We start from the raw sequence: 144179 nt of genomic DNA on the forward strand, positions 1-144179 counted from the left end.
TCTAAAAATGGATCAGCGAGTGTGCAGTCAAGGGAAGCTTGACAGATGGTCCCACACACATGGCTTAAGACCAGAACAGAGCTTTCAAATACAGTTGGTGAGAGTTCAGTTTTAGTGCACACACACACACAAATTATTAAATACACAGTCCAGATTCTATAATTGGCTGAACTAGGGTTGTCATGATACCAAAATTTCAAACTTCGATACAATACTAAAAAAGTTTTGACATTCAATACCATTTTTCATATCCTATACAGAATAAAATATAACTCAATAAAAATTCTATTGAAATAAATTTCAATTAGGTATGCATTAAAATCTTTACGTTAAAAACAAACAATAGAAATTTAATCATTAAATGCAAATAGAACAGATCTTCTTCTTTATCTTTTCCAACTTACTTATTGTGTGGGATTGATGAGCTTGATCAATCTTCGCCAAAGAACTCATCCCGGTCAGACCCTTTTCCTTCAAGACTTTTTTACTTTATTCATCCACCTCAGCCTTCCTCACTTTCTCCTCCCCTCTCCTTCCATTCCCATCACTCTTTTGACCACATATTCATTGTCTCTCATTGTCACATGTCCATGCCACTTCAAGTTCTCCCACTTTTGTTATATCTCTGATTGTCTCATTTCTTATTCTATCTTTTTTTGTAACTCCACACACCCATCTTGACATTCTCGTTTCTTACCCATCTGACTTCTTCTCCTGTGCTCTCCTTACTCCTTTCTCAGCTCCATATGTCATTGCTGGTGTAACCATTGTCTTAAAAACCTTACCTTCCCCTTTCAATCACACAATACTCCTGATACCTTGTTCCAGTTGTTCCATCCACACTGCACTCTATGAGTTATCTCTGCATCTAATTCTCCATGCTGATCTACCACCGATACTAGATATTTAAATGTACCCACTGTTTTCAATAGTTCTCCCTACAGGTTAACTTCTGAATCCTGGTCATCATTAAACCTCATATATTCTGTCTTCTTTCTATTTATCTTCAATCCTCTATCTTCCAAAGTCCTTCTCCATTCTAAAACATCCCCTCTATTTCCTCTTTTCTGGTGCTACACAAAACAGTGTCATCAACAAAAAGCATACAGTACACCAGGTGGACTGGTCTTTTATCCCATGACTCAATATTGTAAATCATTTGTAGGATCAATGGTAACCCAAGATGGAGAATTAGATGCAGAGCTAACCCACAGAGTTGAGTGTGGATGGACAATTGGAAGAAGGTATCAGGAATATTATGTAATTGAAGGGGAAAGGTAAGGTTTTTAAGACAGTGGTAAGAACAGCAATGATGTACGGAGCTGAGACCATGAGTGGTAAAGGGAGAGCAGGAGAAGTTGTTAGATGTGGCAGAAATGAGAATTTTGAGATGGATGAGTGGAGTCACAAAAAAGTAGTGCAATCTTTTGTAAACAGTATACATAAAAATATTAAAAGCACATGAAGGATTAGTGCCACTGTTTAAGCAATTGAGCACTAAAACGTTATAGAACCTTTCATTTTATAATAAATGTGATGAAATGCAATTTTTAAATCACAGGAGACAAAATAAAAGAAAGTAATACACTACAGCAGAACATTTTGCAGCAAGGGTTTAACAATTGAGGGTGTGATGGAGCCCTTGGTACAAAGTAATTATAGAACACTACCTTAATGCAATAACACAACTGACTACAAAAATAGTTTAACCTGCAGGAAAAACAAATATCACATTCCTACTTGAATGACAACAGTTTTTGAGGCTTACACTCATTAATGTTACCGAATTTTATAAATGAGATATCTGCCTCTCGAATTTCTTTGTATTGACTTGTGTGTTGATCCTTGAAGTGCTTGGCTAAACTGGATGTGGTGGCCCCTTTAATTGATATTGTGTGCCATCAAATCCGGCATAGAGGGCTGCATGTATCTTGTCGTTTTCTGTCCCCGTTTGATACAAAGCCAAAGTATTTCCAGACACCACTGCAGCTGCCTGTGCTGGTGAAGGGTACATTGCTATTGAAGTTGCCACCTTATTAACACCTGTGTGTGGAAATGCAAATTAGCAGCTCTGGATTCTCAAATGTCAAAAGACAGAACAAAGCGAAACACATTTGTAATGTAAGCTGTAGAAGTATTGAAATATTTTGAAAAATGTTACAGTTGCTAAGTATCGATAATTTTTGAAACTTTTGACAACACTAGGCTGAACTTTGGTGACTGAGATGGTGTCCCTGTACAGGGTTGGTTCTTGCCTTGTGCCAGAGAAAAAGAAACAGAGAGTGAGAGAGAGACAGGAAGGGTCTTTGTGGCAGCCGTCCACATCCAAAACAACACATAAGAAGCAACATGTCGAAAAATATGTCGCCATTACAGATGACGCAAAGGGACAATAAACAGAAAGCTACACAAACCTTGCTAACTCTCACCTAAATGAATCTTGAACCCCATCTACCTGGAGGGGTGGCTTGCCCACTTGCCACCACAAAATGCCAGACACTCTTTCATCTTCTCTCTTTCTTTGTCACTCTTTCCAAATGCTGCTCTGTCCACCCATCACCATCTGAGCCTCCTTCACCAGTTCTCCCTCAGTCTTGGTGTGCGTCTGTTCACCTGAGCCTAGGATCAGTTCTGGCCATTTCCTGGATCCTCTGTTCGTGTGATGGTGCTACTCTACATTTGATCCAAATACACCATGCTAGAACTCTGCTAAATTGCCAGATCTCCATGATTTATAACCCCAAACTCGCTCAGATGCTTGCTCTATCAGAGGGGCAGTGTGGTCCCCTAGTTCTGCTTCAGAAGTCAGCTCTCTGATGTAACTCTCTTCAGCCAGAGGACAGGTTTTCTTTCCACCTGCTGGGTTGCTGATGTCTAGTGTTCGGAGCTCAATAGCTTGTCTTCTCCCAGCTGACTTACCCATGAAGATCATACAGGTGCCCCTAAATGTTGTCCTTCTACAGCATACAGCACACATAAGGGGCTCCCCATAGCCTGCTGTGCTGCCACACTGGCACAGCTGCTACTGACAGTCACTCACTGTCTGCCCGACCTTGTCCTGCTCTATCCATCACACATTACATTCACTTATTATCCAAGACAGCTTACAACATTTGTGAAGCAATTGGTTAGTTTTCTTTTGTTTTTCCAATTGGAAAGCAAACAGGTGGAGTGATCGGCTCATGGTCACACAGTGTCAGTAGCAGGATCTATACCCATAACCTCAGGGTTTGAAGTCCAAAGCTTTAACCATGCTATCCTAGGATCCTCTCACAATATACTCTGTACTTTTATGGGCACTGCAGAGCAGACCCTGAGCCCAAACACAACCAAGGAAGACCAGGTACATGAAGAAGGGACATTTATTAAAGATAAAACACACATGGGGACAGGCAAAACTCAAAGAGTGACAATATGAGCAGCCTCTTCAGACAACACTGACTCTCTACCCAAGGGGTGTGTGGTCCAGTTTTCCACAACTGTTATATTCACTTGATTCTTAAATTTCCACCTTCTTCTCCTCCAGCCACATTCACTCTGGCTACTCTTCTTCCCTGCCAGTGGAGCACCTACCACTCCTCCTCCTTCTTCTCCTCTTCTGACCTAACTTGTGGCTGGAAGATGCTTTTAAGCTCCCTGTTGTGCATTCCAGCTCTTGTGTCTTTGATGAAAAAGAAAAAAAAAAGCTTGAACTTTCAAGAGCAAAAGGCAACTGGGTTAGGGGATTTCAAAAGTTTGAAGGCAAAACAAAATAATCATCAAAAAAGAGGTCAAAATTTGTACCCAAAAAAGGATAAGAACACGTAATAAGAAATCCAAAAACATAAGACAACACTTAAAGTTAAATAGGCAAAATAAAAGACCAGGACTGCCCACGGACACATGTTTCTTTAACAAAAATCAAAGGAGTAAGCTGTTGTTTCTTTCTTTGTTTTAATCCAAAACCCTAAAGGATGACGGCTGATGGCATGGTGACTGATAACGGGCGTTGTTACAATGAACCAACTGCTCTCAAATTCAGACCCCCATTTGCGACTGCAGCCTTTTGTCCCAATGAACCTGTGTTTTTAATTGGAGCTCGAGCCTAACTAAGCAGGCTGTTATTCCCCAGGTTCTATAGAAATTGTAAAACTGAGTTGGGTTTACTTTTTTATTAGAATGCACCAATCATTTATGTGTGCTATATGGAAATTATTGAGTGTTTTTCTTTTAACTTGGTACTTAAGACTTCCAACATCATCATACTTTTTATTCTGCTTTTCTATGTATTCTGATTATTAATCCATTATTTACTAATGAGAATATCAGTAGTCTCAGCATTTCAGCATTAATGTTGCCTACTCTGTTTGTTGTTAACTGCCATTATTAGGATAACATTAAATGAGTAAAGTACAATGAAAAAGGAAAGTTAATAGGAAAACAACAAAAGAGAGTAAGGCATTTAAAGCTGTAAAGAAAATACATTTTTAAAACAATTTCTAAATGTGATATCAATGTAAAAATCACTCTTCCATGCTTTTCTGAGTGTACAATAAGAGAAGAGAAAAAAATACAAACAAATAAATGAGATCCATTAGACAGAAAATGACAGAGGTAACAAAAACATGCCGCCAGATGTGATAAAGAATACACCTTAATAGAAGGACAAGTGTCTGTGTGTCCATCCGGTCCCTATGTCTGTGTTATATGCCATTTGGTATGGGATTTGTAAAAGCAGTGATAATGTTTTTGATGCACCACATGTTGCAATGATAAATGCAATGCATTTTATTTACAAATGTTTGTGATGCACCATCTGTTGGAATAACAAATACAATGTATTTTTTTTACATATGTTTGTGATGCACAATCTGTTGGAATAACACGATGTATTTTTTTACACATGTTTGTGATGCACCATCTGATAGAACGATAAATGCAATGCATTTTATTACTACATGCATTACAAAATACATTCCAAGAGATGGTGCCGTGCAAACATTAACACTGAGTTTAGGTTACTTCGATTTCAACCCATCTTAGATAAGTAGAACAGCTAGTCATTGGCATAAAGACAAAATTGTGGCTATAATAAAGAAAATGAAAAAAATGCCAATTATGAAAATAAAAAAAAAACATTCATGTTTTAAAACTATGAAAACATAATCGTAATGTATAAAAAAGTTGTAAAGTAACTTCTGAAAAAGTCTTATATTATTGTGTATTAACTTAAGCCACCCTAATTCAGGGTGTTGGTACAGTACATGAAAGTAATGCAGAGTAATTTAGGCGGAGCATTAAATTAATGTGACATGCAGTCAGGATTTTTAGCTCTACTGGAATGTTTAGTGTTGCCTGTAACCCTGAAATTAGATTGAGCCATTTTAGAAAATGAATGGATCAATACAATGTCCATTATGCCATATGCAATTTAGAAAACTGTGTAATTTTGTGTTTATGGATTACATTCTGAGTTCTTTAAGTCATTTTTAATAGCATATGCTTTTGGCCACCTATAAGAACCTAAAAGCAGTTTCGGTAAGAACAGACCATTCCACTGAAAATCAGCTCCTGAATCCGTATTCCCCAATGTATTACTAACCTTCTATTCTAGTTGGTAACTTATACTGCACTAGCCACACGACCTATTGTAGACTTACAATTATTTGATGTCTCCTGCCCTATGTGTCCCTTCAGCGTTCCCTCTCTCAAGCTTGTCCCCATAAAGCCTGCATCTCCTATTCTGTCATTTCAAGGTGCTTTGCTTGCCTAGTCTACTTTTTGAATACCTTCACTGACAGATGGGCCCCCCACTACCTGCTGTTAAAACATCATTCGTAGTCTTGTGAATAATTGTCGTTGGCAGACATTAGGGACTTTCAAAACTAGACTTGATGTTATTTAGGAAAAATTAAGAGGATTGGACTGGCAGGATTTGTTGAGCTGAATGGCCTGTTCTCGTCTAGACTGAACTAATGTTCCTACTCATCCTTCATCTTTAAATAGCATCACCAAAGCCAAACTAACCAATCAGTTTTCTTTGATGGACTGGAAACACATCAGCTTCCACCTTGTTCTGTGTTCTTTAACAAATCTGTCTTCTTATGTGTGCCAGTTCTGTGTTTAGTCATTAGTATAAAGTATACTTGTATTTTACCTGAAAGATGTTCACAGCACTCTGCACCTTCACCCGGTGAAGAGTGCTACACAAAAAATAAGGTATCATTGTACTTATACAACTTACCTGTCTGTCCTGAGCATCCCTCATGATCTGAATGACAGAGCCTAGAGCTGTTGGATTGGGAGCAGTCAGATGGAATCTAGAATGAAAAAGATCTGCAAGAGAAAATCATCAAAGCTTTAGAAATCATGAGAAATGAATCATGGCTAAAACAGTGCAAAGCTGTGATGTTTGTCAACTTACAAAGCTTTAATAATTTCTTCTGTCATGCTTCACTATTTAGTATTTTTTAAAGTAGTGATGTTTTTGTAGAAGCACTATGCATATGACGATAAGAACCTACAAAAGCACTGAGGCCAACTATTTAACTGCACGGCAGGGATCACGTCCATTCTGGTGACGTGGCCAGCAGTGACATCAGCACCCTGTTTCGTCACAGCTAATTCCATGCACTTGACAACTAACCACTGGTGCTGGTATGTGATGTCAAGTGGTGTCGTGTTCACTTAGAAGGGGGCTGCCTGCGACACTGAAGCAAAGCGAGGCACTTGCAGTGGTCTGGCACAGAATATTAAGGTCTTATTGGGTTTCACTCTAACTTTTCATACTTGATTGGGATTTTGATTTTTATTATCAATCATTCTCTTTGGAGATACAACCCTGCTTGCTTTCTCTTTTGAAAGTTCAAGATTATTCATACTTGCATCATATTTTTCATTTCTTACTTGTGTTACAATAATGTTTTGTTAGAAAAAAGAAGGAAAGACAGAATGAGGGACTAATAACACATGAAAGCACAGAGATACCATGACATTAAAACCCAAGTTTGACCAATGAGAGCAGGCAATTCATTTCTTCCAGCCTGTCTGGTTCACTAATAGCTAGGCACTTTCACCCACCTACCTTGTAAAGGTTTTCAAGATTGCATCTTCGAGTACATGATATGATAGTTTAGTACCAAATTCCCACAATCACGTATGTGAAGGAGTGCTCCCTGGACTCCATTTTGAATGATATTCTCCTTAATTTCACTCACGTCTACCTTCAGTACAATTACAAGCTTTGCAGACGGCACATTTTTTGAAGGAAAGTGGAGCTGAAGACAGGAATCACAATACAGTAAACTGAGAAAATGTTGCATAACCACAGAAAGGTCCCTGCTGTGTGCAGACAGATCTGTGTCATTTACAGACTGATGCGCGCTCTCCAGAAGTCCATTATTTTAAATTGTGTCTGGCTTCATCTTCTCCCATCCTTGCATGCTCTCTCCGGTATAAGAGCTGAAACTCCTTTGCATGCTTTTGTATAAATAGTATCACTGTAGTACTCTGGTACAGCAAATATTTAATTTTGCATTCATTTATTTAGCTGGCAGCTTAGTGCAGTTGCTATTGCTATGGATTTGGCACATTCTCCCCACGTCAACAGGCACTACAACCTACTTCTCTCTGAGTGTCCAAAGTCTTCACTCAAGCTGAATGGCAACTATAAACAAGCTGGGTGATGGTCAGAAAACCTTGTCTGATTCTGCAAGAAATAAATCTGCGACTCTTTAATAGAGAAAGTGAACAGATTCATTTTATTTTACATAAAGCCATCTGTAACTCCTAATTACATAAAAACATGGAGGATCCATACAAGCCCTGAACCACATAGTCCATCCGTTTTCTAATCTCTGCAATCCCACATGGACTAGAGATTATCAAAAAAAAAAGATTGGGTAAGAACAAGAACCAACGTTAGGTAGTGTAACAAAATTATTCTACTTTATTAATCAAGGGGATAATGTCTGATTGTCAGCAACATTTTTTATCTTTTATCTGGGAAATTTACAGGGCCAATCAAAAAATATAATCTCTTCATTCTTTTGGGGGTCTTGTCCCAGTCTGCCATACAACAACAATAATAATAACTAGGAAATACGCTGACCTGCAGTCCTCTCAAGATCAGGATCCAGCCTTTTACTTGTTCATACTATAGTGTTCTTCGTCATGTTCGATGAACAGTAAATAAAATGTTTACACTTAACATGTATGAACAGTGTCCTGGGCAATTATATATACATGGGCTTGCGGAGACCTTGATTTTATTGCACACGGACTTTACTGAATTAATCTTTCTGTTTTTGTCATTCTTGCATTCTGTACCTAACATCTAATTCTGCTTCCTATTATATGGTCTTAATCATCTTCTCATCAGCCATTGCGATTTTCCTGACAGTCAACAGATGGCGCCACTCTTCTATTTCTTTTTGCATATCACCTTCTCGATCAGTTTCCCTATGCAGTTTGCCATAGGAAAAACATGAACCCCGATAACTTTGCAGAGGTCGTTGGTAGCCACATTTTTTGTTTCACCACCATGTGTCATACCATAAGCTTTTTACCATAAGCCCCAGTGGTTCACAAGTAATAGTATGGCAGACAAGACTCAACCCTTAGCATTTTTAGAGAGATAATAACAATAATAAAAACTTTATTTATACAAAGCTTTTTACAGTGTTTTACATGAAACAGCATAACAAAGACAAAGAAAAAGTTCCAAAGAATAACATTTGTCATAAATAATAAAATAAGATCCAAGGTCTGGCTGTGTTTGTGTACTGGGCTAGAAACGTACAGCGTAAAATCAAAGTAGGTCTGAAGCCTGAAAAACTACAGGGATAGAGAGCACATATATATGAAAAATAATATCACCAGTAATTAAAACATAGTCAAAAGCGATGAACATTTTACAAATCATATTCTCGCATTCATCAAAGCAATGCCTAGGTGGACAACAAATATCAAGCATTAGAACAGTTTGATCGACCCTGAGATTCGCTGAAGGAAATTCAAATGTAGAAAAATACAGAGAAATTTTCTTACAGCATAAAGTGCTCCAGTACAGACAGCCACCTTTATTAACCCCAGAAACACAAATAAATGTAAATTTTGGGGAAAAGTTTGAGTTTGAGATTGCCATTATTATCAAGAAATGTCTCTATAAGAGAAAAGAAAATCAAGTCTCTTCCATTTACTGGTCAGATATGACTATGGCAGATAGACAGACAGATAGAACTTTGCAGATGCTGAGGCCATTCTATCTATCTAGTCACATGACAACCTCAACTGGCTCCTTTTGATACTCTACTCTGAGGTAACAATCATAGTGAGTACAGCATCATTATAAAACAACCTCACTTTCATTGCTTGTTCTCACTGTCTCATTTGGTCAATACCTAAAGCCAAGAGTCAAAACGGGGATGCAGACTAACCAGTAAATCAAAAACCTTCATCCAAGGACTTCCCTCCCAGTTAAATGTCAATTTTACATGTCAGTAAAATGTCAATCTGGTCATCATCTCTAATTTGACTTGTGAACAAGATCCCAAGTGTGAAAGCCAAGTGTGAAAGCTGCTCACTCCTTACCTGACGGGGGAAAGAGAACATATTCTGAAAGGTGAATTGTAGATTCAGCTTTGGAGGTGCTACTTTTCATCATACTTAGTTGCAACCACCTTCAATGTGCACAGAAGAGGCCAGACACCATCATCTGAATACAGCAGAGGTAAACCAAATTCAATGTTCTCCAAACCTTGGTTGCAATTTCATATCCTGTCAAAGAAAATGATGAACAATAGCGGAGACAAGACACACCATTGACAGTGTCTCACTCCAACATTTAATGGGCTCAAATTAACGACATGTATGCGTAACACAGCTCTTGCCCCCAAGATACAGGAGACCAAACGGTATATTGTTGTACGTTTGCGATTGTAAGTGTTCTTCATGCCTAAAAGGTAAACAAGAACTGGTAAACTCTGGAGACGCCTCAAATGTCTGCGCAACATATATAAATATTTGAGCACTAATCAATGAGATAAATTACAAGTGGCAACAATTATTAAAGTACAAAGAATGACAGTCAAGGGTTACAAGTTACAAAGGTTCATGAATTGTTTCAGTCTAATGATAGCTTTACTGTAATGTTCTGAATTATAAGAGCACAAAAGGATCTACAATCCTAACCCAGTTTAAGTCTCTGTTCCCTCATTCCATTGCACTTACCACAAGTAATACAAGGGGGCAAGGAAATCACTAACAGTTTACATTTATATAGTCAGTTCAAAGACTAAGAACAGAAGACTAGCCTTTACTGCCACAGAGCAATGGTAGCCCCCATGCCAAATTTTGCTATTGTTCAAATTGTTGTGCACTTTTTGGTAACATTTAAAATATGACAGCAAAGCTTCTTCCTCATTTAGTACTACATACAGTATAACACACTGCAATGCAGTGGATGAATGTGTCAGTCTGTTGGGGGAAGGGACCCTCAGAGTCCATAATGGAACACCGTGGGGGCATATGAGTGGCTCTTCTAATGCTGCAATTATTCATTTCACTCATCACATCACTTCCAATTTTGGTTTCACCACAAGCTAGAAACAGTTAGCTGAGCTACATCAGATAATCAAAGAAGCCTAGTTTGCTGATCTGCAGATATCTCAGGTATCTACTGAACATTTTAAATTCTTAAATCAGCACAGCTTGAAAACAAAATAAAGTGCACCACATTCATCATAGATACTATGCTCAGGGCAAAAACAGAGGGCTCCACTCTCCTTACAGCACACAAATTAGCTGTATGAATAAGTTTCATACAGTAATTGAATAGGTCTGTGGCACAGAGACAGGTTAACATGCTCCTCCTCTGCCAGTGCAGCACAGTTGCAATAGTTGTTTTATAACACAGGCCTTCCTTCTGGCAACACAAACCTCCTGATGCCAGCATTAAATGTGAAGGAAGTGGGCCAGCTATAAATAGTAGCACTCTGTCAGTCCAGTCAATGTGCCGGCTTGCCCACTCTACATTTTGCTACAAATGAGAACCGAAGGAAATAAATCATTAAGAAAAGCAATGAAAGACAACCCTTCCTTCTGGTATCTAATTCAAAATATTACTATCAATATGCCAATATGCAGGACTGGGGTAATAATTCAAATACTCCATAATTAGGACATGCAGTTCAGTCCATGGAGTCACAATAATTGTACTCTTTTAACTGACCAGGAAAAGCAGAGTATGAAGTGGGTGGATAGAGTTTTTGTTGTGTGGGGGCATACAATGCTCATATTATATCCTTCATCAAAGGAAACCAGTCGTTAGTGGAGTCAAGTAGGTAAAGGGGCTTTAGAGAATGAGGTGCTGAAAAGAAGACAAGTAGAATGAAATGATATTTTATGGACTAGTCAACAAAAAATGGTAATGTACAAATCCTAATCAGACAGTTTTCATAATTATACACAGTATATGCTTATTCAAACACTTAGTTTCTGAGATTGTCACCATAATTATATTCTCCTTCACATATTTATTTTAATATCCTCATTTTGTGGTGCTTTGCTGAGCACAGACCAGAAGAGAGGCCTTTTTTTTTTTATTTATAAAATTACTAAAAACAGCGTCACTTCACAAACCAAATCTCTGAGGTCATGTCAGCAGCATACTAACAGTGAGAAAAAAACAGAATACAGAAGTTCCCTTTTAAAGAATGACTGTACTTCCTGACAAGAAAAAAAACCTGCAGAAACGTGTCAGGCTTTACTCCTCCTTTTGAGTACCTCTTTGGAAGTCTTAAGTCCCATTCAGACTGAATTAGTTTTACACCAGGAGGTGGGGAAAGTAATTACCACTGGAAGACTACTGTAATTTTAGTTTTGTCTGAGCCACTTAATGTCAGTAACTTTTTACGGACTGAGCCTTCACATCTCAGTAAAGATTATTGAGCCTTTTACCTTCTATAAATTAAGTTTATAAAAATAACCTCAGGTTAAACTATCTTTGCTCAAATCAACATTTCAGAAAAATCCCATCACTGGAGCGATACAGATGATATTGAAATTACAGAGGTCCTCCACTAACAAGTATTTTATCCAGGGGTAAACAAAAGAACTGCTGGTACTCCTTGTTGTGTGTGCTGAATGACAAAGTGGTGGGCTATCCCCTCTAAGTTCTGAAGGTACGCTGACAAATAAAATATAGAAAAGCAGAAGGCATCCCCGGGGGAGGTGCAAACGGACATATTGTTGCTACAAGCAAGGGTTGCTAATGTGGGTCGGACTTCACGGTATGCCCCTCCTGCTGTAAATCTAATTCTGTTCAAATACGGCTTTGGACTTTCATTTTAGTGCTGTCTTCAGACTGACAGTTTTTAGGAAGGGGGGAGGTTGACTGCCATGTAAACTGAGTAACTAAAAATAAAGAGATATGTAATATACTCTTTGAAACCTCAATAAAAAAGATTATGAAAGAGGTATGTTCTACAAAAAAAGACCTTCATCTTTCAAAGAAATCACAACAAGATCAAATTATTAATTCTGCATTCCTCCAGTCAATAAAGATGATCAGCTACTGTTACATCAGTGTCTGTCTCTCACAGTATGGAAGGAATGGAAATCAATGATGACCAAGTGTGTCATATTTCATGAAAATTGTGAATATTTGTCCAAAATATATAGAAAACTACAGATTTTCTTTCCTTCACCATCACCTGACTTTTACCTTACTCAATATGCCTAATCTACTAGTACTGTGATGGTCTACAATTTAGTGTTTATTTTCCATTTTACCAGTCTGCTGCACTCTTACTCGACTTACGGAGAAATGAACAAAGTAAAAAGTGAACATGGGTGTTGTGTTAATGCAGTGGTTCATTGCATTGTCTAAAATGACTTAGGCTTTGTCAGACCACTGCATGCATGTTTTCTTAGACATGTGCTTTATTGTTAGCTAGCATTTCTAAATTGTTCCAGTATGAGGGTGTTTCTGTGAGTGTGCTCTGGGACTTGCTCATTGTCTTCTGCATGATATTACCTCATCAAATCGCTTTCCTCATGAAAGTTTCAGTTCAGGAAAAATTTAAGTCAAACAGATCATACATTTTATCTATGTACTGTTTAAAAATATTTTAGCAGAAAAGAAATTAACAAAATACGTATTTCTGGAACCTTCCAAGAAACCAAGGATATTGTTAATTAACAAAAAGTAGGCACGCCCAAATCTTGCCTGCCTAGTCTAGCAAGGAATGGAACAAAAATCACAAACTGGAGTCTGAACAAGAATAAAGTAGCACACATTCTTACGACCTAGCAGATACAGTGACAGTTTTTGCACCATCTGGATGCTGTGGTTGGATTTCTTTATCACGTTATTTAATGTGTTTTGCAGCATCCTTCTGGAGTTCATTTAAGGATTTTTTAGTGTATTTCTTATACTAGAGATCTTTACTGGAATCATTCACTCCATTCTAATAATTTCATTTTGTGGAATATTTAAAGGGGAACAGAAATTCCCCTAAAAGCAAAAACAAGGCCATCTGTGGGAGCAGAAAGTGTTACAGATACAAATTAGTTGTGCATCAGGATACATCTAGGATAACAGCTAATTATAAATGAAGAGCAGAATTAATTGAAGACGGGAAGAATTTGTCAGGGTTATCTGCTGAAAAACACTGCCATTCTGTTAGTAAGATAACAGACTGTGTCCTTTAAATGAGGCTTCAGACACCATGCTTGACATTCAAATTGAAACAGTTATAAACACAAAAAGCTACAATGCAGTTTTTCATGGGTTCATTTATTGGAAAAACCATCAGAATGAAGAGAATGCTGCACTCCCTCTCTATAAAACATTTGAAAGGCCACGCAGTGAAGTGGGTGTATGTGGGTCAATGTGTGGACAACATCTGCTGTTCCACTTCTTAAAGGATATGGATGCCCAGTGCAAAAAAACACCATAAATCAATGAAATAGAACTTCAATAAAAGAAAGCACTCTTCCAAAAATCTATTATTATTGTTAGTACTTTGAAGTTTATGTTTTTGATTGTTCATAAGCTAAAACTGGAATATAGTGTGAACCTATTGAAAAATAGTGTAAATTTGTTTTACCAGTAAAATGAAAAAGTGACAAATGAGGCTCTGCAGGGTATATGGAGTGATTTTTTACTGAATCACATAAAAGGTCAAGGAGATGACTTTTCTTTTCCATAACCTCATCAATGAAAAATTGCCACAGGGAAGAAATATGATGGCAATTAAAAAACACTTCTAGTGAAATCTCCTCTTGCCATTTTGTTCTGTAACCTTGCGATATGCTGATGAAGGTTAATTTCTATTTTCTTTTAACTTCTAGGCAGTATGCAAGTACATGTGAAGTTCTAACATAAGCAATTAAAGATGATGACAGCTATGCATTGTCAGACTCTGAGTTTCCTAAGGACTGCTGTCATTAAAGTATATTTGCCCAACCACTTTTCTTGCTAACATCTATGCCAGTGTTCTGGGACCGTGCCTAATGTCGTCCGATGTAGAATTTACTTTTAAAGGTGATCAGCTTGATCTTTTTTATTTTAATGCCAGCCAGTCCAAAATTCATACCTTTTTATCCAGGCTGGGCCTAAAAGAAAGACTCTTTAGAAATCACAGCCTTGCCCCACTACTACAATGACACACTACTCCTTTATCAAAAGCTATATTGCTATTCCTCTGAGGCCAGCAGAAGAAACAGTAGGTAAACTAATGATGCTCCTGCATTAGCATTAGGCGCTTCTAGATTTAGTGCTTTGGGTCCCATAACTCATTTCATTTGTTCAGTACATTTAGTACATTTTTATCTGTAGAAAAAGAGGTGTTCTTGGAATAATGATACTTAGCTACAAACTTTATACATATAGTTATGTAAATGGCACTGCTGACTGTAGAAGTAATTATGTTTTCTAGAAGAATTCATTCATAATAGCTCCACAGCACTCTCCATCTGATGCAGGAGTCAGAGAATGGCAAGATAATTAACACATCTGCCCATCTTCCAGGGTTTCAAAAGAAGATGACCGTGAAATCCCATTATAGACATCATTTACTCTCACTGTGGCCCATCTGATTGAAAATTATTTTCCACCTGTCTCTTCTGATGATATCCTAACGTAGCACACAGCTCTCGATGTACTGGCAGATGCATGCTGTCCCAGCTCTCTGTGTGTGCAAAGTGTGCTGAGGCACAGGAAGTCGGAGAGTCACAAGGAGTTTCACATAAACAGCACTGAAGGTGACAAGCAGCTGATGAGCAATTTCCTGTAAAAGACACATGCACATGTATTATATACATTGCATATGCAATTCAAAATAGACAGGAAATACACAGAGTGAAAATGTTAATTTGGTGTCCCTTGGAAGATACTAGCCTTTAGTCAGGGAACATTAAATTATGGTGATATCTTAATTAGCTCCAGTTCAATACCTCCTCCTCTAAAGGAATATGTGGGACCAACATAGTAGGGAGCATTCTGTTAACCATACAAGGAGACAAAGGTCTGAGTTAATTCCAAGGTTTAGGACACTTTAAAAAAGGTAGGATTGGTGTGGTAATGATTGAGTTTACAAGAAGGCAATGCTACATGACAACATCTGGACTTTACTACTAACACTGAAAACATGATGTCCAAAAAAAGGCTACTTGTTACAAAGGGGCAGACAGACAGAAGTTTAGAGATGAGGGCTGAAAGGTGGCTAAGGAAATACAGCCAAAAGGCTATAGTGAATGGAAAAGAAGCAGTGCTTGGGTACTGCTGTGTTTTTATACAATATCACAAAGGCACAAAAAGAGCAGCCAGGTATTTCTTATTTTAAACTATGTGCCCAGACAATGCATGTATGTTTGTCTGTATGTTTTCTTTTTGAGAAATAGCAGTTTGCAATTATGCAGGACACATATTTGGATTTGACAAGATATTCAGGACCTTAACAGTAGAGATGAACAGTAACACTTAAACTGAAAACTAAAGAGTGAAGATGGGGTTAATTAGCTCTCAAAGTTAGTTTCTTTAGTAGTAGCCGATATTTAAATTATGAAACCTACTGGAGCTATCAGTCTTGTGTATAAACAGCAAGAATGGAGAAGCAGCCTCAGTGGAACAGGTATGGTAGCTTGGTTAAAACTGAAGGAATAATAAGAAACTTCTATGCAATAAGGTAAAATGGTTCATTATACTGATGAATACTATTGTGAACGTGTGAATGGTCATCTTCCAACCCACTTAGTCCTGAACAGGGTCGCAGGGGTTTGTTGGAGCCTATCCCAACTAGCATTGGATGCAAAGGCAGGAACAAACCCTCGACAGGGTGCCAGTCCATCGCAGGGCAAACACACAAATCCACCAAGCACACACAAGGGCAAATTTAGAATTGCCAATTCACCTAACCTGCATATCTTTGGACTGTGAAAGGAAACCCACACAGACACGGGGAGAACTCGCAAACTCCACACAGGGAGAACCCGGGACGTGAACCCTGGTCTCCTTATTGTGAGGCATCAGCAGTGCCACTGTGTCACCATGTTGGCGTTGTGAATTGTGATTATGCTTAATCAGTCTATACAAAATGTACCTGTAATCCTAACCCTGATTCTAATAAAACACCTAAGGTATTCAAAAACTGAGTGACTCACTAATTCATAACATGTTCTAAATCGAATGGGCCAAGTAAGGGTGTGTCAGAAATACACAGGGCATACAGCAAGCTGTGTTAATCTAAGCACAGGAAGGGAAAAGAAATTCATACATTTTCATACTAGCTTAATATAATTCAGTCTCAGTGAACCATATACCGGTAATATCCTAACACTAGGAGGCGCAAGGTGTGAAGTGGACTTAATAGGCAAGAACAAAGAAAACAAGGCTAGCCAGTGATATGCTAAGAAAAACAGAGCACAGAAAAAGAACAAAATAACACATTAAACAATGTACTAATGGCAGGCATGAAGACATGAAAGTAATCTTTTTGGTGTCCACCAAAAATAATAAATCTTACAAAAATAACAATTTTTATTTTATTCCAATTTCAGTTAGCTGGTAAATCTGAGTACATCTGTCACAATGCTTCTGTTTTTGTGTATGCTATGCAAATCCTCATGTGTTGTAGCACTAATAGCATTGCATAGAGATGCTTGATCTCAGCCTCCTGAAAAATTATGCTGTCTGTAATTAAACAGGCAATAAAATTTTGCCTAGAGCAAAATATTTAAAATTACAAAAAAAAAAAATCTTATTGTCCAGACAGGTTTTGCAGGCAGGCAATTCTGCGAGAGCCTCATTAACATTTTGACTTTTGTATGCAGTCTGCCTAAGTACCACAGTTTCATAAAACTAAAATGTAAAGCAAAGGGCCATGTATTATTGAGAAACGACCACAGGGAAATACAGTGATCCCTCGCTATATCGCACTTCACCTTTCGCGGCTTCACTCTATCGCGGATTTTATATGTAAGCATATTTAAATATATATCGCGGATTTTTTGCTGGTTCGCGGATTTCTGAGGACAATGGGTCTTTTAATTTCTGGTACATGCTTCCTCAGTTGGTTTGCCCAGTTGATTTCATACAAGGGACGCTATTGGCAGATGGCTGAGAAGCTACCCAACTTACTTTTCTCTGTCTCTCTTGCGCTGACTTTCTCTGATCCTGACATAGGGGGTGTGAGCAGGGGGGCTGTTCGCACACCTAGATGATACGGACGCTCGTCTAAAAATGCTGAAAGATTATCTTCACGTTGCTACCTTCTGTGTGCAGCTGCTTCGTGAAGTGACATGCTGCACGGTGCTTCACATACTTAAAAGCTCAAAGGGCACGTATTGATTTTTCACTGTTTTATTTTTCTCTGTCTCTCTCTCTCTCTCTCTCTCTCTCTCCCTGCTCCTGACGGAGGGGGTGTGAGCTGCCGCCTTCAACAGCTTTGTGCCGGTGGTGCTTCGCTTACTTGATTTGTTTGCTTTCCTCTCTGTTTCTGACAGCCTGTGCTCCTGATGCGCACTCCTTTGAAGAGGAAGATATGTTTGCATTCTTTTAATTGTGAGACTGAACTGTCATCTCTGTCTTGTCATGGAGCACAGTTTAAACTTTTGAAAAAGAGACAAATGTTTGTTTGCAGTGTTTGAATAACGTTCCTGTCTCTCTATAACCTCCTGTGTTTCTGCGCAAATCTGTGACCCAAGCATGACAATATAAAAATAACCATATAAACATATGGTTTCTACTTCGCGGATTTTCTTATTTCGCGGGTGGCTCTGGAACGCAACCCCCGCGATGGAGGAGGGATTACTGTAGACCAAAATGGCAGTAGGCTGTCGCCAAAGATTAAAGAGACAGTAGATAAAATAGTTTATTGTACATTCCATAATAAAGTAAATCTAACATGACATGCAAGAATAAAGGTGTCAAAAACAAATGGCAAACTAATATAATAATTAACAGCAAAGACCGCAAGACAAAATATTATAAAAATGAGGGGGAAACAGCTAGGTGGGACAATAACAAAGTGCTTGAAAAGAGATGAATTAAAGTGATGACATATGCAATGGTAAAATAAAGCCAAAAGATTCTGGGTAAAAAAAGCAAACAGAGGACATGAAGCAGAGCAGTACGGCAGTAGTCAGCAACAATCACTAAAGTAAATAAAAGTGTCTTCACTACTGTCTCTTACATACCTCAGCAGACCCTGTAGGCACAATGCTCTTGACTACTGTGAACTGCGGCACCTTCTTCTTGGTGTTCTGGACAGTTGTGGAAGAAGTGCCAGCTTCGTTACCATCACTGAAAAGCAGAGGAGTATCTTCTGATTCTTCAGTCTCTGACCGCTTGGACTCATTGGTGGAGACTTTTGTAACCAGATTTAGATGTGAGAGATTTTTCTGTAGTTTTGACTGAGAACATCAGTGAACATAAAAAAATGCAATCAGAATAGCAGAGTGTAGAAAATCACCTCACATTTGATGACTAATATTCATGACCTTTGGTTTCTTGGCAGAATAAGAAAAGGTAAGGTTTATGAAGCGTTCGTAAAGTATAGTATAAAACATGTACAATAGTTCTTCAGTCTTATTTACCAGAAAAAAGCTACATGCTTTTTTATTTAGTTTTAATGTGAATTTTGTCATTTGCTGTAGTTCATGTTGCTTTCAGTTTTTACAAAGAAACAAGGTTATAAAATATTCTATACTTTTAGCCTATAGCCCCACATAACACCCCCCCCCCCAATTTATTTTAAGTTTAAAAACACAGATAAAGTATACTTATATACTGAATATACAATAAGTAACAGAAGTTGACTTTTCTAAGAACTCCATAATAACATGTACCTCCTTAATAAAAATAATAAATAAAATAAATTCTGCAGAAATCAGTTCACTAATGACAAGAGACTTGGTAAAATATGTTTCATACTCTAGAAAATACTGTATATTGCAGTTCAACATGTACATAGCAGCTAGTGCAGCTGAAGTAGAATTCTACCGCCACAGGAAAGGTTGTAAAATTCTTCATTCTAAAGTGCACCAAGCATACAAGCAAAGACAAAGTGCTAGCAGACCTGATTCTGTTGTCTGGGAAACCTAAAACATACTTATGCAATCAGATAAGAATTACATTAAACAACTAACACGGCAAAAGGGTCAGGACCAAATAATGTAGGTACCAAATTCATCAAAGCTGGTGGTAGGGCAGCAGTGTTTCAAAGGGCTGATTTATGATTTGTGCCCAGTGCTACCTGGATATGCCCTACCCCATACAACTGTAAATAGGATTAAGTGGTTGTGGTAATAGATGGATGAATCGATCACTTCACACATGTTGGAAATGTTCCATTTTAAAGGACACTGTAAATGACATTGCTGGAGAACTGTAATAGTCAATCAAACCATTTATCATTATCCCTTGCTTTAGCCTGAAATGTGTGAGTATCATCACATCCACAGTTTCACCCTGATGATATTTATGTTGGATATCTCATAATATACATTGTTATCATTCATTCTTAGTGTACATATTGGGGTTGTGTTCCTCAGGATAAAAACAAAAAAGATAAGACACTATCTGCTATGGAATAGACAGTCATCAAGTTTGGGCTGCAGGCACTTTATTAAAAGCAAGATGCAATCAGCCTCATTTAAAGGATGTTCAGACGGACTAAGATATAAACTAGGGTGAAACTCACTCCAGTAGACCAAGATCAAATGCCATATCTCTAAATAAGATCCTGCAATTACCCAAGACTTCTTTGATTTGCGTGTCCCCATTAGTGCCTACTGCAACATAATATGTGAAACCATGCCAATGCTCATGCACCTGAGGTCACAAATGAGCAAAGATTTTAGGGGAACATGAGATGATGATCTAATTACAATATAAAGTAATTAAAAAACAAAGCATTCTTGTAATCTGTGTTCACTCCTGCTTATTTATTAAGCTTTTCAGCGAACACAGCTTATCAAGGCTATGGGAATGTCACATTTGGCTAATACTTGATGCTATCAAGACTAAGTTTCATCCTATAGTAGTCCACTCCTATATTGCCAAACATAGCCAAAAGTCAAATGTAAATCAGGGAAAAACTTGAAGATCAATCTCTGTTGCCATTTATAAGCACATCGCCTGCCTTACTGATGATGTTATGCCTTGATGAATGCAAATGCAACAGATAGACCAATAAACTGAAGGATTTAAAGCGCAGATCATGCCACCTTTTTGAATATTAGATTTTGTTAGGCCATCCTATCATTACCCTTATGAAACCTTAATGTTATAACAGGCATTTACCCAAAAATTTGACTAAAAATTATGCCCTCAATTTCCATGTTCTCTATGTATCTGTACAGGTGTTCCTCCCTAATCCCATTGTCATGCATTTTAGGTTATTTGTCAGTTTTATATCGGCTCAAATTGAGTCCGAGTATGGACTGGCACCCAGTCTGGTGATTTTTCTGCCCTGTGGCAGACACCTCCTTGAAGGACTGCATGTATACTCCAGTCAAAATTTAATTTTTACTTTATTTATCATTGCCAGTCCTTCCATTCCTTATTACATCTTTACTAATTCTCATCTGTATTACTATAATTTTGAGGTTTAATAGTGTTCCTTCAAAAAGCATTAATTTACCTACAACAACTTTGATTTACTGCTAGACTCCTGAGTTGGACTAAACATGTTGGTCATTTTTAACTTCAGGTGGTTCAACTCCAGGTTGTGGTGAGAACATTTTTGCTTCCCTACCCACAGAAGATAGGTACCCAAGTCTGGAAAGCACAGGTGTTCAAAATGCTGGGAGGCTGTTATACAACTTTTTGGCCAATTATGTCATTATGTTTACCTTTTTCTGCAATGATGAAGTGTCTTAAATCTTTAATTTAAATGCCAATGTCATAAACATCATGTACAATAGTAACAAATGTAACAAACTAGCATATTTTCGCTTTAGTACACTTTCTAATAAAATATGGCTTCCATTGCTCTTCAGACAGTCCCATCAAAAGGCACTAAACTCTCTTGGGGTCACTGTGACATCAAGTACCTGTCTGTGCCATGACATTAAAAAATAGCTTGCTGGCAGGTCAGGTAGCTGTAGGGGTAGCCTTACTGATAGCACCTTTTCTTAAAGGGGAAGTGAGCTCACGTTTCTTTATTTATACAGCACATTTTTATAGCAAATATCATTGCAAGGCAAAGCTACACAACTGTTTACAAGTAAATTTTACATTTGGTGAAAAGGCAAATTACATAAATTATTTATGGAAAAATGGTTGGAAGTGGGAATTATACTGTTAATAATTATAAAAATTATTCTCTATTATGTAATTTGCATCAAGCTTCACATTCACTGGTTCCTATTTAAATAAATGAAATTGTTTTCAATCTAGACTGTTAAACACTGAAAGTAAAAGTTAATTTTAATCAACCATCATATCCAAACCACTGTATAAGTGGATTACAAAAGGGATAGTTTGATTGTAAGGTGTTCAGGGTTTGAAGTATCCAGGCAGGCCAAAAAATCACTTCTTTATCACTGTACTTGAGGGGATGTAAAAGGCTAAGCTTGTCTTATGCCAGTTCTCATTTGAGCTACAAATATGAAATTTAGTGTATTACTATTTAGCATTTTTAATATATGTTTTACAGTATACAGTATATACTTTTATTAGACATATTATTAGATTTAAAAATATACAATAAAAACATTATATTAAATACAGTAAAAAAAACTTTATGTTGTTTTTTATTACTCAGCAAAATATCTATGGTTTCCCATGGCTTGCTACACGCAGTTTTAAACAAATAAAAGCTTCAAAATGAATGATGTGTGTGCACATTTACTTACATATAGTAAAAATATGCACAAAATTAATTATCTCAGTGCAAGACTGTAATGTGATGAAGAAGAAACAAAGGTGTCTACTTAAAAATGCAATACAACACTATGTAATTTGCAATACAGAAATAGCCTGGAAATATACCACAGTTATAGATGAATGTTAATAAGTGCATAATGAAGATGAATACATTACCACAGTCATACTTCTCACTCATATGGACGATAAATATGCTCAAATTTAAAACACCAGTAGCTGATGCTGTCATAAAATGTAAATACAGTGATCCCTCGCTATATCGCGCTTCGTCTTTCGCGGCTTCACTCCATCGCGGATTTTAAATGTAAGCATATGTGAATATATATCGTGGATTTTTCACTGCTTCGCGGATGTCTGCAGTCTACAGTACGTGTGCTTCCTCAGTTGATTTGCCCATTTGAATTCAAACAAGGGACGCTATTGGCGGAGGGCTGAGAAGCTATCCAATCAGAGCCTTCGGTTAAGTTCCTGTGTGCTGCTGATTGGCTCAGCGACGGAGTGCTGCATTAACCAGGAAGTCTAATCTCACTCAATCATCATTAACGCACGTTACTGCTATTGCTGCAGGAGCCGTGTCCAAGCGACAACAGAAAATGCAAATGATTGCAGAAAAGGTAAAAGTTTTGGATATGTTGAAGGAAGGAAACAGCTACACCGCTGCAGGACACCATTACAGCATCAATGAGTCCACGATTCTTTTTATTTAAAAAGGAGGAAAAGCATATAAGATCAACGGCCGCAGTGTCCTTTAACCAGGGTGCAAAACGAGTTGCAAGTGGACGTGATAAGGCAGTAGTCTGGATGGAATCTGCTTTAGGGATTTGGATTGAAGAGTGATGGAAGAAGAACAACGGCGGTGCAACACAGTCGCCTGAAGAGGCTCCTTTAGAAGAGCTGTAACGCTATCCTTTGTAGTGCAGTAAAATTAAACTCATTGTTATCGGACAAGTCGTCGTGTCATTGTTGGTGAGTAACCATAATTAATTATTTACGTACAGTACTTATTACATGTACATAGTTTAGTGTCACTGTACACACATTTTACTGTATACAATTTTTCTTGCATTGTACGTATTTATTGCTGGTGGCCTGTCTGTCGTAATGGCTGTAACATATGTGATATCGGAGATGCTCGATATCTTTAAAATAATATTTAGGTTTTACTGTATGTAAACTGTGTTTACATACATAATTTCAACGAATCTTACCTAATATCTAAGAGAATACAAAGGGTTTATGCTGTATAATTGTGCATGAAATGTTTATAATAGTGTGGGAGAGTTTATAAGGGCTTAAAATATATAAAAATAACCATATAAACATATGGTTTCTACTTCGCGGATTTTCTTATTTCGCGGGTGGCTCTGGAATGCAACCCCTGCGATGGAGGAGAGATTACTGTACACCCTACCATTTTAATAAAACAGACATTTACCTTGAAGTTAGTAGAAGTAATCAGTCACATTAATTGAGCTATTGACAGTAAAACTGATATTTTGTAAAGTGTATGCTCATTTTCTAAATTTAAAGTGTCAGTTACTAAAGGAAGCCAATACATTTCTTTAAATGTGAGCTGCTATTACACAAGAGGAAGGCACACACATTATAATGAAGTTTTTACTCAGTCAATTAACCATAAATGATCTCTGAACAAAACACCTGCTGACGTGGAAGATATTAATATTATATTTAAAAAATGGACTTGATAATAAGAAAAAAGAGCAATCTGAACATACTTGAGACAAACATTATATGCAGTTTGTTTACATCACTCCTTAACAAATGGATATGCAGCAAAAACTGCAAATGTTGTGCACGATGAAAATTTCCTTAAACCCCTCTATTGGTATCTGTTTATGTACAAAAATAAATACAATTCCACAACTGTTTGTCTTTGATATGCGCTTGCAACAAGATATACCATAATGCACTAAATATTCCAGAGGTGAAAACATATTTAGTATTTCATCTGTCCTTGAATTAAACGGTCAGATTCAACTACATACAGTGCATCCGGAAAGTATTCACAGCGCATCACTTTTTCCACATTTTGTTATGTTACAGCCTTATTCCAAAATGGATTAAATTCATTTTTTTCCTCAGAATTCTACACACAACACCCCATAATGACAATGTGAAAAAAGTTTACTTGAGGTTTTTGCAAATTTATTAAAAATAAAAAAACTGAGAAATCACATGTACATAAGTATTCATAGCCTTTGCTCAATACTTTGTCGATGCACCTTTGGCAGCAATTACAGCCTCAAGTCTTTTTGAATATGATGCCACAATCTTGGCACACCTATCCTTGGCCAGTTTCGCCCATTCCTCTTTGCAGCACCTCTCAAGCTCCATCAGGTTGGATGGGAAGCGTCGGTGCATAGCCATTTTAAGACCTCTCCAGAGATGTTCAAGCGGATTCAAGTCTGGGCCACTCAATGACATTCACAGAGTTGTCCTGAAGCCACTCCTGTGATATCTTGGCTGTGTGCTTAGGGTCGTTGTCCTGCTGAAAGATGAACTGTCGCCCCAGTCTGAGGTCAAGAGTGCTCTGGAGCACGTATTCATCCAGGATGTCTCTGTACATTGCTGCAGTCATCTTTCCCTTTATCCTGACTAGTCTCCCAGTCCCTGCCGCTGAAAAACATCCCCACAGCATGATGCTGCCACCACCATGCTTCACTGTAGGGATGGTATTGGCCTGGTGATGAGCGGTGCCTGGTTTCCTCCAAACGTGAGTTCAATCTTTGTCTCATCAGACCTGAGAATTTTCTTTCTCATGGTCTGAGAGTCCTTCAGGTGCCTTTTGGTAAACTCCAGGTGGGCTGCCATGTGCCTTTTACTAAGCAGTGGCTTCCATCTGGCCACTCTACCATACAGGCCTGATTGGTGGATTGCTGCAGAGATGGTTGTCCTTCTGAAAGGTTATCCTCTCTCCACAGAGGACCTCTGGAGCTCTGACAGAGTGACCATCGGGTTCTTTGTCACCTCCCTGACTAAGGCCCTTCTCCCCTGTTTGCTCAGTTTAGATGGCCGGCCAGCTCTAGGAAGATTCCTGGTGGTTTTGAACTTCTTCCACTTACGGATGATGGAGGTCACTGTACTCATTGGGACCTTCAAAGCCGCAGAAATTTTTCTGTAACCTTCCCCAGATTTGTGACTCGAGACAATCCTGTCTCGGAGGTCTACAGACAATTCCTTTCACTTCATGCGTGGTTTGTGCTCTGACATGAACTGTCAACTGTGGGACCTTATATAGACAGGTGTGTGCCTTTCCAAATTATGTCCAATCAACTGAATTTACCACAGGTGGACTCCAGTTAAGCTGCAGAAACATCTCAAGGATGATAAGAGGAAACAGGATGCACCTGAGCTCGATTTTGAGCTTCATGGCAAAGGCTGTGAATACTTATGTACATGTGCTTTCTCAATTTTTTTATTTTTAATAAATTTGCAAAAACCTCAAGTAAACTTTTTTCATGTTGTCATTATGAGGTGTTGTGTGTAAAATTCTGAGGAAAAAAAGTGAATTTAATCCATTTTGGAATAAGGCTGTAACATAACAAAATGTGGAAAAAGTGATGCGCTGTGAATACTTTCTGGATACACTGTAAGTGCAGTATAAAGAGTGAAATTTGCTTTTAAGTGTCTAGCTAGACATAAGACGTCACTTTTATCTACTACAAAACTATCAAAATATGAGAAACTGTTAAAAAGAGGCAGTTGTGCTTTTTCAACACATTGTAAAGTGCAAATAAAGAACATATCGTAAAGCAATGCACAAACAATAACTATCATACCTGGAGTCGAGAGCCATGTAAACTCATTTCATCCAGGAGACTAGTTAACCTTCGATGACAGTCAACAAGGTCAAAGTAGACAAAGAAAATCTTGAAAACTTTAAATCAAGGAAGAATTTAATGTTTTTATTAATTATAAAGGTAAGCAACACAGAAAGAAAGAAAGAAAGAAAGAAAGAAAGAAAGAAAGAAAGAAAGAAAGAAAGAAAGAAAGAAAGAAAGAAAGAAAGAAAGAAAGAAAGCTTTCATAATTATGGTAGAACTGATATACTGATACTGACTGAAATATCTTAAAGTCATACATTGCCTTTCTGTGCTAATAAGGAACTACAAAGCCATGATCTGCTCAAAGGATACTTGATGAATGCTGGAACATCTGTAGATTGTGTTAGAAATCCCAGCAAGGACTTTGTGACTGCACAATATTTCATTTGCATAAATTAGCCGTACATCAGTATTGATATTAATCTGGAGAAAGAAAATAGGAAAAGGTGAATGTTAGTTGCATTTCAAAACCAGGCAAAACTAAGAGTGAGAAATAGTCACTATAATGAATATAGATAGGTGACAGTCTGCTACAAAACATTTACACCATCATTATATCATATTTTTCATATGTACTGTATTTACCACAAACTAAAAGCTGCATGGAAGTAAATGAATTAAAAAGCAACAACAGAGAAGCACCTGATGAATGATTATAAAGTGGTAATCAAATTAATGTTATGATTCTATCATACGAAACCTAAAAATTTTTTGCCCTAAACAGAAATCTTTTTTTTTTTTTGTTTTCCCGGTGCTTGTATAGAAGACGTTATGGGAAGAGCACCAACAGTCTTCGAGAGGCACATGAACAGGGCAGTGGGAACTATCGTAACACATGCTGGGGTAAATGACATGCAATACCAGCAGTCGGAGATTCTTAAAGTGGTTTTCATAGCACTTATTAATGCCATGAAGTAGAGGACCCCGCCTGCGAGAATCCTCATTTCGGGTCCATTACCTCTGGCTAGAAGATCAGATGGGTTTTACAGTCATCTCTTGGCATTAAACAAATGGTTGAAAGGGTTCTGCAAGGACAAAAACATTGGACAACTGGGATCTCTTCTGGGAAATGCCGTGCTTCTTCAGAGGTGATGGTCTGCATCCTAATAGATTCGCCGCCCGGGTCCTCTCCAAAAACATCTGTAAGGTAATTCGTCTCTCTTGACGATGTACTTTTAGTCCAGACAGTGAGGTATAAATATGAATAATTTAATTACCATTTCACCTCTAGATGTTCACTTTATTAAAACTATGTGACAACTAAAAGTGGCAATAATACAAGTAACAATTGCCATTTCAAACAGCCATAATGCTCCGCCAGTTCAGTTCTGATCTTCCAAGACCTTAAATATGGCCTTATTAACAAGACATTTTCCATCAATGATCTTATTAGTGAAATGAAAATCAACTTTCGTATATTAAGTGAAACGTGGCTTAGCTCTTAGCAATGATAGTTAACCCTTAAACCGACACATACTTGGGGTTTAATGCATACTTTTTAGCTGCATTTTTTAAGTAAACGTCACAATTCACAAAGAAAATGTGAGATTTTAATGGAGGGCGGCACGGTGGCACAGTGGTAGTGCTGCTGCCTCGCAGTTAGGAGACCCGGGTTTGCTTCCCGGGTCCTCCCTGCGTGGAGTTTGCATGTTCTCCCCGTGTCTGTGTGGGTTTCCTCTGGGCGCTCCGGTTTCCTCCCACAGTCCAAAGACATGTAGGTTAGGTGGATTGGTGATTCTAAATTGGCCCTAGTGTGTGGTTGGTGTGTGGGTGTGTTTGTGTGTGTCCTGTGGTGGGTTGGCACCCTGCCCAGGATTAGTTCCCTGCCTTGTGCCCTGTGTTGGCTGGGATTGGCTCCAGCAGACCCCCGTGACCCTGTGTTCGGATTCAGCGGGTTGGAAAATGGATGGATGGATGGATGGATGGATGGATTTTAATGGAACATGTATTTTTTTTTCATGCAAAGAGCATCACAATTACTGAAACATTAATCATTTTACACACTGCAAATGAACGGTAAAAACTATAAAAAAAAAAAAAACTACTGCAACAATCTATTATTATATGTTCAAGGTGCAACTGATGCCATTGAAAATTCAGTAAATCACCGAGCCAACTGTGCTTGAACTGTCTGCATGCAAACACACAGAGGTAAACGCTGATGATTGCAGGCTCGTCTAGTGCAGCGGCCGAATCCCAGAGACAGTGGTGCTGCAGTTCTGCCGGGGCTGGCAGTGGTCATGAGCTGGCTGTTCAACAAATATACAGCACTGACTGATCAGCTCCGGCATGCTTCCAAATTGCACTGGAAACCGACTCAAGCCGGTTGCGGCGTTTAACAAATGTACTTTTCCAAATATACTCGGCTCCGGTGTGCTGGCAGTAATTAGCTTGTTACATATTTTAGTTCGTTATTTTTTTATTTTGGCATAATATAGTACATGATGTGATAAACTACAAAACTTTTCCTTCAGAGTGTGATGATTAAAACATCTGCAAAATCATTCTTGTGTATTCCTGTTACCTCTACTCCCTCTGAGTGTCTCTTCTCAGCAGCTGGGAACATTGTCTCAAAGAAGAGAGCCAGCCTCACACCAGAGCATGTCGAAATGCTCACGTTCCTGCACTGCAATTAGGAATATATGAACTGAATATTTTATAAACTGTACATTATTTTTTTATTTTAACTGAATTGAAGCTTTATTTAAACTTTTGGACTTTAAGACACAGCAGTGGCCATTTTTGGTTAAGTTAAATGCACTTTTTTTGTTTAAAGACTATGTGCACTTTAGTTTGTATTGTTTAATGCATTTTTTTTTATTGTGATGTTCACACTAATATAAAACATCTGATAATTTTCAAATTCATATATTCACTGGTTATTTTAATTTGATTATTATTAATTTTAATCGTGTTAATGCAGAGACATCAGGGTGACTTTTACAGGTGGACAGACGTGAGCAGATGATGTAAGACATGCACTGGAGCTCAGAACAGGATGTGCAACCAAGCATCGCAGGCATCAAAATAGTCAGGCATGAAATAATCGTGACTAATCGAAAAAAAAAATTGAATGATTAGTTGACTACCAAAATAATCATTAGTTGCAGCCCTATCTCTTGCACACTTTTGATCTGAGCCAGCACGTTAGTCATCTAACACACAAAGGGGGTCACACGTTGGATTTAGTGATTACAAAAGGATTAAAAGTTGATGTGAGGCAGATTGTGGATATTGGTTTATGTGACCATTTTCTCTTACTATTTAATATAGAAATACTTATAGATAAAATTAATGAGAAGCATATTGTTAAAAAACGCTTCTTTGATTAATCAGTAGCTTCAAAGTTTACTAACATTTTAAGCAACCAGTCAGTTTGTTGTAATTACTACAATAGTGATAATAATGTAAATAGTAAAGTGGAAAATTTAATATTAAAGTGAGAGTCACCACTGCCATAGTCGCTCATGAAAAGACAATTAAAAAATCCTCCAGCACTGTTATACCATGGAAGATCCAAAGAGTGTCTGATTTAAAGAAAACATGCCAGACAGCTGAGCATAATTAGAGAAAAACTAAATTGATTGTCCACTATGAAATATTGAAGGCTAAAATAACAGAATACAACAACATAGTCCATCTTGAGAGGCAGTGTTACTTCTCTAAAATTATAAATAGCAATGCTGGTAATCAGAGAGTTTTACTCTCTACTATTGATCATTTGCCATGTCACTCAATGGAATGCCTCCAAAAAACTTCCAGTGAAACTTGTGAGGCTTTTGCTATATTTTTTAATCACAAAATGAATGATATTAGAAATAATATAGTATATCCCCCCAATACCGATCCTATTAAATCCCGATATTTCATTTTAAGCAAATTAAATTCTTTCACTTGAATAGATTTACCTGATCTATATCGAATAATTTCTCAACTGAAACCCTCCACCTGCATCCTTGACCCAATACCAACAAGTTTTTTCAAAAAAGTATCTGACATGCTAATTGATAATGTTCTTGATATAATAAATTCATCATTAGATATGGGGGTCTTCCCAGACTGTCTTAAGACTGCTGTTGTTAAACCCCTGCTCAAGAAAAATAATCTTGACTCCTCTGTTTTTGAAAATTTTAGACCAATTTCTAACCTGCCTTTCTTAATTAAAATCCTAGAAAAGGCAGTGATTATGCAGCTAAATGATCACTTGAATAAACATTTTATTCTTGACAAGTTTCAATCAGGTTTTAGAACAAATCACAGTACAAAAACTGCACTGGTTAAAGTAGTAAATGACTTGTGGTTTAATGCGGACAGAGGCAGTTTATCTGTTCTCATTCTCTTAGATCTGAATGCAGCATTTGATACCATTGATCACAATATTCTAATAAATCGTCTTATTCAGTGAGTGGTCCTCTCTTGCAATGTTTTAAATTGGTCTTACTTAACAGGTAGAAAATTCTTTGTTAGTTGTGGTAATTATACGTCCAAGATACATGATATTCTATATGGTGTTCCACAAGGATCTACTGTATCCTGGGTCCAGTGCTCTTTTCGATCTACATGCTTCCATTAAGTCAGATTATCTTGTGCTGGCACACAACTGTATTTATCAGTAGTGCCTGATGACCCCGACTCTCTTGGTTCACTGACCCAATGTCTTCCTCGTGTTTCTGAGTGGATGAGAAGTCATTTTCTCAAACCAAATAAGGAGAAAACAGAAATCATAGTGATTGGTAAAAACTGATCCATTGATCCATTAGGCTTAAAAGTCAAGATAGAGGTAAAGAAATTAGGGGTAATTATTGACTCTTACTTAAATTTAAAATTATACATTAATCAGATTACTAGGACATTTTTTCACCTAAGAAATATAGCAAAAGTTAGATCCCTTATAACTTTGCAAGATGCCGAAAAATTAGTTCACGCTTATGTTTTTAGTCGACTAGATTACTGTAACATACTCCTCTCAGGACTACCCAAAAAAGACATCAATCGGTTGCAATTATTGCAGAATGCAGCTGCCAGAATTTTAACTAGTAAAAGAAAGTCCGAGCACATCTCACCAGTTTTGATCTCACTACATTGGTTATCCGTGCCATTCAGAATTGACTTTAAAATACTGCTTATGGTTTACAAAGCCTTAAATAATCTTACTCCATCCTATATTTCAGAATACCTTTCATTTTATACTCCAAATTGTAACCTTAGATCTTCAAATGAATGTCTACTTATAATTCCAAGAGCTAAACTTAAAAGAAGTGGTGAAGTAGCCTCCTGCTATTAAGCACCTAATATCTGGAATAGCTTACCGACAGAAATTCACCAGGATAGTACTGTTAAAAGCCCATTATTGTAACATGGTTTTCTCATAGTTTAATTTTAGTGTAACCGTGATATTCAGTATATGCATTTAATTCTCATTTTTATCATGACTCCGCAATCCGTACTAATCCTTACTTTTTCTGCTGTTCTCTTTCCGGTTTTCTGTGGTAGCGATCTACACCACCACTGCCTGATTAAGGCACCATGCAGTCCCTACATTGATGGACTGAAGGTCAGATGTCCACATGAACATCATCATCCAATTCTTCTTTTCTCGAAGCCTGAAGACCATGAGGACTGATTAGATGTCATTTATGTTAGGAAGAATGCCCAGTGAGAGCTGGGCGGTCTCATGGCCTTGGAACCCCTGCAGATTTTTGTTTTTTTTTTCCTCCAGCCCTCTGGAGTTTTCTTCTTTTTTTTCCTGTCCTCCTGGTCATCGGACCTTACTTTATTCTTTGTTTCTTAGTATTGCCTAATTTTATTTTTATATTTTATAAAGTTTTCTTTTTTCATCTTGAAAGCACTTTGAGCTACATTATTTGTGTGAAAACGTGCTAAACAAATAAATGTTGTTGTTGAGTGTTATAAACAGCAGGTGTAAATATGTGCCTGATTTGTAATATGAGAACAGTGAGAAGTTTTGCAGTGGTGCATTGTTTCTGTAGTTCCAAGGACATTCCATCAGATTGATTAGTAAATGCATGATATACAAATGTGTCTTACCAGTTTGAATAAAATTAAAGTACAAGTTGAGCTGCCACATTATTAGGTCCATCCACAACTGCCATTAAACTAACAGCACAATAAGTACCAGAATCATACATGCAGATATTACTACAAAAAGCAGGTAGACCAGAACAAAGAGTAGGAATATGGGCAGGCCTAAGCTTTAGGCTGCACAGAATGCAGAATAGTAGTGCAGTCAGGGGTGTATCTGAACACCAACACATAACTGTGTCATGGGTGAACTGAGAATGGGTCTTTGTTCAGAATCAAGTTGTTGATGAAAGACTTGAATGAAGGCTGACATAGCCTGTTCAGTGTAGGATAACCTAAAAGACAACTAATTTCAGACAACCAGAGAGATGACTAAAGAGACATTTTAAAATACCTAACTCACTGTACATTGCCCCAGACAAAGTATAGATATCAACAACCAAAAAGAGCTCTGCTACTGCCAGAAAAAAAAAAAAACATATGGATGCAGGGGGCTGAGGAATACAAACACTGAAGGACTAGAAAAATATGGTCTGTGTTACATCTGGGGTACCAAAACATTCAAAAAGAGAATGATACTATTGTACTTTATATGTTAAGCAATATAGCTGACAACAAGACATACAAAGGAAGTCTTTATTTATATTACAGTACATGCTAATAAGTTAATCACTGCACACATCTTTGTACAGCAGCCTAATATAATACAGTATGTAACAGCAAAAGAGCATTTCAAAATAATAGCTGCCTTATAAATTAAAATTTCACCCATCCTAGTGAACATACAGTTGAAACCTACTCATTCATTTCATGATTAGCTAAACCAGAAGCAAGGTGCAGACATACATGTTATGACTGGGTTTCTGGTTATATTTTTTATGGGTTTATTTTAACCAATTTGTATGATCTTAGTTATTTTGAAGTTGAGGATTTCATTTCTGATAGTCAATATTCATTCCATTGTTTCCTTTCCGAGTTAATGTTTTGGTGTGTTTTGGCCACCAACTTGCATTTTAAAAAGGCTGCTATTTTAGACACTTGTCGTTAGGACTACACTTTGATTTTCCAGGATCGGGTCCTATGGGTAATTGACACGAAGTGTTTAAAGGTCTCCTGAAAGTTGGTTCCTCATCCAAGTTACAGATTCCAAATCCCTTTGCAGTTCTTTACTTAAAAACATTTCTTCTTTGATTTATTGTGGTTCTGACCATTTTGGTAACACTTTTTGACTATGAGTATTGTCACACACCTTGGCTTAACAATCATGTCTTTTAATCTCCTGATTTTGACCATTTTCTGTCCCACATTTATTTCCTGGTACTCAAAAAATTACTTGCCAGCTTGGTGACATACGTTCAAACAAGTCTCAAGCCCACAACAGAACATACCATGGTAAATGCATAACTAGTTTCTCAGTATTTTCTTTTTTTTTAAAGAGTATCATGCAATATAGGGGCGTGGTCACATGAATCAGGTAGTGTCTTCTACTTTCCTCTGTTGATGAAACAAAAGATTACCACTTGAGGTGTACTGCTCATCTTCTTTAGACAGAGGTAGCAGCATCCATAGCAATTTCAGCAGTGGGCAACAATTTGGGAATGTCATATGACAATACCTCCTCTCCTTCATTTGGCTTTTAAGAATCCATCTAGTTCTGCTGAGGCAAGTGTTGGTTTAACATGACATTTCCATCTAGTTTTGCTGAGGAAAGTGTTGGTTTAGCATGACATTTCCATTTGTCCGTAGCTTCAACATCCATAGTATCAGACACAGGTCCTCTTTAAGAGGTTTTTTTTTTTTATCTTTGTGTCCGTCACTCTCCCCTCCTGTAATCACACGGAAATACAGTATCTCCCACTTTAAACTGTCTATGTCTGGACAGTGAATCTATACAAAGAATTTGGGAATCCCGTGTGTGATTTACAGTAGACTCCACAACTGAATTTCAATGCATCCAAATGAATGTGTAATTGACAACCCATTAAAAATCATAGCTGGAGATTTAGTCTTTGTTGAATAGTGGAAGAGCCCATAAAGAACTCCAGAGTTTTTATTTATCTCTTGACTTGGCAATCTGTTGCCAAGGTTTACTTGACCAGAAACATGGGTGAAATTCTGCTTTGAATAGCATTTTATGGACTTGTTCACAGCGCTGTCTGTTTCTCAATGTTACTGTAGATTTCAGGGCACCTTACAGAACTGTGCGCAATGACATAAATCCTTACAACACCAGGAGAACCAGTGTTTAATCTGCAAGCACTCTCTGGTATAGCACTGATTAAGATAAGGTTACAACTCATTCTTATTTGCCTTTTGATACTAGTTCAGGTACTGTTAACAAAATAGGCCCAGGTAAGCATGTCTTTTGTTGTGCTGACTGGTTGTCTGTTTATACTTGCTGAAGATATAACACCTGAACTTTATCTCGTTTATCACTGTGCTCTGCACTAAAATAAAGCTGAATTTTCATGATGAGCTGCCCTTGTACATTCTGTTATGTATTTGTGTTCAAAAAGCAATAAAGCCTATCTTTGCACCCTTGCTGCTGACATAGAGTGAATGTTTTCTGTGGATAAAAAAATCATAGCATGGGGATGTTAGTTTATGAGAAGTGTGAATGTTTGTCCACACAGGTGTGAATATAATTTCTTTATCTCACACACAACTGGCAAAGCTTCACACTCATAGTAAGCATAATTTTCTACAGACTTGCTTAATGTCCATGTAGGTAAAGCTTTTGCTTCTCTTCTCCACTTAGTACAAAATGAAAAATGACTGCACTGATTCCATATGGTGATGCATCACATAGAAGCTGAATGCTGAGGATCATAGTGAGTCAGTACAGAGTGACATGAGCAGCTCCTTTACCATTTTGAACACAGTCTCACACTTTCATTACCAATGCCAGCATGTTCCCTTACTCCATACAGCATTCAATTAACTTAGTATGGCTGCAAAAATGGCCTATGAATTGGAATCAGTAATTAATTACACCCAGGAATAATCTCTAGAAAGTCAGGTTGAATGGAGCTGGCATCTTTACTACTGCTCTTACTTGTTCAGATGACTGATGAAGACATGCATCACTGATAAATTTACTATGATATTTCAATGAATCTTTTAGAATAAATTTTCTTTGTCAGCTCACAATCCATATTATTCAAAACTTTTTAACACTGCATGGAAGTAATCAAGGTGATAGATATCCTGTTGACAGAGAGAACTGATGTCAATCAAACAGCAGTGCACACTGGGTAACTCCAACAGTATGTGATCTATAGCCATCTAAAATATGGCTAGATCTGACACAATCACAACTGTAAGGTGACTGTAAGAGACAAAGTCCTTCTGCATGGTGATTGTGAAGAGAACTTTCAACTTGCATCTGAAGTTAGGTATTGTCACGCTTGGGTTACACAGTTGCACAGATTCATTCAGGATTTTGAAGAAACAAACTTTATTCGTAAACAGTATAATAAAGCATAAAGAATAAAGCAGAGAATGTCTGGGGGAGAAGAGAGACAAGGCAATAAGACCAAAAGGACAGCTGCTGTACAGGCTTTTAAATGTTCGAAACACCACGCAAGAAGCAAATCACGCAGCACAGCAGCAGCAGCTAATCAAGCAAAGAGGAGGTAGAAAACTGTATTTGTTTCCCATTGTATCGCCATTTAAGAGGGGGATTCACAGGAGCAACCGCATCTTCTAGGGGTGCGTTCGGCCCCCGTCTTCACAGTATAATTTACTGAAGCGCTGGCCTTCTTCAAATAATCCAAAAACATACAGTATATATTACTGGATAGTGATTAACACATAGAACAAGTTTAGATTCAGTTTGAAATCTGCATAAATTCACACCAACTCAGTCAGACAGGTAAATTCAGCAACTTCTTCTGGTCATAGCCCATATAAAACGATTTGGGGCTAGTATAACTTGGGTGTGTGCTCAGGCTTTGCTGACATACTTGTCAGTTTTTTTTTCATCACACCAGGCTCCTTAGAAAAGACTGCAGCCTTGTTTATTTAACTTTATTTTATGTAACCACTCTCTGCTAAACAGGGATGGTTGATTACCCATTACCACATAATATGTGAGCAGAGCAGTTTGCTTTTGCATTCTCACTTTAATATCAACAACTCCTTGCAAGCACAGAGCTCCCTCCGTGTTCTCAAAATAATGTTTGTTAACACAGTGGTTTAGGATCATCCCACATCGCTCTTGAAATAAAATGCTCTATTCCATTATCTAATGGAATCCCAATAATCTCTGCTATTACAGTGATGTACAAGTGTTTTATGCATAACACCCCTTATGTAATGTAATACTATTCTTGGCATAGTTTTTTACCTTATTGTCTTTTGTTCATTTTATTTTCTCTGTTGCTTTTCATTTTATAAACACACCCAATGTGTTCCTTCTTGCCATATGTGTTACAGTTCCAATTCTTACATCAGAAGTTAGTAAGGAACTTTGTTCAAAAGATTGCTCTTGGCAGTTCAGGAAGATATAACAATGTTACACAGTTATTATAAGATGTTTACTCAGTTGATGATGCCATTGTTATACTGCAGCTTTACAATAGTAGAAAACTACTGAATCCAATAAAAACCATGATCTAATAATGTGTGCAGTGAAGAAAAAAAATTAATAAAAAAATCACCACCTCTACACACAATCTATTTACTGAACTTACTTTAACCAATTTCAGGATACAATTTATGATCCATCTAAAGAGATTAATCTGGAAGCTAAGATAAATGAGGAGTATAAAATAAATAACCCCACATATGGGTAAAAAGAATACATTTAGCTACAGACTTTTGAGAATGCAGCAAATATAAGCAATAATTAGTACGCCACTGTACTTTGTTTTAATTAGTTATGCCAAAACTATCGTTTGTGCTGTGTTTCCACAGTTTGCACATAGATTTAACTTGGATTTACACATAAATAAAAGGCATTTTTGCTTATATTAGGAATATGAGACACTGTATAAGCTGGAGAGCAAGGCCATTTGAAATATAAATAGCCACAGGAAGAAAGTTACAATTATAGGCTTTGACATTATCTTGAATTTTTGATTATGGCAGGAAAGGTGATTATATACAGTATGGATGTGTATTATGTGTTGGGGAAATACTTACATAATATTTGAATAAGATTATAAAAGGGGAAGCCACTACACATTGCTGCTGCAATCTTTTATGTCTTTATGATTTAATATCTGTTTTGTTATAAATTATCAAACCATTCAGCCTTTGACCTTTTCTTCTAAATAGTCCATCTAGTAAAAGCTCAAGATCCAAGAATATTCAGAGACAGACATGAAGCTTATCCATGTTCTTGTGACAGAGACTCTTGTTCTGATCATGATAATAAAAATGTTAAAAGATACACTACAATAAGTGCCGACTTTTTCCTGAAATGTTTTCATGTTTAGTCCTCCATTGCTTGTTTTAATGTGTGTAGATGTTTTTTGGACTAACATTAGGCTGAAAATAAAATAATGTAGTCACTTTGAAGATAAATGCACTCACATTGTCAATGTGAAGAGATTCCCAACATTACCATATTTCTAACTCATTAAATCAATTAATATTTAGAAGAACTCCATGGTTGTCTGATTGTGCCTACAACAAAAGTGATGTTAAATATTTTTGGTCAAGAAAATCAAAAATGTTTCAAAGACTAAACTTTTTAAAAAAAACAAGTAATTGTATTCCTGCTGCAGGTACAACATCCTTGAGAACTTTCATTGGTACCTTACATTTCATAGCTGTATATGACTATCGCACAATAAATAAATCAATTTGGTGTGCTACACTACGTGCTACCTTGATAAATGGTATATTTGCCACATACTGTAACTGCAGTTATGTGCTTTTCTCACTATAGGCAAGTGTTATTATACATATATTGCATACATATACATAAACGAAATCTACTGTTTCTCACAAATTATTAGACACATTTGTAACTGCAATGTCTGCTCCAGATATTGTAGAGTTTGATTTGAATCACAACATAATTCAATGAAAAGAACATGTAAATGCTTGTAATCTGATACATATTCCTCTTGGGAAAGTGGTGTGATACCATTAAAGATTAATATGATAGCATCTTACTTATCCTTGCTAAAAATTTGTAAAAGCAAATACTGCAGAATTCTTAGTAAGCCTTTCAGGATGTTAAGTCAACAGTGCAATTGTATAATTTGAAAGTCAGCATGCTTCCATTTTCTGAATTCAGTTTTTCCACTACAAGTTTGAAGTGAGCTAACATTGGGCACAGGGAAGGAATCCAGCCTGGACTGGATTGCAGTCCATCACAGAGCACAAGTGTATTTAATTATATGAGGCCATCTCCCAGGGTCACCAATTGACATAATACTTTCACATCTTTGAGTACCCCCAGAAAAAGTACCCAGATGAGAAAAAGAAATAAAAAATAACACACAGACACAGTGTGAACCTTTTTATTCTGCAAGTTAAAAAAATACAATATATTGTTAATTGTATTTGTTTTTCTACTCAACATATTTTAAATTTAAAAATGCATTAATTATTTATCTTGTTTCTGTTGTTACTGGTATTCTTACTAATTTGAAAAACCGTCCACCTAGAGTAAAATATTTAAATAATTTAATTTACTGGAAATTCATTCGCCTTGTGTGTCAGATTTAGATACCGTACAGTATGTTGATTAATAATTAAATAACTGATGAATTATAAAAATGAAATAAAATCAAATAATAAAATGTGTACTGCTTAACATCGGATCCTAATTCTGATCTTAAAGTAATTAAGTATAATTTCATTTCTCTTTTAAAGTTTAAATATCCTAAATAAATCTGTAGTGGAGAAATGCAATGAGTCTGAAGGTTCTTTAGTTATCTGCCATAAGGCAGGTGTTTTGATGGCCAGTTCCTCCTTTGTATTCTGTCTTCTGTTTTTTTCTTCTAATTCTTGGTATGATTTATTATCTTAGATAATATAAGATGTCCTGCCTTGGCCTTCTTGTTGAATTTCTTTCCCTCCAGTTTACCCTCTACCACTATTTTTAAATATACCTCTCCTCTTAGTACTATCCAGTGTTGTTGCCTTTGTCCCACTGTTTCAAGCATGCCCCTTTCTTCACCACTCCTTTCCACCACTTTTCCATTAGATAATGCATCTATCCAACTGATCTTTCCATTCCTTTTCTATAGTCTCAGTCTAAATGCTTAAAGACTATTTTTATGCAATGCAACACTCCATATTACTGATTTCAGTCTTCTTTTCTTCAGTGTTCTATTCATTCTATCCATCCATCATCCAACCTGCTATATCCAAACTACAGGGTCACGGGGATCTGCTGGAGCCAATCCCATTTGTTAGCAATTTTCATTTAGCAGGAACATTCAATATAAAACAAAAACTAACAGAAGTTGATATATGCTCATTTAAATATTGCAAATTTGCATATTGCAAATTAGAAATGTTTGGCTTCTAAAGGCAAGAAACGAGGAATACTAGGACGCAAAATATCCTGGATGACACCTGATTTACTGTAAGGGAGTTATGTTAAAAAATTCAGATATTTTCTCTTTTCAATTGTGCACTTTATTAAGATCTGAGTTATGTTTGGTTGAAATTCACCTATTTTACCTAAACCCCAACTAAAACAGATGCCAAGCTGCCCAAGTAAAAGAATATTAAACATCTTTCCCTGAGCAGCTGCACTGCTTTTAAATGCTGTCATGTGCTGGTCAAACGTAGACAAGCATGAAAGAGCAGTCAGGATGGTTCGGTTCCAAGGATTGTATATTCATGCTTGCTAATACAGCGTGATGCCCCTTTCGGCAGCCACTCAGAACATCTAGTCAACAGCAAATAGCATAATAGATAATCAAAAAAAATATCTGAGTAAACCAAAGACTGAACATTTTACATAAATAAATAGTGAGTAGTCTACAAAAAACACCTTCTCTAAAATGGCTCTTTTCCTGGAATACCTTAATCACCAAAATGGACATTTTAAGCTGGCCATACAAAACAGTATAAATGCAACATTTTTAAAAGAAATCTTGTACTTCCCAGATTTGAAGTGGCGAACTAAGGGCATTTTTGATAGCAAGTGTGCATGTGGGTGTAGCTTCTCTATATATAAGTAGGTTAACACTAGCCGTCTTGCTTAGAGAACACTTGACATTTACATCAAAACATAGACACAATCCTCATCTACACTCAAAGATTACCACTTCCAGGTTTTGACTGCATTTTATTTCAAAATTATCTAACTCAATAAAGAACAAACAAATACATCCAAAAACATTTCAAAATATATCATAGATCACCTATTTAAGTATATCACAAATTGAAATTACTTGTGGGTGTACATTTTCTAGATTCATTTCATATGATGCCAGTTAAAGGACTTTTTTGCTTTTTAAAACAATGCAAGTAGTGCTGATCCAAGCAATGAACCCCAACATGAAAGAAGAATGCCAAAAGTGGAAACTGTGCTAGAAAATGTATGCTTGCTAATGGAGAGTATGCGTACAGCCTGAAAATGTGAGAAGTGCCTTTTGGAGTGGTTTAGAATTTGGTGTGACTGAATGATCCTTTATTAAAAAAAAAGACAGCAGAGCTGCCGAAAGCAGCGGATATATTTCACACTGATGGTGAAGGCACATAAAAGTTCTTGAAATAAATTCAAAGAAAAGGCTAGGAGACCATTTATCGACTCACCCAGCCACCTGCATTCCATCTGCCTATACCAGCAGGTAATATTTGAACACAGTTCTTCCCTCCAACCTCCCTCTGACCCTGCTCAGGATAAAGCGGATGGACGGATGTTTAATGTTATAGCATATCACTATTGTATATAATATGACATACACTATTAAAGTTACATTCTGTGCACTTTTATGACTTTACTCAAATAAGCCTATAATGTATCTACCAACAGTGTAAATATCCAGGGGCACTGTCTTCCAAGTTACTATTGGTGTAAATAAAGAGGTCTATGAGTAATCCAATTAAGCATACAGTATCAAAACAGGGTCTGTCAATCTGTTTATTTTTAATTCCAGTTTATCAGTTCACACAAAGGGAACTTTACTAAAGTATATAAAGTGATAAAGGAATAATGAAAATAAATTCTAAATACTTAACAAAAACACAGAGGTACAGGTGGAAGGTATTTCTTCACTTGGAATACTATAGATAACACATTAATTAAATAGGACCTAAGATGATACACAGATATATAGATAGATTATGCTTTATTTGGATGAATTGTGTATTCTTCACTAATCAAGTTTGTAAGTTCTTGAAAAGACAAAAATCTATATAATTCAGATTTTTAATATAAAAGTTATGCTATATTTTTCATTTATACTATACCTAAAAACTTAAATGAAATGATTCAAACATTTATTACACCTGACTGTACTAACACTCTGGCATTTCTTCATACCTGAATAAGTATCAAGACTACGTTTATTCATTTATAAATATTTTTCTTCTTTGCCTAAATAGTAATTAGTGGGGACCAAGTATGGGTAGTATTTTCAAACACCCTGAGTTCAGCTTTTCAGTCTTGGCATTTGAATATTTGAATTAATCACAAAATGTCCTGATTAAAAAAAATGGTGCATTGCCATTTAAAATTATTGAGGCATCAATTAAAGATATAACCAAGTATTACTGTTGGAAAAATATGTGCATAATTCAGTTTGGCATTAACAGGACAGTTTTGAAGTAAAGGAAAAATAACACATATACCACAATTGCCTTTGTGTAAAAGCTGCATTTAACTTAAAGTTTAGAAACCAGATATCTTCACACCATATTAACTATTATAGTATTGCACATTTTAATGCAAAACTTAAAAGTTATCTTTCAAAGTAAAACTTTAAATCTTTACTTCCAAATGAAGACCTCAATACATTCACATAAAAGGAACTAACTTCTAGTGTCATAAAATAACACACATCCACATCTGATAGCACCATTAAACTAAATGGACCCTACATCTGTGTGAAGATAATGTGCAAGTGTAGTACAAATTATGCAGGAGATTCAGATCAAGAAGTCACACTTGAATCCTTGAATGTTATCTGAAATAGAATCCCTGCTCTTAAACAAACTTAGATATTGTTTGTTTAGACTAAGGGGCTCTGCATGTGTACCGCTCCAACGTTTTTTGAATTCTTTACGACATTCTACTTTGTAATCTACTCTTTGTCTTTTATTTCTGGCCCTGGGCATGGTTACATCTCTTGGCACAAAGACTCGTCTCGCGGGACGTGAAAGTTTCTCTCTGAGAAAATCACATCTCGTTTCTTTCCAAGATTTTTTTTTTTTATAATAGAGAGAAAAATGTGTAATGCAAATAATAGAAATTGAATTACAGTAAGTCATCATGTAATGTGATAACAAGAATTTAAACTGTAAAGCACTACATTTTTCCTTAACTAGAAAATGTAATTACAGTACATGAACATACTGTATTATTTTGTACCACATCCCAACCAAAATCTGATTATCAAATTCGACATACTGCAGAAAACATGGTAGTAGTTGTAAAAATAATATGATAGTGTTTCAAGGTGACTTTGCATGTTCAGAAATGAATGCGTGTAAGTTTGGGGAACAGCTAGCAGACATCTACCAGACACTTCACTGGTCTTGTTCAAATAAAGAAAACATTAATATGAATTTAACTCAAAACTTTAACTTTCTAAAATTGGCTCTTACATTTCCGGCCCCTAATTGGCTATGCAGGAGCGGAGACAATTACTATTCTTTACTTCAATATGAGCCAGTTAACTTTATATTAACTATTGTTTTCAAATCACTAGCAATAACACTGCAAACAAATACTTAAAAAATTTCATATTTCAAACATTGACTGTTTCTTGAAGCAGGCACAGTTTGTTCACGGGTCTGTCCAGTGTGCTGGTTTTGGTCTGCACACAAACTCTTCTGACTGCACCTTTGGCATCTGGCATTGTCTTGATAACTCGACCCATTACCCAGGAATTGCGAGGTGTAGCTTTATCTACAATTAAAACAACGTCCCCTGGTTCAAAATTTCTTCTTGGTGCTAGCCATTTTCGACATTCTTGAAGTATTGGTAAATACTCTTTAGTCCATCTTTTCCAAAACAAATCAGTCATGTATTGAATTTGTTTCCAGCGTCTTCTTGGGTATGGTTCATTTTCTGAAACGAGTTCAGGTGGTAATTTAGGTTTTGTCTTCAGTAACAACAAGTGATTGGGTGTGAGTGGTTCCAAATCATTTGGGTCATCTGATGTCTTTGTAAGGGGTCTATTATTGAGTATTGATTCCACTCTACACATCATTGTAGGAAGGTTTTCATCATCAAGTGTTTGTTGGTTTAGCGTTGAATTTAAGATCTTTCTTATGCTCCTTATTTGTCTTTCCCACACTCCACCTTGATGAGAAGCTGATGGTGGATTGAAAATCCATTTGATTTGTTCTTGCATCATAGCATCACTGATTTTTTTGTGTTCCAACTTTTTAATAGCTTCTCGTAGCTCTCTTTCTGCTCCTACAAAATTTGTTCCATTGTCTGAGCGCATGATTTTAACTTGTCCTCTTCTATCAGTAAATCGGAGTATGGCTTGGATACAAGAATCAGTGTCTAAGCTATGTGCGATCTCTATGTGTGCAGCTCTGGTTGTTAAACATGTGAAGATTACTCCGTACCTCTTAACTAGGCTTCTTCCTCTTTTGACTAGGAAGGGGCCAAAGTAATCGACCCCAACATTTGTAAACGGTGGTTGGTTTGGTGCTAGGCGATCTTCTGGCAAATCTGCCATTTTTTGCTCACCTACTTTGGCATTCTACTTTCGTCAGAAAACTTGCCATCTTAAGGCCTTGAAACTGGAATCTACCATCTGAGGACAGAGGACGCTTCTGCACCTGAACTTGTCAACGAAAGAAAAAGAACTGAGTCATCACGAGGTACAGTGCTCTTACCTTCTACCACTGCGTTATCGTAATGAAAGCAAGGTCGCCGCACCTGAACTTGAGAAGATTTTAAGAGACTGTGATATTATAAAGACTTTGTGGATGATCGCTTTTGCTTTTGCCTGAGTTTTTGAAGCCTCGCTATAAGGAAATATCTGCCTTGTTGGAACGTTCCTGTTGTGACGTTTGTTGCCGTCAAGAGAACCAGCTGTCAGTCTTTGAGCTGTTATCATGGCAATGTCTAAGCATAATTCCAGTGAAATTAGTAGTGAATTGAGTACAGACTCGAAGTCAGAAAATGTTATCGGAGATCTTAAAGGACACATTAGTCAGAGGAAAGATAAACTTTCTGTTCTTATAGCTGAAATAGAAAGTCTTAAAGATACTCCAGAAAATCATTTAGAAGTGGCTGAAAGACTTGAAAATTTTTGCGAAACGCACAGTGAGATAGAAGAGTTGAATCAAAGGCTAATATCAATGTTAAGTAAACAAGGCGCAATTAAGAAACAGAAAACGACATTCGCTGAAAGTTCTAAGAATTGGAACGAATTTGTTAATGTTACAAAGCTATGGCTGAAAGATGCAAATAGATTGTTAACACATAAATCCGATGATCAGCTAGTTAAGCAATTCGAAGAGATGCAATTGCAAGAACGGAATCGCTCAAAGTCAAAGACACGAAAGACTTCTCCGCAGTTAATGCGCGCTTTAGAAATTAAATGTGACTTTTTAGCCCAGAAAAGCGCTGCAGCGGCATCATCACCCTCATCGACAGTCACACTTCAACGCACAGAACTTGATAGTATTCTACAAATGTTTCATGAACTTAAAGCTAAAGTAGAAAAGCAAGAACAACCCACAACTAGTGCACAAACCGACGCTCAAAGCTCCAGAAATGATATACTAGATGTATTAGTACGAAATCAAGCCGAATATCAGAAAAATCAAGCTGAGTGTCAGAAAGCAATTACTGAAATGGCTAAATCGTTAACCCAACAAAACTACTCCACCTCCACCTCCAGCACCTGCACCTGCACCAGTACCAGCGCCACGAGGTGAAGTACCACATAGACAGGTTCCTTTATTTTCAGGTGACCCACTTGAATATGCAGATTTCATCAGAGCCTTTAATCATGCTGTGGGTGATGTATTAGCAAACTCACAAGACAAATTAGATTACTTGATCCAGTACACCAGAGGTTCGCCTCAAGAAATGATTAAAGGCTGCGCACGAATGTCACCAGATGAAGGCTACTCAGAAGCTAAAAAATTGCTTGAAAGATATTATGGCAACGAGCTATTCGTAGCAGACGCATACCTCAATAAAGCATTGAAATGGCCTCAAATAAAGCAAAATGATGGGGAAGCTCTAAGAGATTACGCTAATTTCCTCTCTAGCTGCATGAACACTATGAATGATTCTGGGAACGGTGGGGAATTTAATAACAGTAATAATGTGCGTGTTGTGTGTAAGAAATTTCCATCCTCACTGAATAACGAATGGATGAGGTATGCATATAAGCTTACAAGAGACAATAAAAAGAGACCTGGCATACCTGAACTAATTAATTTTTTGCGTGACGAAGCTGAAATGCTTCTAGACCCTTTGTTTTCACAAAGTGACACTTGTACAGAGAAAAAAGAAAAGTCTGAGAAAGCTAAGTATCCTCAGAAATACGGACAGAGATCGGGAAGTATTTTTTCCACAAGTATTTCCGATGTCGATGAAAAGGAGGCAAGAGAAACTTTGGTCAAAAAGACTGTTAATGATAACTGTGCATTTAAAAATCCTTGTGTATTCTGCAATGGTCAGCATATCTTTGCTGAATGTAGTAAAATCAAAGAATCGCCGCAGAGAGAAAGAATTGACTTTTTAAAATCCAAAGGTTTTTGTTTTCGCTGTCTCAAACAGGGGCACCTTGGTAAGAATTGTAAAGAAAGAATGAAATGTCAGACATGTTCTTTTCAGCACCCAGACATCCTGCATATCAAAAAAGATTCCGGGGCAACATCTAAATCTACAGCTAGTGTTGCGACATCTACTGACAAGGAAACAGAGACTGGAACTTGTGCCTTCACTGGGGCCGGAGAAGAGTGTGCACTACAAGTAGTTCCTGTAAAGGTAAAATCTAAGAAAGGCGAAAGGTATGTAGAAACATATACCTTTATAGACCAAGGCAGTACAGTAACAGTTTCCACTGAAAGGCTCCAGAAACAATTAAACCTTCAAGGGAGAAGAACACAAGTATTTCTCAAAACTATGAATAACTATGATGATGATTCAAAAGTGCTAACACAAAGTTCTGTCTTATCAGATTTACAAGTCTGTGGTCTCAATGATGATAAATACTTTGATTTGCCAAAGGTCTTTACACAGGTCTCCATTCCAGTGGAAAGAGAAAATATTCCAATACAAGAAGATATTGAAAAGTGGGCATATCTTAAAGAGGTACGTCTAACTCATATTGACTCTGAAATTGATCTTTTAATAGGAATCAACTACCCAGAAATCCTCAAGGAGTCACGAACCATATATAGCCAAGAAGGTGGACCCTATGCTATGAAGACTGCACTTGGATGGGTAGTTGGTGGACCATACAAAAAGATAGATGACCTCACAAAACAAAGTGGTAAGATACCCAAACATTCAATCAATCGTGTGTCAATAACAGAGATTGAGGATATGTTGTTGCAACAGTATAATACAGATTTTCCAGAACGCAGCTGTGAAGAAAAGGAGATGTCACAGGAGGACATCAAGTTCATGCGCATAGCCTCAGAAACTGCGAGTCTGGTAGGTGGCCATTACTCTTTAAATTTGCCTTTGAAGGATGAAACACTGAAAATGCCAAACAATTGCTGTATTGCTGAACAGCGTGCTATTGGACTCAAAAAAAAACTGAACAAAAATTCAGGTTTCCACGGAGACTATAAAGCCTTCATGAAAGATGTAATAGACAAGGGTTACGCTGTTAAGGTACCCAAAGAAAACCTAAATAGTAACGAAGGCAGAGTGTGGTACATCCCACATCATGGTGTGTATCATCCAAAGAAAAATAAAATTCGAGTAGTCTTTGACTGCACTGCCACCTACCAGGGAATCTCACTAAATGAACAATTATTAAAAGGCCCCGACCTAACTAACACACTCATTGGCGTCCTTACAAGATTCAGAAAGGAGCCAGTAGCACTAATGGCAGACATTAAGTCAATGTTCTACCAAGGTAAAGTACCAGATAGAGACACTGATCTTTTACGTTTTTTATGGTGGCCTGAAGGTAATCTAAGTAAAGACCTTGAAGAATATAAAATGACAGTACATCTTTTTGGTGCTACTTCTTCACCCAGTTGTGCTTCTTATGCTTTGCGTAGAACAGCAGAAGATGCCAGAGATACATTTCCTGAGGAAACTGTTAACACCGTTCTCAATAACTTCTACGTGGATGACTGCTTAAGGTCAGTGACAACAGAGGAACAAGCAATAAAGCTGGCAAAGGACCTCCAAGCTCTATGCCTCAAAGGGGGTTTTCACTTGACTAAGTGGGTGAGTAACAACAGAGAAGTTTTATTGTCTATTCCAGAAGAAGACAGAGCTCATGAACAAAAGGACTTAGACTTGAGCCACAGTCTCCTTCCCACAGAGCGTGCCCTGGGTGTCCAGTGGTGCACACAAACGGACAGTTTCAAATTTCAGATTAAGTTACAAAACAAGCCCGCTACAAGGCGTGGTATTCTGTCTGTTGTTAGTTCAGTTTATGATCCACTTGGTTTTCTAGCACCCGCCCTACTGCCAGCAAAACTTATTCTAAGAGACTTATGTAAAGAGAAATTTGGGTGGGACGAAGAAGTAGAAGCCAAACACATTCAGAAATGGAAACAATGGATGGATGATTTGCAGTTACTTACAGACTATAAAGTGAACAGATGCTTCAAACCTACCAGGTTTGGAACCATAAAGACAGCACAAATGCACCATTTTGCAGATGCTAGTGAAGATGGATATGGCACTGTCACTTACCTTGTCTTAACCAACGAAGAGGGCAAAAAGCATTGTTCATTCCTGATGGGCAAGTCAAGAGTTGCACCATTGAAACAGGTCACAATTCCAAGATTGGAGCTGACTGCAGCCGTTGTGGCAGTTAAAATGGACAAAATGCTTAAAGGTGAGCTACAAATGCCCTTAGAAGAATCTACATTTTGGACTGACAGCACCACGGTGTTAAAATATATTTCAAATGAAAGCACTCGGTTCAAGACCTTTGTTGCCAACAGAATCTCCGTGATCAGAGATCATTCACAGCCTTCACAATGGAAGTATGTCATATCTGCTCTTAACCCGGCTGATCAAGCATCTAGAGGGCTAAGCATAGAAAACTTTCTCAAAAGCACCACATGGTCACAAGGTCCAGGTTTCTTATTGAAGCCTGAAAAGGAGTGGCCAAAAAGACCAGATCAACTGAATGATCCACTCATTGAAGATGATCCAGAAGTTAAAACTTGTGCAGTTAACGTGACAAAAATAGAGGAAGCAACTGAGCCTATCAACAAACTAATCACCTATTTTTCAGATTGGCACCGCTTGAAGAAAGCAGTGGCTTGGTTCCTCAAGTTTAAAGACTTAATGCTGAACATAAGAAATGAAAGAAAAACATTCCAACTAGAAGTCAGTCAGACTAAAAGTAATCCGGAAGAACAAAAATCACTCATTGCAAAGCACATGAAAAAGTATAAACTGACTCTAAAAACAAATCCAATTTCTCTAGACGATTTAGTTAAAGCCGAAACAGAGCTTATCCGCCTCAGTCAACAGCAAGAATTTCTAGAGGAATTACAGGCTTTAAAGAAAAAGACTTGTGTTAAAAAGAACAGTCAAATCTATAAACTTGACCCGATCATACAAGATGGAATACTGAGAGTTGGAGGAAGACTTTGCAAAGCTGCAAAAATAGTCTTTTTAAAAAGCTTCATGCAGCAAAGAAAGGAACAGTTAAATCCAGCTCCATATTAGCTCACAAAATTGCCAAAAGAAGCAAACTGTTTTCTGATTGAGAATTTGTTAAAGAGTGCTTATTGGAGTTGGCAGCACTCCTCTGCCCAGAGAAGATGGATGTATTTGAACGTCTGTCCCTTTCACGGTAAACAATTACAGGACAGATTGTGGAAATTGAGGAGAATCTGATACTACACCTGAAACGCACGGTGGAAAAAGTCGAGTTCTGCTACTTGGCCTTAGTTGAGAGCTGTGATGTTCATGATACAGTGCAGCTGCTGATTTTTGGGAAAGGAGTAACGAAAGACTTCTATGCAGTCAGTGAAAGGGACAAAACTGGTAAGGTTTTATTTACTGAATTCAGTACATGCATGCAAAAAGTAGGACTCCAGTGGGAAAAGTTAGTTGGTGTGACAACTGATGGTTATCCTAATTTGACAGGTAAAACTGATGGACTTTTGAAAAGGATGCCAAAAAAAGTGGGCAAGATTAACCCAGCCCAAAATCTCACATTTTTACATTGTATTATTCACTAAGAAGTGCTATGTAAATCAGTGCTGAAAATTAAACATGTGGTTGATATTGTAATAAATACTGTAAATTTAAACAGGGCTAGGACATTAAATCTCAGACAGTTTGTTATTCTATTGGAGGAGCATGAGACTGATCGCACTAATCAGGGCTACCACACAACTGTCAGGTGGCTAAACTTGGGCAAAGTGCTCAAACAGGCCTGGGATCAGAGATTCAGGAGTTTTGCCAAATGAAAGGAAAACCCATCCCTGAACTAAGCAGCACTGAGTGACTAACAGATTTAGCATTTACTGTTGATGTGACTTCACTTATGAATGTACTGAATACAAAATTGCAAGGCTACGTCTTTTTGCACATGATATGCACAGCCTATTCAAGACCTTCAAGAGGAAGCTACTGCTTCACTCTCAAGAATTTGAAAGAAACACACTGATACACCTTCCCACACTAAGAGAGAAGGAATACATCTGCTGAAGCAGCCATGTTCTGGTCACTGCATGGTGAGTTCTCCAGGCAATTTGAAGACTTCAAAGCAGTGGAAACTGAAACATTCACCATCTCCTCTCCTTTTACATGTGATGTTTACAGTGCCCCCAGTGAGGTACAACATGAACGTATTGACTTGCAGTGTGATGCACTGCTGTCAGAACACTTCAACTTAGTACCATTACTGACATTCTACAATTCTCTCAAAAAGGAGAATTTCTGACATGAGCTCAGAGAATTTATGTCCTCTTTGGATCAACATACATATGTGAACAGACATTCTCAGTAAAGACATTCAACAAATCCAAGTACAGATCTTCTCTCAGTGATAACCATGTGTCTGCTCTACTGGGAATAGCATCATCAGGAATTACACAACTTCAGAGCACTAGTTGAAGCTCATCAAAGGCTTAAATTCTTCCCACTAAGTTGTCCAAGGTACACAGACAGCAAAATACTTTATCAGTGATTAATACAGTAAAATGTATTTCTTATTTTGTTTTTTTGTTTTATACAATCAGGAATTGTAGTTTGTGTTAGAAAGCATGCTATAGTGTGCATATGTTCCATGGTTCAATAAATCAAACAAAATCTGTGAATATGTGTTCTATATTAATTTTATTATGGTGAGAAAAAGAAATATAACATATTTACCGTAATGTAACAGTTGACAGAATGTGTTTGGCCATCCTAAACAAGCTGGTTTTCTCATGTGCCCACTCCTGCCTTAAAGCACAGTGCAAGTCCTTCAGGCTCTACGCACAAGCATGCAAAGTCAGTGATGTGACCGAGAAATTAAAGGTGTTAGATAAACTTTATGCCAGAATGGGGGCATATGCTGTCGACTGCAACTTTGGTGTTAATGAATCAACGGTTCAATATATTATCTGTTAAAAGGAGGAAAGTGCGGACTGGCTAACGACATCAAGGTTGTTGATCCTATCATTGGCCTCAAGGTTAAACATGAGATCACCTATGCTATGCTCACATGGATCTCAAACAGCACGCAAAGCATATATCGCTGACTGACTATTTCAAGCTAGTGTGTCCTTCACGATCTCCAACTCCACCTGTCAGCCATGAAGGACAGAATGTCAGAGGAGATGCTGAAAACTCGCCAGTCTCGGCGTCTTCTGATAACACTGACTAAAGTTATTTTTTATTGGAGATGTCTGCACAATAGTTCACAGAATTCTATAGAATGACGAGAAAGAAAACTTTTGCAGGTTACCAATTTTATTTTGTGTTCTGCATTTTATGAATGATTTTGTGTTACAAAAAGTGTACATTATTAGAAATAATGTTTTGGTATAAAAAAATACTAGGCAGAAAGGTGTATTTGAGCAATATCTAATAAAGGTTTTTGGTGGTTATGGGACCCTAAACCCCTATTTTCCAACAGGCTCAATATATTAATAATTGTGTCCTTGACTTTTGTGCTTTTTTTTTTTGGCAACATTACCCTCGTGAATCTGATATCCTACTCGTAGTTTTAAAAATAAATGTGGTGGCATGAACTTACTCCAAAAGAGAAAAACAGGCAAAAACCAAAAGGATGCCTTACACCCCCTAAACCCCCCCCCCCCCCCCCCCTTCACAGCACCCTACACCTACACTCAGTGAAGAGTGCTAACCAAAAATAAACTGAATTTAATTTTATTTAGTATACTATTGTGGTTCAGTTGATTTGTTTTTGTTCCTTCACGGTACAGTGCCAGTCTGACTGGCTCTAAAACTGTAGATTACAAGTACCAACCTAATTATGATGCTCTGCAAAGGATCACCTCATTTTACAGTACCTTTTACTGCCAATGCATTTGTAGGCTTTCTGGTACTGTCCAGTGAGTACATATACTATTGCAAAACAAGAAAAATTAACAGAATGACAAATAACAAAATTCAGAAATTATTATAATTTACTTCTTCAGAGGCTTGCAAAGTGACACAGATGATTCTATTACTTATTTTCCCTAAAAAGAATAATAAAGTCTTATGTGGCATTCTCACCCAGGAACTGTGTGATATGTAGAATGTAATTAATTTACAACTCTAAAGATTAAAAGCAACCACTTGAAACTAACCTGTTAGTTATTTTGCACTAAACTAGATGCTGATGTGACCCCTAATTTCTATGTAAATAAGCAAATAAATAGAAATAAATAAAACTTTACTTACTTGACGGCTATGCATGTTGAGAATTAGCAGCACAATGGTAGTTAAGATGAGAGAGATGATACTGAGAGCCAGACTGAAAAGCCAGAAAAAGCTTCCATAGATGTTGTTGAGATACATGTGAACAGTTGAATATAGCCCACACCAAATGACTGAATACAGCACCTGTGACAGGGATTTAATACATATCAATATATACTTCCCGGGTCAGAAACATCCTTGAATAAAACAAATGAATTCCATCAGTTTCTGAACTCTTACTACAATACTTTAGAATTATCTGGCATTCTGCATTAACTGTTTATAAAATGTAATCAGATCTTCATCTAAGTCATAAGCATAGACACACACAATATGATTAAGATAATAACACAAAGAACAAATAAGTCATTTCATGTCTTTATTGAATACACCCTTCAAACATTCATAATGTGCTATAGAAAAACTGAACTCTTAGATTTAATAACTGGTTGAACCACCTTTGGCAACAAAAACTTCAAACAAGTACTTGCAGTAACTGTAAATCAGACCTGTACAATGTTCAGGAGGAATTTTGGACCATTTTTCCTTTCAGAAATGTTTTAGTTCTGTCATATGCTCCGCCATATGATCCTCGGGCAGTCAGACCACCACTCCTCCCTGTTTACAAGCAGCAGGTGAAGCGCGCAGAGCCGGTCTTGCGAGAAGAGCAGTGTTGAACCCCGGAAGCAGAGGAGAAACTTGTCACAGGCTTAATTGGGAAATGTGTGGATGACTGTGTACCCACAAAGTCTGCACATATATTTCCAAACCAGAAGCCCTAAATGTATGCTGAAGTATGCTGGAGGACCCATGAGCGCAGCAGTGCATTTCACACCGGAGATACACAGGCACACAAAAAGGATGGTATGCAGGTATGATCTCCGAAAAGCCATTAAATACACAAAGTGCCAGTATGCCCACAAACTGGACTCTCAGTTTAACAGCACAGCAGACGCTCATTGGATGTGGCAGGGTATTCAGCTGATCACGGACTACAAACCTCGGACACACACGGCCACAGCTACCGCCGCTTCACTCCCGGATGAGTTGAACATGTTTTTTGCTTGCTTCGAACTCGCTAACACGGACAGGCCTGTGCGACCCCTGCAGCACCGCAAGACTCCAGCCTGAGGCTCTCCAGGGATGACGTGAGGAAGACTTTTTCCGAACTCAGCATCCACAAAGCACCCGGCCCAGACAGAGTCTCAGGTCATGTTTTAAAAATATTTTGTGACCAGCTAGCTGCTGTCTTTACGGATATTTTTAACACATCTCTGAGAGTTTCATCTGTCCCCACCTGCTTCAAGCACACAGACATCATCCCTGTCATAAAGAAAAATAAACTGCCCTAATGATTACCGCCCAGTAGCACTTACTCCCATAGCCATGAAGTGCTTTGAGAGGCTGGTGCTAGAACACATCAAGGACATCATCCCTGACAGTCTGGACCCCCTCCAGTTTGCCTACCGTTGCAACAGGTCCACTAAGGATGTTATCTTCATAACACTTCACACCACCCTCTCTCATCTGGAGAACAAGAACTGTTATGCCAGGCTGCTGTTTGTGGACTACAGCTCTGCATTTAACACCGTCATTCCATCCCAGCTCATCGCTAAACTCCTGGATCTGGGGCTTAGATCTTCACTGTGCAACTGGGTACTGGACTTCCTCACCAGCAGACTTCAGCAAGTGCATATTGGTGGAAAAACCTCCTCCATCATCACTATCAACACTGGCACCCTGCAGTGCAGCGTGCTGAGCTCCCTGCTTTACTCTCTCTACACCCATGACTGCGTAGCTAAGTACAGCCCTAACACCCATCCTCAAGTTTGCTGACGATACCACTGTAATAGGTCTGATCAGCGAGGACGATGAGATGGCCTACAGGGAGGAGGTCAGACTCCTGACAGAATGGTGTCAGGACAACAACCTCACCCTCAACGTTAGCAAAACTGAAGAGATGACTGTGGATTTCCGCAAACAGGCAACAGAGCACAGCCCCATCTACATCAGAGGTGAGGCTGTGGAGCAGGTCAGCAGCTTTAGGTTCCTCTGAGTCACCCTCAATGATGACCTTAAATGGTCGAGTCACACTGCGGCAGTAGTCAAGAAAGCCCAACAATGCCTCTACAATATGCCCTAAAACATTTCCACAATAGCGTTGTGGAGCGTCAAGGTTTTCTTTGACAAACTTCAGGCATGCAGTGATGTTTTTTTGGAGAGCAGGAGCTTCCTTCTTGATATCTTGATATAGACATCATGTATGTTCAATATTTTGCTTATAGTAGACTTATGATCAGAGATATTTAACCTGTTCCAGTGTACCTATTAAATCTTTAGCTTAGGGTTTCTTTGAGCAGTCTGGGTTGTGCTTTTCATGTCATCTTGGCTGGGTGCCCACTTCTAGGGAAAGTAACCACAGTACTAAATTATCTCCATTTATACAAAATGTAAACTAATAAATACCTAAACTCTTTAAAATCACTTTGTAACCCTTTTCAGCTTTATGTAATTCAACAATTTTTCACCACAGATCTGAGATCTCTCTTTTGCAAGGCTAAATTTAAGTCAGCAGACACTTCTTGTGAATAGCAAAAGCAAACTTTTTAGTCTTTTTCTATTGGTCAGTCATGCTCTAACTCACACCTCCAATCTCATTTCACTGATTTGACTCCTGTTTGCCAACTCCTGACACCAGTTAGTCTACAGGTTCACAAACATTTTCCAACCTACACTGTGAATGTTTGAATGATTTATTTTTATTGTACAAGAACACAACAATAATTTGAAAATTACTAGTTAAACTAGACTGAGTTTGTTCATTATTGCAACTTAGATGAAGATCAGACCATATTTTAAGACAAATATAATAAATTATTATAATAATAATAAAATTCCTATCTCTTCATTTTCTTGAATTTAGGGAAGAGAAAGTTGAACACCATTTGGCTCTGCTCTTTGATTAAATTTCCCACTGTTCACATGGTATCTGAGGGTTAGTAAGTGAACAACCTTTTTTAAGACATCCCATCCAATCAATTGGAGGCTTTCCTAGCCTTTTGTTTTCAATCAACAACCTTACCAAACAAAATCTTCTTTGGTAGCCTATAATCATCCATTCTTCTGACATGTCCTGCCCACCTCAGACATTACTTCCTAATTATCCCATCCAGTGGAGGAATGCCAGTTGTTCTGTACAGTTCATCACTGTGCATATCTGTACACTTTAGCCCAACTGGACTCCTTAGTCATCTTGTGTTGAAAGCATTAAGATTTGAATACTCATTCTGAGTGCATGTCCATGTTTCAGTTTCATACAACACTGTCACAAGCACTGTCGACTTATATATGGTTACTTTGGTTTTTAAGCTTATACTTGGATGATTTTACCTCATTCTAGTTCTTCACAATCTATTGAGACCATGCCTACATTCCGATAGTTTCTTTGTTTTTTTAAATGCTTATGGTTAAGCCCCATTCTTGTATGGATTCTTCTAATCTTGTCATGCATTGGTTCAATGCTTCTTCATTTTCATTGATCAATTCCAAATCATCAGCATACAAAAGAGGAAGCAGTCGTTGTACACCTTCTGCCTTTGTGCCCATATGAATTCTTCTATCTGGTATTGAGTAGGCAATTTTGATTCCATGAGTCACATCTTGTAATGCTGTTTTGAAAATACAATCAATTTAAAAGTTGAACAAAGCTGGAGGCAACAACCATCCTTGCCTTAATCCTGTATGAACTTTAAACCATTTTGTTAATCCAACTATTACTCGAACAGCAGCTGATGTACTTTCATAGAGACTTGATGAGGTTTCACATTTTCGTTGATACACAATAGCTCATGAGGACCTTCAAGAGTCCAATCCTTTTTACTGTAGCATATGCTGCTTTTAAATCAAAAGACACGTGTACTGGCACCTCTTTTCTTTTTGTCTGTTCCATTAGACGTCTCATGTGGAAGATTTGTTCAACACAGCCTCTGTTCTTGTGGAAACCCGCATGAATTTCAGACAATTTACTATAAGCTATTGAAACCAGTCTGTTTAATATCACATGTGCAAACAATATAATGACCACACTTAACAAACTTATTCCTCGTTAGTTATCACAAATGCTTCTGTCTCCTTTCGTGAACAATGGAACCACTACAGCTTTTACCAAGTCATCTGGGACCCTTTCTTCTTTCCATATGTTGATGAACAATTGATGAAGGTATTTTACCATTACTGTACCACCAGCCTTTACCATTTCTAAATGAACACCATGTATACTACTGCCTTGTTTGTTGTTTTTCAGGGATTTGATAGCCTCTGATATCTCCTTTTCTGTTGGATACTGCTCCTCTGGTTCTACGTCCTGTTGTACATCAACCTTGCACAGAGTTTTTTCATAATTTTCCAAACACTCCCACCATCTTTCTTTTAACTCAGTCTCATTTTTTATTTCTGAACCATCAGTGTGTTTTACACAGTCATCTTGTTAATATCTCCGATAGCTCCTCAATTGTTTGATAAACTACTCTGGTATTGTTTCTTTTCACTTATATCTCTAATTCAACACCTCGACATTTCCTAAAATCAGTTTTTGCTTTCCTTGTGGCTCGAATGCATTCCTTGTTGACTCTGATTTGAGCAATTAGCAGGTCAGAAATTTCAGGATTTTTATAGTTATAACTATGTTTTATATGATGCAAAACAAGCCATAAGAAAAAATGAAGCAAAACAATAAAAGCTCTTCTCACAAGGTCTCACCTAGAGCTCAACTGAGACAAAACACTGATGTGTGTGTTATGTACTATAATTGAGTATTCGCATTCTTACTATAGATACTATTAAGATGTGTGAAATCCATGCCCACATTTTTAACATCAGTCAAATAAAAAGGGAAAAGTTTCACTAAAACTATATCACAGGACTGAATGGCAATATAATCCATTTTAAAATATAAAAAACCTAAATATAATCAAATCATGAAACACACACTGGATGAGCATGGTATTGTTGGGTCCCACAAAACCCCCAGTCCTATCTACTACCTTGAAATGTTTACTGTCTCAAAAATGAGATATGACACCTGTGCAAGGTCAATGTTAATTTGCCACATCCCCACTGCTGGGACAAGGACCTTGTGGCTACTTTCCCATAACCACTTCAAGGGCTTTTAAGTGAAATAGTTACTTCAAACCCAGGATTGCTGCTCTGTCAATTTTGCCCTCCAACCAATTCTTGGAATATAGGGGTGAGTAAAATAATAGACACTATTTCTTACATTCTACATTAGCAGTTTAAAACCACATTCAAGGAAAACAACACCAAAAAGCACTTGTATTGGATTAAATACTAAACTGTACTCTTAAGAGAAAAACACTGAGTGTGTTTACTTGCACAACCAAAACTGGGATAAGGTGAGTAACCTGCTTATGTGAGAATCCAGGTTTTTTAAAAACCTAACTTTAAATGTGCGAGTCCACTTAAACTTTAAAAAAAGATTAAAAATCATCAACAGCCATCATGAATCTGAAAACAAGTATTGAGTATGCGTCTCCAGAGCAGTGTGGGGAACTTTACATGTATAAGTAAAATAATTTAGTTAGATTACTCATTAGTTACAAAAAAGTAACTAAATATGTTATATTCTTACTTATTATAAAATGTTAAGTTGTTAAAACCAGTGCATTACTTTTACTTTATTTTTATGAAAAACTGCTGAAAAGCTAGAATAGAAAAAGTAAAGACTATGGATAAGAAGTTATGCCTTATGCCTAAAAAAATTGCTGGCCCTACCACTTGTAAGATATAGTTTTAATGATGTACAGCACCACCGATTTAGACACTATGTTTATTTGTATTATATTCACATGGAACAGTGGCAGTAATATCTTGTCAATGCATTTTTAATTTTTCCAAGCCTGATTATCCCAATACAGGGCCACGAGATGCAAGAGCATATCCTTGTAATAACGAGGGTAAAGCAGGAATCAAGTCTAGGCTGAGCATCAATCCACTGAAGGGAACACTTGCTATCTCTTCCACTTACTCATTTTTTTCCTCTTTATTTACTTCTTTTTTCAGCTGCTCCCATTAGGAGTTGACACAGAGGATCATCTTCTTCCATATCTTTCTGTCCTCTGCATCTTATTCTGTTACACCCATCACCTGTATGTCTTCTCTCACCACATCCATAAACCTTCTCTTAGGCCTTCCTCTTCTCCTCTTCCCTGGCAGTTCTATCCTTAGCATGCTTCTCCCAATATACTCAGCATCTCTCCTCTGCACACATCCAAACCAACGCAATCTCGCCTCTCTGACTTTGTCTCCCAACCGTCCAACTTGAGCTGACCCTCTAATGTAGTTCTTTCTAATCCTATCCATCCTCGTCACACCCAATGCACGTCTTAGCATCTTTAACTCTGCTACCTCCAGCTCTGTCTCCTGCTTTCTGGTCAGTGCCACCATCTCCAACCCATACAACATAGATGGTCTCATTACTGTCCTGTAGACCTTGCCTTTCACTCTTGCTTGCACTCATCCATTACAAATTACTCCTGACACTCTTCTCCACCCATTCCACCCTGCCTGCACGCTCTTTTTCACCTCTCTTCCATAATCCCCATTACTATATAAGATTATTTCAACCACTTAGCTTACTTCACAAAAATGATTGAGTCATTTGGGAAATGCATTACATGCCTATAACAACTGGCACGTGTGTTCTCTTATACTGACAAGCAGAGATTCAGAAACAAAAATCTACAGTGCATCCGGAAAGTATTCACAGCGCATCACTTTTCCCACATTTTGTTATGTTACAGCCTTATTCCAAAATTGATTAATTTTTTTCCTCAGAATTCTGCACACAACACCCCATAATGACAACGTGAAAAAAGTTTACTTGAGGTTTTTGCAAATTTATTAAAAATAAAAAAACTGAGAAATCACATGTACATAAGTATTCACAGCCTTTGCTCAATACTTTGTCGATGCACCTTTGGCAGCAATTACAGCCTCAAGTCTTTTTGAATATGATGCCACAAGCTTGGCACACCTATCCTTGGCCAGTTTCGCCCATTCCTCTTTGCAGCACCTCTCAAGCTCCATCAGGTTGGATGGGAAGCATCGGTGTACAGCCATTTTAAGATCTCTCCAGAGATGTTCAATTGGATTCAAGTCTGGGCTCTTGCTGGGCCACTCAAGGACATTCACAGAGCTGTCCTGAAGCCACTCCTTTGATATCTTGGCTGTGTGCTTAGGGTCGTTGTCCTGCTGAAAGATGAACAGTCGCCCCAGTCTGAGGTCAAGAGCACTATGGAGCAGGTTTTCATGCAGGATGTCTCTGTACATTGCTGCAGTCATCTTTCCCTTTATCCTGAATAGTCTCCCACTTCCTGCTGCTGAAGAACATCCCCACAACATGATGCTGCCACCACCATGCTTCACTCTAGGGATGGTGCCAGGTTTCCTCCAAACGTGACGCCTGGCATTCACACCAAAGAGTTCAATCTTTGTCTCATCAGACCAGAGAATTTTCTTTCTCATGGTCGGAGAGTCCTTCAGGTGCCTTTTGGCAAACTCCAGGCGGGCTTCCATGTGCCTTTTACTAAGGAGTGGCTTCCGTCTGGCCACTCTACCATACAGGCCTGATTGGTGGATTGCTGCAGAGATGGTTGTCCTTCTGGAAGGTTCTCCTCTCTCCACAGAGGACCTCTGGAGCTCTGATAGAGTGACCATCGGGTTCTTGGTCACCTCCCTGACTAAGGTCCTTCTCCCCCGATCGCTCAGTTTAGATGGCTGGCCAGCTCTAGGAAGAGTCCTGGTGGTTTCGAACTTCTTCCACTTACGGATGATGGAGGACACTGTGCTCATTGGGACCTTCAAAGCCGCAGAAATTTTTCTGTAACCTTCCCCAGATTTGTGCCTCGAGACAATTCTGTCTCAGAGGTCTACAGACAATTCCTTTGACTTCATGCTTGGTTTGTGCTCTGACATGAACTGTCAACTGTGGGACCTTATATAGACAAGTGTGTGCCTTTCCAAATCATGTCCAATCAACTGAATTTACCACAGGTGGACTCCAATTAAGCTGCAGAAACATCTCAAGGATGATCAGGGGAAACAGGATGCTCCTGAGCTAAATTTCGAGCTTCATGGCAAAGGCTGTGAATACTTATGTACATGTGCTTTCTCAATTTTTTTATTTTTAATAAATTTGCAAAAATCTCAAGTAAACTTTTTTCACGTTGTCATTATGAGGTGTTGTGTGTAGAATTCTGAGGAAAAAAATTAATTTAATCCATTTTGGAATAAGGCTGTAACATAACAAAATGTGGAAAAAGTGATGTGCTGTGAATACTTTCCGGGTGCACTGTATGTGTATCATATACACATACAATCTTAAATCCACATAATCCAACATAAGGTCAAAGAGGGCATTTAAAAAGTCACTTTAGTTTATTTTGTACAGATAATATTTTTGTGCCTCACCCTAAAGACATAGGCTCCACAAATCTTCTGAAAGATTTTCAGAGAGCAAACTGTCCTTGTATGCATAAAATGTATACCATCATATGTAAATGTACTTCTGCTCCATAGGATTGCATACATTCATATGTATATGCATGCAGTTTCATTCATAATTCCGAAGCAAGGATTTGATAAAATCTAAATTGCAAATTCCTTATGAATGTTTAGAGATGCTATAACGCATATAATAAACATATATCTGTACAAAAATTGTATATATGGCAGCAATTTACTCTCAGTTTCTTTCATTAGCACAGTTTAAGTTCTGGGTTTTTAAAAGAAAAATAGAAATCCACTTCTAAGGTGTGTAAAAATGTTAAAAGGATGACGGATTCACTATTATGACATTGTCAACACTGAAGAATAGAAACAATGTAAAACAGGCAAAGCAATCTGTGCATTTTTTTTGATCTAGGACTCATACATTACACCATTGTGAAAGGATGTTAATGGCTCCCTTCTCTTTCATGTACATGAAGCAATGATCATTGAATATGCCACTTAACACTTAAACTGGTTGCAATAATCATAGTATATGCAAAGGATAAAATAAATGAATGATAGCTTGAACGGGCACATAGCACATCGGCTATATAACTAGTTTATGTGACTTGGATTTGATACATGCCTCTTATCCCACAGTATTAAAAGATACCAATTTTTAAAGCCAAGATATAAATTCCTATGTATTCCTTGCAAGAGAAAAAGCAGTGAAGGATTGGCTTACTGGTGCAAGAAAGAGCTGAAAATATCCTGAGGTAAACAACAGGTATCTCTTGACTTGAGGATGCTCAAGAAAGCTCCGAAGAGGATTAAGGTTCACGGCTGGAATCTGAAATACAAATACACAGACCATATATTACACCATAGAGAAAAACATAGAAAATGAAATGTTAATAAATAATTAAAACTATGGAATTGTATTCATTTTGAAAAGGTATGATCAGTTTTTGCCATAATTGGTTAAAATACTTGAGCTATTTTTAACTACTTATTCCACAACAGGCCTATCCTGACAACATCAAGCACAAAGAAGGTACCATCCAAGCACTGTAGTGCTTCATCATGCAGAAAACACATACTGTAAATTGAGAGCTATTGATTAACATATTTACACATTTTAAAGTTTTGGTAAGCAACTTGAGCACCCACAAAAACCTAACATTGGTAGAACACTTGTATATTACACAGACAGTGGAGTGTTGCCAGTGCCACCAGTGAAAATATTTGAAATTAAAATACAAGACAAACACATCCAATTTATAAATGTGTCAAGCCTAACCTCACACTGTCTAGTGGGCTTTGACCCTCCAAAATTAATCAGTGAAGTTTTTCTTAAATTGTTTAATTCCAAAGCTTTAATTTTAAAGAAAGATGAAACAAGGGTTCCTCTAAAAGTGTTAACAAAGAGATGAAATAACATTATGCTTGCATAATTAATTACATGACAGATTGGTTTGTGCAACCCTTTTTAAAAAAAGCGACACAGTTTGCATACTTTATAGCCCAGTTATTGTACTGTCTAACACTCAATCAAAGCATGTAAATCTTATTAATGTTTTCACCAACCATTCAATTGTTTAGTTAAACTCCCAAGTAATTTTTTTTTTACAATTTTAACAAACAACACTATCATCATAGGTCAACTGAATTACTGCTATATCAGCTTGGTGTCTATTTCTTAAAAAATAAAGAAAAATTAAATTACAGTAGCAAATAATGCAATATATTACCCAACAACTGAGAAAATAAAAATTGTAAGATATACTTATCCTAGATATAATTAAAAATATAAAGCACTCGCTGTATCTTATAAAACTGAACTAAGGATGCTTCTCTTTATGTCTCCAATGTCCACAATGTAAATAATGCATCCATGGTTCATCTTCCTGGTCTAAAACCAAACTGATATTCTGTAACATCCAATATCTATATATATAATTCACTAAGCCGCCGACAAGTAGCCACCCATGGAAAGCACGCCAGAAGGGGCGTGGATTCACTAAACTGCCGACAAGTAAGGCGCCAATGGCGCACGCAGGAAGGAGCCACGCCCACTAACTCTTAGACCATTGGATACGACGAAAACTCGCAGAGCAATGCCCACCAACTCCGACGCAACGCCTTGGAAAACATGACGTCATTTCTGTTTGTCTGTGCCACGGTCCAGTTGCAGCTCTGAGCCACATTGACTTTTCATTAGTCAACCTCAGTGGAACCTTGGTTCACACAGAGGCAGCGCCAGAGAGAGACAGAGGCACACACACAGGCAGCGCGAGAGAGAGAGCCGTGCACACACAAAGGCAGCGCCAGAGAGAGACAGAGGCACACACACAGGCAGCGCGAGAGAGAGAGCCGCACACACAGGCAGCGCAAGAGAGAGGGACAGAGGCATACACACAAGCAGCGTGAGAGAGAGAGAGCCACGCACACACACAGGCAGCACCACAGAGAGACAGAGGCACACACAGGCAGCCCGAGAGAGAGAGCCACACACACACACAGGCAGCGCCACAGAGAGACAGACGCACACACACAGGCAGCGCGAGAGAGAGAGAGACGCGCAATCCTTTAAAACTGAGGTTAAAACACAATGAAGGAAGCAGTCTTTAAAAACCAATAAGCCCTGTGCCTCTTTTTCATTAGCGTCTCACCTGCTTCACCGATGCAGGCCCTGCAACAGTCGAGATGCTCTCTCACCAGCTGACCTTCTCTGTGCCTGACTCCACTACTGTCAGTCGCCTGATTAAAAATGGCCTTTTGAATGGGAGCTATGGACCCGCTATACCACAGGAACACATTGCCTTCGAGCCTGCTCTCGCTCACTCTAACGTACCGGCTTTCTCTCTCCTCACTTGCTCGCACACTGCACAGGGGAGAAATGCCCGCAGCATGACTCCACCCGGAAATCATTTCAGCCACACTTCCACGCCCCTCGCTACGCTGTGAGTGCGATGATTATTTATTTACAAATGGCCTTTTGAAGGGGAGCTGTGGTCCCGCTATACCGCAGGATCACCTGTGACATTGCCTTCACATTGTTTTCCTTTTATTTATGATCCCGTCGAGCAGATCAGACACCCAGGCAAACAACACTGAATAATCAATAGCTGCAACTACTTTGCCCGCCCCAACTCCTCACCTGAGTCGGTTTCGTCTGTGTTCAGCAGTGTTTCCCAAACTCGGTCCTGGTGAACCCCTGTGGGTGCAGGGTTTTGTTCCAACCAGATTCCTAATCATTAATGCCGGTGAAACTCATCCGGGATAAGTCAGTTTTTCAAACACAGCCGTGTAGCAGATTAGTCTAGGAGACTAGCTGGATGTAATAATCCGAAATGAATGCGCGCCCTCTCGCTGAGTGAAAAGCCAATGTATATTGAGTCTAAAAAACATGACCAGCAAGTCTTTGATAGGCTGCAACAAAATGATGAAAGAACGGGCGCATTTTTTTCACACAAGCTGGGTGGGTGGGTGTTAGTTAGTTAATTAGTTACTCAAAGGATTTCAAGATTTAATATGCACAAGCGGTAACACTGTAAAAGCAGCCCAAACCAGAAAAAAACGGCTGGCAAAAAGTGGCCGACAAATTAAACGTGTGTGCATTGTACTTACTGAAAGCAGCGTTACGGATTTTGCAAATGTTAATTTTTTTCCCTCTGCTTAAAAAACATTAAAAAAGCGGCGTGATTGTACACACACCCCAAGCATCCCCCCCCCCAATGAAATGTTACTTTTCTTGGTGATTTATTACATTAGCGATTTTTCAAATGTTAATTTTCTCCCTGTGCTTAAAAATCATTAAAAAAGCAGCCTGATTATGCGGCGTATGGTACGCCGCGGGTTGGCTAGTTTCTCTTAATCTCTTTTCAATTTCTTTTTCCCCTATTTTAATGTTATGAGATTGTAGCTTAATACATCTGTAATTTTTGCTGGATATAAGAATATATATAATAAGAATGTTTTAACGATGGTATAGTCTTCTGTTACCATTTTTTATTTGTTAACGTGTACACTCTAAGACAAACATTACATAAGAATACATTTAGTACTTAATTAAAAATTGAAATTTCAATTACATTGACTTGGTTCAAATTGAACTTGATGTTAAAAGCATACACAATAACATTTGACCAACAGATGTTATTTAAACTGAAGCTTTCCAATAACTAATTAAACATGCTCTGAAATGAATATGCAACTGTCTTTAAATTCCATGAAGAAAATAATACATAATGCATAAGTATTTACCTGGGAAAAAAAATTAAAGATTTAATAATGAGCTCTTTAAGTGCTGGAATAGAAGTTGTGTCAAGCAATCATATACCCCATTTGCCATAAAACATTGTCAATTTTCAAGGCAAACAATAAAAATCATACAAATTAAAATCAACTAAGACTGGATTATATATTAACATCCACTATACACTACAGCATAAAAAATGAGATTTTTGAAAAGGTGTTAAGGAAGATATTAGAAATGTGCATATTTATAAGAAACCAACATCCAACTAACTGCAGAATTCTACTTCTCCAATACAACAAATGCCATTAAAAGCTATTAGAACTTAAAGTCATATTAATTAAAGACAAAAACAGGCAACAAGTAATAAGAGAATATTCATCACATAGTAACACCTTTGATTGTACATGAATCATCATTATTCCTGTTTTAACTTTAACTGGCATCACTTACCTTCAACTATATGTACTTGCACATCAGAACTGTTATCACAAATACATTCATAAAAGTTCAAAGAACACCAACTGACAAATCTGTTACTGCAGGTTTCTTTCTGTTGGCACGTAATGATTGTTAAGTAAATGTGTTCTAGTAAAGGTACTGTAGAAATACTGAAACTGGTAAGCTTGAGAATCTTTGTAATGCTGGTTTTGCAATAATAATAATTGACAAAGATATGTCTGCCTATTCCAGTTATCTCAGATTTAATGCAATTTACAGCTCAGGTTCAAAAACTTTTAGAATAGGCTCTCTTAACATGATTTATGAAGAACGCTGTTCCTGTTTAGTTGTAAAACACTGTATATGGATTTGATTTGTGACACAGTTATTGCCGAGCAGAGTTTGAACATTCTTCTTGTGTTTGAGCTTTTTCTATGGACTCTGGTCCATAGAGAATCAAAAGCCAAATATGTGAATGTAAACATATAAGAAATTTAATAAATGTGAAAAAAGAAACAGAAGCATTCAGACACTAGTATAAATCCTAGACTTAAACTTATATTTGTGTAACTATTATACATTTGAAGATAATCATTAGTTTATTAATGCACAACTGGGTTTGATTTAACAAGGCATTGTTGCGAAAATGATTGATTACTGTGTACTGATAAAAAGAAAAAACAAACTCACACAAAAAAGAAAAACTTCCACATGTAAGCCTACTAAAAACTTGTGCAACACAAACAGCATAAATATTTGCAAGAAATGATTATAACCAAATTCTTTTTGGTAACAAACAATACTGAGTTAACTGCAGCAGTCTCTCAACAAAAACATATGATCTGTTTAATTGAATAATCAATGAGTAGCTTCAAAATGCTTTAACAGAGAAAAAACATTACACAAATTTTACATTTAGAAAATTTTATGAAATATTAATCTACAGGTTTAGAAATTAATAGATGATGTGTGTTACTAATACCAAAAAGTTTAACCCATACCTGTATCCCATTCTGAGCGAGCTGCTCTCGACACAACTCCAGGTCAAACTGGGGAAGCCAGCAAGAGTTTGATGTAACAGTTAGAAGTACCTGTCCATTATAAACAGCTGCAAATAGATACAAATGTTTAGGTTTCCACTTTAGCAGTGAAATAAATCATTATGAAAGTGTATAACAACAGAGAAAATCTGAATTCAACGACAGACAAAAATAAACCTAAACACGAATTTCATTACCTGAATGCTGGTCACCAATGGGGCTATACAGATCTGGAGATGCTGCATCTCTCTCTGAGATATCTGGGGTAGAAATGGCTGGCCCTGCAGGCAAATAAAACCATAAACATCAAACAATTTCATCAACAACCACCTTCCTGCACTATGTTAATAGGTCTCACAGGCCATTTATACCCAAGTAAAGGAACGGTCTTCTACACCTCTTTAGAAGGAGTTTCTATGTAACCCTAGGCAAGCCAAGAAATATCTGCCTGGTTTACCTCTTGTGGCAGGCAAACCCATGGAGTATCTTTACTAAATGCTTAGACTACAACTGCCCCCACACTCTGTGAAAAAGCAGCAGTTCTGATTGAGCTGTCTTTGTATTGGCAAGCTTTTCATCTCAAAATAGAGAAATTAAGCTCGACACTTCTGTGCAGGAGCCTCATTACATCTCAATGTACTTACAACATATCTTACATCAATCAACAAAAATTGTATATTAAATGAAAAACTTGGCAGACCGGGGTGGTGGTCCCCCTCTTTAAGAAGGGCAACTGGAGGGTGTGTTCCAACTAAAGAGGGATCACACTCCTCAACATCACTGGAAAAGTCTATTCGGGGGTCCTGGAGAGGAGGGTCCATCACATAGTTGAACCTCGGATTCAGGAGGAACAGTGTGGTTTTCGTCCTAGTCACAGAACAGTGGACCAGCTCTACACCCTTGGCAGAGTCCCGGAGGTTGCATGGGAGTTTGCGCAACAAGTCAACATGTGTTTTGTGGATTTGGAAAAGGCGTTCGACCATGTCCCTCCTGTGGGGGATGCTCCGGGAGTATGGGGTACCGGACCCCCTGATAAGGGCTATTCGGTCCCTGTACAACCGGTGTCAGAGCTTGGTCCGCATTTCCGGGAGCAAGTCGCACCTGTTTCCGGTGAGAGCTGGACTATGCCAGGGCTGCCCTTTGTCACCGACTCTGTTCATAACTTATATGGACAGAATTTCTAGGCGCAGGCAGGGCATTGAGGGGGTCCGGTTTGGTGGGCTCAGGATAGGGTCACTGCTTTTTGCAGATGATGTTGTCCTGTTTGCTTCATCAGGCTGTGATCTTCAGCTCTCTCTGGATAGGTTCGCAGCCAAGTGGGAAGCGGTTGTGATGGGAATCAGCACCTCCAAATCCGAGACCATGGTTCTCAGCTGGAAAGGGGTGAAGTGCCCTCTCAGAATTGAGAGCGAGATCCTGCCCCAAGTGGAGGAGTTCAAGCATCTCGGGGTTTTGTTCACGAGTGAGGAAAGAATAGAGTGGGAGATCGACAGGCGGATAGGTGAATAGGTGCGGCGTCTCATTCTGCTAACATAAAAATATCTCAATCAAAAACAAACACGAAATTTTCAAAATCTAACATACAGTATCTTTCGCCAAAATGATTTTATTTATTTTTTTGTTTTTTTCTTTGTCAAATTTATCAAGGAACACCTTTTCGGGGAGAGGTCTGCGCAAAATAAAACACATTCCACTTCTTGAATGTAAAGGCAATAGTTCTTATTTGGATATGTAAAATCTTTTAAAATTGGTATAGTCATCTAATAAACTATGCTTTCAGATGACTTCATTGTGAGAAAAACCTTCTGGCCTTCACTTTTTCATGATAAACATTCACTTTAATATAAAAGTATGACTACTTATGCCTTTTTAAAGCTAAGAAATTTGAAAATTAGACAAATGTCCAAGTACTTCTGCAAAACAGCATGGATGCATTTATGCATATAAACAGGCACATATTGCATATAATAATAATGCCTCAAAACATAAGTTATGTATATTAATATGAGAATAAATATTATCTTTAACAAACTTATGCATGATAAAAACAAAACTAGGTAATGAAGTGTTGGGCTGAAATTACTGCATCAAGTGCACTCACCCTTGACCCACTGCAAGATGCCATTACCATCTTCTGGTTGTGAACCGGCTGAGGATGAACATGGTGTATACAAAAGGACATTACTGTCCCAAGATCTACTAATTTGCCCGATGGCACCTTCCATCACTTCAAGGGTTAATTTCAAAACATTTGTTCAATTGCCCTAAAAAACATAAGAATCAGTTAGAGATGGGTTAATTTGACATAACTCACAATAAATTAGATAGATAGATAGATAGATAGATAGATAGATAGATAGATAGATAGATAGATACTTTATTAATCCCGATGGGAAATTCACATTCTTCAGCAGCAGCATACTGATACAATAAATAATATTAAATTAAAGAATGATAATAATACAGGTGAAAAAAAAAAAACAGACAATAACTATTTAATAACAATTACTTATCCTAAATAGTTTTTTTTCACTTTATAGGTCTGTTTATAATTCAATAACAAAGTCATTGCAAACCACTTTAATTGACAATTCACACTTAATGAGCTCAAGAAGAAATAATACACTGCAGCTGCAATGATACTTTTGAATGTATGGCACTGATACACTTGGAAAATCTAAATACATGACATCATTTTCTGATAAAAAGGCAAGGCTTAGAACTCTTCAGTCATCTCAAACGTTACATACATAATCATAATGATTTCTGCTTAACCTTGGAGAGTGCAGTCATGTTTTATTTTGTACACAGGAATAAGGCTGAACTCACTGGACAGGCCACATCCTGTGGTTTGATGATCTAAATGAAAATAATATAAAAAGCTGAGCTGTTTCCTATTAATTTTGAAACGTCTCCTAAAAACAGATGACAAGAATACCAACAAATAACATACACATATAAAGTACACATAGCATGCAACATACACTGTATATATGTAACATACACACATACATAAACTGTTTGTGAGGTTACAGAATTTGTTCTTATGATTGACTTATCAGCAACCTTACAACTAGTAGATAAAAACCGTCTCTGAATTAATTCAGTTGAGTGCCAATGGACCTTTACCATTTTCCAGAAGGACGGAGGTGGATAATTGTGCAGGGGGTCTGTGGTCTTTAACATTACCTAAGTCTTCCTTGTGTTCCTGAACCCACTTAATACAGTGCAGGGTCAGAAGTGTTCCAGTCTATAGAAGCAGAATAAGACACAAGACGGCCCTAGATGGGGGTGTGCCACACTATTGCAAAACCAATGAAAGCCAACTTAGAGCTGGCAATTAATTGTGACATGCATGTCTTTAAAATGCTGGAGGAAAAACAAAACAACCATAAAGAAACCCATGATGACATGGGAAAAACATGCAAAATTCACATGACATTAAGGCCAAGATATGAGACCTTTACAAACATGCTATTCACAACCATAAACTCTTTAACATAATTAACTAGACACCCATGCATTGGGTGCACTTTTGATTGACATTTTACTGCTTTTTTGTTTAACTTTTAACATTTATTATTTTTTAACTCTTTTAATAACATTCTGGCTGTTTCACCAAATACATCTCTTGAGTAATTGGAAGGCAATTAAAAAACAGGAGAAAAGAAAAAAAACAAGGTCTGTGGGAGAACAGACACCAAATTTTCTTAGTTGAGCTTATGGTCATCTGTAGTCAAGTGTCTATATAAGATCAGTATGTTAAGTTGATTTGTAACTATACTTGGAGATTCTTCAAAAAACTGGACTCAAAATCCTTGTGTGCGAGCATACTTGCCCAATAAATGTGATTCTCACTCTCATTCTCTAAGCCGTATCGTTATGCACTAGCCCACACCTTCCAGGTTAAAATACAGTATTAAAACATTTTACTTTTTAATTTCCTGCTGATCTGTGAGTAGAATGTTTGCAGAAGTAAACGTTTGTACAGTCTTTTGGATCTCTAATTCTTGCTGCATGTATCATATATACACTAGAAAATCTGCACCTTTGTAATACACTGTTCATTACTAGCAATATGACAATGCTTCTCCATTTACAATCTCAAAACTATCATTTCAGATACAAAGCAGCATATTGAAGCAAATTATGCAATCTGTGTATATATACTCCTTTTGAACTACTGGCTTTTGTTTGGTCACCAATAAAAATCCATTGTTAGTGCACCTGTGATAAACAATTAATGGTGGTTTAACCATGCATTTCTCTTGTGAATACTGTCATATACTGTACTGTAGTTCTTATAAATAACAACCTTTATACATCTTTTCAAATATATCATACATACATACATACATATTATATATGTTATAATACTGATTCACCTATGAAGAATAGATATATTTGTATTCATGAAACCATTAGGTCAAGCCTTTCATATAATAGGCTTGAAAATTATTTTACACTTTAAAAGCTTGTGTGCTTTAAGCAAATTCTTAGAAAGCCTCTATTTACATAAATGTGCTACTTTTCCACTAGAACCAGGCACAAGATTTAGGCTAATATGCTGGTATATATGTTTCTCTAGAACATCTTGTAGATTGATTATGAATTATTGTGTTTCACCTACAATTAATGTAAATGTTGGCTATAACTGTACTGTGTAAAGTTACTAAAGCATGATTTTTTTCAGCTATTTAATAGTACCATATTTTTTATCTCCTTTTCTAGAAATAATACTTATTCCGTCCTTTTCAGAATACATCTTCATCACTGATATACGTTTTCAACTCCCATTACAAACTGTTATCAGATCAAATTGAAAAGTGTTTACAATTTGGCTACAGCAGTGCATTTGTCAAGGAATATTGCTCAAAATAAACCCCATGCAAACAGCTAAACTGAGGGTTTAAAATGGCAGAACAACAATGTCTCAACTAGAATCTTCTGCCTTACAACACAAGCTGAAACCAAAGTCACCACTGCATCATTTATGAGTTTCAATATCACTGTGAGTTTTACGTGCAGAACAGGAAAACCAAGTGAGCAAGGAAATATAAAAAATAGCTGTACCACATTTCAGGTCAGTGATACTACACTATTTTACATTGTGGTACTGTGCCATAAACCTGTATTATTAAATAAAGATGTATTAAAACATTTTTCACCCAATGACTTACAATTAAAGCCAATAGGAAAGTTTTTCATGAAACTTTTATACAATATGTGCCACTCTGATTAGTAACTTTAATTCTAATCAGCTAGCTTTTAAATACTAAGCATAATATTTATTTCACTTCAAAATGCTGCTTGGAGTTTACTTAGCATTATATTAAGCTACAAAGTGAGTAAAGCTAAAATTATGCCTTCTGCTGGAGGTCAAAATGTTTTACTGGAATATTTTCTTGAGTAATCCTCATGACAGCAATTGCATATTGCAACAGTTAAGCTAAAATAGGAAATATCTTTAGTCCCATATCCACCAAAGAGCAGTGAACCACCCAAAACTTTTTTATTTTTTTTAAACGACCCTAATGCCCTCTGTCAGAATTCAAGTAAAAGATACTTAATCAAATGGCATTACTAAGCATATTAGAGCAGAATAAATAAATTGCAAAAGAAAAAAAAGCACAAAACTGTGTCATTTTCCTTCCCCTCTCTTGATCTTGTGATTACAGAGTGGCGTGGTTCCCAAGATTACCCAAGGGTTCAGATATAAGAAGCCCAGCATGTGACAGAGCTTGTACCATGCCACATGACCCTGGGAACATGGTGATTTTTCCCTGGGCACATTTCAGGCTTTACACCTCCACCCATCTATCTCTTTACACCGCCAGCCTAAAAGTAAAACACATTGGTTTAAATAAAACTATGATGCAATTTTTATATAGAAGCTAAATAGAAACAGCAGTTTACATCTGTAGTCCTGTAAGAGGATTCACAATTCCACTGGCTTTTTAATTATTAAATTTTATTTTTACATAGATGATCTCACATTTGAACCCTTTACACACAAAGATCGGGATCTCGATCACATCTTCAATAAACAAATAAATTAAAAGAAACATCTGAAACCTTGGACACTCTCAGTGACATATATTTTTTTCCTGTTATTTGGATTAATTTTTACATTTTCATTGAAAAGCAAACAAACAGCAAAATCTACAATGAAATGGTTTATTTTACAGAATAAAACCTGCAAACCTTGAGGGCTATAGGCTTGATAAAGCACGTAGGAAAACAGCATAGGCGTGGTGCATATTTCAGTTACTTTCTATTGCCAAGGTTGTCATGTCTTAAATATTCACCAATGCAACACATCTGTACTAAGAAAAACATTTTTTAATATTTTCCTAAACGTTTATGTTCTTGTTGTTATTCAGTCCTTTTCTGGTAAATATATCGATAAAAAAAACCTGTTGAACACTTATTTAACACTGATGGCTGTTACACTTGTAAAAATACAGAATGAGCACAAAGATGAAGACTGAAAGATTTCATTTTAAACATAATATGCCCTATGTGTTAAAGGGCAAGAACTGTACCCACTAGTTTGCAAGTTCAAATATAACCAAAAGCCTTGCCATGCTACCTCTGAAACCACTTAAACTTTCTAGGATTTAATACTTTCCAAATTGTTGGTGTTATGTTCACAGCAGCCGTTCCTGAAAAGTTTTTTCCCCGAGAGTTTATTTAAAAAAAAAAGTTTGTACTTTATTGTTAAAGCTTGTTGGATTGATGATAATCATCAAAGGCAATATATATACACAAATGTTACCTGTGCTACATAATATTTAGTATGGCTTCCCTACTTTCAGTTTACCTACGCATATGATAGTAAGAATCCTTTGGAATCCTCATAAATGTGAGCATCTATTTAAGATTCCTTTTTTGAACAACACCTTTTCTTACTATAAGTTTATGCATACAGAAACATATCACAGACACAAACAACTTTTTTTTTTCGTGTGTGCTTTTGCTAAACAATGAAGCTGACCAACAAATCAAACAGAATGTCTTCTCAAGAACACTGACACTGACTCCTACTGTGAGTGCACAAGTAGAAGTGGCTCACTGAAAATGTAATTAGCACCTTTGAGTTCACCACCTTAAAATTGTTTACAGTACAACTGGCACACAGTGTGCTATAAAAGTGAACATCAATTTCTCTAAAGAAAACTTTAAAAAAAATTTCATTTTAATTCATTACTGAAGGATCGGTAAGAAGGCATACAGATTACAAAGTATGATAAAATACCTGTGCACATAAAAAGTAACTGTTGTACAAAACTGACAAGAGTTTCACCCAGACAGGGTTGATGTTCAGCACCAGTCACTGCCTGGATATGTGGTGGTTTCCCTGTGACAGCAAATAATATAATGTGCTTTGAAAATAAAAAATATATAATTTTAAATTAAAATAATAAACCTATTATTTCATCTGCATTCAGCAGTCCAGTTGCTTACACTTACATGCATTTGCTTAGCAGATGCTTTTATCCAAAGTGACTTACAAAAAAGGGCTTCTTTCTCTGAATTGTGTATTACTGTCTCTCTCACCTTACTGAAATATAGCAGCTGCATTCACTCATGTCTTTGGTGCACCTTTCACTCACTGTCACTGACCATCATCATGTACCCTCTTGTGTCTTAATGAGATGCTTGCCATCTGCCATTTTATCTTTCATGGTTCACTCTCTTAGTAGTATCTATTTTGGTACTTGTCTCCCCTTATAGACATTTGGTAATATGTTTTCATATTTCACTTTTCTTTTAATGACTACAATATGTTTGTTATATTCATCAGCCATATACCATAGTTTTCATAACTGCCATATATGCACAGTTATTATGCAATTATTGTTTTTGTATAACAGGTATAATAGTTGAACCATGGATGTGTGCTTGTTCAGTATGAGGAATACACTTTGTAAATAAACGATATTACTATACCTGATTCAATTTCCTTTCCTGTCCCCTAAATAAAACATAGCTACTAATGTGAACAGTTGCCTTCACAAGTAATACAGAGCTCTTCATAGAGTTTGTTCTGTCTCCCAGCCATAAGTCTTCCACTTTCTCATTATGGACAAACTATTTCCGAAAACACCATGTAACACTGAATTTTACTTCTACTATTTGAAACTTATAATCGCAATATAGGGTTGCAGAGACGCAGAACATATCACACTGTACAGAAATAAACCTGGATAGGATGCCAGTGCATTGCCAGCCAGTCACATACACACGCACATCCTTACTGATTCTAACTGGGTTGACTCAGAGATTCCAGTCTAGCAAACAGCATTTATCTGGGAGGTGCAACGAAACTGGAGTTCCATATAACAAGGAGAACATGCTGAAAACTGAGCCAGAGACTTTGAACTGTAGGGGAACAGAACACGGACGTGGCAAAAACGTCTCAAAACACTCATAATTACCCGCACCGCCTCATCCAGAGGCTCCAATCATTCTAGTATTGTTTTTCATCCCGAGTGCTCTCTGTGGCTGTCTTCGGCTTTTATCCTGACCCTTTATTTTTACCCTCGTTACTATGAATGGACTTCATCGCGTATTTTGTTAGATCTCCTACTGAGAAACAGCACTATATTCGCCATTGCCGCTTGCTGTGCCTTTTACTCATGTGTTCAAATGTTCGTCTTCCCTCGCAGTGCACACGTACTAACCCTTCATTAAAATTTCTATTTTCCCTTGCAACTCACACTCGGCTCTGTCGCCTTCTTCACTGACTCACAAACATATCGTGGCTCTCATTCTCCTACGTCGTTTCTTGCTGTCACCGGGCCTCGCTTTCCCCCATTCCGCCTGTGACAAAGGTGTGCCTCATACGCTCCCGGCAGAGGTATCTGCATACAATACTTTCTCTTCCTCTATTCTTAATTCTATTGCAATAACCGGACACAATTCTGTCTACTTTACACGATGGGTAGTTACGTTGTCACCGGCCTGACTAGTATCGCCCCTCACATCCCCAATGTTGTTGCCGTGTACCCACCTCAGTGACTGCTCAGCAGCTCTACCACCCTGCCAACTTCCCGAGGGCAACGTCGTAGTGTTTTTCGGTTCCTAGCAATAGGCTCATATCTTCTTGATTGACATAAAACAGTCTTATTGCATAATAAGTTGTTTGTTTATTATTATTTTTGTTTTGTCCTGCTCCAGGAGAACAACACACATTCGCGCTGCCGTCTGTTCCTCTCAGTCTTTAAAATTTCAGACAGGCGCTAAATACAAACGACTGAGGGAGGAGCGGTTCGCACTTCTCACTCACTTTCTAAAGCTGGCGTTATGTTTACAGCAATCGGTCTTGAAAACAGTTTGGTGTTCTGAGAGAAAAGATTCCATATTGATTAAACTCGGAAAATAGTTAGGTATCCACTATTATTATAATCAAATAGTGAAATTGCGCTATTTTCAAACACGTTGATATGAAAGGTGCACGTTATTTAAGGTTCTTTTCCTGCAAGTACGCAATACGTCTGCCCCTCCCCCTTTGCAGGTTTATTTTGAGCGGTAAGGGGCGGGGCACATGGAAAGAGACTCGACTGTTGGGCGGGCTTTTCATGAAGAGCAGTCCGACACACAGAATAGATGGAGAAGCGCTCTGTGAGTTGATGCACGTCCTTAAACCTTACTCGAATTTACCCGTTAAGACAGATGGGTTTGAGGTGAAGGAATGCTTAGGTGAATGATCACAAAATTACTTGATGCCGAACGAGGACACAATTTAAAGTCCTAGATATCTTTAAAAGTATATGGTAATGTTTCTGACAGTAACTGTTTTTGGCTTGTGTTATTAAAAGTATTTAAAAACTAGAACTTTACCCGTTTTTTGTTTATTTGAATCGATGAAGCATGTGCCCTGAAATGTAAGGGTTAGAGAACTTAAATAAATAGAAGGTGCGTCTCACACGCAGGAACAGTCCATCATTCTTTTGTTTCACTAATAAGTGATGTATAGTGCATATAATATAGAACTGGATGCAAGTCAGCTCACATTTATATTTTGTTTTAATCCAGAGCACTGCCGGCTTATTACTGAAGAGGTCTTGGTTCTGATCATAAACAGTATTGTATGTTAAAAAGCTGTACATTCTCCAAATGTGTTTGTACACTGTATTATCCATCCATCCATTTTCCAACCCGCTGAATCCGAACACAGGGTCACGGGGGTCTGCCGGAGCCAATCCCAGCCAACACAGGGCACAAGGCAGAAACCAATCCCGGGCAGGGTGCCAACCCACCGCAGGACACACACAAACACACCCACATACCAACCACACACTAGGGCCAATTTAGAATCGCCAATCCACCTAACCTGCATGTCTTTGGACTGTGGGAGGAAACCCACGCAGACACGGGGAGAACATGCAAACTCCACACAGGGAGGACCCGGGAAGCGAATCCAGGTCCCCAGGTCTCCCAACTGCGAGGCAGCAGCGCTGCCCACTGCGCCACCATGCCGCCCATTGTATTATGGTTTACTCAAAAATACATTAATTTTTTGGTGTCTGGTCTGCAACTCTGAGTGTACCCTTCAATAGAGATGTGATTTGACTATGATTGGTTCCAGCCTTAGGCCTAAGATCTACTTCTCCGTGGCCAAAATGTCTCAATAAATCCATTAAAATTCTAAATTGAATCTGTAGTTAACTTCTTCCTTATATTACATAAATGATTGTTATTGAATGATGTGTGGCCTGTTGTTCCATCCATGACAGGAACGTACCTCACTCCTATTAAATCCAAGGTAAGACTTTTTTTCTGTTCCCATGAACCTAACAGAAATGTATGACTGGATTTGTTTTACTTGATATGTTTTGCAGTGGTTCTCAGCCATTATTCCACCAAGGTCTCCCAGTGAAGTACAATAATATTCAAGCACTCCTCACCCCAACATGATTTTTTCCTGTTTGTGCTTTTGCTGCAGTACAGGCAAAAGTGCTTATTTTGAACTTGCATTTATTTAATAAAGCATATTTAATGTTGTACTGTTGTTCTGCCTGTATTTTTTAAAGTATAATACAAAATTAAGAAACCATTTCAAAAACAGCCTAAGAGTTTTTATTAAAACAATTATTATTACTAGTATCTGAATTTTTATTCATAACATAAAATGAGTTAACATTTTTTATGGATAAATAATAAATAATAACCAGTATTTACCCAAATACAGAATTTGTCAATGCAGATACAGTATTTCTGATAACAAAAGCTGCTCACTTGGCTTAATTAGTATAGGAACCTCATCAAGGACTTTGTTAAATGGTGCGACTCAAACCACTTACACCTGAACACCAGCAAAACCAAGGAGCTGATGGTGGGTTTTAGGAGGCCCAGACCCCTCCTGGACCCCATGATCGTCAGAGGTGACTGTGTGCAGAGGGCACAGACCTATAAATACCTGGGAGTGCAGTTGGATGATAAATTGGACTGGACTGCCAATACTGATTCTCTGTGCAAGAGAGGACAGAGCCGACTATACTTCCTTAGAAGACTGGCGTCCTTCAACATCTGCAATAAGATGCTGCAGATGTTCTATCAGACGGTTGTGGCGAATGCCCTCCTCTACACAGTGGTGTGCTGGGGAGGCAGCATAAAGAAGAAGGACGCCTCACGCCTGGATAAACTGGTGAGGAAGGCAGGCTCTATTATAGGTATGGAGCTGGACAGTTTGACATCCGTGGCAACGATTTTGAGTGTTTTGATGCAATTTTTAAATTATTTTCAGTCATCTTGTGCCCCCCCCCCAGTAGTATACTGAAGCCTTCTAGTTGAGAACCATTGATGTACAGGATCCTCACCCTAATAATTTTATCTCCAGCTTTGCTTCACTAGCAAACCTTGATTTGTGCTGTATTTTATAGAGACCAGCTTACAGTAATATATTGACACCATATACATTTACCTCCAACACCTTCTTAACACTCTGAACTGCATGTCCATATCTTTCTTTCAGTTGGACCTCCTGAGTTACTTGAATTTTAACAAGTGCTACCAGGGTGTGGAGACCAGTTTTGCTAGTGGCATTGTTTAAAAGCTATTTGAAATAACTAAGATGAGTTTCAAGAAGCCACAGCAACATAGGTGACAAGCAAAGTCAGGCTGCATTTCTGGAAAGAACAAGAGCAAAAGGCACAGGCAGGTATGTAGTAAAGCAAAAAATTAAAAACATTAAAGTGTGAAACATCACTGAGACACCAGGTCTAGGCAAAAAGGAAAGTGGATAAAACAGGATTAAAATCAGAATAACACAAAAGAAACAAAACTTTAAAAAAAATCTTGTGAAACTGGTTGCTGACTTACAGTGACTAAGATCAGCAATGTGAGCTTTCTGTTTATTAAAGCTGTCAAGCAGAAGTGAAATGGGATTCAAGCCTCTATACATACATATGGCTACATTTGTTTTGTTTGATGTGTGATGTGTAAAGAGTGGTGTCCTGAATGATTTTCGCAGGCCTAAATATTTGTATCTATAAAACCTTTTGAAATTTTTAGGGATTATTTCAGAGCATTTTCCAGTATAGTAAGGCCATAGTGATTTGCAATATAGTAATAAGATTAAAAGTAATTGCTCATCAATTACATATATACACTAGAATGCTTGACATAGCATTGTACGGCTATATAAATGAATATGCATAAATGTTGCCGCTTAATCTACTATACACATCTTCAGGAAAACCAAAATACAGTACTTGAAACATATCCACACAATGAAAATGTGTAAACTCCACACAAACAATGTTCAGGCAGGGATTGAGACCCAGGTTACTGCATCTGTGAGGCTACTCAACTAAACATTGCACCAGCATTTTGAAAGAAGTTAATCACTCTAACCACTTCTTTAGTTAGGGAACCTGCTGTCCAGTATGTGTTACTGGTCCATAAATGGACAGTTGATCAACTCCAATTAGCCCCAGATATTTTTTTATCTATAGACACAGCAAATAAAAACCAAACTCCACACAGACTGCTTTTGGCTTAGAAATACAACACAAGGTTGCTCTTTGTCTTACTCTTTAACACATCTGTTCATCCACTATTACTACTAGGCAGGGTTCATTTCTCCCTGTGTGGATAACGCTTTGAATACTGAAAACACTGATATATCAATGTAATGAAGTATTCTTATTCTTATGCGTCCAGCGCTCGCCCTCTCTCGCGCGCGCTTGTATGTGTGTGTGTGTGTGTCGCTCACTCGCTGCACGTGTTCCTGCAGGCATACCAGTAAGTGAATTAAAAGATGGAACTCTGGAGAGAGCAACATACAACTGTCCGTGACTGAAAACTGGTTTTGGCAGATACATGCACATCTTTTTGAAAGTTTGGCCCTGTGCCTTATTAATTGTCATCGCAAAGGCAAATCTAACAGGAAATTGTCTTCGTGTTAAAGTAAAAGGTAAATTATCCGCGACAAACTGTTTTACACGCTGCATACCAACCCGCGGCGTACTATACGCCGCATAATCACGCCACTTGTTTAACGTTTTTTAAGCAGAGGGAAAAAATTTGCAAAATCCGTAACTCTGCTTTCAGTAAGTACAATGCACACGCGTTTAATTTGTCGGCCACTTTTTGCCAGCCGTCTTTTCTGGTTTGGGCTGCTTTTGCAGTGTTACCGCTTGTGCATATTAAATCTTGAAATCCTTCGAGTAACTAATTAACTAACTAACACCCACCCACCCAGCTTGTGAGAAAAAAATGCACCCGTTCTTTTATCATTTTGTTGCAGCCTATCAAAGACTTGCTGATCTTGTTTTCTAGACTCAATATACATTGGCTTTTCACTCAGCGCGAGGGCGCGCATTCATTTCAGATTATTACATCCAGCTAGTCTCCTAGACTAATCTGCTACATGGCTGCGTTTGAAAAACCGACTTATCTCGGATGAGTTTCACCAGCATTAATGATTAGGAATCTGGTTGGAACAAAATCCTGCATCCACAGGGGTTCACCAGGACCGAGTTTGGGAAACACTGCTGAACACAGACGAAACCGACTCAGGTGAGGAGTTGGGGCGGGCAAAGTAGTTGCAGCTATTGATTGTTCAGTGTTGTTTGCCTGGGTGTCTGATCTGCTTGACAGGATCAGAAATAAAAGGAAAACAATGTGAAGGCAATGTTACAGGTGATCCTGTGGTATAGCGGGACCACAGCTCCCCTTCAAAAGGCCATTTGTAAAAAAATAATCATCACACTCACAGCGTAGCGAGGGGCGTGGAAGTGTGGCTGAAACGGTTTCCAGGTGGTGTCATGCTGCGGGCATTTCTCCCCTGTGCAGTGTGCGAGCGAGTGAGGAGAGAGAGAAAGCCGGTACGTTAGAGTGAGTGAGAGCAGGCTCGAAGGCAATGTGTTCCTGTGGTATAGCGGGTCCATAGCTCCCCTTCAAAAGGCCATTTTTAATCAGGCGACTGACAGTAGTGGAGTCAGGCACAGAGAAGGTCAGCTGCTGAGAGAGCGTCTTGGCTGTTGCAGGGCCTGCATCGGTGAAGCAGGTGAGACGCTAATGAAAAAGAGGCACAGGGCTTATTGGTTTTTAAAGACTGCTTCCTTCATTGTGTTTTAACCTCAGTTTTAAAGGATTGCGCAGCTCTCTCTCTCGCGCTGCCTGTGTGTGTGCGTCTGTCTCTCTGTGGCGCTGCCTGTGTGTGTGCGCGGCTCTCTCTGTGGCGCTGCCTGTGTGTGTGCGCGGCTCTCTCTCTCGCGCTGCCTGTGTGTGCCTCTGTCTCTCTGTGGCGCTGCCTGTGTGTGTACCTCTGTCTCTCTCTGGCGATGCCTGTGTGTGTGCGAGGCTCTCTCTCTCGCGCTGCCTGTGTGTGTGCATCTGTCTCTCTCTGGCGCTGCCTGTGTGTGTGCGCAGCTCTCTCTCTCGCGCTCCTGTGTGTGTGCCTCTGTCTCTCTCTGGCGCTGCCTCTGTGTGAACCAAGGTTCCACTGAGGTTGACTAGTGAAAAGTCAACGTGGCTCAGAGCTACATGTGGACTGTGGCACAGACAAACAGAAACGACGGCATGTTTCCCAAGGCGTCGCGTCCAAGTTGGTGGGCGTGGCTGTGTGAGTTTTCGTCGTATCCAATGGTCTTAGACTTGGTGGGTGTGGCTCCTTCCTGCGTGCTTTCATAGGTGTCTTGCCTGCTCTGGCGGCAGCTTAGAGAATCTATATGTGGCTCCTTCCTGCGTGCTTTCATCGGTGTCGTGCAGCTCTGGCGGCAGCTTAGAGAATTATATATATAGATATTGGCCTGGAATATAGACATTAAAACCCCTCATGGTTTCACAGCCAATTTAAGAAAATATTTATATCCAGTCTCTGTTTCTTAACTTTTCAGGGTCTTTTATAGCCTACTGAACATTGTTGGTTTCTTCCAGGTCATTGGTTCCAAATGTCAGATAATTTTGTTATTCTACGTGTGCTGCTGTTTTTGCCTTAGGCAGCCACTGTAAAATCTGCTTTTTCTTAGAAATGTGTGCCAACAATGTGCTATTTAAATAACAAAAACCAACATTGAAAATATGTCTGTTAAATCCTGTCCCCACTTGTCCCAATATAAAACATTTTTTCTGCATTTCACAGTATTTTGTAGGCCATTATTTAGACATACATTTGTCATGGTTGTGAGTTTTAAGATTCTGTGAATAACACTCAAAGTACATTATAAAAGTATTTTCAGTTAGTGGTCCATTTTGCTGCAGCTGTAAAAACATAGTCATTTATGAGTACAGACTTAGCTTACATTTCACGTTATACTTATAGACTTTACTTTAATTTCTGTGGTATGGGCAACAGTATGTTGGAGTGTGTTCTGAAACAGGCTGTCTAGGGTAACATTTTTTTTTGCTGTTTGTGAGGTAAGACTTCAGTAACTCTGCCCTCAATGAGTGTGTTTACATGTACTTTAATAACCCGGTTATTCACAGAAACCTGGTATCTAAAATTCCATGTAAACCTTATTCTGGTTAGAGAAACAAGGTTATTAGTCTCTGAAACATCAGGTTAAAAGACGAAGATTTCTCCATGACTTACCCTATTATTTGGCCATGTAAACCCTTAACCGGGTTATAATTAAGAATTTTGTAGTATGCACATGTCTGTTGCACTCTGTTCACCTGCTTAGGTTTGCACACACTTTTAGCAGCCACGGGTAAAAGCACAAGATAAATTTCCTAAGGCAAATCCTTGAGCGACTGCATTTTTCACCTTCTCTGAGTAACCTAACTCAATACTTACTTTATTGAAAATACCTGCATTGTTATTATCCCAGTGGCACTGGGTGTAAGATAAGAAGCACTCATACCAGTATTGTTCTTCTTTGCAGGGTTCAATTCCAGCCAAGCAGAAAAGAGTGCATTTTGTCAATCCGGTAACAGAAGCTGAAATAAAGTGTCAAGTAGTGTGGCGTAGTTGAGGTTATGGGTTCTAATCCCGCTACTGACACTGTGTGACCATGAGCAAGTCTTCTGACCTGCCTGTACTCTAATTGGAAAAACAAAAGAAATGTAATCAATTGTATGATATGAGGAGGGGATGCTGGAGCACGCATGCTGCTGCCACTCCTCCCTGTTAACAACACTTTCGTAAAATGATAAAAGTTGCAAGTCGCATTGGATGAAGGCGTTAGCCATATTAGTAAATGTCAGTTTAATTTTAATCCAGCTATTTTCTATAGATATGTTGAAATAATGCGATAGGCCAGTGTTTATATTGTGAATCATCATTGGCTCAGTTCAATATAAAAAGTGGATGAATGCTATTTACTTCACAGCACATTATGAATTAAGGTGTTAATAAAACACAAGAAAATCATCACAGACTCCATGCTTGTTTTCAGATTCATGGTGGCTTTTTTTGCACAGTTTAATTACTTTGAAGTGTTCTGCCAAAGAAGAACTCCAGAAGCTTATGCCGATTTTTAAGAAACCATGTTCCGCCTTAACTGGGTTCCTCACCTTATTCCAGCTTTGTGTGTGCATGTAAATTCACTGATTGATGTTGCCTGAGTAAAGGACTGATGGACATTGCTGTATCATAACAGAGGGGTAAGCAGTTTCACCTGTGACATGGCATCACATCTTGTGTTTGTGAAAACTGTTATTGCTGTTCAATTTTAGCAGTGGCATATCAGAGATATTTCCATAACTGATTGGTGTGAAATCCAGGGTAGGGTTGCCAGATTAGAAAATTAGAAATACGGGACACTCTTAAAATATATCTCTATACTACTATACTGTATATATAAATTTATACATGCCCCCTACACGCCCAGACCAATATATTATATAAAAGTAGAAACATACAGTAAGTTAAAAACATAAAGCAAGGATATTAATGGGTTATGAGCTAAACAAAAGTAAAATCATTTGATAATTATTTAATACAAGCTAAAAAAAATTCTGTAAAAGTGAAATCATTTGAAAATATTTATTTAATACAGACAACAGAGAAAAATTATTATTATTTAATACAGGCAGTTAGAAAAAAGTGGGCCATGGCAAGTAGTAACAATACACTTTGTTGACACTGTATGTTGCAATGCTGATATAGAACTGCACAGCAGCACGGCTGGAGAACTAAACGGTAACAGTGTCTCTGTCCTCAACCAACCATAGCAAATTAACAAGTTGCAAACAGGCTGCAAACATTCGTTTCCTCATTACATTTGGGTTATTTTCATCAACAGAATCTGAGAAAAAAAAGTATCATTACGAAATTTGAAAATGAACTAAATATGGGACATTTGGGTGTTCCTGAAAGGTCAGTATGGGACAGGGGATAAAATGATCAGATATGATCATATATATATATATAAGGGACGTCTGGCAACCCTACACCAGGGTGAAAATGATGGCACTTGCTTTGCAATTGTATTTTGAGAAAAGCCAAGCAAAATGACACCTTTTATTGGCTAACTAAAAAGATTACAATATGCTTAGCCAATAAAAGGTTTTGCTTGGCATTTTGCTTGGCTTTTCTCTACATTCATAATGGCTAACACGGTACAACACCCTAGTACTACAATTGTATTTTGAAATACTCACGTACTGCCAATATTATTTGTAGCTAGTAATCCACAAATGGTGAAAATGAATCACGTATCTTAAAATATTTTTTTATTCCTAAGCTTTCAACAACTGACCAGGTGTCATCATCAGAGGGAAATGATCAGACATAAAGGAATCAAAGTCAATAATAGCAAATGAGGGGGTGGGGGTGAAAGGGAGGGGGGTGGGGGAGATCAATAAGATGGAGTTCAGAGGGTGTTGGTCATGAAGTCTCTTTTGTAATTTATTTATTCAATATTATATATACAGTAGAAAGCATGTTTCATAGCTCAGTCATTTACACTGATCCAGTCCCTCATTAATTAAAGTAAAATCAGGAGTAAAACAGCTCTGGATTAGAGTGCAAATAATATTCTGTTTGACATGCATGACACTTCAGATTTTAGTGTTATCTTTACTACGGCTGAAAGGAGAGATAAGGAAGACAGTGGATCTGACAGCTGTAGAAGCTGCAGATTAATGATTGGCATGGATATAGCTGAGGGGGTGTTTAAGGACTTAAGGGGGAGTTGTCTTCCTTTTCTTATTTCTGACTGATTGAATTTAATTTTGTTTTAAACTTTAAAGTGTTTACAGTACATCACCCCATTTTAGATACTTTCAGTAACTATTACTTAAAGTCTTTCTCAGAGGTTTCTTTATCGTGTAGGTGTGGAAGCAGTATGCCTCAAGCCTATACATCCAAGTCATTAAAAAATTGCTTTGTCTGCAGCACTGTCAGCAGAATGCTGCGACTCAGGGCTTTCTTAAGGGCAGGCACAGCAGTGTGAAATTTGTAAAGTCACTGCCACCAGTTTTAATGAATCAGAAAATCTTCTTGATGGATGTTGTCAAGGCCTGAAAAGAAACTTACATACACTCTATCAGCAGATTGTATTTCATGTGCTGTCAAAAATATAATAATAGTGATAATAATAATAACATTAAAAATAATAATAATAAATAATAACCTTTATCTTTTGTTTTCATGTCTGTTTTTTCTGCTTATAGCAGCAGACTTTTCTAGTAGTAGATACAAGGAAGGAATGAACCCTGACTTAAATTAACTTCAAAGTACTCTTAAAGATAGATAAACACACCCATAGCTGACCGATTTAAAATTGACAATTGACCTGATGACATGTGTTTGATTTGTGACAAAGTAAACTGCAACATATTAAAAACAAAGTTGTTTTCAATATGGGCTTAGATTATTATTTGATTAGGTCTTGGTGAGGACTAGGTGATTGCTAAATATGCCCTGACATGTAAAATCATTGAATTGGAGTACTCTGCACTTTCTTTTTCATTCCTCTACATAACACCTTTTATAGTAAGCCTCGTTAATGATAAAACTAGAATGCAGGAACCAAAAGTACACCTTAAGTTATTGGGCAGCATTGAAATACGGTATGTAGTATGGTATAATAAACAGGAAAGGATAATTGATAAAAGTCTGAGAAGGGAGATGATAATAGGGGACAAACAGTTAGGATTTATGCAAGGGAAAGATGTGATTTCTCCTTTGAGACAAATTACAGAAAATATAGAGAGAAACAAAAAGGACTGCATATGATGTTTCTAGGATATTTCCCCTGGCAAGAAAAATGGAGATGTATAAGAGAGAAGGGAGCAGTGGAGAAGTATGTAAGAATAGTTAAGGATATGTATGAGGTTGCATACACACAAGTGAAAAGTGGTGAAGGAATAGCAGATGGTTTTTGCAGTTAAAGCTGGGTTACATCATGAATCATCATTAAAACCCTATTCTATTTTTCTAGTAATGCATGTTATTCGAAGGGGGAAATTAGATCAGGCCTAATGGTGCATGGTTTTTGTGGATTACATCGTGCAATGTGGTACTCCTAAGAATATTATGGGAAGGAAACTGAACCAGTGCTGAAGAGGCATGGAGGATAGAGGTCTTAATATTAGTAGGAAAAGGACAGAATACCTTAAATTTAAGGGAAAAAAACAAGGTGGAGAAGGAGAAAGGCTTAAAAGGGTAGAAAATGTCAACAATAACAAAGGGCGGAGAGCTAGATTTAGAAATACACTGTAGAATACAGTCAGGTTGGCAAAATTGGAAAAAGGTATCAGCAGTGTTTTGGGACAGAAAATGTAGTGCAAGAGTGAAGGGTAAAGTATATAAAGCAGTACTCAGATTAGCCTTGTTGTATGGATCAGAAACTTGGTCATTTTAAAAGATGCATGAAAGGAAACTGGATGCCACAGAAATGAGAATGTTGAGATGGACGTCTGCTGTAGCAAAGATCAGTAATGAGAGAATCAGGGGTACAGTTAAAGTTGGAGAAATATTAAAGAAAATACAAGAAAGAAGGTTAAAATAATATGGGCCTGTAATGAGAAGAAAGACAAATAATATGGGGAGAAGAATCATGGATATGGAGGTGGTGGGATGAAGAAGAGGACAACCAAAATGAAAGTGGATGGACTGTGTGAAGGATGGATCAAAGAGAGAGAGGGGTATAGGAGGGAACATATATATCAGACAACTGCGGAGGAGGCTGATCCAATATAGCGACTCCACATTAAAAGTGGGAAAAGTTTGAGAGGAAGAAGATGTGGAGTACAGTAATTACTAGTGATTAAATTGAATTTATAATAAATGTTTTGCAGCCAGCAATTTCCATGCTTTTACTACACTATAGTTTTCATCTCATCTGCAACATTTTTCTCAATATGTAAAAGTAAGAGGAAGTTTATTCTGGTGCAGAATATGGAAAGCAAGCACAGACAGAGGATATTCACATACCTGCATTTTGTGGGGGTACTTCTTCCATTCGCATGCGTGTCTGGTTATAAAAGAGGAACATGGAACTTGAGCTGTGGCACTGGAGGACACTTAGTTACCATTTTTTGCAGTTCTCAGTTTGGTTCCCGCTTGTCTTGGTTTCTGTTATGTGATATCTCTATGTTAATAAAATAACATGCAAATAAAAATAACAACAGTAATAATACCTTGGCTTTTTCTGGGGGTATATTTTCTTGTCAGAATCACATGCCGTCTGAATTATTAACTGGTTAATTGTGCTGGGTTCTACTAGTTTAGGATTGTGTATCCTATAACTTTAAGCTGGGTTGAAAAATGGATTGGTTGGTGAAACAAAAAAGATCAAGCAATACACTGAACAAAAGCAAGAAAGTAGAAGATTTAAGTAATTGTTGCAGAATGAAAACAAGGATGACAAGTTTTAAAATTTAACTGTAGTGACTGAGGGAGGTTTTTGGCCTGATGGAAAAGAATTTCACAGAATCTGTGATGAAGTCAGTGATCATTTACTACGTGTTGTGTAGAAAATCTTTGGAAAACAGTTATTTCAAAATCTAGTTGTTCTAAATAATGTTCAGTAAATGTAATCAACATCCAAACCCTTTCAATACTGAGCTGCAAAACATTTATTTAGCAATACACTGTCATACTGACATAGACTAGTAAAAATATCTTAAATTAATCTGTAGTATAAGTGCCTCCTGTGAGGCACAGATAAACCTGTTCAAATAAATCTCAGTAGCAACAAAAGCAGCGTCTGCAACAGCTTCTTAAATCCATAGCTGTGAGCCATTTATCTCGCTTATTTGTGTATTTAGGACAAAGACCACTTGTTAATGAGATGAGTCTCCGGTCAGGTATATCACACAGCAGCTCCATTATCCCTCCCTTATTTCCATGCATTTTCATATGTAATGAATTTTCTGCATCACCTTTATCTCCCATCTTGCTTTGCAGCCTACATTTATTTCCATCTGCTTTTTATAACATGCCACTTAATTATCCTACTGAAATGATCAACCATACATTTTACTGGCCTCATGACCTCATTTTGTAAAATTAATCTCATTGATTATCTTCTGGCTTTCCTGTGGACATGACTATCACTTTCAAAAGAAGCTAAGTGAAAATATTCATCTAATTGGCATTACAATCAGTCAGGAAGAACTACATGGGGGGCACCATTTGCACTTTTGTGACCAATTTCAGGTGATGTAACTAGAGCAATTCAAATCACTGTTGTCTATTAGCTTTTGTAATGCATTGTTTGATCAGAAACTTTGAGTACTACTAAAATCCCCCACTTTTGAGCTCCATTGAGGGTCAAACTGGTGAATAATGCTAATTATATATCACGCTATTTTCAATTATGAGTCTCTAAAGTGGAGAAAGGAATCAGTGTTATCTCCTTTAGGGCACACATTTAAACAACTGAAAACATAAAGACATTGTCCACTGGCAAAGGTCAGTGTATTGGTTTGGCAAAAAAGTAAGACAAAAGATTACTTAGATGTGATTGGATGATAAAAAAAGAAATTAGAAGGATAATAAGACACAATCAAGACCCAGACACAAAAGCAAAAAAAAAATGTCAAAATATGAAAAGCCCTAGAGAGGTATGCAAAAGCAAGACTCTCGGTAAACCAATTAAAAAGCATCTCCGACACCTCAATTTTCTTAGATGTCTGAGGGCAGCTTTCAATGTTCCATCTGTTCTTACAAACTTCTAAAAGTGCATTAATGTAGTGCCAGTCAGAGCTCACATAAAGTCCTAGGGAAGAATCATCTCTGGCACCCTAACCACATTCAAAGAAATGCCATGCCAATATAAATGCCCAGTCAATGAATGTAGAAAACACAGGTGCCTTCATTTAATCAAACAGATCAATGTAATTATAACCCAAACATGTGCAAAGTGCACACAAGACAATAATTATAATTTAAGTAAATATCAAACAGGTGCTTTGAAGCAAATTCAGAGTTAAAAGTATAATAATGTAAGAATAAATTAATGAACACAGTTACAATACAATACAATACAATTTATTTTTGTATAGCCCAAAATCACACAAGAAGTGCCGCAATGGGCTTTAACAGGCCCTGCCTCTTGACAGCCCCCAGCCTTGACTCTCTAAGAAGTCAAGAAAAAACTCCCAAAAAAAACCTTTGTAGGGAAAAAATTGAAGAAACCTTGGGAAAGGCAGTTCAAAGAGAGACCTTTTTCCAGGTAGGTTGGGCGTGCAGTGGGTGTCAAAAAGAAGGGGGTCAATACAGTACAATACAATTCACAGAACAGAACACAAGTAATCCTCAATACAGTATAAAAAATTTTAAAAATTACAAGTATGGAGCAGAATTTAATAGTAGATGATATCACATAATATGATTTGGATTGGTTTTGAGTCCTGGAGACCACAACCATCAAGCTGCCTCCCCCAATTGGCCATTCCACAGCTGAGACAGCACTGGGTCAGCCAATCCAATGAAAGGACCCCTCTACCCCACGATTCCTGCGATCCTCCATCAGGGATGACTTTACCTTAGGCAGGAAAAACAACTTGGCAGGTTGGCAGTGGCACCAAGTGCCACATTTGAGTACAGAGAAGAGAAACAGAATAGGTGAGGGTTAGTAACATTATAACTATCATGTTACTTATGTTTTAGTGCTAATGACTAACAACAGAGATGCAGTCTGTACAGTTAATCAGCAGCTCTAGTCAGGATATGCTAAACTGAAGTAGTGAGTCTTCAGCCAGGATTTAAAAGCTGAGACCGAAGGGGCATCTCTTATAGATAGCAGGCAGAATATTCCACAGTTTAGGGGCCCTGTAACTAAAAGCTTGACCTCCCACTGTTATTTTATTAATTCTTGGAATCATAAGCAGACGGTATCTTGAGATCTTAATGTGCGCTCTGGTTTGCAAGTCATAATAAGTTCAGACAAGTAAGCTGAATCTTGGCCATTTGGTGCGCCACCACCATCTACCCAAAGCACTATGATGTTCCAACAATGATGGATGGATTAAAAGCCAGAAGTCTGTACGACCATCAGCATCAAGTGACTCCGTGAAAAACCCGAACTACAAAGAGGACTATTTCATTTATGTTAGGTAGAATGCCCAGAGGGGACTGGGTGGTCTCGTGGCCTGGAACCCCTACAGATTTTATTTTTTTCTCCAGCCTTCTGGAGTTTTTTTTTGTTTTTTCTGTCCACCCTGGCCATCGGACCTTACTCCTTTCTATGTTAACTAACGTTGTCTTATTTTAATTTCTTATTTTGTCTTTTATTTTTCTTCTCTTCATTATGTAAAGCACTTTGAGCTACTTTTTGTATGAAAATGTGCTATATAAATAAATGTTGTTGTTGTTGTTGTTAATGCTTTATATGTTAAAAGGAGGATTTTGAAATCTGCCCTAAACTTAACTGGGAGCCAGTGTAAGGATTTAAGAACAAGTTATGTGTTCGTATTTTCTTGTTCTTGTAACAATTCGTGCAGCAGCATTTTGGATTATCTGAAGGTTGTATGAAGAACAGTTTGAACATCCAGTGAACACCGCATTGCAGTAGTCAATCCTACTAGAAATAAATGCATGAATAAATTTCTCAGAATCTTGTTTATTTACAAAGCGCCTTAATTTCCCAATATTATTAAGATGGAAGAAACATGATTTGGACAACTTTGTAATATGCGCTTTAAATGACACACTAGAGTCAAAGATAACTCCTAGATTGTGGGCTGATTCAGTAAAATTAATGGTGATTCCAACTGAGTTAAATGATGACAAAATATTGTTGTGATCAGCGTCATTCCCTCCAACAAATAACATCTCTGTTTTATCGGTGTTTAAAGATAGGTAGTTCTCATCCATCCACTCTTTTAATTCACTAACACAACTAATTAAAGCTGGCGCCCTGCCCAGGGTTTGTTCCTGCCTTGTGCCCTGTGCTGGCTGGGATTGGCCCCAGCAGACCCCCGTGACCCTGTGTTAGGATATAGCAGGTTTAGTAATAATTGATGGATGGATGGATGTAATTAAAGACAACATTGGAGAAACTTTATTTGATCTAAATGAAAGGTATAACTGGGTGTCATCGGCATACAAGTGAAAATTAACATGATGTTTCCTAATGAGAGACCCCAGTGGAAGAATGTAAATTGAAAACAGTAAAGGTCCCAGTATTGAGCCCTGAGGGACACCATATCTCACTTCTGTGTATAATGATGGAGTACTTTCAGCACATTTCTGTACATATTGGAATCGATTTGATAAATAAGAACTAAACCAAGTGAGCGCAATGCCTGTAAGCCCAACATCATTTTCTAGCCTGTACAGTAAAATAGAATGGTCAATGGTATCAAATGCTGCACTTAAGTCTAACAACATAATTACAGTGGAGTTTCCTTCATCAGAGGATATCAGAATGTCATTTACAACCCGCGTCAGTGCCACTTCTGTACTATGACCAGTGCGGAAACCAGACTGGAATTTATCAAATAAATTGTAATGCGTTATGTGTGACTGAAGCTGAGTGGCAACTACTTTTTCTAGTATTTTAGAGAGAAAGGGTAAATTTGAAACAGGTCTATAATTATTAGTTATGTGTGGGTCTAGGTCTGACATTTTAAGTAATGGATTAATGACTGACAGTTTTAGTGCATCAAGTACTGTGCCATGCAATAATGAACTATTGATAATGTTTAGAATAGGCACTGCAAGAACATCCATTGCACTTTTTACTAGTTTTGTTGGCACTGGATCTAGGGAACAAGTAGTGGGTTTCATTTTAGAAATTAAAGTTAAGACTTCCTGCTCAGTTACAGGATTAAAATGACTAGTTATCTCTGGAACTATGTTCTTTATATATTACATTGCAATGCAACACAATAATTGCAGAGCTTTCACAACTGACATTTAACAACATTTAAGAACTGAAATGACATTGAGAATTTTTATGTTTAAAGCTTTATTACCTTCCTGGACTTTCTTGCTCTTGATAGTGTAAAAGTGCATCAGAAATGGCAGTGCTATAAAATTACCTAAGTAGTTGCCCCATTAACTTTTATTATAACATTACTGACCCATGTCACTAATTGCAGCTAATAAATGTTCAGGGTTATAAAAACAATGAAAAGAAAATACATGTAGCTAAGTACAAGCAGGTACTTAACAGCCTGCAGGCTAACTTTGCATCCATTATCTCATGTAGCAAGCTTATATGTCTTATGTTTGTGCTGAGAGTAATAGTGATGTCCTTGCGCTGTGACAATAAAACAAACGTAACTTATTTAATGATGAAATGTTTGTACCTCTATGTTAAGTTTGGCTCTCCTCTTTTTCCTTTTCCCTTTTGCATTATTGAGCACCCGAGGGCTTTGGCCATTTCATTCTGAAATACTTCTGAATGAGTCCTCATCCTCTTGTTGCCACTTAACTTACAATATTTTTGGTGGGGGTGGTAGGAGATGTGGGTCACACCATCACATAGCTGTTCTGCACCAGAGCCACAGAAGACACATAGGCATGAGGCGCATGTAGGGCGTGGCATACACCATCTGAGGCAATGTGAAATTGGCTTGTTAAATCAACTCCCACCAGACGATGGCACCCTTGGTGGCTGCCTATGTTGCCTAATGAGTTGACTGGCACTTCATGAGTAAGTCTTTCCTCACTGGCAGCATAACATCCTGGTACAGCATTTGATTTTCTCAAGAACATAAAGCACAGCTGAAGGTGATGAAGGCAACACAGAATATTACTGGCATGAGCTGTCTTCTGTTTAGAATACAACACTCCCTACCTTAGAAAGATCATTCTACACAGACATTTTTCTTATTCCTCCTTTCTGGCAAATAGTACAGGACCACTGGCACTCATGCCATTAGGTACAAGCACAGCTTCTGCCCATAAGTTGTAAAGTTGCTGAAAAGTCAATCTTAAAAATTCTAACATTGTACATAAATATATTGCATGCTATGTGTACTTTTTATTTATTTGTTTTGTATTGTATTTTTGTCAGTTGTTTTGATGTGACATGCCAGTAAGGATTTCATTGTACTATGTACACATGACAATGGACTTGACTTGACAAAAAAGCCTGTTAAAATATGTTACAATGAAGACTGAATGGCATCAAGCAATAAGTACCCTTCAGAAATGTGATAGAGGCCATTAGATAAAACACGAGGATCTATCCAATCCCAGAATTATCATTTTAACACAATCTGGAGCTTAGATAAAGGGACTCTGCACCTGCACTCTTAAAAATGTTGTTCTGCTGCCATTACGTCCTTCTGTCTTTCTCTAGCTACATCATCCAGCCACATCTATCCTGTTCAAGGCAAACATTGTCCCACTACACCTGCTTTCACATCTGTTCTCTCCCTACTTTTGCATCCAGGATATAGAAGCATGTCACAACAAGCCAGCTATTTCAGTATTGCTTATTCTGTATCTTTCAGGACTGAGCTGGGGCACCAACTTTCATGTGTACTCTTTCCCTAGCAACTGCCTTCTCTATTTATTGCTTAGCAACACTAATTGTGTGGCAGTCACCTGATTGGAGAGGCAAGGGAAATAAAACCGGTCTGTTCCGAGTTGTGGCATTGTCTTTCACTTGTCTTTACAAAATGTACGTAGTGGAATTCAAGCAACTTCTTTTTTTTAGCATTTTGGACCATTATCTCTAGTATTTGTGACTATTTAGCCTGTCTTGGATTCTGCCTCCTGTTTAGTAATTGAATTACTTTAGTCGATTTTAGACTTTGCTTTTGAAATTGCAGACTTAAAGAAAATATTTCTTTAATTTGAATTACTTATCATGGCTTCTGTCAAACATAATCTTTGGAATTAACCACTGCATGGTTTACACTTTTGACTCGTAACTTGACCTCCTCACCACAGAAGCACATTTCAGCAGCTTAGTTCCCTACTGATTCAGAAGGCATGGTGGAGAAACATGACATAGTCAGTAAAATAAACTAACAAGACAAACTTATTATACTGTGGAAATCTCTTTTGGCTCAGTTTTTTTTTTTTGCTTGCTCTGTGTTTGTATTATTAAAATGTGATTATTATTTGATAGATAGATAGATAGATAGATAGATAGATAGATAGATAGATAGATAGATAGATAGATAGATAGATAGATAGATAGATAGATAGATAGATAGATAGATAGATACTTTATTAATCCCAAGGGGAAATTCACATACTCCAGCAGCAGCATATATTAAATTAATATTAAATTAAATTAAACACAATATTAAATTAATGAGTAATAAAAATGCAGGTAAAAACAGACAATAACTTTGGATAATGCTAACGTTTACCCCCACAGGTGGAATTGAAGTGTTGCATAGTTTGGGGGAGGAACGATCTTCTCAGCCTGTCAGTGGAGCAGGACAGCGACAGCAGTCTGTCGCTGAAGCTGCTCCTCTGTCTGGAGATGACACTGTTTAGTGGATCCAGTGGATTCTCCATAATTGATAGGAGCCTTCTGAGCGCCTGTCGCTCTGCCACGAATGTCAAACTGTCCAGCTCCATGCCTACAATAGAGCCTGCTTTCCTCACCAGTTTGTCCAGATGTGAGGCGTCCTTCTTTTTAATGCTGCCTCCCCAGCACACCACCGCGTAGAAGAGGGCGCTCGCCACAACCGTCTGATAGAACATCTGCAGCATCTTATTGCAGATGTTGAAGGACGCCAGCCTTCTAAGGAAGTATAGCCAGCTCTGTCATCTCTTGCACAGAGAATCAGTATTGGCAGTCCAGTCCAATTTATCATCCAGCTGCACTCCCAGGTATTTATAGGTCTGTACCCTCTGCACACAGTCACCTATGATGATCACGGGGTCCAGGAGGGGCCTGGGCCTCCTAAAATCCACCACCAGCTCCTTGGTTTTGCTGGTGTTCAGGCGTACGTGGTTTGAGTCGCACCATTTAACAAAGACCTTAATGAGGTTCCAATACTCCTCCTCCTGCCCACTCCTGATGCAGCCCGCAATAGCAGTGTTGTCAGCGAACTTTTGCACGTGGCAGGACTCTGAGTTGTATTGGAAGTCCGATGTATATAGGCTGAACAGGACAAGAGAAAGTACAGTCCCCTGCGGCGCTCCTGTGTTATTGACCACAATGTCAGACCTGCAGTTCCCGAGACGCACATACTGAGGTGTGTTTGTAAGATAGTCCACGATCCATGCCACTAGGTATGAATCTACTCCCATCTCTGTCAGCTTGTCCCTAAGGAGCAGAGGTTGGATGGTGTTAAAGGTGCTTGAGAAGTCTAGAAACATAATTCTTACAGCACCACTGCCTCTGTCCAAGTGGGAGAGTGATCGGTGTAGCATATAGATGATGGCATCCTCCGCTCCCACCTTCTCCTGGTATGCGAACTGCAGAGGGTCGAGGGAGTGGCAGACCTGTGGCCTCAGGTGGTGAAGCAGCAGCCGCTCCATGGTCTTCATCACATGTGACGTCAGAGCGACAGGCCGGAAGTCGTTCAGCTCTCTAGGACGTGATACCTTTGGGATTGGGGTGATACAAGATGTTTTCCAAAGCCTCGGGACTTTCCCCTGTTCCAGGCTCAGGTTGAAGATGCGCTGTAGAGGACTCTCCAGCTCCAGCGCACAGACCTTCAGCAGTCGTGGCGATACTCCATCTGGACCCGCTGCTTTGCATGGTGCATAAAGGTTTGCATTAAATTGACAAAAATTTTTAAGAAATATTTGATAAATTATTGTAATTGCGTAACATAACATTCTCAAATAGACTTTAGGGTTGCAGGGGCCGAGAACATAGCTTGGCACCATCAAGCACAATACTGGAACTAATCCTGGGTGGTGCGTCAGTCCATCAAAGAATCCAGTCTTACACACAGAGCACCAATCTGGAATCGTTATTTAGATCAACATGTAAACCTTCTTGGGTATGTGATGGAAATAGGAGTACCTGGAGAAAAACCTGCACAGACACAAGTACATTTTCAGACTAAATACACACAGCAGCAGAATGTGGGATTTGATCAATGTATGCTCAATCTGTTAGGTTAATAGTGCTAACCAGTGTGCTAGTGAATGTTGTTTAATGCAAACTGATATTTCATGAAATAATTTTATTGTATGTGTAAAGTAAAAAACATGACCAAAACCTGTTCTTTAAACATATTATTTTCATATTGCTAATTTTTACATATTACAGTTTTATGTGCATTTTTGTTACTTTAAAAAATTATGTTACCATAAGCTACAGAGCTATAAGACCTCATTATTGGATTTTTACTTTGCTCTTGTCCAGTCTTACTTTTTCTGACCTTTTCTTATTATTTATTCTGGGGTGTTTCACAAAAGTTTTGTAATGCTAAGTACTTTATTATCTTATATTTAAGATATTGCTTGTTAATTAGCGAGTGTTTCCTAAAAGTATTCAGTACTTTAGTTTAGAAAATCAACAAGTGACCTAATGCACTTATTATTTTTAACGCTGTTCTTTATTTGGAATTTTGCCTGCAATTCCACCACAGAGAGACAGAGGGAGGTCACCCCAAGTAGATCACAAATAACACTCTGACACTCTTGGACAACTTAATAATAATAATAAAAATAATAATAATAAGCCCCTCCTTTAACCGCCACCTTATCGTGGTGGAGGGGTTTGCGTGTCCCAATGATCCTGGGAGCTCTGTTGTCCGGGGCTTTATGCCCCTGGTAGGGCCACCCAAGGCAAACTGGTCCTAGGTGAGGGATGAGACAAAGAGCAGTTAAACAAACCTCCTATGATGAAAAACAATTTTGGACGGCGTTTTCCCTTGCCCGGACGCGGGTCACCGGGGCCCCACTCTGGAGCCAGGCCTGGAGGTGGGGCTCGATGGCGAGCGCCTGGTGGCCGGGCCTGCACCCATGGGGCTCGGCCGGGCACAGTCCGAAGAGGCAACGTGGGTCCCCCTTCCCATGGGCTCACCACCTATGGGAGGGGCCAAGGAGGTCGGGTGCAGTGTGAGTTGGGTGGTGGCCGAAGGCGGGGACCTTGGCGGTCCGATCCTCGGCTACAGAAGCTGGCTCTTGGGACGTAGAATGTCACCTCTCTGAAGGGGAAGGAGCCTGAGCTTGTGCGCGAAGTTGAGAGGTTCCGGCTAGATATAGTCGGACTCACCACGACGCACAGCTTGGACTCTGGAACCAATCTCCTTGAGAGGAGCTGGACTCTGTACCACTCTGGAGTTGCCCCCGGTGAGAGGCGCCGAGCGGGTGTGGGTGTACTTATTGCCCCCTGACTTGGAGCCTGTACATTGGGGTTTACACCGGTGGACGAAAGGGTAGCCTCCCTTCGCCTTCGGGTGGGGGGACGGGTCCTAACTGTTGTTTGTGCGTATGCACCGAACAGCAGTTTGGAGTACCCACCCTTTTTGGAGTCCCTGGAGGGGGTGCTAGAGGGCATACCTTCTGGGGACTCCCTTGTTCTGCTGGGAGACTTCAATGCTCACGTGGGCAATGACAGTGAGACCTGGAAGGGCGTGATTGGGAGGAATGGCCCCCCCGATCTGAACCCGAGTGGTGTTTTGTTATTGGACTTCTGTGCTCGTCACGGATTGTCCATAACGAACACCATGTTCAAGCATAGGGGTGTTCATATGTGCACTTGGCACCTGGACACCCTTGGCCTCAGTTCGATGATCGACTTTGTGGTCGTGTCGTCGGACTTGCGGCTACATGTCTTGGACACTCGGGTGAAGAGAGGGGCGGAGCTGTCAACTGATCACCACCTGGTGGTGAGTTGGCTTCGATGGTGGGGGGAGGATGCCGGTCAGGCGTGGTAGGCCCAAACGTGTTGTGAGGGTCTGCTGGGAACGTCTGGCAGAGCCCCCTGTCAGAAGTAGCTTCAACTCCCACCTCCGGCAGAACTTCGACCACATCCCGAGGGAGGTGGGGGACATTGAGTCCGAATGGGCCATGTTCCGTGCCTCTATTGTTGAGGCAGCTGACCGGAGCTGTGGCCGTAAGGTGGTCGGTGCCTGTCGTGGCGGCAATCCCCAAACCCGTTGGTGGACACCGGCGGTGAAGGATGCCGTCAAGCTGAAGAAGGAGTCCTACAGGACCCTTTTGTCCTGTGGGACCCTGGAGGCAGCTGATAGGTACCGGCAGGCCAAGCGGAATGTGGCTTTGGTGGTTGCTGAGGCAAAAACTCGGGCGTGGGAGGAGTTTGGGGAGGCCATGGAGAACGACTTTCGGACGGCTTCGAGGAGATTCTGGTCCACCATCCGGCGTCTCAGGAAGGGGAAGCAGTGCAGTGTCAACACTGTATATGGTGGGGATGGTGCGCTGCTGACCTCGACTCGGGACGTTGTGGGTTGGTGGGGGGAGTACTTCGAAGACCTCCTCAATCCCATTAACATGCCTTCCAATGAGGAAGCAGAGCCTGGGGACTCGGAGGTGGGCTCCCCCATCTCTGGGACTGAGGTCACCGAGGTGGTCAAAAAACTGCATCGGTCTGTCGTGGTGAAAAAGGAGCTGAGCCGCAAGGCGAAGCTCTCAATTTACCAGTCGATCTATGTTCCTACCCTCACCTATGGTCATGAGCTATGGGTAGTGACCAAAAGAACGAGATTGCAAATACAAGCCGCTGAAATGAGTTTCCTCCGCAGGGTGTCTGGGCTTTCCCTTAAAGATAGGGTGAGAAGCTCAGTCATCCGGGAGGGACTCAGAGTAGAGCCACTGCTCCTCCGCATCGAGAGGACTCAGATGAGGTGGCTCGGGCATCTGATCAGGATGCCTCCTGGACGCCTCCCTGGTGAGGTGTTCCAGGCACGTCTAACCGGGAGGAGGCCCCAGGGAAGACCCAGGACACGCTGGAGGGACTATGTCTCTCGACTGGCCTGGGAACGCCTTGGGATTCTCCCGGAAGAGCTAGAAGAAGTGGCCGGGGAGAGGGAAGTCTGGGCATCTCTGCTCAAGCTGCTGCCCCCGCGACCCGACCTTGGATAAGTGGGAGACAATGGATGGATGGATGGATGGATAATAATAATACAATGCCTTGCATGATGCAAAAATTGGTTTCCACACCATCGCAGGCATACCTGGCATTGCAACTGTAGAGGATGGAATGCTCATCCCTATTCACAGCCCCAGCCTCTTGAATCCCATTTATACCTGTTGAAAAGGATTCTCAGTGTTAAATGCAGCGGTTATTTGTAACCCACCACCAGAGATTTTTTGCAGGCCTTATTGCCAAGCGGCCTGGGACTACAAAGGATGCGTACTGTATGTTTAGTCCAACTGTAGAGTGTTTCAGATGGCAAAGTATGGTGCATTTGTTGGTGGCTGGTTACGAGGATCTTTGCAAAAAGCTAATAACTCCAGTACTGAATCCCCAAACCATGGCTGAGGAGAGGTAGAACAGCACACACCAAAGCATGCTCACTATTGTAGATCGCACAATGAATATGTGGAAGATGCGATTCTAGTGCCTGCTTTAAGTCTTTAGGCCAGGGCTTCCATGAGCCTTGGAAAACATTCTTCATTTTTTTCTGCTCCTCCATATGTTGTTTTAACTCTTCTTTTGTGTTATATTATTTTCTTTTCCTATCATTTCTAGCCATTGTTCTTTTTTGTATGGAAGCGTAGTCATATTTTGAGCCTGGTTATAGATTTTTGACTGATAATGTTAAAATTTACCCGTTAGTCAAAATGTTAATTTAATTATTTAATGTTTTTTTACTACATTTGTACATGTCAAGTGTGATAACACAACGTATACTGTATTTGACCATTCAAATATGTATGATTGATGTTCCTGTTATCAACAGTCTTCTTTTCTGACATGGACACTGGGAAGAGGCCCAACAAAAAAGTACATGGAAATCGTTTATTAAATGTCAAGTAACAAAGGGCTTCGGGAAACACTCAGGAAATTCACTTGTTCTTCACCTACATCATTTGCTATCTCATTTATTATACAATAAGATTTATCGTTTTTGGGTAACACACCCCTGATTGTCAGTGTTTCCAATGTGTCACAGCAGTATTCCATTTGCATCCATTTGGTAAGTGCTGGGAATAATTTACTGTGAAGGGTTGCAACCAAATGTGACAATAATTTCAGAAATTAAGAATTATCCTATAGTTAAATGAGTGCACAATGCATTGACTTAGCATGAGTATATGCTCAATCATGTCTGAGAATAATAAACTTATTATTACTCGCATATTCTTTTAATAGCATTAGCTGTAAGAGACCTTCCATAAAGAATGAAAAATGAACATGTCATAATTTAATTGGTACAGCAACTCACAGCCAAAACAATGGTGCATTCTTTAAGGAGGAAATCCACTCTTAATTCTGCATCTTTACTATTCAGGTTAATCTTTCAAATTAATTGTATGTTTTTAGTGGATTCAAGTCATTGTTGGCTTGTCTTTTTTATTAGCAAAGAAATCCAGTACCATCCATTATCCAACTCCCAGGATGTACCTCAAAGAAAATTAGTTTAATGGCCATTTAATTAGTTTAATGACCATTGTAGGCCTCACTAGCAACATGCTTCAGCCTAACACTCAATTCATTCATTCATACATTCATTTATTCATTTTGGAACTAGTTTAATTACAGTCATATGAAAAAGTTTGGGAACCCCTCTAAGCCTACATAATAATTTAGTCTACTTTCAACAAAAAAGAGAACAGTGGTATGTCTTTCATTTCTTAGGAACATCTGAGTACTGGGGTGTTTTCAGAACAAAGATTTTTAGTGAAGCAGTATTTAGTTGTATGAAATTAAATCAAATGTGAAAAACTGGCTGTGCAAAAATTTGGGTGCCCTTGTAATTTTGCTGATTTGAATGCATGTCACTGCTCAAAACTGATTACTTGCAACACCAAATTGGTTGGATTAGCTCATTAAGCCTTGAACTTCATAGACTGGTGTGTCCAATCATGAGAAAAGGTATTTAAGGTGCTCAATTGCAAGTTGTGCTTCTCTTTAACTCTCCTCTGAAGAGTGACAGCACGGGATCCTCAAAGCAACTCTCAAAAGATCTGAAAACAAAGATTGTTGAGTATCATGGTTTAGGAGAAGGCTACAAAAAGCTATCTGAGGTTTAAACTGTCAGTTTCAACTGTAACGAATGTAATCAGGAAATGGAAGGCCACAGGCACAGTTGCTGCTAAACCCAGCAGGTCTGGCAGGCCAAGAAAAATACAGGAGCGGCATATGCACAGGATTGTGAGAATTGTTATAGACAACTCACAGATCACCTCCAAAGACCTGCAAGAACATCTTGCTGCAGATGGTATATCTGTACATTGTTCTACAATTCAGTGCAATTTGCACAAAGAACATCTGTATGGCAGGGAGAAAGAAACCCTTTCTGCACTCACGCCAGAAACAGAGGCGCTTGTTGTATGCAAATGCTCATTTTGACAAGCCAGATTCATTTTGGAAAAAAGTGCTTTGGACTGATGAGACAAAAATTGAGTTATTTGGTCATAACAAAAAGGACTTTGCATGGTGGAAGAAGAACACCACATTCCAAGAAAAACACCTGCTACCTACTGTTAAATATGGTGGAGGTTCCATCATGCTGTGGGGCTGTGTGGCTAGTTCAGGGACTGGGGCCCTTGTTAAAGTCGAGGGTCGGATGAATTCAACCCAATATCAGCAAATACTTCAGGGTAATGTTCAAGCATCAGTCACAAAGTTGAAGTTACGCAGAGGTTGGATATTCCAACAAGACAATGACCCAAAACACAGTTCGAAATCTACAAAGGCATTCATGCCGAGGGAGAAGTACAATGTTCTGGAATGGCTGTTACAGTCCCCTGACTTGAATATCATCGAAAATCTATGGGATAATTTGAAGCAGGCTCTCCACACTCGGCAGCCTTCAAATGTAACTGAACTGGAGAGATTTGTATGGAAGAACATGTTTAATAACATGCTTTAACACATATCATCATGAAAATGATATCACGTATACTTCTCAGTATTTGAATTACTCAGAGAGCTGTAATATTACGAACGTAATGGATTCTATGTCCTGTCGGAGGAAGAGCACGTAATAATTCAGGCACATAGAGCACATATAAGATCAAATACAGTACACAACAAAGCATCTAACGTGCTACTTTAGTTATGATGGGATTTGAGAAACTAGTAAATTAAACGATGATTTTAAGATGAAGTTTATGATGTTCTATTTTAATGACAAAATAAACTACGTGATTAAAGTGCAAATTTCGAGACTAAAGTTGACATTTCGTGCTTTTTTCACACTGTGTGCCTTTTTTTTCACTGTACCCTAATAAGCTTTCATATGACACTCAGACGGTGGGCTACGAGTCGCCTTTTCACGCTGACTTTGATATCTGACAACTTTTTTACTGTTCGACTTTGTGAACTTCAGCTTTCGAGTTTCTCCGACACGCTATGTCAGTTGATCGACTTCCTTTTGTTGCTTATATAACTGTTTAAACCAACAAATAGTATGTTTTTCTTTGCCTCCATTTGGTATTCACTAAATTTCTTCTATTTTTCCTCGTACTTTTGCCATTGCCATTTCACAGAACGCTGGGCTTAAGGGCTATTTATATTGATTTGCATATTCAAAGAGGTAATTCTGGGAGGTGTTGGGGCGAGACAGCAAGCGCGTGCACGTGTGTTTATTTCCACGCTGAGCGGGATTTATGTAGCGGAAGAACGCGGAAGTTGGCGAACGCACAGATTCCTGCATCTGGATTTTTCTGTGCATAAACACATTTTGGCTTTTGTGCTTACATCATGTTATAGTGCGAATTCTACGCACGGTGTTATGCATGAGGCCCCAGGTCTCCAGCAGCAAGGAAGAATTAGTGATATCCACTTCATGACCTCTTTAGCATTTTACTTTTATATTTTTTTATAACCTGTTGTGTTTACTCATTTGCAGGCAGAGTGATCCTCTGGATGAAGACTTAAAGAAACATACACAGATTTGATCTTCACTATGTACTCACTTGGTTACCTCAGATTGTAAAGCTAAGAAAAAACTTGACTTCATCTATTACTGCAACACAAATGCCTTCCACTTGTCCTTTAAATATAAAGCAATTTATAATATTGTTCCTGTTCACTTTAAAAGACATTAGTAGGCAAGTACTTGTTTAAACTAACAAAAAGGATGAGTCAACTGCCATTCATTGTTAATGTGTTCAACCTTTTAAATGCTTTGTAGTGCAAGAATGAAAGGAGAACAATAGGAGATCTCCCTTGCTAATCATTTTATTTTTTTTAAATAGTTGTATAATAGGTTTAATTAAGAAATGAATGGTGACACCCTTAATGCTGCTTTCTCGGAGACTGAGCTTTCTGGGATAAATCTTGCACATGATCACTATCTGAGTTTTCATGTCATACCTGTGTGAGAGTGTGGGGTTTGCTCAGGGTACTGTATGTTTGTTGTCTTACATATCCCAAAGATATGCATTTTAAGTTAATTCACAACTGTCAGTTGGCACATGTTGAGTGTCATTGTGTGCATGATTCGACCCTGTAGTGGACTGATACCAGGAATAGTCCTTGCAATGGCATTCAATACTGCCATAATACTCTCCAGATCCTCATCATGAATTGGATTAAGCAGCATTAACAATACTATGTTATTTTATGACTAAGAAATTGAAGTAGTTAAAGAGCACAGTACTGTGATCACTGCTATTGCTTCAAACTTTGAGAGTTCTGGGATAAAATCTAAACCTGGGTATTGTTTATGTTAGGTTTGCATATTCTGTCTTTGTCTGCATGGATTTTCTTGGGCTTCCTCCTTTATTCTGAAGAAGGAGAGGTGAAATGATTAATCGGTGTGTAAGTATGCTTTACCATGGATTGCTGATATGCATCTAATGCTACTATACAGCCTCAGGCTCCCTGTATCACTGAACTAGATTAAACTTGTTTAAAAATTTGATGATAAAAAGAGAGATAAATTTTGATGAGAATGACTTGAAGGTTTAGTGCCAAAAAACTAGAATAACTTTATTTAGCAAGATGTTTTGGTTTCCATCTTGGTCTTTTGCATTAATGATTTGGAATTAAGCTTATAGCATCCAATAGTGCCTTACAGGTTGCAAAATAACCCTGTTCTTGTTCTTAGTGGATATGGTCACTGCAATCAATATTTTTCCTAAGAGCTGTGACAGACACAATGCCAGCAGTCCTAGAATCAATATCCAGAATCAGCAATCCATTGCAGTTTACGTAAGCTATAAGCCATAGTGGGGGATTCTTGTGAAGCATGAGCTAAATTTATAAAATGCCAAAGACCAGACAAATGTACACTGTTGCTTTGACAGCTCTCATATGGTTTATTGGTTAAGTGGCTTTGTCAGTAAATTCATAAACTATATTCTTATTGTATTAAATAGAATCGTCAAAAATAAAGAGTCGGGGCACCATAGGGAAAACCTTGTTTAATGGTGGATTGCTCTGACAAAATATGAACAAAAAGAAATACAGTATGATGGGCACTGGTCTATTAACATCTTGTTCAAGTGCAAGTGTAGAATAGCTGCCTATTTCTGGTATGTCAGGTCTTAAGTAGGTCCCAGAACCAGAAGAGTAGATCCCAGGAACAGATGAGATGGGACTTGCAGTGAATGAACCAAAGTGATGTCAAAGGTCCTCCAGTGTGCAGTCTTTGCATATGAGGACAAAAAGAAGAGAGGCATAAATGACAGCTCCAGCCAGTGGAATTACAGTCGTTGTAGAGGCTCTGAATATGCCCTCTGTGCATGCGTGTGTGACATAGTATTATGATTTTCTTTTAAATAAATGTCATGAAAATGACATACTGTATTTGTGGACCATACCACAGTGGTGGAAAAGTTAATGTTTCTGATTCACATTTCTAGAGTATTGGGGTCAAATCCCAGCCCAGATACTTTCCATTGGGAGTTTTCACATTTCTCCATGTGTCTCTGTAGGCTTTCTCCAAGTAGGACAGTTTTTAACTGATTACCAAAAAATATGCATGTTAGATTAATGCTGACTATAAATCAGCCAAGCATGACTGAGTGTGGAAGTGTAACACTGAAGGCACATCTCGTACTCCTCTTGTGTTCACACTTTAGCACTTCTATATTGGGAGATTCAGCAGAGATGTCACATCTGTGTTTGTTTGCTCTCTTTTCATCCTTCCTTAATGAAGAAACTTCACCAAGTATGTACATTATGTGTAAAGGTCATTCACAATATTAAACATGTAGATGGGATGCTTGTCTTGTGTGGTGCTCTGAGAGATTGATGGTTGAATTTTGGCCAGAAACAAAAAATTGTTTTGAATGATTTCAAGCATGGAAGAATAGGGCAGTGTTGAAACTTTGCAGATGCCTAATTTCAATTTGTGATATATTTTAATTCTCAGTTGCTTTGTTGGACTATGCTGTTTATTTGGAAGCACAGGCAGATATGTGACACAATCAGGGTCATACAGTAATTCAGGATTGGTGGGAGGGCATTGATCTGGTAACCTTATTGGTTTGTATTTAAGTGCTACAGTCACAAAGTCCTAGTGCTTGTCAAGGATTCACCTAATGTTAGTTAATCTCTGGACATAGCTGGGTAACCAGAGAATGGAACAAAAGTAACAAGATGTGCAGGGCCATTGTCTAGCCTTGACATTTGAACTAAATATCCACAAGATTTATGCCAATTGTCCTATTGTGAAACAACATGGCACAATAGGTTGTACTGGTAACCATGCCTGATATTTACCCAGCAAGCAATTCAACGTGTGACTGGTACGTGGAAAGACTTTGTGTCAAATAGTGTGGAAAGTCATTTCCTGTAGTGAATGAGGAGTGATGGTGTGAGCAATAGTGTGATTCAGTACTGAGCAAAATAATAGGCCATATAGGGGTCTTCCTAAGAGTATTTTGTGGAACAGTAAATGTGTTTGATTTAAATTTAATAAAATAATCCATTCAAAAAGATGATGTAAAAACTCAATATCTTTAAGCTTTCGGTAATTATGAAAATAAATAATTATTGCATGCATGTGTATTTTCATGGTTTGAATTTATAGCACTGCTCATTCCAACACTTTTTTATGAGAGTAAATCATGCAAGTAGCATGAACAGAGCATGATTTCATTAATTTAGGTTAGTTCATGTTTACGATGAAGTTTTTGATGTTAAATGTGGAAAAGAGATGTTGTTGTCCCAGTTATTGTGGTTTGTGCAGCTTTAAAAAGCACATGTTCTACATCCAGGATTTTAAACTAGAAATCATCTTTTTGTGACAGACCACATGTAACTGTGCTTTGCCAGCTTTTCATTATTCTGATTGTTTCAGCAAGTGAGGTCACTGTTGTCATTTTCATCATTTGTCCTGCTTTTATTATTATTTAAAAAACCAGTTGGGACATGATATCATTAATTAATCATTTGTTGTACTCCTAGAACTATGCAGCTTGCCTAATGGATTGCATCAGTAATAAAGTGGATCACTCTGTCCTTAGGATGTAATTTTTTATTTTTATTAATGGCTCAAGATTGAGAAAGTGCTAATGATGTGGCCACAATTCAGAGATGTAAAGCAACAATTAAGGAGAGGAAGATGCAATTATTATATCTGTATGTTCTTCTGTGAGGATTATGTGTTTTGATTTCCTTCAGTATCTTTCAGACATCCTTGTTAAGAGAAATGCTCAGGGTTATGCAGGTAAAGGCCTATGAAATATCTTTCCAGTTTGTAAGACTCGAGGACTGTGTTGCTAATGTAGGCAACACTGGAGCACCACAAGAATCAGTCCTGTCTCCTTTTCTCTTCACTTTGTACACCTCTGAATATAAATAAAACACCAGGTCATGTCACTTGCAGAAATTCTTAGATGATTCTGCTTTTATTGGGTGTATTGATAAGGAGGATGAGACAGGATATACTGTAGGAGTCAGATAGGGAACTTTGTTTCTTGGTAAAAAAAAAAATTGTCTGAAACATATCATCAACAAAACCAAGGAACTGGTTATTCACTTTCACTGCACTAAAGAGGCTCTATACCTGATCACTATTCAGGGAGCAAAAGCAGAGGCAGTGCACTTCTGCAAGTACTTGGGGATCCAATGACAGGCTGGATTGGTCTCATAACACAGAGGAACTATATAAGAAAGGGCAGAGCAGACTCTTAGGAGACTGCGCTCCTTTAATGTGGACAATGACATCCTTTTCTATACCCCTGTTCTACAGCCGTGTGATGGCCAGTGAGATTTTCCATACTGTTGTGTGCTGGGCCAGTGACAGCACTTTGAGAGAGGCCCAAAAAATCAAGAAGCTAATTAAATGTCAGGCTTACTTATGGGACTCACTCTGGAGCCTCTGGAGGTAGTAATGAAGGACAGAATGAAAACAAAACTGAGTGTCATTATGAACAATGATGGTGTAATCAGAATATAAGTTTAATATGTCACTGTTCTCTGTACAAAAAATATTTTATAAATCCACTCACATGTACAGCTAACACAAGGTCAGATTTAGCACACAGGAGTTCACCATATAAGAACTGCTAGGTAAGCTTTTTAAGACAAGACAAGTTAAGGACAAACTGCGAAATGGGCATTGTACTATTTTTGTGTGTCAGAGTCAGCATGACATTCCATCTTCTTTTCCATGTTTGGAATGCCATGATTTACCTAAGTGGGGGCCTACACATGGAGAAAGAGTATAAAGCTTTCATTGCCCGGAACATTGCCCAGCACTCCTTTGAAGCCGACGGACGGATGGGAGATAACGTCATCCGATCCTGAAAATCCTTCCAGCGCAGTGATGAAAATGGCAGACTGTATACATCGAGCTCCCACTTTGATAACGGTCTTGTCAAGGCTTCCTCGTCTGTTATGCCGCGTAAACCGTCATTAAAAAAAAGCTGTTATTTCTCCTATGTGATTTCTTACCGCCGTATCACTAAGGGAGGGGTATCGCCTTTTAATATCATATCTATATAGTGTGGGAAGCAGCCCGGACACAGACAGACGGACATCATTTAAAAGTCCAACACACGTTTACTGTATTTAATTACTAAAGTGCACAAACCCAGTGCTGCAGCACCAATCACCCCCAAAGTCCAGGCCTCTTTCCACACTGCCTTTCCTCTCTTCAGGCCGCCTCTTTCCTCTCCCAGACCTCGTCCTCTTCCACCCGACTCCAGCCCTGAATGAAGGGAGGCGGCCCCTTTTATGTTCCCCCGGATGTGCTCCAGGTGTACTCCGGCAATCTTCCACCGACACGCCCCAGTGTGGCGGAAGTGCCGGCTGTATCCCTGTACGCACTCCAGGCGTCCCTGCTCCTCTTCCCCACAGCACTTCCTGGTGTGGTGGAAGTGCTGAGGTTCAGGACTCTCCAGGCATTGGGGCGCCCCCTGGCGGTGACCACGGGCCCCTCCAGGGTTGAGCTTCAAAGCTCTGTACCCGTGGCCACCACAGCAACCAGGGCGGTGGCCCCCTCATGGTCTGAAGGAGGTGTGAGCCCTCCTCCGGTCTTCCTGGGAGTCCCGGCTGGATACCACCCCCAGCCGCGTGCCACAATAGTTTCAGGTTATGTAACATGCTGCAATTACAAAAGAACTTATTCCAACCAGGGAGCTGGCGCACAAACACTAAGGACTTTCAAATAATGCATCATTTAGCAGAATTGTGTCAAAATAATCTAGTGGGGCTCCTTTCTAACAATGGCTAAACTCCTCTAAAATGCTTCACGGCTACTGTAACTGCTGAGTTAGGAGTTTTCTTTCATTTAAGTCATTCTGGTGCATATTTGAAAGGATCATTGTTTTTTTGTATTATAATATTATTTATTTATCTATTGAGTTTCTGTAAAAAGCCATTTTTCACTCTGGGAACTATGTATATGCATGATTGTGTTACAAGAAACCCTTATGGACTCCTTGTTTATGCTCTGATTTTTATTTCTTTTCCTTAACAAAGCAAAAAAATAATAATTTGGGTGGTAAGATTAAATATTTCAATGTTTAAAGTGATTAATTTATTTATAGGGGTGACTTTGAGGCTTTACAGCTCCAGGATCTTGGGTTCAATCCTCACTTCAGTTTCTATGTGAAGATTATATATTCTCTTTGCCTCTAGGGAAATGTGTTCCAGTACTTCAAAGGCAAATGCCAGTCAGGTTAATTATGGAGTCAAAACTGGTTTGGTGTGAGTGATTGTGAGTGTGTAAGGGAGTTTATCCTGGAAATAGATTGGCTTTTTGGTCCAGGGTTGGTTTCCAATTTGCACTTGATGCTCTGTGGGATATACTGTAGTCCTCTAGCACCCTAAATTAGAATAAACAAATCCAAGAAATTAACAGAGTCTACACATTTTAGACATAACCTCTAATTTGCTCAGTCTTTCATCTTTCAGCTGCTGTGAATTTAGCACTAGAGTGCTATGCAAATATTGCATCTAATAGTGAACATTTAGACAAAACAATTTTAATTCATGGATGCAGCTGCACTCTTAAAAGAAAATGTTCTTTAAATATTCCATAAATATTGAAGGTATGAAATGCTACAGAAAAAACAGGCAATTTGAACATATGGCCGATCCTGGAAGAAACTTACACAGAGTCAGAACAGCAAAGCCATTTAGGAAGTGCATAGCAAGAAGACTGGCATTAGAAAATCTAGATGATATAGTCTGTTCCTCTCTTTTAGCAGGAAAGTTTAGTATAAGACTCCTCAGAGGGATCACTGTAAAACCACAATGCTTATACTGCCCAAAAAGAGGTAAAACAGGGAACCAAAAGCTACACTTTCATTGACTGAATTTCCTAATTATTACTGGTGTGAGTGTCCTCATTGGGTTAAAAAAGGATGTCCACATACCCACTGAAACCATTTCCTCATTGTGATCCAAATATGGTGTTTTTCGGTCTTGCCTCTAATTATTTCATTATACTTTCCCAGTATTCATGTGATTTTCAGGCTACAACAATGCAAAAAGCACTTGAATAAAAAAATACAAATTTATTTTCTATCAGTTAGTAATTACTATTCTAGATTATTGACTATGCTTTAAGACATATAACAAGAATATAACAATTATGAAATTGTAGGGAACAAGCTGAAATAACCAGAACTAAAAAATAAATGGCCAGTTTTCCTGATTCAAGTGTAAACCATTATTGAGAAGAAAAAAAACATAACTGACCTTTAAAAAAGGCTTAGAAAATGGTGGGAAGAAGTAACTGTAAGATTTTCGCAACCTTTCTTACAACCTCAGAATCCCAGCAGCATATCATTAGACGAACTCAAAGAAAGCTGGTATGAAGGCAAAATTGATTTTAGCAAGATCGTTGTTAAGAAAATGAGGAATTAGTTTTTGTAGAATGCAGAAGAGTGATAATTAAGTGTTGCTGGAATGTATTTAACTTTAGCCGTGCTGTGAATTTGAGTTCTTATCAAATAGATTTCATTTTTTCTTTATGAGGTGAAATAAAGCTGGCAGGGGATAAATACAGAGAAAAAATCTTTCTTTCAGTACTATTTTTCTTTGGTATTGCATATAGGAATCTGTCACAATTGGCTGTGTAGTTTGGGGCTGCACAGGCCTACTGCACTCACCATCAATACCAATCATACAACTAGTTGGCAGAACTTTTCTAGAAGGGTGACTCTTTTGACTACAGAAAGCAACTCTAGGAGGAAGAAACAGATGACTAAAGTTTATAAGAGGAGTAGTGTATTTAAAGCAAAGTAAGTTATCAAAAACTTTGCAAACTGTCAAACAGCTTTGTTCAGTTTCAACCTGCATTATATTCTCTAAATATAAGGGTGATACTAAAATTAATTAGCAAAGCTGTATTACACATATACATTTAGCAACTGAAGAATGAATGTTGACTGATAGGTAGTGCCATTCCTTGTCACACCCTTGAGTGACTAATGACATCTGTGACAGATGTCCAGGGATCTTGCCCCACCGGGACACCGGAAGACAGGAAGGACTGGGAAAAGGGCAGTATCTTCCCTGGACCACAAGGGGTTGATCTCCCGGGATTACTTGGGAGTCACAGAGCTTGGAAGCTTAACCCTATGGAGGGACGTGGTCACCACCAGGGAGTGCCTGGACAGCTCCAGAACAGTGGTCTGCAACACTTCTGCCACACCTGGAAGTGCTGCCAGAAGAGGAGCTGAACTCACAGGCACCACTTCTGCCACACCCGGAAGTGCTGCCGGATGTTAATTAGGGAGCACCTGGAGCACTTCCGGGTGCTGTATAAAAGGGGCTGCCTCACTCCACTCAGGAGCCGGAGTCAGGTGGAAGAGGACAGAGCTTGCCTGGGAAGAGTTGAAGGCAGTAGTGAGGAAAGAAAGGATTATTTGATGGTGATAGGTGCATTGTGTTCTTGTGTGGTGTAATAAACGTGTGTTCTGGGACATTCTGTGTCTGCCTATTTGTATCTGGGTCCGAATATTCCACACATCATTGGCTTAAACTATGTTATGACACAGATGTTTGGCAAAATGAGTGAGAGTGATGTAACATTTTATCAGTGTGCTGTGATTGAATTTATTGTTAAAGAGGAAATTCCTATGGCTGATATTCATTGTAGGCTTCAGCATGTATATGGAGATGTGTACATGGCTATCAGTAGTGTGAGAAAGTGTGCAAAGTATTGCAGTGATCCCTTGCCTATCGCTGAAGTTACATTCCAGACCCATCAGTGATAGGTAAAAATCCGCGATATAGAAAGACCATATAAATAAAATACCCCTCCCACACGCTTTAAACACATGTAAGCTTATTAAAACACACTTTGTAAACATATATGATATGTGGATGTCGGGCTAAGGATATGAGTAACATAATAATAATAATAATAATAATGTAGCGTACCATCGATTCATTCAAGCCGTAATGGTGAGTGCTGTCCGCGTAATGCTTTCCTTCCCTTCTTAGAAGATGCAGGATTCTTGGGAGACATTGCAGGGCTTAAAACAAAACAAAAAGTTCACAAAAAGTTTACTCACAACAATCGAGTCACAAGCAAGGTATGCAATACGCAGATAACTGAGATGGGTCGGGGACCCACGCTTGCTGTTCTTGCGAGATTATACCACATTAGCAGCAGCCAATCAGAGCCCAAGAGAATGAAAATCCCACTCTGATTGGTTGAGTCTCCTCTTTCAACCAATAACGGGTCTTGTAAGAAATCATCTGGGTACTGTAACACGAAACTCTTTGTCTACCGTAGTGACTGCTGAAAACCGTATGCTTTGTTATGAATTGGCTGCAAAGTACACTACAGGTAGGATGTACTTATTGAATTTTTCCGCGATATAGCGGGGGCACAATAGCTGAACCGTGATACAGCAGGGGATCACTGTATAAAGATGGTTGTACTGATGTGTAAGATCGGCCTCAGAGTAGTTGCCTTCAAACAGCCTCTACAGAACAAAACAAGGGAAGATTCAATGAGAGATGACAGATGTGTAATGGTGAGAGAAATAGCACAGCTAGGAAGAGGACAGAATGCAGTCCAAGAGATGATTGAAAGCTTGTGAAATTGGAAAATTTGTTCATGCTGAGTCTCACATTTCCTAACTGAAGACCACAAACATCAGTGCAAAAAACATCTTATTGCTTCAGTGATATTGAAGTGATGTAGAATATTTTGCTCAGTATTAAGACAAGTGATGAACATTAGTTTCACCATTTTAACCTAAGAAAAAATGTCAGAATATGGAATTGCATGGATTCACAAAGAAAAAAGAACCCAAAGAAGCCATCAGCAGTAAAGATTATGGATACTATATTTTGCGAGGCAGACATATGTGTTCCGATTGAATTTCTGCAACCTAGAGAAACCATAAAATCTACTCTTTATATCCAAACACTAAAGAAGTTTCATTGTGCATTGCCGTGAGACACAAACTGGAAAGATGATCGTTCTGCAGCATGACAATGCTCGGTCCCACTCTGCCTGTTTGACCTTGGAAGACATTAACAGTATGGGATGGGAAGTTTCTCCCTTTCCCTTTTTAGAGGCCCAGCCTGGCACCATCCGATTAGCATTTTTTCAAAATCATAAACGACTAGATACCAGGCCAACACTATGACAGCACAGAGGCATTCCAGAAAGCTATATGTCAGTGTCTTTGGGAACCTGAAATTGATTTCTTCCATATGGATATTTTCAAACTACCAGAGCAACAGGAAAAATATGTCCAAAAAATGGAAATTTTGTAGAAAAAATAAATGGTGTATGCATTATGACAAGTTAAAAAATACTGATTAATTTTGGTATGACTCAGTTATTTAAATGACAAATTAATTTATCATATAAAATGTTGCACCTCAATATAGAAGAGTATTGTGTGGCTTCTTTTGTGAACTGATGAACTTTTTTACTGTACATAGTAAAGGGTTTTCAAGTCCAGAAAGATAAGAATAGTGGCACAGCAGCAGCACAAACAGCTCAGAAAAAGTTCACAATGCTGGGCCTTTCATAACTAAATTAATGTTCCAGGAGTGCAGTGAGACCAGGACATACTTTATAGCAGTATGTTTAGTTTACTCAAGCAATATTTAGGGAAACTATTATGTTGGAAGTGATACTACAGTTAACCTTGAAGCTGAACCACTGGAGAGTTTAGAAAGTCAAAACTTGCCTTTGCTTGACAAATAATACAGTGAGTAGCGTAACTGGAGGAAAATGGATTATCAATGCAGTGAGAAGGTATAATTGGGTAGAGAAAGCGGGAAAGCCAGAGCTAGTAAGAATCGTTCCATTTGTAAATATGATTTTAGGGATAAAATGTAATAATTTCTTTGACTAGTCACATATTCTTTCGGGGCTAAAATGGCACACACTATGGAAGTTTCCTTTCTGTGATAATTATTGTTGTGGGACTTTACTTGTAGGATTTAACTGGTTACTGCAGATTTCAACTATAGTTGTGATGACACCCATAAGGGAAATTGTCCTTATTTTATCTTAATGCATACTCTGTATACTCTTCTATGTTGCAAATACTTTCCCCTATAGAGATGATGAGATCATATGGCACATAGCTTTTTATTAAGAATCTGTATAAAGAGTGCCTATTTAATGATTTTGCCAAAGACGTCTGTAATTTCTCCAGATATGCTGGTAACTTGGATCTAATGCACAAAATAATAATAATAATTCTTTGCATTTATATAGCGCTTTTCTCACTACTCAAAGCACTCAGCAATTGCAGGTTAAGGGCCTTGCTCAAGGGCCCAACAGAGCAGAGTCCCTGTTGGCATTTACAGGATTCGAACTGGCAACCTTCCGATTGCAAGTGCAGATCCCTAACCTCAGAGCCACCACTCCGCACAAGATCTATCAACAGGAGAAATAACAGAGTAGTGGAACAGTGTGTTTTTTCCCATTTATAAGGGGAAGGATGACATTCAGGATTATGGAAACTACAGAGGGATAAAGATGATATCCATCCATCCATCCATTTTCCAACCCGCTGAATCCGAACACAGGATCACGGGGGTCTGCTGGAGCCAATCCCAGCCAACACAGGGCACAAGGCAGGAAACAATCCTGGGCAGGGTGCCAACCCACCGCAGGACACACACAAACACACCCACACACCAAGCACACACTAGGGCCAATTTAGAATCGCCAATCCACCTAACCTGCATATCTTTGGACTGTGGGAGGAAACCGGAGCGCCCGGAGGAAACCCACGCAGACACGGGGAGAACATGCAAACTCCACGCAGGGAGGACCCGGGAAGCGAACCCAGGTCCCCAGATCTCCCAACTGCGAGGCAGCAGCGCTACACACCGTGCCACCGTGCCGCCCAAGATGATATCACACAAAATAAAAATCTGAGAAAGAAGGCTTAGGGAAGAGACCATCATAGGGTAGGAGCAGTTTGGGTTTATGCCAGGGAAAGGAGAAACTGATGCAGTCTTTGCATTGAGACAGATGATAATGAAGCATCAAGAAAAACAGAAAATTTTACAAACTGTGTTTATTGATTTGGAGAAGGCTTATTATAATAGAGTGCCACATCAAGAAGTCTGGAAATGCAGGAAAGAGAAAAAGATTACCAGAGAAATATATGAGGATTGTCCAGAATATGTATGGGGGAATGCAGACTCGGGTTAAAAGCAGTGGTGGGATAATAGGCAAGTCCTTATGTCTTTGATCTGGTTATGCATGAGTCATAGAATAAAAGATTAATACCCTGGTGTACACTTTTTGCTGATGACATTGTGTTGTGTAGCACCAGAAAAGAGGAAGTAGAGAGGAAGCTGGAAGAATAGAGAAAGGCTTTGGAAGAAAGGGAGTTGAGGATAAATACGATGAAGACAGAATATATGAGTTTTAATGATGACCAGGATTTAGAAGTTATGCTGCAAGGAGAGCTTTTGAAAACAGTGGATAAATTTAAATATCTAGGATCATAGGTAGTTTCCTCTGGGTGCTCCAGTTTCCTCCCACAGTCCAAAGACATGCAGGTTAGGTGGATTGGCAATTCTAAATTGGCCCTAGTGTGCGCTTGGTTTGTGTGTGCTTGGTGTGTGTGTGTCCTGCGGTGGGTTGGCGCACTGCCTGGGATTGGTTCCTGCCCTGCACCCTGTGATGGCTGGGATTGGCTCCAGCAGACCCCCATGACCCTGTGTTCGGATTCAGCGGGTTAGAAAATGGATGGATGGATGGATGGATGGATGGATGGACGGATCATAGGTAGCCCAAGATGGAAAATTAGATGCAGAGTGCAGTGTAGGTGTAGCAAAGTGGACAAGGTATCAGGAGTATTGTGCAATCAAAGAATTAAGGCATAGGTTAAAGGAAAGGTTTTTAAAACAGTGGTCAGACCAGCAACAATGTGTGGAGCTGAGACATGGCCAATAAAAGGAGCACAGGAGATGAAGTTAAATGTCACAGAAATGAGAATGTTGAGATGGATGTGTGGAGTTACAAAGAAGGACAGAATAACAAATGAGACAATCAGAGAGGTACAACAAACTTGGGAGAGATACCTAAGAAACTATAGTAAAGTAGGCTTAAATGGTATGGATATGTGATGAGGTGAGACATTGAATATGTGGGCCAAAGAGTGATGGGAATGGAAGTAGAGGAGAAGAGAAAATGAAGGAGGCCAAGTGGAGGTGGACAAACAGAGTAAAAGAAGATCTGAAGGAAAAGGACTTGACTTTTGAGAAGGTGCAAGACCAAGCTGTTTGGAGAAGGTTGATCAAGCATATCAACTCCACATAGAAGTGGGAAGAGATAAAAAAGAATAAGATGAAGATATTTTGTTATCTCCCATATCCATACAAAGTATAGGATATGAAATTAACTAAACTATTCCCTTTTTTCTTGATTGATGCAGAAAGATGTGTTTTACAGCTATACTGTATATTGAATGTTATCTCAGCCTTTATAAGTTCAAGAACTTGTATATTTGTCAGTATTTGTTATTGCAAACTCAGTTGTCACACACACGCAATTAGAGGGCAGCCAAACCTGCAAGACAGGGGAGGAAGCCAGTGTACTAACCAATCTCTGTTTTTTCTCACAGGAAGGATGAACCACAAAAGAGTCCGGTACCATGAATTCACCTCCAGTGTTACATTCAGATGGCTGGACCACTTCCGTATTCCACAGTCATGTGGCGTCCCTTCCTGATAATATCACGATCCTCCCAGGATTCCCCGCTGTTCCCGACATCCTTTTCGCCATCCCCTCCTCCATAAATACCGCCATCTTTCCACCTGAAAGATGTCTTTTGTTTATGTCTATAGGTGTCTGTAAAAACAATAATTTGACCATTTTTCCTACACTACACGGGGACGGATCCCCAACACTTTAACGCTGTCTCAGTGTGCTTCTTGTACAAAGTCTATACTCCCTCAAGTCTGATGAATTAAGAATGTACATTGAAACCACTGCAACAGTAATCCTATGCTGTTAACCAAAAAAATTCCCCAACATACTTCCTTAAGTCAACAATGTGTTAGGTAAATTATAAAAAAGATGAAGGGCAGAGGGAAGTTTTGGAGGAAGCTTCTGAAATTGAGAAAGATTTATTATGGTAGGGAGAGGGCAAATGCGTATACATATATAAATGTGCATTGGTCATTAAGTGATTGTTTCAGAATAGAAACCTTTAGGGGTGCCTGATAGAGTAAATAGTTACTTGTTGGGAAGCTGGCAATACATACCTTACAATATTACTGAACAGGACACTTAGGGCCACTTATCTCGACAGAGAGAGCGATAGGGAATGGTAACCTGCATGAAAATTTGCAATATTTCCCTGCAAACAGGAGAACAAGTATCACAGATATGCTACGTGGCCCATTAATAATCGGAAGAGAAAATAGCCAGGGAGTACTCACAGGGGTGAAGTAAATGTACTCCTGGTCTATAGCAGGAAACCACATTGCCTCTGACCAAAAGACTATGACTGTGTGATTACTTCAGAATATGTAGAAGGACATTTGTACTGGAAGCCTACATCTTACAGATTGCTGAATGATCAGGGCTGCAGGGAAAGTGTAAGCGTCTAAAGTGAGCCCTAGCTTGGTGTCCCTGTAACCAAAGAAGTAATGCCAGATCATGGCTGGTAGTGGCCACATGAAGAGATATAAAAGCACCTTAAGCCTGAGGGCCTGAGTGGGGAGAGTTTTACTTCACTAGAGGGAGTAATGAACCAGAATTGTAAGAGAGTAAAAAATAATGAGACAAGTAATGAGACAGGAGATATGAAGGGTGTTATTAAATGTTTTGCTTGAGAGGTGGGCAAGTGGGAAAATGCCTCACCTGAGAGAAAGGACAAACATATATGTTAAAAGGCCCAGAGGAACTGTAGGGTTTAGATTTGTTCAGTTTTATTTACGCTTTGTGTCTTCTCACTCTCCCCTTGTGATTTTTTTCGATTAATTTTGGATAATGGTGGTTTCCTTGCTGTTTATTCTGAATGTGTTTAAACAGAAGGAAAGCATTCTACTGTTACTATACTCCCTCTCTTAAAATTGTATTTATATTTTTGTTTGTATGTTCCTATTAAAGTCAAGGTGTTAAGGTGTGAATAGGAGCTTTCATACTGAAAAGACTTACACTCAATTCATTAAGAAGAAAACACTTAAAGTTTACATAAAAGTCTCTTTCATTTTTTTCCTATTTGCCTCATTAAATATTTCCTCCTTGGCATTATAAAATAATTAATGTTTTCATCTGAAATTAGATTTGAGGATGTGATACACTGTGCAGGGATATGAGTCAGAATATCAGTTGCGTTTCCTATATCTTGGTACCTAAGAAGTGTTTTACAAAGCATGCATCTAAAATATCACTCCCCACAGTAAGGAGCGGGAAAGCCATGGGTTTGCTGTGAACAATGAAAGGTAATGAGTTTGCTTTTTTTGGCATGACATATATTTAAATTAACCCAGGGAGGCTAATAACTCAAACAAGAAAAGGCAGAATACTAGGGTTCAAACTGTGGCCGTAATCACTATGCCACCATGACTCCCCTATAAATGAATTATTTTAAACATTTAAACACATTTAACAGACAACAGTGTGGTTCAGTGACACAGGGTTACCATTGCATTGTCATAACTCGGTTTGACTCCATGTCCAGCCAAGCTGATTGTCAAGACTAAACCTTTCAGATGTAAGATTGTGGGTTTATGTACTATTGTAACAGTATTTCATCCTGGGTTGGTTCTAACTTACGTGCCTTTATTCTGCTACCTTCCCTGTAATCCTGTAATAGAAAAACAGGGTAATAAACTGTTTAGTCCAGACTGTCACAGTGTCTTGATTACCATATTGGAACTGTCATTCTTCTTCTATGAAAACATCTTCAGGTGCAATCATCTGATACCTGTTCCTGTCTCCCCTCTTCACTTCTAGCATCATGGCTTAACCTAGAAGGCCAAAGGAAAAGTGACAATATTAACCTCACCTTAAACACCCCTAATCACCTGCTGAATTAAAGGGTTCAGGCAATTTTCATGTGGTATGCATTACAGTGTTTTGTGACTGTAGGTGTATGCATGTGTGACTGAGCCCTGTGATAGAGTGAGGCCGGGTCAGGACTGTTTTCTCACCTTGTTTTCCCCCACAGGCCTGAAATGGATTAAATAATTCTTAGAATGTTATATTACGGGTTTATCAAATATGACATTTCTCCTTTACTGTTATTACTGTATTTGACTGATGCCTTTAATTACAACAGCGCAAGTGAGTAGAGAGCTGAGGAGACTTCGTGCCAGCAAAGCAGCGTGTCCAGATGGAGTATTGCCACGACAGCTGAAGGTCTGTGCATCGGAGCTGGGGGGTCCTCTACAGCGCATCTTCAACCTGAGCCTGGAACAGGGGAGAGACCCGAGGCTTTGGAAAAAATCTTGCATCACCCCAGTCCCAAAGGTATCACGTCCTAGTAAGCTGAATGACTTCCGGCCTGTTGCTCTGACATCACATGTGATGAAGAACATGGAGAGACTGCTGCTTCACCACCTGAGACAACAGGTTCAACACGCCCTCGGCCCTCTGCAGTTTGCATATCAGGAGAAGGTGGGAGAGGAGGATGCCATCAACTATATGCTACACTGATCCCTCTCCCACTTGGACAGAGGCAGTGGTGCTGTAAGAATTATGTTTCTAGACTTCTCTAATGCCTTCAACACAATCAACCTCTGCTCCTTAGGGACAAGCTGACAGAGATGGGAGTAGATTCATACCTAGTGGCATGGATCGTGGACTATCTTAAAGACAGACCTCAGTATGTACGTCTTGGGAACTGCACATCTGACATTGTAGTCAGCAACACAGGAGTGCCACAAGGGACTGTACTTTCTCCGGTCTTGTTCAGCCTAGATACATCGGACTTCCAATACAACTCAGAGTCCTGCCACGTGCAAAAGTTCGCTGATGACACTGCTATTGTGGGCTGCATCAGGAGTGGGCAGGAGGAGGAGTATAGGGACCTAATCAATGACTTTGTTAAATGGTGCGACTCAAACCACCTACACCTGAACACCAGCAAAACCAAGGAGCTGGTGGTGGATTTTAGGAGGCCCAGACCCCTCATGGACCTCGTGATCATCAGAGGTGACTGTGTGCAGATGGTGCAGACCTATAAATACCTGGGAGTGCAGATGGATGATAAATTAGACTGGACTGCCAATACTGATGCTCTGTGTAAGAAAGGACAGAGACGGTTATACTTCCTTAGAAGGCTGGCGTCCTTCAACATCTGCAATAGGATGCTGCAGATGTTCTATCAGACGGTTGTGGTGATCTATCTATCTATCTATCTATCTATCTATCTATCTATCTATCTATCTATCTATCTATCTATCTATCTATCTATCTATCTATCTATCTATCTATCTATCTATCTATCTATCTATCTATCTATCTATCTATCTATCTATCTATCTATCTATCTGTCTTTATCCAAGATGACTTACAACATTTGAGATTGAGCTACATTTCTTTTGTTTTTCCAATTGGAGTACAGGCATGTGAAGTGACATCCTTATGATCACATTGTGTCAGTACATGGAATTTGAAGCCACAACATCAGGGTCTGAAATGCAAAGCCTTAACCACTAGACCACACTGACAGTTCATCATTTATCTAATCTAGCCACCGAATTTTTGTTTAACCTTTTTCATTTGTTCATTTGCTGAATCACCTGCTCAACTGCTCTGACTGTTCTAGAGGCTCACATTCATTATCCAATCAAAGTAGGGAATCTGTTCATAGAAGACACAGCCAATTTCATTTTTGTGTCCATCCATCCATCCATCCATCCATCCATCCATCCATCCATCCATCCATCCATCCATCCATCCATCCATCCATCCATCCATCCATCCTCTTCCGCTTATCCGAGGTCGGGTCGCGGGGGCAGCAGCTTGAGCAGAGATGCCCAGACTTCCCTCTCCCCGGTCACTTCTTCTAGCTCTTCCGGGGGAATCCCGAGGCGTTCCCAGGCCAGCCGGGAGACATAGTCCCTTCAGTGTGTCCTGGGTCTTCCTCGGGGCCTACTCCCGGTTGGACGTGCCCAGAACACCTCACCAGGGAGGCGTCCAGGAGGCATCCTGATCAGATGCCTGAGCCACCTCATCTGACTCCTCTCGATGCAGAGGAGCAGCGGCTCTACTCTGAGCCCCACCCGGATGACTGAACTTCTCACCCTATCTTTAAGGGAGAGCCCAGACACCCTGCGGAGGAAACTCATTTCAGCCGCTTGTATTCGTGATCTTGTTCTTTCGGTCACTACCCATAGCTCATGACCATAGGTAAGGGTAGGAACATAGATCGACTGGTAAATTGAGAGCTTTGCCTTACGGCTCAGCTCCTTTTTCACCACGACAGACTGATGCAGAGCCCGCATCACTGCAGATGCCACACCAATCTGCCTGTCGATCTCACACTCCATTCTTCCCTCACACGTGAACAAGACCCCGAGATACTTGAACTCCTCCACTTGAGGCAGGATCTCGCTCCCAACCCTGACCGGGCACTCCACCCTTTTCCGGCTGAGGACCATGGTCTCGGATTTGGAGGTGCTTATTCCCATCCCAGCCGCTTCACACTCAACTGCAAACCGATCCAGAGAGAGCTGAAGATCACGGCCTGATGAAGCAAACAGGACAACATCATCTGCAAAAAGCAGTGACCCAATCCTGAGTCCACCAAACAAGACCCCCTCAACACCCTGGCTGCGCCTAGAAATTCTGTCCATAAAAGTTATGACAGAATCTGTGACAAAGGGCAGCCCTGGCAGAGTCCAACTCTCACCGGAAACGAGTTTGACTTACTGCCGGCAATGTGGACCAAGCTCTGACACCGGTTGTACAGGGACCGAACAGCCCTTATCAGGGGGTCCGGTACCCCATACTCTCGGAGCACCCCCCACAGGATTCCCTGAGGGACACGGTCGAACGCCTTTTCCAAGTACACAAAACACATGTAGACTGGTTGGGTGAACTCCCATGCACCCTCCAGGACTCTGCTAAGGGTGTAGAGCTGGTCCACTGTTCCACGACCAGGATTCCTCCTGAATCCGAAGTTTTACTATCCGACGGACCCTCCTCTCCAGAACCCCCGAATAGACTTTTCCAGGGAGGCTGAGGAGTGTGATCCCTCTGAAGTTGGAACACACCCTCCGGTCCCCCTTCTTAAAGAGGAGGACCACCACCCCGGTCTGCCAATCCAGAGGCACTGTCTCTGATGTCTGTGCAATGTTGCAGAGACGTGTCAACCAAGACAGCCCTACAACATCCAGAGCCTTGAGGAACTCCGGGCGTATCTCATCCACCCCCGGGGCCCTGCAACCAAGGATTTTTTTGACCACCTCGGTGACCTCAGTCCCAGAGATGGGGGAGCCCACCTCCGAGTCCCCAGGCTCTGTTTCCTCATTGGAAGGCATGTTAGTGGGATTGAGGAGGTCTTCGAAGTACTCTCCCCACCAACCCACAACGTCCCGAGTCGAGATCAGCAGCGTACCATCCCCACCATATACAGTGTTGACACTGCACTGCTTCCCCCTCCTGAGACGCCGGACGGTGGACCAGAATCTCCTCAAAGCCGTCCAAAAGTCGTTCTCCATGGCCTCCCCAAACTCCTCCCATGCCCAAGTTTTTGCCTCAGCAACCACCGAAGCCGCATTCCACTTGGCCTGCCGGTACCTATTAGCTGCCTCCAGAGACCGGTAGGACTCCTTCTTCAGCTTGACAGCATCCCTCACCACCGGTGTCCACCAGCGGGTTCGGGGATTGCCGCCACGACAGGCACCGACCACCTTACGGCCACAGCTCTGGTCAGCTGCCTCAACAATAGAGGCATGGAACATGGCCCATTCAGACTCAATGTCCCCCACCTCCCTCAGGACGTGATCGAAGTTCTGCCAGAGGTGGAAGTTGAAGCTACTTCTGACAGGTGGCTCTGCCAGACGTTCCCAGCAGACCCTCACAACATGTTTGGGCCTACCAGGCCTGACCGGCAACCTCCCCCACCATCGAAGCCAACTCACCAGCAGGTGGTGATCAGTTGACAGCTCCGCCCCTCTCTTCACCCGAGTGTCCAAGACATGTGGCCGCAAGTCCGACGACACGACCACAAAGTCGATCATCGAACTGAGGCCTAGGGTGTCCTGGTGCCAAGTGCACATATGAACACCCCTATGCTTGAACATGGTGTTTGTTATGGACAATCCGTGACGAGCACGGAAGTCCAATAACAAAACACCACTCGGGTTCAGATCGGGGGGGCCATTCCTCCCAATCACGCCCTTCCAGGTCTCACTGTCATTGCCCACGTGAGCACTGAAGTCTCCCAGCAGTACGAGGGAGTCCCCAGAAGGTATGCCCTCTAGCACCCCCTCCAGGGACTCCAAAAAAGGGTGGGTACTCCAAACTGCTGTTCGGTGCATACGCACAAACAACAATTAGGACCCGTCCCCCCACCCGAAGGCGGAGGGAGGCTACCCTCTCATCCACCGGGGTAAACCCCAATGTACAGGCTCCAAGTCGGGGGGCAATAAGTATGCCCATACCCGCTTGGTGTCTCTCACCGGGGGCAACTCCAGAGTGGTAGAGAGTCTAGCCCCTCTCAAGGAGATTGGTTCCAGAGTCCAAGCTGTGCGTCGAGGTGAGCCCAACTATATTTAGCTGGAACCTCTCAACCTCGCGCACAAGCTCAGGCTCCTTCTCCTTCAGAGAGGAGACATTCCAAGTCCCAAGATCCAGCTTCTGTAGCCGAGGATTGGACCGCCAAGGTCCCTGCCTTTGGCCACCACCCAACTTCCACTGCACCCAACCTCCTTGGCCCCTCCCATGGGGGGGAGCCCATGGGAAGGGGGATCCACGTTGCCTCTTCAGGCTGTGCCCGGCCAAGCCCCATGGGTGCAAGCCCGGCCACTAGGCGCTCGCCATCAAGCCCCACCTCCAGGCCTGGCTCCAGAGGGGGGCCCCGGTGACCCGCGTCTGGGCAAGGGAAAACACCGTCCAAATTTTTTATTCATCATAGAAGGTCTGTTGAACCACACTTTGTCTCATCCCTCACCTAGGGCCAGTTTGCCTTGGGTGGCCCTACCAGGGGCATAAAGCCCCGGACAACAGAGCTCCTAGGATCATTGGAACATGCAAACCTCTCCACCACGATAAGGTGGCGGTTCGAGGAGGGGCATTTTTGTGTTATTTGTTTAAACAGTATTTATCCAGTGTAGTGACATAAAATAACACTGGAGTACAGATAATTCCAAAAGGATACAGAAAGGCTGTTTTGTAGAGCATTATTTAGATACAGTAAATGAGATGAAAACAGAGAAAGACAGCTAAAGTCTTAGTGGATAAGTGTACTTATTTCTGCATCTTAAAAAGGTCAAAACATGCAGTGATCTCCCAAACATTAGTATCTCTAGATGATGACTTCCTAAGAAGCCACCACATATTGGATAATCATGAAGGTTTCCTGTTCATTAAGTAGCACTTATCGAGAATGCTAATTTCTCAGATGACTCTCTAGTCAATGATCTGGCTTCAAATTACCTTACATAATTATTTTTGATTTACATACATACACACAGATACTGTAGACAGATAGCCAGAATTACTAGGTCGTAGTGAACAATTTATTCTGGACATTAGATAGATAGATAGATAGATAGATAGATAGATAGATAGATAGATAGATAGATAGATAGATAGATAGATAGATAGATAGATAGATAGATAGATAGATAGATAGATAGATAGATAGGGGGAACCACCGAGCCCCAAACCCTGGATACACAAATACACTCATGAGTTCAAAACAAAGGGTTTTATTATGCCAATACCTTACAAAGGCTTCGTGAATGGTTGCACAAAAACAATTTTGATGAAATGATTCTTCAATCCTTCTCTTCTTTCTCCATCTACCTCCCACCAGCGAGTGTTGCCTTCCTTCCTCCCAACTCTAACTCAGCTGGAGGAGGCTGAACAGCTTCCTTTTATGTTGGACTTGGGAGTACTTCCAGTGCCAGGGCATAACCTGATGGAAGCACTTCCAGGTCAAGTGTAAGTCCCAAAAATGGTGGATTCCCTGCCGCATCCCCTGGCAGCACCCATGGGATCCAGCAGGACTGGCTCATGGCACTACAACTCCCGTCATGCCCTGCAAGTGTCCACACAGTTATTGAGGTCCTGGAATGCTGCCATCTAGTGGATGAGGGATAATAATATTCAAAAATAGGAGTCTTCCCCCAATGCTCCTTTCTCTTGTCCTCCCATCCAGGTAAGTGTCCAATACCCATCCCGTGCAAGATAGCAGATAATCCTACCTCACACTTACAACAGATAATAATAATAATAACTACTCACTACTCAAAGTGCTTCAGCCATTTTTACACTAGTTCGCTCACCACACAGTAGCTGTTAGGTGATTAAGTGGTGAGAGAGATAGCCAGCTAGAGGCAAGGGATGTTTAGGGGGCCAGAATTACTAGGCCGTAGTGAACAATTTAGTCTGGACATTGGATAGATAGATAGATAGATAGATAGATAGATAGATAGATAGATAGATAGATAGATAGATAGATAGATAGATAGATAGATAGATAGATAGATAGATAGATAGATAGATAGATAGATAGATAGATAGATAGATAGATAGATACTAACTAACAGAAATGAAAGAGATGGAGAGAGAAAGAGAAAGAATAGCAACTTGTCTTATCAGATCATCTTATACTTTCAAGAAATGTGGTCATATTGGGTGGATGAATCTTTTTAAAGAAACACATGGGCAAAGTTATAAACAAGCAGCACTCCCTGAAAATGTGGAACCTGCCTTTAGACAAAATATAAAAGCGGAAAGCTTTATATCTTTATATGTATGATATGACTGGCTCCTTATTTTGCTGAAGTAAACAGACACCCTTACTACAATGCCACTTTGTCCAACTGATCAGGAGCCTACTCCATTAATTCTAATTGTTTCTTGACTCACTTAATGCTATATAGAATCAATCAAAGAGAACTATATTAATTTAGATTCTCATATCAATCTGTTGCACGTGTGTTCTGGGCAAAGGAGGGAAATGAAATCCTAAGGAGAATATGTTAAAAACATGAAAGGATGGAAGACCTCAGCCTGCAAGAATCAATAAAGCACTAAGAAATATCTGCTAGCATAGAATGGAATAACCTGGTGTGACCGGCAGAGATGGAGTCCTCTATTCAGAAGTGCAAATTGAAAGTTTGCTATAGCAACAGAATAAAATAGATTTAATGCAAAGAACAGACGAGGGAAAGCGCTGTATGACTTCGAAACTGACAGTGAAACATTCTGGGGGCTCAGTATGATTGTGCTAAAATTATTTTGCGGAATCAATAAGAGCTTTAAGATGGATGTTCTGGCCAAGTATAAAATAAAGATTATCTTTTGAAAGGATTAGAGACGTGATACTGAACTGCCGTAACAGAACACAATTGCCTTGCTTATAAAAAGCAGATTTCTATATTTCATGTTTTTATCTGATTTTTGTTATTTATATTGTCTTGAAGTTGGGGATATAAGTCTTCCTTAATTCTGTAAAAAATAAATGTAGAAAGGCAACCAATTTATAAATAGCCATGACAGAGTTAGATAACAGTGTTGGCTGTTGCTTATTACTGCCACACAGAAACAGTACATCTGTCCTTCGAATTTTTGAACCTTCTTAGTCCCTTAACAGGGAGCTGAAGCCTATTGTCACTGAATTAGGTGCAAGTGAGTCTGGATCCAAACCCTGAGGGCAGCCTCACTCATACCAGGCCAATTGAAACTTATTAATACACATATATTTGGAATTAGGATGGAGTCAGAGTCTTCAGAGGAAATTCAAATCAAGACAAAGAAAGAAAGAAAAAAAAGACAGGCCGACTCCACAGTCATAAGGGAATAATGTTATCTACTAGAATATCCTTGTCTGAAGTTATCAAAACTTTTACAAAGCTATAAGGGGCACTTTAACAAGACAATTGTGTATCTAGTGAAAATAACACATGATGTACAAGTAGTGACTAAAAGGTCTGTATGTCCATTCATTTTAGAACACACTCACTCCAATTTTAGAGTTGCAGCAATCTCCAAAAAGTGAGAACTATAATAAGAAGCCACACAACATGATGTTGAACCAGTCCATTGTGTGCCAGTAGAATTGCTGGTTTGTCCAATGGCATAAAATCTACAAGATGTAAAGTTATATCTCACCAGCTTTCATACAGTGCAAAAATGAAATCTAAGCAAGTGAAAAGTATTTTACAGTAATCCCTCCTCGATCGCGGGGGTTGCGTTCCAGAGCCACCCGTGAAGGGTGAAAATCCGCGAAGTAGAAACTATATGTTTATATGGTTATTTTTATATTGTCATGCTTGGGTCACAGATTTGCACAGAAACACAGGAGGTTGTAGAGAGACATGAACTTTATTCAAACACTGCAAACAAACATTTGTCTCTTTTTCAAAAGTTTAAACTGTGCTTCATGACAAGACAGAGATGACAGTTCCGTCTCACAATTAAAAGAATGCAAACATATCTTCCTCTTCAAAGGAGTGCGCGTCAGGAGCAGAGAATGTCAGATAGAGAGAGAAAAGCAAACAAATCAATAGGGCTGTTTGGCTTTTAAGTATGCGAAGCACCGCTGCACAAAGCAGTTGCAAGGAAGGCAGCAGCTCACACCCCCTCCGTCAAGAGCAGAGAATGTCAGAGAGAGAGAGAGAGATAAAAACAAACAATCAAAAATCAATACGTGCCCTTCGAGCTTTTAAGTATGCGAAGCACCGTGCAGCATGTCGCTTCACGAAGCAGCTGCACAGAAGGGAGCAACGTGAAGGTAATCTTTCAGCATTTTTAGATGAGCGTCCTTATCGTCTAGGTGTGCGAACAGCCCCCCTGCTCACACCCCCTCCGTCAGGAGCAGAGAATGTCAGAGCAAGAGAGAGAGAGAGAAAAGTAAAAATCAAAAATCAATATGTGCTGTTTGATCTTTTAAGTATGCGAAGCACCGTGCAGGAAGCATATCACTTGATAAAGCAGCCACATGTAAGCCCAGCAAGGAAGAGAGCAATGTGAAGGTAATCTTTCAGCGTTTTTTGAGGAGCGGCCGTATCCTCTAGGGGTGCGAAGAGCCCCCGTGCTCACAATATATTTGAGGAGTTTTATTTAATACGTAATAGGTGCTCTGCTTGGGTAGCTTCTCAGCCATCTGCCAATAGCGTCCCTTGTATGAAATCAACTGAGCAAACCAACTGAGGAAGCATGTACCAGAAATTAAAAGACCCATTGTCCGCAGAAATCCGCAAACCAGCAAAAAATCCACGATATATATTTAAATATGCTTACATATAAAATCTGCGATAGAGTGAAGCCGCGAAAGTCGAAGCGTGATATAGCGAGGGATTACTGTATATCATGACATTAAATCTTGTTTTCCTTATTGTAAGAATTATTCTCTGTTCATGTTCACTACACATATAAGGTCTTTGTCATTCTGGTAGATTCTTGTCTTGCAATAAGTGTGTAATATAAGCTTTACCCCATGCCCTGAGGAACTGGATGCACCAAGAATGATGCTTCTTGCTGTACTGTCTAACTGTCTAAACTCTTTCTGTTTGAACCAAACAAATGGGCCTCTGCACCTTTAGGGACGTGTACCACAATTTCATGCATCTGGGTATAGTGAACACAGTGAAGGGTGAGTCATCCCCTCATATACAGTACTTTGCCAACTTTCTATTAACCACATTATCATGAGGAGATTATTTAACACTAATTTCCTGCTGTTTTGAGTTCCTGATGGATTATATTAGATGAAACTATCTGCTCTCACCTAGACTGACATTTTCAAATAAGATGATTACAGGGCAAATACAAACCAGCAAAGGAATCTACATAATAAATAAAACCAGCTGCCTCCTTCAGCTGGCCATTACGGATTTGTTATCTCTCTTCATCAGGTGGAGCAATTCCCTGACATTCCAGCCTTACCTTCCCTTACCACCAAAGCACCTCCCTTCCATTTCTCTCTCTCTCTCTCTCTATAGGATGGTCTGTATTCCTCAGAGATTGAAACCCTTTCTCTAATTCCGTGTTCCTTGTCCATGTAAACTTAATCTTGAAACTATTTCAATACTTCCTCAAGACCAGTGGATAGTCTCCCCTGGTGTCTGAAATTAACCAAAACTTCCATGTGCTGCCTACGTCTGACTTCAGCTTACTGGACAATGCTGACAATGAAGCGTCTCATGATGGAGGGGTTTCTCAAAGATTGTGTATACATCATACGCTCAAGTGTTTTTTGACAGTTGTTTAGGTTTTTGGATGCTGAATTTGCCATGGTGGAAACCTCTCCCATATTTTTCTTCCTGTTTTTAGGGCCAAACCTGAAAGACAGCTTCTATACACTTTGCTTTTTTTGCTGGGCATCATTCTATTAACTGTTCTCCATGAGATAAATTGCTTGCATCCTATTGGCCTGGTTGAGTTGTAATTCCCTCCCACCAACCCTCATTGCTGTCCATTCTTGATTGAATGATCAGACATTCTAAATTTGAGATTGACTCCCTATTTTCAAGGATCCTAATGAAATATTTCTGCTTTTCCCAGGGTGTTATGAATCTTTCCACATTCTGGAGTGATTACAGGCAATTCTTTTGCAGTGACAGGATCAACCACTTGTGTCCAGAAAAGAGCAATTAGCTCAATGAATGGAATAGATTCAAAGGAGGTTGGGAGCATGCACTGATACAGCCCATTGCCACAGGCTAGCACACGATGAGCCACCTCAGGATCCCAAATCAGGACCCTAGTGCACTCATTTGAATGGAATAGTGTGAGGTTTTTTTTACAGTGGCTGGAGTGCCATTCCTGCCACCAACCCGTAAGTTTTCCCTGCAAATTGGAGGACAACATCATACTCAGGACAGAGCAATTTCAGGTTAAGGGTCTTGCGCAAGGGCCCAACGGAGTGGAATCACTTCTCGCATTTACAGGATTCGAACTGGCAACCTTCTGATTGCCAGCACAGATCCCTGGACTCAGAGACACCACTTCACACATTTTGAAGGGTAATAAAAATATAATAATAGAAAAAGACTCAAATAATAATTTTATGTTTAGCTTGTATCATATAATCTTTTAGCATACAATACACAGTCATGCTCTACCAGGAAAATCAACAGAATGAGTAAAGTTGCAATGGGAGGCTGTCTCTGGTTCTATCTATGTTAGTTGAGGCATTGTTTGTGCTCTGGCCATTACCTTCTTCAAATGCTGTCAGAGTGTGCAGAAGATTGGTGGGTGGAAGGTTACAAAGGGCCACAATTCAAAAGTCCCTGGGTACAGCAAGTTGTTAGTGGTGCTCCACAATGTCTGAGCTCCAGTGCCTGTGGAGTTTTCAATTGTTATAATGCTTTTTACAACTTTATGTAGAGAAAAGCCAAGCAAAATGACACCTTTTATTGGCTAACTAAAAAGATTACAATATGCAGGCTTTCTTTTTAGTTAGCCAATAAAAGGTGTCATTTTGCTTGGCTTTTCTCTACATTCATAATGGCTAACACGGTACAACACCCTAGTACTACAACTTTATGGTAACACTGATTTGATAAAAGAAACTAATCAGTTTTTAACTAGGAGCTGCCTCTCCTATTCTAAGAATCTCTGCTAAAAACTTTCATTGTGATTCTCTTGGTATAGCCTAAGACTAATATATCAAAATGGTGAAAGCAAAAATCAAGAATTCATAATTATATAACATATGTCAGACATGGAACAAGAAAATAAAGAGTTGGGGAAACATCGGTGGCCAACCTCAGATAATTCAGGAAATAATAAATAAGTAATTAAAATGTCTACAATGCCATACAAACTCTATATACATGTATTTGCCATTATGTTTTTGTGGTCCTTGATGGACCACTTTTCTCTCATCCTATGCCACTCTATTGTCATCTCTGCCTGTTAACACCCCCTTTCCAGTCAGGTAGACTCTCTAAAGTTAAATCAGCATAAAACAGGACCAAAGGTTACAGAGCATCTACTTTACAGGTATGCGCTATCACTGCACCTAATATATCTAACACTCATTCAACAAATAAACCTTTTTTTTTTTTGCTCTTTAGGTCTCTCCATCAACTTCCCCATCTCTATGGATAAGACTTACTATCCTCATGTCATGCACCAGAAAGGAGCATGTTAAGTAAGTATAGGCAGGACAGCAAAGCCCAACAAAGGCAGAGATCAGTAAATAGCAAACAAATGTTAAGAGTAAAATAAGAAAGAACCAACTATAAAAAATCCAATCTTTGTTTAAAGAAGAAAATACTCTGACAGACAATTACCTTTTCAAAACAATAGAAAAGCATTGACAGGCATTTAGATTTAAATTGAATTGGACCACTGATCCTGAAGGAACCTCATGAACAGATAAAGTGTTCCGGAGGGAAAGCTTCACAAAGCTGAATGAATGTTCATTAAGAGTGGGTGGAAATTATTTTAAGACATTGTGCATGAGTTAATAAAAACGGTGATGCTGAGGACTTGGCGAATCTTGCCTTGGCAAAAAAAAAAATTAAAGTGTGAGAATAAACATTTAAAATAAGACGCCCTCTATCCAGATCTATCTACTTAATTCAGTTAGACATTGAATGGTGTCAGTCAAGGACACGTATACATTTATGAACAGCAGGAGCTTAAGCAATATAAAGTGTACTTCTGAGTTTTTTTGAAACCAGCATAAAAGTCTCAGGATGAAAATATAAGAAGATATTGAATTTTCTCTTAAATCGCACTCTACAGGAGACAGGGTATTTACAAACATTTTGGTTGAAATGAATAATAATGAAGGAATTCATTATTAATTAATTAATTTTCACTGAAGGCTAATAGAAACCATGCTAAGAGAAGATTTAGACAATTAACAATACATGCATTCTTTGAAAAAATAAACTAAGAAGTTTTGGTAAAAATAGAATTTAGCCAGCTTGTCTCACCCAGCTATCCAATGTGAACTTGATCCAATTTCTAGTGTATATGAGTGCTACTCATTTAACATTTTCACAGTTCCCAATCTCTAACTCTTAGTTTCTCTAATGCCAGCCATAACAGCATTGAGTGCAAGGCTGGAGGCAGCCCTGGATGAAGCATCAGTTCAAATGTGCATATATATTTTTATGTAGTTACATATGGTATTTCTAGGTGACCTACTGAAAAAAGGTAAAAAAAATCATGCTGGGTTAAACCCTCAAATCAGTTCATGTATATAAACTGCCTTTAGAAATTCCCAAGGTCTTCCCCCTAGAGTTGCCTGTGGTGGCCCTGAGTGTCTTCACACTTCAGAACCTCTACATTTGTTTAAAGCGCTTGGACCACTTAGGGTGTCACACATTGTCATCTCTCTAGTGCACACCCATGGGAGCTCAATGGCACCTGGTGTCGAAGACTTTATCAGTAGATTAGGGGACATGAATGGATATATTATACACAATGAGCAGTGCTTTACAAATGTTACAGTGAGCAGCACACAAAACAGAAAAAGTGATGCAAGCCCTCCAAAAGACCCATAGAACCAGGCCATAGTCTTCAATGCCCTGCTTCAACAGGCCTGACCCCAGAACACCTGACCCCAAAATGTACTGGCAGGCTTTGGCCTATCCAGGCCCAAATAAATAGCGAACAGGCTTTTAATGTTCAAATACTTTAAATGCCCCAAGATATATCAAAATTTCTCTCATGAAAAAGGAGAACTGTTCAAATGTTGGCTTGAGAAACCAGTCCATGAGAATCTTTATTAAGAAGAAAAAAAAATGGTAAAAGCCAGAAAAAGACAAACCAAAACAAACAAATCCTCATCTAAACATCAATAATTGCAAACCCAAGACAGAAGTTAAAATTTGAAATGTCAGAAAAAACAATACTCATGAAATAATGCACTTCTTGAAAAACAACTACAATTAATGACAATGAACCACTGAAGAATTCAAAGCTGATTGGATTGATTCCATCATCAAGGTTTTGGCTAAGGTTTTACATCTAGGGATACCCTTCCTGAAACTAACCATATCTATTGATCTAGGCTTGGGACTGGAACAAGTTGGGATGGAGGTGCAGGATGTGATAAAGGCTAAGAAGAAGGTAAAAAAAAGAGTTGAAACCCATCAGGCAGGGAGGAAGACAGAGAAGTGTAAAGCAGTGTGTTTATATGTGTTTTAATGACCTAGTTATTCATAGAAACCTGTTTTCAAAAATGCCATGTAAATCCTTATTATGGTTAGACAAACCAAGTTATTGATGAATGAGAATCCAGGTTTAAAGATGTTGATTTCTCTGTGAGTAACCCAGTTATCTGGCAATGTAAACATTTAATCTGCTACAGTTTAGAATTTTGTTTAGGAGTTTAGGGGAAAAAGGATTAGATGTGTTGTAATATCTACTACATATGATCTATTGGAGAACATGCCAGAGGAGTGGAGGAACAGTGTGATTATACTCATTTATAAGGAGAAGGGAGGTATTCAGGATTGTGAAATTTATAGACGGATACAGCTGATGTCACACACAATGAACATTTGGGAAAGGGTTATAGGGAGACGACTTAGGGAATAGACAACCATAGGGAAGAATGCAGTTTGGTTATTCCAGGAAGTGAAACAACTGATGCAGTTTTTACATTGAGATAGCTCATAGATAAGCATCAAGAAAAAGCAGAAAGGTTTGCAAATTGTGTTTATTGATTTGGAGAAGGCTCATGTTAAAGTACCACATCACGAGATCGTGAAGCACATGAGAGAATAAAGAAGTACCAGAGAAGTATATAAGGATTGTCCAGTATATGTATGAGGAGAAATGACTCAGTTTAGAAGCAGTGTTGAGGTAAGAGACAAGATCCCCATTAGAGAAGGTCTGCACCAGGGATCTTCTTTAAATCGTTACCTCTTTGATCTGGTTAAGGATGTGTTTACTTGTGAGATAAAAAAAAAAACAATCCCCCGACTGTATGCTTTTCACTGATGACATTGTGTTGCATAATAGCAGAAAAAAAGAAATGGAGAAGAAGTTGAAAGAATGAAGAAGGGTTTTGGAAGACAGAGGATTGATGGTACAGTAAATAGGAAGAAGACAGAACATATGAGGTTTAATGATGATCAGGATTCAGAAGTTAGCTTGCATGGATATCTCTTGGAAAAAGTGGATATGTTTAAATGTCTAGGATCAGTGGATGAAGAATTATCAAGGAGTGCAGTGAGGACAGAACAAGTGGAAGAATGCATCAGGAAGATTGTTTGACTGACAAATTAAGGCAAAGGTTAAAGGCAAGATTGTTCAGACATTGGTAAAACCAGTAAGGATTCATTGAGCTGAGACATGGGAAGTAAAGCAAGTTCTGGAAAAGTCGAATGTGGCAGAAATTAGAATGTTGAGGTGGAAATATGAAGTTACAAAGAAAGACAGAATAGGAAATGAGACAATCAGAAGTACAACAAAGAGGGAGAGATAACTAAGAAAGCACAGGAAAGTAGGTTGAAGTGGTATGGAAATGTGATGAGGAGAGACAATGAATATGTGGGCAAAAGAGTGGTGGGAATGGAAGTACAGAAGAAGAGAAAGAGAGGGAGCCTGAGATGGATTGTTAAAGTAAAAGCAGATTTGAAGGAAAAGGGTCTGACATCAGAGAAGGTGCAGGGCTAAGCTGTATGGAGAAGGTTGATCAGGCATGGCAACCTCACATAGAACTGGGAAAAGATGAAGAGGAAGAAGAAGAACAACAACAACTGCAGAATCAATTCCTCAGCCTCATAATAAATAGGGTCAGGGCGGTCCTTCAGCTGTGATGTCAGGGTGCCCCTGCCTGCTGGGTTCACCCACCAAACACAAGAGACGTGGGAGAACGAATAATATGTATATAGTAAGTAATAATTAAAAAAAATACAAATATAATAAATACATGAAAAATATCAACTTAAAATTAGTCTTGCGGTTCCAGATGCAATTCTCAAAAGAGCATACAGACCTGGGGAAAACTTGTTAACGTTAACCCTAACCCTAACCCAGTTCCTCCAGTCCATGCACTTCAATCCACTGGGATTTCATGGAGAGAGCTAAAAAAGCTGAACAAAACATTTGATGCTGAGAGAAAATTAAACTAAATTAGCTGTTATCAGTTCATCAAAACATAAGCTCAGTAGCACAAGGTAACTGAAACTTAATTATTTGTTAGTATACTGTGATTTGACAGAAAAGAAAGACAGACATACATAGACCAATTCAGCTACTTGGCTCCATACATTTGAGGTGTTCTTCTGTCTGCTACCATATACAGTATTTCTGTCAGTTTGAACATTGTATCACTATATGAGATAACAACAGCAAGTTGTGTTTACATGTAGAAAAGCATTGTGGTCTATGTATATACTGTGGCCTGCAAAGGGCACTCCTGCCACCCAAACCTGACACAGAGAGATGAAGGACACAAGTTCAGCACACACAAATTTATTTTTTTCTTTTTCCACATGGGAAGTGTCTTCCCCCGTTTCCCACCTGTACAGCACAATTCCCACACAGCACAAAAACACAATTCCCTTCTTTCTTTTTCCTTTTCTTCTTTCTCTCTTTTCACCTCCTCTCCTCCTAGCAAGCTTTGTCTTCTTCCGCCCAACTCTGGCTCTCCTGCATAGTGGCTGCTGGCTCCTTTTATATGGCACCAGGAAGAGCGCCAGGTGCTTGAAGACCTTCTTCTGGCAGAACTTCCAAGGCTCCAACCAAGGGTTCAGAAATCATCCAGCCTCTCCCCACCCCCCCTTTCAGAGGCCACAAGCATCAGCAGGGTTGAGCTTCCATGCCCCAAACCTGTGGCCCTGCTGCAAGCCAGGGAGGCTGCCCTCTAGCGTTCCAGGGAAGATAATATCCTAGATAAGGTCTCTACCCCGGTCTTTCCAGTATAGAGGGCGTCTCAGCAAGGGCTCTAGATGTATGCATGTATGCCATGTTTTAAAATGCTGAGTTTATATTCTGGCATGGCATGTTTGCATTTGTACATGGATAGTAATGTTAACTTTCTTTAGTTATTCATTTACATGTGTAGTCAGAAGGTGGGTGTTGTATAGCCTTGTTTGTTGTTCTACTGCTGTCATTTGGCACATTTACCAATTTGGTTGTCTTGAGTACTGAAATCTACATCTCCTGTTGCTCTTTGTTATCATCTCTCTTAATGTAGTCCTTTTCACCTACTTTTGACAAAGTGTGACACACTGTTTATCTTATATATAAATGTCTACGCATGAAAGTGTGTGTGTCTGTCAGGCCAGGAAGTGAGGGGTGGAGTCGAGGTAAGGGCTCCGCCTCCGAGGAAACAGAAAACTAAATGTCTACATGTGGAAGTGTGTGTGTCTATCTGTCTGGCCCGGAAGTGCGAGGCTACTACAGCATGAAGCTCAGCGAGCCGGCAAGGTGGCCCCAAGTTAACAAGTCGGAAGAAGAAAGTGACTCTGTTGCCAAAGTAAAACCGCCAAGAAAAGAGAGAAACTCTTACGCAAGCGAGACGAGCACATCGGCAAAATGAAACCTAGAAGAGAGATGCTCAGAGTAGTTCCTTTCAATTACCTGACATCTCTACATTTCAATTTTTTTTCTGATGATTTCAATGGTTTCTAGGACCCCGGGCTTTTTACAGCACGGGCTTACACAGCTAGTTTCTAATACTAATACATTTCTTGCAATTTATATCTAGATGATAATACCTTCCAGTTCTTTCAACCTTACTCCTATGATTTTGTTGTAACTGAACAATAGAGAGCAAACACAACACCTGCCACAACGTATTGTTCACTTTTACCACTAGTCCACTGATGTCTTTTAATGCCGATGTGTAATCTGGTTTTACAAGAAGGTTTTTCAGAAATATTTATTTTTAACATATGCAATGTGTTTTTTGGATATGCAACACACATTTATATGAATAATAGGGGTCTTTTAGGAGACTTTTCAACTGTAGACAGTTCATAATAAACAGAAGCATGCTGTCTCTCAGACCAGGTTAACAAGAGCACCTCTGATCTTTGCAGTTCAAAATTGCTGCCCCTTATTTAAGCAATACCTTCAGGAGGCATTGGATTGGTTAAGAAATATGACACTCATTGAGTCGTCTAATTGTTCCCACCCAGTTTTAAACAAAATTCACTCATCATTGTCTCCCAATGTATTTATTATATGTTTGGCTTCAACAAGACTACTTAACATGCCACCGTAGAAGTGTGGAAAAAGTGCATCATGCAGTATTGTAGACCCTATGTAAAATCTGACATTTGCAGACTCAGTACACAGCAATAACTGACCATGGGAGAATCACTTAACATGCTGGTGCTCTCATCGTAGACTTACATAGCAGCAATCCTCAAATACACTTTTGATTTATAACTATAATACACCTGTCCAGTCTCCAGGCCAAATAGTGCACAAGATGCCAACGATATAAGAAAAAAAATAACTGGCAGATTAAGCCTTCTAATCAGAGCGGTGTATTCCCATGTTTGCATATGTCATTAAATTGCTTCTGTTCTCACATGTAAGCAAAATTGCACCAGCCTCCCCCCACAGTCTCTCAGTCAATCAGCACTGCTTAGTTTTACACTGAGTGCTTGACATCTGCTGCCAGTCATTATTCCCATTTGACCCCGGGTCCAGCCCTCTGCAGCTCCCAAGTCTATGTTTAAATTTGTTTTTAATGTTTTCATATAAAGTCTCATAATGACTAGGTGGCAAAGGATTGGCAAGTTGTGACTTTTTCCCTTAAATACTGCTAGTGATATTCTAATTTAGAATTATTTTTCTAGGATAAATAAATGATTCCCAAGACCCTCAAGCTTCGAGATCTGGTCACCAAGCACTGTAATGTATGCCACATTTCATTCCATTCCAGATTTTGTGTAATTTCATTGCCCTGAGTCATTAGAAGGAAGAAAGACCAGAAACATTTGAGATTCCATACCCATTTTGACAAATATATTCATCATGCAATCACTTGGAAGAAAAGGTATGAAATCTTAGTAATTGTTTCAATAAGAATAAGAAATGTCAAGGACAATAACACAGAGGAGAGCCTCTCATGCTTACTTCATAAGCATTCTGCAATATTTACTTTTTTGCATTTTGTTTCCTTTCAAATAACAACGGATTTATTTGTTCAAAAAGTTGGGTGGGTGGTGAAAGGCAATACAGAGATGTTGTCACTGAAGAAGGGTTTTTTTATGTTATGCAAGCCTCCTTATTCCTAAGTGAGGGCTTACAACTAGGAATTGCAAATGCTTTGTGAGAGTGTGTACCTTCCACTGGGTTACAGAGGTCTTCTCCAGGGGCTAAATGGAGTACTCGTCCTCCCATTTTAGAAGTGGCATGGAAAATCATAGTAGATTCACAGAAAAATCACAAAAGCTTTCTTAAATGTCATGCCATATTAGATGACTTTTCCAGTGATTTTCAGTTGCAGTCTTTATTTACATAATCCTGGAAAGTCGAAATCAGTTGGCATGAAGGTCATTTGTGTAATGTGACATGCCCTGCAACAAAATGCAGCTAGTCCACAACTCACTTTAGTCTTTATTTGTAGAGGTAGGCTAAGTGTATGAGAGCTGACAACTAACCCTTTGTACAACACCGGTTCCATCAGGCAGCATGTTTCTGTCTGTCAGAAAAAAAAGAGGTGAGCACAACTGTGTGAGAAAGTCAGTGTGCATTTACTAAATATGACACATGCAGTGAATTTAAGCCATATAAATTAACCATTAAGATCAGCAGCAGTGCTTGACAAGTCTGACATACCTTACGACTAGAAGTTGCATATTGTGACATTGGCTAGTTATAACAGAAAAAAAAAAATCTGGTTTAGAATGTAAGGATGCAGTTTGTGAATAATAAGGTGGGGAGGTGGGGGGTTCTCATTTTTGACCTCAAAGGTAAATCCAAAGGATATACTGAACAATCAGTCAGGAAAATGCCATCTTACAGATACCATTGTTTCTTTTGCCAGTGGGCAGAGTAGATAAAAAATAAAAGAGAGAATAGAAAAATAGAAGGAGGAAAAGAATGACCTAAGGACACCACATTTAGGGTCAGCGTCCTCTCTAGCACCAATTGTATTAACCATGACCTGAGTTTTTGTTTCTTTATTGTATTTTTTAGCCCACTCCTTCTATTTCATTCCATAAAAGAAAAACACATTTTGGGAAAGAATAAATTCTCTTTGCAAAGATTTTTGAGCCATAGGAATATACAGTAACCCAAAATATGTAGATGAATGGAAATATAGACATAAAACATTTGCTTCCAAATACAGTTACATTGTTTAAATAACATATTAATGAGGTTTATTTTTATGATGAATAGATAGATAGATAGATAGATAGATAGATAGATAGATAGATAGATAGATAGATAGATAGATAGATAGATAGATAGATAGATAGAAGCAATAAAGGAAAAAAAACTGAATTTACACAGGAGTAAATTGACAATAAAAGTTGCTAAATGAATGAATGAATGAATGAAGAGTACAAGCAAAGGCATTCAAAGCTCCAATTTTCACCTTTTCTGGGCACAGCTAAAAAGCTACAGTCGGCCCTGTGTTTAATGCAGCTACCCTTTTGGTCAATTCATTTAGACATCTGGTGTCAACTATCTTGTATACTAACCCTCACTTATTCTGTTTTTCTTCTCGGTACTCAAATGTGGCACTTGGTGCCATGGCCCACCTGCCAAGTTGTTTTGCCTGCCTAAGGAAAAGTCATCCCAGATGGAGGATTGCAGGAATCGTGGGAGAGAGGGGTCCTTTCATCGGATTGGCTGGCCCAGCACTGTTTCAGCTGTGGAATGGCCAAATGGGGGAGGCAGCTTGAAGGATGAGGTCTCCAGGACTCTATACAAATACAAATCTTATTTTGGGATATATCATCTACTGTTAAATTCTACTCTGTACTTCTAAAATTTATATTTTTTTATTTCTTACTATATTGAGAAATTGTTCTGTGTACTGTACTGTATTGTATTGTATTGACCCCCTTCTTTTGACACCCACTGCACACCCAATCTACCTGGAAAGGGGTCTCTCTTTGAACTGCCTTTCCCAAGGTTTCTTCCATTTTTCCCTACTAGGTTTTTTTTGGGAGTTTTTCCTTGTCTTCTTAGAGAGTCAAGGCTGGGGGGCTGTCAAGAGGTAGGGCCTGTTAAAGCCCATGGCGACACTTCCTGTGTGATTTTGGGCTATACAAAAATAAACTGTATTGTATTGTATTGTCAACTGACCAGATGTTATTTCACCAGCAGACTACAGTGTAGGATAATACACTGCATACAATGAATCTAAGTCCTGTCACTTTTTGTTTTACTTTTTCCAATGGATAGCCCTAGAAATCTGAGTGAGAGGAATTTCATTGCATTAAACTACTTGACACGTACCAAATATACTTCCTATAGCTTTTAATTAAAATATTCTGGAACTTTATATATTTTTAATTTTGAATAACATACGCTAATCATCTATAGTAGCGAAGAAAAAGAACTGATGCACTAACACTGCTAGAAAATCAAGGGTCCTATAAGGGGTCTGTTTATTGAAAACACTTTTATGGGATTAGCCACCCTACTGATTCCTGTAGTTAATGTCTCTGTTTAATGCCAATTCATGACTGTACTGCTCATGCTGTTTAGTGGCTACAGGAGAAACCAACTGTATACTACTAATGCTGTTACACTTTTTCAGCTTCTTTGTTCCAGTAATGTCTCACTCTTACTATGAAGTTCCTATTGCCAAGTGCTGGCTGAGACAAACTAAATTGTTTCCTTAAATGGTGGAGTATGGACCATACATCTACCTTCACAAGGGTTACTTAATTGGTATTCCACATTCCATCCCTCAACTGTTTAATTTGCTGTCCTTTATTTCTCAGTGTCCAGCTGAAAGGCCAGTCTACTGAATGTTGAAGTGCCATCAGATATAGTGGTACATTAGTTATACTTCTACTTCACAGTTCCAGAATCCTCAGGTTGATTCCTGTTCCAGTCGTTACCTGTGTAGAGTTTGCACATTCTTCCTGTATCTATGGATTGTTATATTTTCCTCTCAAATCCCATGGACTTTTGTAGTAAATTAACAGTGGATTGTAAATTGGCCCCATATAAGCAAGCAGGTGTATACATGATTATACTGTGGAAAGACTGGTGCCTCTACCAGGACTAATGCCTGCCTGCTACCATAGAGTTTGATCCATCCTAATTCTGAAATGGACAAAGTAGGTACAAAGGATGAATTGCATTAAATGTGGTTTGGAACACTGACTTTACTTGTACTTCAAGTGACTACATGTAAGTAATTTCTCTTTTAAATAATAAATGCTTACAGTTTATAATATGGTTTTAATTATGAATAGCATTGCATAAAATATAATTTGAGTAAGTGCTTGACTAATTCACAATTAAAGAATTGCCATCCACCAAGTTGCTTTTCAATTATCCACTGCATTCATCTCTTAACTACCAAAAACAGAGCTCATAAAAATCTTTGTATTTGGCTCCAAAGAGAATATCTGTAGAAAGACTGTTAGTGTGGTCTAGTGATTGAAAACACAAATAAAGGTAGATGTTTAGACAAACAGTTAACATTTTAAGAAATGAATTTGGTTTTAGTAGTTTACAGTTATTAAATCCTTCCAATGCAATCTGTGACACTATTCTGAAATAATGTGGTAATTCATACTGCAATTGCTGCAAATTTGCCCATTGGTTGGCTTCTCCAGTAAGAGGCCACTGTCTGCTAGATGGATTTTGGCTGTGGATAGTCACTTCAAGTACCTCATAAACAAAGGCCCACAGATGTATGTCTGAATGCCGTCTCATGAAAAGCCGTCAAGTGTGACCAGCTGGAGAGAGGCTGAAGAGATGCTTGGGCTCTGTGAATACCTCTGAAATCCACTGTTGGATTGAGAGGTGTCTGGCAAAGGCCTGATTGTGGGATATAAGAGAGGCAGCTTCAGATTTGAAAAGCAGGGTCCCATTAAAGCCCCATGTTAAATCCAACTATGATCACCTGCAAAGGGGAAAATATCCATCACAGAGGTGAAAAGCGCTTGTGGAAGCATAATATGGTGCCACAGAAAATACAATTCTTTATTCATTTCATTGGCCATGCCTGTTTGTTTTTTGACTATTAGCTCATATATTCCTGGTAAAAAGCTATTAATAATAAGTAGAGCTTAACTTTAAACTTCTTGTTTCTAGTTAAACATACTGTACTAAAAGACTGTACCTGTCAAATTGGTTTGCTCTGGGTTTGGTCCATTTGCCCATCCTTTCCCTTTTTTCAAGCATTTGGCATAAAATAGACAAAGGAGAATATCGACAGTGGGAAGAGTCATTTAGTGGCATTGTAGAAATATATTATTTGCTCTGGCAGAAGCAAAAATAACCAGCATTGAGATACTCCGCTGGATGGGCCACTACATCAGTGCACCTGACTTGTTTTGCCAAGCAAATCCTCAGCTTCATGCTGAGAGATCCCAGAGTGACAGGAGGACATGATTAAAAGACAGCCCGAACAAGCTTTTGAGATCTTAGCGAAAGATCTTCTTTGATGGAACCACATTAATCCTCAAGTAATATTTTATTTTGAGACCTCTTGGGTGAGACAGACTAAAGGCAGCAACAGAAGAAGCAGTCTAATGTTATAAAAAATTGGTTTTAGTACCAAAATGTGAACAAGAGAATGAATAAGTAAAAGTAGATACAGCACATAAAGTAAATTAACAGCACTGATCCTAACTGATATGGGTTCTGCACCCCTGTCTAGCTGGAGTGGTGCTTCATGCACTTTCTCACCAGATATACAAATGAAATCATCCTGTACCATCTCCTGAAATCTTTTCTCTGGACTTTTGTTTCCACTCCACCACTGACACTAAGATCAGATAACCAGTTGCTGTGAGGAGTTTTCATGCTCCACCCAGGGACACACCAGAAATCGCTTCTGTGGTCAGTCTAGGAAACTCATGAATATACTTACAAGAACTTTACTAGTGATACCAGGTATCTATGCATTCCTTAACTCTAATCTTCTATTGTAAATATAGGCAACACCCAAGTTACCTGCTCATTATGGGGTGCTGGGAGCCATGTCATAGAATAATGAGTCTTCCTGTAGCATAGTGGAGAAACATACAGTACCACAGTCCTGTAGTCTACATAATTAGGGGGTATATTGCTTCCAGATGTTTGGCATGGTCATATGCATTATAAATTCCAATGGTCTGTTTGACATGGTATCTTACAGCCCACCTTCTGTTCATAGCAAGAAATCTTCACAAAGTTGGGAGTATTTGGCCTGGAGCCTACAGTACAATTCAAAATTTTTTAATTGATTCTACTGCTTACTTACAGCTGCTCCAAAGACTTAAATCTTCTACTGCTTTCTTATTAACCCCAGAAATCACCAGAAACCTCAGTGATGCCAATGGTATTTTGATTACAGGCAACAGCTACTGTATACAGATACATCACTTGTGCTCAGATTACATCAAAGAAGTGTTAAATATACCCACACAGAAGATGGAAGTAATTAATCTGATATTAATTGCTAAGTGTTCTTTTCCTA

At 39.0% G+C, this 144179-nt stretch overlaps 1 protein-coding gene across 3 annotated transcripts; it reads right to left on the bottom strand.

Annotated features, from left to right (window-relative positions):
- Positions 1-8603: 8603 nt before the first annotated feature.
- On the bottom strand, positions 8604-76189 carry LOC114651113 (transmembrane protein 268). 3 transcript variants are annotated; one of them, XM_028801073.2, is made up of 10 exons: positions 75708-76189; positions 68793-68955; positions 66889-66972; positions 66653-66759; positions 61698-61802; positions 52427-52588; positions 26530-26640; positions 26173-26262; positions 18679-18894; positions 8604-15272 (listed from the first exon to the last, which is right to left on the bottom strand). In XM_028801073.2, exons 2-10 carry the CDS (start codon positions 68914-68916, stop codon positions 15120-15122), a joined length of 1152 nt encoding a protein of 383 aa, XP_028656906.1. In that variant the 5' UTR covers positions 68917-68955; positions 75708-76189; the 3' UTR covers positions 8604-15119. The 3 variants fall into 3 exon arrangements, with proteins under 3 accessions (XP_028656906.1, XP_028656914.1, XP_051776444.1); XM_028801081.2 differs by lacking the exon at positions 75708-76189 and adding an exon at positions 73950-74075; XM_051920484.1 differs by lacking the exons at positions 52427-52588; positions 75708-76189 and adding an exon at positions 73950-74075.
- Between the last annotated feature and the right edge of the window lie 67990 nt (positions 76190-144179).

Source organism: Erpetoichthys calabaricus, chromosome 1, assembly GCF_900747795.2.
Source record: "Erpetoichthys calabaricus chromosome 1, fErpCal1.3, whole genome shotgun sequence".
NCBI classification, from domain to species: Eukaryota; Metazoa; Chordata; class Cladistia; order Polypteriformes; family Polypteridae; genus Erpetoichthys; species Erpetoichthys calabaricus.

Excerpts from the sequence above, each read along its gene's own strand:
- LOC114651113 (XM_028801073.2), bottom strand. The coding sequence starts at position 68,916 with ATGGAAGGTGCCATCGGGCAAATTAGTAGATCTTGGGACAGTAATGTC. Across the intron at positions 66,973-68,792 it reads CATCTTGCAGTGGGTCAAGG|GGCCAGCCATTTCTACCCCA; the intron begins GTGAGTGCACTT and ends ATTTGCCTGCAG. Across the intron at positions 66,760-66,888 it reads CATTGGTGACCAGCATTCAG|CTGTTTATAATGGACAGGTA; the intron begins GTAATGAAATTC and ends ATCTATTTGCAG.